The sequence below is a fragment of the Tenrec ecaudatus genome, chromosome Y, assembly GCF_050624435.1.
Source record: "Tenrec ecaudatus isolate mTenEca1 chromosome Y, mTenEca1.hap1, whole genome shotgun sequence".
NCBI lineage: Eukaryota > Metazoa > Chordata > Mammalia > Afrosoricida > Tenrecidae > Tenrec > Tenrec ecaudatus.
Window position 1 is genome coordinate 20274622 of NC_134549.1, and position 126694 is coordinate 20401315.

Sequence of the window (126694 nt, forward strand, 5' to 3'; positions counted from 1 at the left end):
TGGATCCAGACTGGTTTGGTGGATAAAATTCTGTGATTGAAGCTCATGGGGTCGGAGGGAAGGTACGCACTGCTGTGTGGTAGATGGACAGACAGACAGGTGACACCTAGGTAGATATCTGAGTAGACAGGTATATAGGTAGATGATAGATAGATACATAGAAAGATAAATTTAGACAGATAGATACTAGAGATATCTAGAAAGATTGATAGATAGGTGGTAGATAGGTAGACTGATGAGTGATAGATGATAAATTAGATAGATAGATAGATAGATAGATAGATAGATAGATAGATAGATATGTAGATAGATAGATAGATAGATAGATAGATAGATAGATAGATAGATAGATAGATAGATAGATGATAGAGAGATAGAGACAGAAAGATAAATATAGACAGGGAGATAATAGAGATCGAGAAATGGATAGATAGGTAGTAGATGGGTAAATAGGTAGGTAGGTAGATGATTGCTAGATTGATAGCTGATAGATTAGATAGCTGGCAGACAGATAGTGAGATAGATTTGATAGATGATCAATATATACAGACAGAGAGAAAGATAAATATAGACAGATAGACAATAGACAGATATAGAGATGAATAAAAGGATAGACGGGTGGTAGATAGGTAGATGATTGGTAGATATAGATGATAAATACATATGTATAGATAGAGATGATTGGATAGATCGATAGATAGATAGAGATAGATGATGGGTGGATGGATAGATAGATAGATATAGAGATATAGAGAGATAGATAGAGATAGATGATGGGTGGGTGGATAGATGAATGGATGGTGGATGGGTGGATGGATGGATGGATGGATGATGGATGGATGGATGGATGGATGATGGATAGATGGACGGATGGGTGGATGGATGGATGGATGGATGGACGGATGGGTGGGTGGATGGATGGGTGGATGGATGGATGGATGAATGGATAGAAAGGGCAAGCAGGATAGAGAGGAGCAGAGAAGGATGGACATCAGTGATAGATTAGAGACGACAGAGATAAGTAGAAAGAGCAGATATGAGTGTGTCCCTGTTCTGGCTCACATGGACAAGGCTGTGTCCAGTTCTGCCTGTCCAGCTGTCTCGCAGGGGGGCAGCTGGGGCTGGCCCTGGCCCTGACTTGCGGGTGTGGAGCCACAATGTGCAGAGGTGGAATTCACTCAGGAGGTTTGGTTTTCCAACCTCCCTCGGGCAAGCACAGTGGTGTCGTGTCTGTGTGTGTGTGTGTGTGTGTGTGTGTGTGTGTGTTGGGTGGCCTGCAGCAGCCTCCTGCGCTCCTGACACGGCCCTGCCCTTCTGGGGGCCAGCTCCTGGGGTCTCTGCATGCACGCAGACCGAGGCAGGGTTGTGACAGTGTGCACGGCTGTGCTCACATGAAACACCTGGAGGTGTTTGCACGGCTGAGTGTGCGCAGGAGTTCCACGGGAGCTCAGGTGCCCGTGCCAGAGCCCCAGCCCCTCGCACTGTCCACAGCGTGCTGCAGTCTTCCTGGTGTCCTCCCTCTCAGCAAACATCCATCAGCCCAGCGATGCCCTTTGGAGTGCAAATGAGCAGAGTGGATCTCTTTGGAGATGTAAAGAGGAAGCAGATTGAACAAGCAATCAGGGAGCCGGAGGGATGGGGGAGGGAGCCGCCTCACCCCCAGAGATCTACACGGAATAATAACATGGAAAACACACGCAGCCAGCAGTCCAGGGCTTTTCCTCGAGGCCACAAAGAGGGACCGCCTCCCTCCGGGTCGACAGCCTGAATGAGAATGTCCAGCCTGCTGCACCGAGGAAGCTGACCCGCTTCTGCTGGACTCAGGTCAGGCCCACGTGGTGTTCCTGCTGCAGACGCAGTGGAGACCGACACAGACTTGCTGGAGGGGACCAGACTGGACAGAGAGGGGCAGAGCTGACAGGAGTGGACAGAGATGGACAGAGAGGATGAGAGTGGACTGAGATGGACAGGGGTGGACAACGATGGACAGAGAGGATGGGAGTGGACAGAGGGTATGGGCGTGGACATAAATGGACAGAGAGAACAGGAGTGGATATAGATGGACAGAGAGGATGGGAGTGGACAGAAATGGACATTAAGACAAAAGTGGACAGAGATAGACAGAGGATGAAAGTGGACTGAGATGGACAGGAGTGAACAAAGGTGGACAGAGAGGACGGAAGTGGACAAAGATGGACAGTAGTGGACAGAGATAGACAGAGAGGGTGAGAGTGGACAGAGATGGACAAAGAAGACAAAAGTGGACAGAGAGGATGGGAGTGGACAGAGCATATGGGAGTGGACATAAATGGACAGAGAGGACAGGAGTGGACAGAGATGAATAGGAGTGGACAGAGATAGAGAGAATGGGAGTGGACAGAGATGGACAGAGAGGATGAAAGTGGACAGAGAGCATGGGAGTGGACAGAGATGGACAGAAGTGGACAGGAGTAGACAGAGATGGACAGAGAGGACAGGAGTGGGCAGAGAGGGACAGAGAGGATGGGAGTGGAGAGAGTGGACAGAAGTGGACGGGAGTGGAGAGAGAGGATGGGAGTGGACAAAGATGGACAGAGAGGACAGGCGTGGACAGAGATGGATAGAGAGGACAGGGGTGGACAGAGATGGACAGAGAGGACAGGAGTGGACAGAAAGGATGGGAGTGGACAGAGAGGGACAGAGAGGACAGGCGTGGACAGAGATGGACAGAAGTGGACGGGAGTAGACAGAGATGGACAGAAAGGATGGGAGTGGACAGAGAGGACAGGCATGGACAGAGATGGATAGAGAGGACGGGAGTGGACAGAGTGGACAGAAGTGGACGGGAGTGGACAGAGAGGATGGGAGTGGACAAAGATGGACAGAGAGGACAGGAGTGGACAGAGATGGTAGCGATGGATAGAAGCATATAAGCAATAAAATTCTTAAGCCCTCACTGTCCTCATGTTGATTCCAGCCCCAGCCACGTGCAGCAGAGTGGAGCTGCCCTGTGTGTGCGTGAGACCATGGTGCACCCTCACGGTGGGAGACAGCTCTGTCGTCCTACCGCGGAGCAGCCGCTGGCTTCAAACTGCTGACTTGGTGGTTAGTGTAGGAGGAGAGAGGAGACTCAGCTCAGTCACGGGGCCAGGCAGAGTCACAACAGCAATCGTAATTTCCCTCCTGGTGCAGACAGGCTGAGGCTGTCTAGGCACCGGCCCCGAGCTCAAGGACCAGGGCCCTTCTACACTGGACAGACGCGAGGAGGGGGCTGCCCCTCTGGGTGGAAAGTACGGGCTGGGGTCTTGGTCGCTAAGGTCAGCAGAGCCCCCGGCAGTCGGGTCGGGTCTCCGTGGCGCGTGGTTGGCTGGCTCCATCCTGGTCGTCACTGTGCCTGGCCTGCTGGTTTCTGAGAAACGCACACTGCCCTGTGTGGGCAGCACTTTCCACAGCTGTGGGTGGGCTCGGGCGGAGCTGTCTAGGATGGGCTCAGGGCAAACGTGGGGGAGCTTCGGTTCCCAGCAGACTCGTGAAGCCCCACAGTGAGCAGCTCCGTGCGTGGTGCTCCACACCTGCACGGCTCCTAGCCTTGGCCAGCTGAAGGCCACCCACCTTCCTTGGCTGGTCTGTCAGCTTCCCATCTTCACATCCTCTCCTTGTGCCCCGCTCCAGGAGGAGCCCCAGCTCCGGGTCCTCGGCTCCATCCCCTCTGCGCAGGCCCTCGTCCTGTAAAAGTGGCACAGCCAGTCTCACTCGGCTTCAGAGCCGTGGGCATGAGGACGTGGGCATGAGGCAGCCGGCGTTCAGTCTTCCAAACAGAGGTAAGCAAAGAAAACACAAAACCATTCCCACTGCGTGGATTTTGACATGCGGAGACCCTGTAGAATTGTCCTCGGGGTCTCCAAAGCCTTGGGAATCTTCCCAATGGGGATTAGAATGTGGGCATCTTGGGGTCACCGTTTAGTCTACAAAGGGCTATAAAATAAGATCAAAAAATAAGTTGAGTCTGACTCGTAGTAACCCCGTAAGAGAGAAGAGAATTGTCCTCGGGGTCTCCAAAGACCTATCAGTCTACTCGATAGGGATCGTGATGCAGACAACATGGGATCCCTGTTCAGTGTACAGAGTAAAAATTATACACAAAAACAAAAAAACTAGCTACTGTGTTAGTCTGGGTTGACTAGAGAAACAAATTCATAGACATCCCAGCCCAGTCCAGATCAAGTCCGTAAGTCCGATATTAGCCACATGTCCAATACCAATCTATAAAGTCCTCTTCAGACTCACGCAGCACCTGCCATGATGCCGAATGCAGGAGGATCGCAGGCCGGGGGGTGGAAGTCTGTGGATCCAGTGGTGGTGGAAGCATCTCAGTGGTGGAGTGGGTCTCCACGTGGCCCCTCTGGCTCCAGGGCTCTGGCTGCCACCAGCGTAGCTCCATGTGGCTCATCAGCAGGAATGCCTCGCAGGGTAAGTGTGTGTGTCTGGCCTCCAGCGAGCTGTCTATCGCCTTAGGGCCTCCCAATGAGGTCATCCAGCTGCAACCTGATTGACAGGCTAACCTCCCCCCTTCACTCTGAATCGTCTCAAACTGACAGCAGATGATGTCATGACCACAGACACCAAGTTCATTCTGGCTCATAGCTCATATGGGTCGGAACTAGCCACAGGGTGTGCCAGGACTTGTCAGTTTAGGGGACATCATCCTGGGGGCTGCAGGGTCATTTGCACAGAGACCCACGTGCATCTGAGCACAGCGATATCATCATAGAAAACAACATGTCAGGCTCAAAGATCCCCCTTCAGCTCCATCCTCCTGGGCTCCCAGGGTCAGCGTGTAGCCCAGCCTTGCGGGCAAGGAGCAAGCTGGCACACGGAATCCATGTGGAACATGCCAGTGCACACAGGCTCTCTCCAGACGTCTCCCTGGGCTTCGTCCTGTTTCTGCTGGATCTGAGTTCCCAGGGCGGGTGCAGACACAGCAGCGGGCACCCTCACAGGCTGCGTCGGGTGTGGAAACATTGTGCCCGGTCCATGTGTCGGCATCGTGTGGGGCAGATGCTGGGACAAGCTGTTGGGATGCTCTGAGTCAAGCTTGGTGGGGTCTTGAGGGGCAAGACTCAGCCCTCCAGCCTCAGTGAGTAGCAACAGGGCCCGCCAGAGCTCGGGAGCGCCAGTCAACACCTGGGAAGATGCCAAACACATTGCAGAAAAACCCTGGACATCTGCCTTGCCCCGTCCTGCCATCCTGCCGCCTCTGTTCCTCTGAGTGCGGCCAAAGAGGCCCCTCTGTCCGGGTGGGTGCCTGCCTCCCCCGACCCCTTACCCCAGAAGTGCCTGCGGACAGGGCTGCAGCCCAGCTCTGCCCCTAACAAGGGAGCCTTCACGCAGAATGGTGAAGAAGAGGCGGTCAACACAAAGACCCCAGCTCCTGCTGCCGCCAGCTCGCTCTCCCAGAGCACACAGCGGGGGAGGGGCTGAACCCCCATAAGACTACATGGGGCCAGGGGATCCTTAGTCCCCTCGGATTTAACAGATGTGGGGGGAAGGGTTGTCCCCAGTCTCTTATAGTAAACAGGTGTGTGGGGGGGGCTCCTGTCAGATTAAACAGATGTGAGAGGACAGAGTGTCTTAGCCCCTTGTGCTGTAACAGCACAGGGGGGTGAACCTAACACAGAGATTTATTTTCTCACAGTGCCGGACGGCAGAAGTCTGCCAGCTCCCAGGGTGGGCTCCCTCTATGGGTTGGCAGGGTAGGTGGGGGGTGGGAGGGGAGCAGGTGGGGAGGCTGGAAAGGGGGAGGCCCTTGTCTCTTTGAGCTTCTGAGCCTGGGTGGTCTTCTGGGACAGGCCTCTCTGAGGTCGAGCGCTGGGTTGTGAACCTCAAAGTCGGCAGTTCAAACCCATGAGCCGTTCCTTGGAGAGAAAGACGAGGCTGTCCGTGCCCATAAAGACAGACCACCTCTGAGCCCCCATGGACCAGCCCACTCTGTCCCATTGGACTCTGTGAGTCGGAATTGAGTCCACAGTAGAGGATGTGGTGTGGAGTTGGCTCCAGGAGCCCAGAGCCAGCCCATGTCCATCTGGTTGTGTGGCTGCAGGTATGGGAGTAGGGTTTATGTGTTAGTCTGGGGTGACTAGAGAAACAATCCACTGGCACTGATATAAAGAGAGGTCTCTATCAAAGAGCCATTGCACGCTGAGAAGCAGTCCAGCCCAGTCCAGATCAAGTCCACAAGTCCGCTATTAGCCCACATGTCCGGCACTAGCCCTAAATTCCTCTTCAGATTCACGCAGCTATGCAACGACACCGAATGCAGGAAGATCGCAGGCCGGTGGGTGCAGTGTTGTGGATCCAGGGGCGGTGGAAGCATCCCCAGGGCTCTGGCTGCCCTCGGCGCGGCTGCAGGTGGCTTGTCCACAGGAAGGTGAAGCAGAGTGAGTGTCCCACCTGCAGGGAGAAAGAGCGAGAGTTCCCAGGATCCTCGTGAGGAGGCCACGCCCACAAGGAGGCATCATCAGACTGCGTCCTGATTGACAGACTAGACTCCGCCCCTAGAGCTGTTGGTCTAGACAACATGAGATGACGTGACTACCAGTTTACAACACATAGTCTTGGGGGCCAGGTGGGGACACACATCCAACCCCTCACAAACAAACTCTCTGCTTTGATTCGGTCAGCGTCCAGTTGCTGGGCAGACGTCCAGGTGCAGACTTGGGTGCGCTCCAGGTACACGGTGCCCATGCCAATGGCCCCAAGCTGTTCAGGGTGAGGGCCTACTCTCCTCGTCTGCTGGGGGTGCAGGACAAAGGCCCTCCTGTCACTTCTAGACCACTGCTCATCCAGAGCCACGGCCCCTGGACACTCTTCATCTACTGGCCGTTTGGGGCTGAGGCTCCCCTGGCCACTCCTAGACCACTGGTGTCCAGGATCCAGGCCCTCTGCACACTACTAGACTACTGATGGCCACGGTCCAAGACACTGCCCCTCCCCGGGCCCTCCTAGTTTCCTGTCATCCAGGACTCCTAAGGGCCCCTGGTCTCTCCTAGTCCCCAAGCACCATCTCATCCACAGAAGCCACCTGTGGGCTCTGGGGTTCCTCTGCCCCAGGTGCTCCGCCCACATCTTTGTCTCCACCTCCCTTCAAGGAGAAAGCCCCGCCCCCAGCAAGAACCCGCCCAGCAGTGGAAAGCCACACCTGCCACTGTCCGTGTGACTCAAACACGCCCCCTGTGTTGGGGGGCGGGGAACTGTGCCCTACTGAGTACTCCTGTCTGTGAGCTGGCTGCCCAGAAGCCCCCGCACCCACAGCCAGGGCCCCCCGCCCTCTGAGGGGCCTCTGGAGGGGCCCAGCAGCCAGCCCTCACGTCCCTTGTCTGGAGCTAATGGTCTGTGTCACCTGGGGACTCCTAGTTACATATGTTGATAGATAGATAGATAGATAGATAGATAGATAGATAGATAGATAGATAGATAGATAGATAGATAGATAGATAGATAGATAGATGGAAACTCACTGCCATCGAGTGGACACTGACTCACGGGGACCCTGCAGGACAGGGCGGAGCTGCCCCTGTGAGTCTCCCAGGCTGTCAGTCTTCACGGGAGCACACAGTCAGCTCTTTCTCCTGAGGAGCAGCTGGTTTTGAACTATTGACTGTGGTGAGCTTCCCAAGCCCAGGCCTCCCACTCCAGCGTATGCAACTGTGGGGTCTGCTCAGCACCCCACGGCCCTCGAGAAGGACGGGTGCTCTTGGCTCCTTGTGAGCCGGCACCAGGATGGACGTCACTGAGCTTGGTGACCTCAACCACCGGCACAGGAGCCCAGCGGGGTCAGCGTTAGTCAGCAGCCAGCCCACCAGCCAGCTACCAGCCCGGCTGCTGCAGGGAAGAGTCGCAGCCTCGGAACCGGAACCGCTGGGTCTGTGACTGTTGGGTCATTTGTCATCTTCAAGGAAGTGACTGGGGCTTAAGGTCGCTGAAGCTGAAGTGCGCCCGCCCACCCTGCTGACTGAGGCGGGTGAGGCTGCCTGATGCCTGCTCCCACTGGAGTTTCACATCCAGCAGGTGACTGGGGGTGCTCTGCGGTGCCCTGCAGCATCTGCCTCTCCACTCCACTTACATTGCAGTGGGGGGGGTTCTTCACCTCAATGAGTGGGGTGTTATTTATACACTCCAACTGGGGGGGGTTACTTCCCTGTGCCTTCGGGGCTTGTAATCTTTGTGGAACAGACTGCCAGGCCTTGCTTCTGAGAGGCACGGCTCTGCATGAGTCTCCTGACCTCAAACTTGGATGACAGCAGTCCCAGGCTACACCCCAACTCTCCCACAGGCCCCAGGGAGGCACGATCCTCCTGCAGGTCCTCAGGGAACCCCATCCTTCCCAGGACCCCTCAGAAAACCCTACCCCTCCCACAGACACTCCCCATGGAACCCCTTCCCTCCCACAGACCCCTCAGGGAACCCCAACCCTCCCATAGACCCCAAGGGAATCCTGTCCCTTGCACGACCCCAAAGGGAACCCCGTCCCTCCCACGGACACCCCCCCAGGAACCCCAGGGAACCCCATCCCTCCCATGAACCACCCCCAGGAACCCCAGGGAACTGGTTCTGCAAACAGAACTGTGTGGCCCCCATTAAGGAGCTGGGGGGCGGGGGCGGGGCGGCGAGAAGGGCCAGGCCAGGCTGCGGAGCCCCTAGGCCGCAGTGGGCAACCGCGAAGGCCCTGCTGTCGCTGTCGTTGTCAGGAAGGCGCGTCTCAGTGTCAGGACCTCCTGGGGGGGGGGTCGCGCGCTCTGGAGCGTCCCTGCCTCCCACTCTCAGCGCCTCTGGGCTGGGGTCTTCAGGAGACCCAGGTGGGCGCGCTCCCCAGGGGCTCCTCCCCACACAGGGTGTGGACACTCTTTAGAAGGCGGCCAACCGGCCCCCAGCCTCGCGCGCATGCGGCCCCTCACTGAGCCCGTGGGCGCCTTTGGAAAACTAACGGTCATTGAATTCGCGTGGCGCGTCCAGCGGCCAGACGCGCTTGAGAATTTGACAACGGTCAGCCCCTTCCCGCTGGAGCGCCAGCAGGTGCATCCTGCCTCCTCCTCCTCCCCTCCTCCTTCCCTCTTCCTCCCCTCTTCCTCCTCCTCTTCCTCCTCCTCCTCCTTCTCCTTCCCTCCTCCTCCCCTCTTCCTCCTCCTCCCCTCTTCCTCCTCCTCTTCCTCCTCCCCTCCTCCTCCTTCCCTCCTCCTCCCCTCCTCCTCCTTACCTCTTCCTCCTCCCCTCCTCCTCCTTACCTCTTCCTCCCCTCTTCCTCTTTTCCCTCTTCCTCCTCCTCCTCCTTCTTCCTCCACCTCCTCCCCTCCTCCTCCTCCTCCTCCTCCAGCTACCGCCCCTCCTCCCCTCTTCCTCTTCCTCCTCCTTCTTCCTCCTCCCCTCCTCCTCCTCCTCCAGCTCCCGCCCCTCCTCCCCTCTTCCTCTTCCTCCTCCTCCTCCTTCCCCCTCCTGCTCAGGCTCCCGCCCTTCCTCCCCCGCCCCGGCGCCCCCCCTCCACGCGCCCATCTCCACTCCTGGAACAAATATGATTTCTGATTGAACATCCCTGTACCTGCCAGTTCTGTGGTCGCTTCTCATCTCGCTCCGCGTTCGCGGGCTTTTGTGGTTAAATTATGTATTAAGGTCAATGTCAAAACACAGACGGCGAGTCACCCTTGGGGGAGCTGCCGCCTTTTATGCCTGATTTCGACAAGCGAGCGCCTGTCAGGAGCCGGGGTGCGCCCGCCGCCAGTCTACAAAGGCGGCGCGCTGGGTCCCCCAGGACGCGGGGGTCCCCCCAGATCCCGCCTCTTGAAAGGCGCGCTCGCTTCTCCGGTGAAGGCTGTCAGCGGCGCGCACAGGGAGCCGTGTCTGGCTTCAAAAGCGCAGCGGTGCCATGGACGCGCTTGTAAGGGGGCTCCCGGCAGGGAAGGGCAGGCTGCAAGGAGCATAGGGGCTCCCGCTCCACCTCCCCTTCTTCTCCCGCTAAAAAATAATGAAAATAAAGGCAGCAGGCGCCGAGACGCGGCTGGGAAGTTTCTCGGGAAGTTTCCTCCCGGCGCGGAAGGCCGCCCTGCGCGCGCGGTTGGCGAGCGGACCCAGGGCCCGCTGCCTGCAAGCGGAGGTGACTCAATGCGGGGGAGCGGGGAGGGGGGGAGCCTCGGGTGGATTGGGGTCTCGGGTTTTCTTCCTGACAAGCATTTGTGAATGTGAGTTCAGCGTCAGGACCTTGGGTTTCACTCCTGACACCCCCACCCCGCTTGCTCTCTCTGGCGTGCGCGTTGTTCCCTGGTCCCACAATCTGCCCCGCAGGAGCAGCGGAAAAGCGCGGACCGAGCGCCCTTTGGGCGCAGAAAGCACCCCCACCCCCATGCGGACCCGGACCCTCCCTCCTGCCCCCGCGTCCAAGAGAGAAGGCGGCTCTGGGGGTCCCCCGCCCCCCGCGGCTCTACAATTGAGCTTACCCCCACCCCACCTATCCACCCAGGTGGCGCAATTTTTAACCAAACATCAGGGGAATGGTTACACCCGAGAGGTGGGAATCTTCAGCCGTTGGAGATGGAAAGGCCAGCAGGGACCCAGGAGGGTTGGGGGCAGAAGATGCAGGGTCCACTAAGGGGTGGACATGCGGCATGACAGGAAAAGCGGCATGAACCCTTGAATGGAAAAAGGAGATGCTCCCTAAGCCGCCGCCCAAGTCTCAGTAGAAGGTGGCTGAAAAATACAAGTGGAAACTCGCAAGGCACTGTTTGAGATTTCCTACTGTTACAAGTAAACGCACCACCACGGAGACAATTCTGATTCTCAGCCAACCTACCCGTCGGAGCAGAACTGGACCATTTGGGTGCCCAAGAGGGGAAGCCTTCACACACACAGGTGGCCTCTTCTTTCTCCCTTGGAGCGGCCGGTGGGCTTGAACTGCCGGCCTTGTGAGCAGCTCACTTTGTAGGGATACTACCCCATGAAGTCAAAAACAAACAACCCACTGCCCACTCGTTGCGACTCTATAGGACCAAGTAGAGCTGCCCCTGCGGGTCTCCCAGTTCCGGGAGTGGAAAGCCCCATTTTCTCTGGAGAGGATCCTGGTGGTTTCAAACTGCGGACCTTGCACTCCACCTCGTACCCAGGGCTCCAGTGCACCGCTGGGGAAGTGTGACCGCCGCAGGTCCTGGCTTGGGCACTGAGATTTTACAGCAGGGCCAACATCTGTACCTGCAGGGCTTGGCGGTCCTTTGCTTAGCTTAGTGTGTCCGCTGGGATGTGAACATTTGGAAACATTGTATCCTTTCTGAGGGTCCCTTTCCTTCCTCGTCCTAGACACCCGTGGATGGACGGGGTGACTCCACATTTAAAAGCAGCACCTAACTTCTGGCCTGTGTCCTGAGACGGCTTCCACCTTGCGTGGGATGAAAGGTGGGCCCTGGGGGCCCAGGGGGACAACCCCCGCCTTCCCTGCTGTCCTGCTGAGTGGGTTTCAGCGGAAGCTTCTGGACCAAGAGCAGGAAGAAAGGCCTGGCAACCTGCTTCTGAAGCCCCGCAGTGGACCCCGCTGATGATGGGGTGATTCAGGCCCAGCGCGGCCTCGTTCGCTGCCCTGTGTGGGGTCACCATGAGGCGGGTCTTCCTGGGCCAGTTTTCAGAAGTGCCTTCTGGGTCCTCCTGTCCTGTCTGCAGCCTCCACCGGAAGCTGTGTGGCGTCACAGAGCCACGAAGGCCTCCCTCCACTAGCCGTGGCTGCACGTGAGGTGCGCCGATTGGGAACCAAGTCCGGGTCTTCTCGCACGTGGAAATGGAATAAGTCGTCCACAAACCACCGGGCCCCATAGCAAGGAGACGCGTTTGTATCAGGGACCTTCTGGATGTGCGTCCGCGATGCGAGTTTGCACGGCTCAGGTTTTGTGTCAGTGTGGCGGGCCGACATGCTCAGGGGCCTGGCAGCTATGGCCTCGTCAGTCATTCCCTATGAAGCAATCTCCGGGCGGAGTGGGGGGCGCGTCCCATAGAAGCAGACACTGTGGGAACGCTTGCTTGATTGCCAGGCACCTGGCTCCTCTTCGATCTCTGGTTCTTCAGACTCCAGTGAGCAGCCTGACATAGTACCTGCCAAGCCTGGGAGGTCGCCGGACATCCGACCTACTGACGCTGCACTTGATCACCTCTGAAGCCAGCAGCCGGACTCTGACCTGCCCGTGTCGGGTTTGACGGCCCTGGCCCCTGCCCGCAGCAGAAGAACCCTCCTGCTGAGATCTGACCTGAGCACCTTGAGCTCGCTTGCCTGTACATCTGTGCGAGCCTTCTCCTTGATATAAACTTCTCTCTGTACACAGACGCAGATAAGCTTCCCTGGTAATGTTTCTCTGGAGATCCCGTCTCTGAACAATGCTACACATCCATCAACATGTTTCATCCCTTGGATCAATACCTGCATCCTCATTGGAACATGTGTGCTCTCTCGCGCTCTTTCTCTTCTCTCTGTGTGTGTGCGTGTGTTAGTCCGCCCTGACACTGATACGTGTGTAAGAAAGAGCTTTACATCAGAGAAGTTGCATATTAAGAAAACATCCCAGCCCAGTCCACATCAAGTCCATAGTCTGATATTAGCCCATGTGTCTGGTACTAGTCCATAAATACCTCTTCAGACTCACGCAGCAGAACATGCAATGACGCCCAACGCAGGAGGATCACAGGCCGGTGGGTGGGAAGTCTTGTGGATCCAGTGGAGGTGGAAGCATCTCAGCGCTAGCGTGGCCTCCACGTGGCTCCTCCAGCTCAAGGGCTCTGGCTCCATCAGCGTAGCTCCATGTGGCTCATCGGCAGGATGTCTGGCAGGAAGCGAGTGTGTGTCCTGCCTCTGGGGAGGAAGACAGGCGTTCCCAGCATCCTCAGGAGAAGGCCACGCCCACACAGAGGCACCATTGGCTGTGGCCGATTGACAGGCCAGACTCCACCCCTTCCCGCAAGTTGGCAGGAGGTTATGTAACTGCTACTCCACCCACCCCCTCTCGTGATTGATTTTATAGTAACACCTGCTCCCCTCGCCTGGTCTCAGTCCACTAAAGTGGTTCCGTGACCCGCCAGGGCTCTGGGACTGACAGTCTGTGAAGACCACTGCAGGGAAGCAGGAAACCCCATCAGTGACGAGACGGGGGACAGAGTTATGTGGGTGCCGTGGGCTGTGCTGGGCTGCTAACCACTAGGTCACTAGTTCAAACCCACCAGCTGCTCAGCAGGAGAAAGAGGAGTCTGTCGGCTCCCACAAAGGTGGGACATTCTGGGAAACTCACAGGCCAGTACTGCTCTGTCCGGCCAGGCGCTGTGAGCAGAGTGGACTCAGGGGCAGTGGGTGAGACTGAGCCCCCGTCCCCACCCCCCAACACGCAGACTGGGGAGCACCAGCATTTGTGCCCATGGCTGAGGCAGCCGACCACGTGTGCTCTTCAGTGACCCCGTGCACGGATCTCGTGGCTGCCCCGACACTGGGTGCCCGCACTTTCTGTGGACATGCTGACGTGTGCTGTGTCCGCTGTCTGCTGTCAGACACACACACACATACACACATAGGCACACATACATGCACATACACACACGTACGCACATGCGTGCACACATACGCACACATACACACGTGCGCACATACATACACACGTGCACACGCACACGTACACGTACATACACACATGCACATACGCGCACACACACGCACACACATCTTCACCCTCTGAGAGTTCCCTTTTTGCTTTTTTGGTGGGAACTTTTTTATGCATAACTCTCAACATACTGCCCTCGAGTGGACGCCGACTCACAGCGACCCTGCAGGACAGAGCAGAGCTCGGAGCAGACCGCCCTTGATTCCCACTCAATGTCGTGTGTGTGTTGCGGTGGGTGGGCTCTCACGCAGAGGGACTGCGTGGTTTGAGGCTGGGGCTCCCAGGGGAGCAGACAGCCTCACGTTTCTCCCTCAGAGCGGCTTCAGGCGCTGACTCATAACCCCCGGGCCACCTGGGTCCCCAGGTGTGTGTCTGAATGCGTGTTTGCTGTTGTGTGTCACTGTCTATCCTGACATGCATGTGCACCCTCACCGCTGCCACCACGCCTGTGGCAGTGCACGGGAACCCTGGCTTCCAAGCCCGTCAATGTCTATGGGAGGTGACAGCCTTTTTTGTCTGTCTATCCATCTATTCATCTATCTATCATCTATCTATTATCTGTCATCTATCACCTATCGTGCATCTATCACCTGTCCATCTTTCTGTCCTCTATCAGCTCTCTGGCCTAGAGCCCTGGTGGTGTAGTGGGTTACAGGAGGTTGGACGATGAACCACAGGGTCACAAGTTCAACACTCCCCACTTCTCCATGGGGGAAAGGCGAGGCTGTCTGCTGGCAAAGATTAACAGCCGTGGGAAAACCCACAGGGACAGTTCTACTCTTTCCTGTGCAGGGCTGCTGAGTCGCAATAGACCCGCAGGCCGTGTGTGTGTGTGTGTGTGCGTATGTGTGTGTGCATGTATGTGTGCATGTGTGTGTGTGTGTGTTTGCATATTGATAAGACCACATATGTATGTATATTGATAAGCGTGTGTTTGTATATTGATAAGAGCATGTGTGTGTGCATATATACACAAACAGTACACACACACACACACGGGGGCAGAGGGGGCGGTCTGTTTATAAAAGTTCCTGAGAGGCTGTGTGCAAATATACACAAACAGTACACACACACACACACACACACACGGGGAGGGCGGTCTGCTTATGAAAGTTCCTGAGAGGCTGTGTGCATGGAACCGGCGGTCACACTGATCCTCGCGGGTGTGGGGCGTTGACAGCCTCTGGGCTCCGGGTTAGGGGCGCCCGGCTGAGAGTCATGGTGGTGCTTCAGCGTCCACCGTGTCCTAGCTCTCAGCGCAGGCCCAGCCGGGACCCGCACACCCCATGGGGAGGGCGACCGGATGCCCCATCTCGTCCTGAGCAGACGCCCTGCGGGCCTGCCTGGCCCACAGAGGTTTTCTGTGTGTACATATAGCTTTGTAGGGGATGTCTGTCTGTGTGCGTGTGTGAGCGTGGCTTTGTGTGTACACACACACACATATATGGTTTTTGTCTCCGCTCCTGGTGCGCGCTTGTCGACGGCCAGCCCCCCAGAGCGCCTGATGCAGGGGTAATTAACACAAAGACCGTTGAATTAAAGATGTGAGCCTCACGCGCCCTGGCAGGGGGTACGGGACTCACTCTCCAAGGCCCAGATTACGCAGAGACGGACCAATTAACACTGGCCCGGCGCTTTCATGTCCGCCGCAATTACGCGCCCGAACATTTTTTCAGTTATTTTCTTCTCAGCCCAACATCAAAGCGCTCTTCCTGCCAGGTGCACGTGGGGGGCCCGAGGGGAGCATGCGCCCGTTCCCACAGGGTCCCCGCTGGGTGCTGGGTGCTGGGGCCTCGCTGCACCCAGCCAGCGAGTGGTCTGCCACGCAGAGACTTGGGAAACGCCAGGTGCTTGCAGGTGCGAGACCCCCGCCCTCTTGCCCCACCTCCAGGTGCACTGCAGGCCGCACCTGGCCACCAAGCTGTCCTGTGTGCATCTTTTCAGACTTGGGGGGCCCCTGGAGGTCCGGTTTATGGGAGGTGTAACAAACACCAGTGGGTTTGCACTAATTGTGCACTTTACTCTCTCTGAGGCCCAGAGGTGGGCAGGGACGGGCTCCCTCAGGAGGCTCCAGGGGAGGGTCCTTCCTCTTGGTCTCTCCCAGCTCCTGGGGGCCCCACACGTCCGTGGGCTTGTGTCTGCATCTCCCCAGCCTCTGCCTCCGTCTTCACATGACCCAGAATGTTCAAGGCCTCCCCTGCTTCTGCTCTGGAAACCCTGCCCGGCGGGCCAGCATCACGACAAGCAGAGCAGAGGCTGCAGCTGTCCAGGGTTCCGTCTGACTCGTGGGAGCAGCCGGCCATCAAGAGAAGACCCGGTGCGTTGCCTGGGCCTGTGCCTTCAACAAGAGCTCTGAAGACCCCAGCCACGGCCCCTTCCGCAGCCCCACAGGCATGTGACAGCTGGGCGGCAGAGGAGGAGGGACAAAGACAGACGGGCTCCCATCCCGTGTCAGAGTTTAGAAAGCACCGGGGAGGACTCCACACCCTGGAATGCGTTCAAGAACAAACATGTCTGTCCTGGGAGAAGGGCAGAGTCTCCGCTCCTTGGGGCGGAGGACGGCGAGACTTTGCCCCACATACTTTTCACGGGAAAGTCACCTTGGGCCTGCAGGCTGTGTGGCTGCCCACAGCGGGATCCTGCCCCCACTCAGGTTGTGAGCCTGTCCTGCCCTGGGGCGAGCTCCCGGCAGGTGGTCGCCAGGCCCTTCCCGGGACTTGAACCCAGGTCTCTTGCAGGGAAGAGGAAGGTTCTACCAGGAGACCACCATCCCCCCTGCTGGGATGGCTAACTGCTCCCTCAGAGACAGGGAGACAGCCTGGGAGACCCATGGGGCATTCTGCCCTCACCGGCAGGGACACTGTGGTCACAATGGACAGCAGTGTGTCCATCTAGCTATCTTCTATCTCTCTATCTGCATATCTACCTGTCCATTAGCTCCTGGGGAGAAAGACCAGACTATCTGCTCCCGTGCAGACTGACCGCCTGGGACACCCCCAGGGGCAGCTCCGCCCTGTCCTGCAGGGTCGCCGTGAGTCAGCGTCCACTCAATGGCAGTGCATCTGTCTGTCTATCTATCTATCTCTCTATCCATTAGCTCCTGGGGAGAAAGACCAGACTGTCTGCTCCTGTGCAGACTGACCGCCTGGGAGACCCACTGGGCAGCCCCGCCTTGTCCTGCGAGGCCACTGTGGTCAGAATGGGTGGCAGTGGGCTTGGTGTTGCAGTGAGTGATAGATTAACTTTATCCTTTGGTTCATGTGTCCGCGTGGCTGGGCCAGTGTCCCCGTGTGATGTGATCACCCTGTATTTGCACTCATGTAGTGGCTGCCTCTGTTCTGTGCTCGGGTGTGACTCCCCTCTGTTTCGTGATGTGGTGAAATCGCTTCCCACTGTGTGACCTGGTAAAAAAACACGATGCTGACTCCAGGCACCCCTTTGAGGTTCTGAGACTGCGACCGTTTATGGGGTTACAGAGAGGAGCCAGTTTATGATGTCAGAGGACAGGGAGGGGACTCTGTCTCTGCGGGGTCAGGTCTCAGAGGAAAGGGAGGAGACTGTCTCTGAGGGGTCAGGTCTCAGATGAGAGGGAGAGAACTGTCTCTGTGGGGTCAGGTCTCAGAGGACAGGGAGGGGGCTGTCTCTTCGGGGTCAGGTCTCAGAGGAAAGGGAGGAGACTGTCTCTGAGGGGTCAGGTCTCAGATGAGAGGGAGAGAACTGTCTCAGTGGGGTCAGGTCTCAGAGGACAGGGAGGGAACTCTGTCTCTGCGGGTCAGGTCTCAGATGAGAGGGAGAGAACTGTCTCAGTGGGGTCAGGTCTCAGAGGAAAGGGAGGAGACTGTCTCTGAGGGGTCAGGTCTCAGATGAGAGGGAGAGAACTGTCTCAGTGGGGTCAGGTCTCAGAGGACAGGGAGGGAACTCTGTCTCTGCGGGTCAGGTCTCAGATGAGAGGGAGAGAACTGTCTCAGTGGGGTCAGGTCTCAGAGGACAGGGAGGGGACTGTCTCAGTGGGGTCAGGTCTCAGATGAGAGGGAGAGAACTGTCTCAGTGGGGTCAGGTCTCAGAGGACAGGGAGGGAACTCTGTCTCTGCGGGTCAGGTCTCAGATGAGAGGGAGAGAACTGTCTCAGTGGGGTCAGGTCTCAGAGGACAGGGAGGGGACTGTCTCAGTGGGGTCAGGTCTCAGAGGACAGGGAGGGAACTCTGTCTCAGTGGGGTCAGGTCTCAGAGGACAGGGAGGGGACTGTCTCTGCGGGGTCAGGTCTCAGAGGAAAGGGAGGAGACTGTCTCAGTGGGGTCAGGTCTCAGAGGACAGGGAGGAGGCTCCCAAGGAGCGGCTGGTGGATTTGAAGTCCTAACTGTGGGAATCACAGCCCTGCCTCTAACCACTAATGGACCAGGGTTCCTCTATTTTGTAATCTGACGCAAATACCCTCCACCCTGTGATCTGTGACCACCCTCCACTCTGTGATCTGGTGCGATCAACCTCCACTCTGTGATCCGCTGTGACCACCCTCCACTCTGTGATCTGTGTGACCACCCTCCACTCTGTGATCTGCTGTGACCACCCTCCACTCAGTGATCTGGTGCGATCAACCTCCACTCTGTGATCCGCTGTGACCACCCTCTACTCTGTGATCTACTGTGACCACTCTCCACTCTGTGATCTGCTGTGACCACCTTCCACTCTGTGATCTGCTGTGATCACCCTCCACTCTGTGATCTGCTGTGATCACCCTTCCACTCTGTGATCTGCTGTGATCACCCTCCACTCTGTGATCTGTGTGACCACTATCCACTCTGTGATCTGTGTGACCACTATCCACTCTGATCTGTGTGACCACTCTCCACTCTGTGATCTGTGTGACCACCCTCCACTCTGTGATCTGTGTGACCACCATCCACTCTGTGATCTGTGTGACCACCCTCCACTCTGTGATCTGTGTGACCACCCTCCACTCTGTGATCTGTGTGACCACTCTCCACTCTGTGATCTGTGTGACCACCCTCCACTCTGTGATCTGTGTGACCACTCTCCACTCTGTGATCTGTGTGACCACTATCCACTCTGTGATCTGTGTGACCACCCTCCACTCTGTGATCCGCTGTGACCACCCTTCCAGTCTGTGATCTGGTGTGACCACCCTTCCAGTCTGTGATCTGTGTGACCACCCTCCACTCTGTGATCTGTGTGACCACTCTCCACTCTGTGATCTGTGTGACCACTATCCACTCTGATCTGTGTGACCACTCTCCACTCTGTGATCTGTGTGACCACTATCCACTCTGTGATCTGTGTGACCACCCTCCACTCTGTGATCCGCTGTGACCACCCTCCACTCTGTGATCTGGTGTGACCACCCTTCCAGTCTGTGATCTGTGTGACCACCCTCCACTCTGTGATCTGTGTGACCACTCTCCACTCTGTGATCTGTGTGACCACTATCCACTCTGATCTGTGTGACCACTCTCCACTCTGTGATCTGTGTGACCACTCTCCACTCTGTGATCTGTGTGACCACTATCCACTCTGTGATCTGTGTGACCACCCTCCACTCTGTGATCCGCTGTGACCACCCTCCACTCTGTGATCTGGTGTGACCACCCTTCCAGTCTGTGATCTGTGTGACCACCCTCCACTCTGTGATCTGGAACAATTACTCCCGCTTTGTGATCTGAGGCCACTGTGCTCCGTGTTGTACATTCTCACCTCTCTGATGAAAGCCCACGTGACACAGTTTCCTGCTGGAATGCCGACTGTACGGTCGGTGGCTCAAGTCCCGGGTAGAAAGTTGAGACTAGCTCCTGCCGTAAAGCTTCACGGTCTCAGAAATCTCGTGTACAGTTGCTATGAGTCAGAATCAACACATAGACAGGCGGGGGGTGGCGAGGGGTATGTGAATGAGGTAGGACTCATTTATACTTTCAGCTAATTTAATTAGAGAAAGAGAATTAAACAAAGGATTGGATGTCAGAGGAGCCGAGAATGAAGAGTTGAGAGCAGAGCCCTTCCTCTGCACCCAGGGGTCCCTTGCTGGGAAGCTGCGAGACCCAAGGGAAGATGGGTGCTAACACCCGTAGAGATCTCCCAGGAACGCGCTGGCCCCTCTCCCAGGGGTGGGAAGAGCTAAGCCACCATAAGGGGGTGGGTGGGATGCCACAGCCCTGATCCCATGTGAAGAGGTGTCTCCCTCCTCCCTCAAAGAGACAAAAGGAGAGACCCGTGAACACCGAGAGAGGGACCTGCTACCACCCAGCAAGGAGAGCGACAGCAGAGCCCTGCCTCTGACTCAGTCTCTGTGCGAGGGGCTCCCAGACCCGGGGGAATCTGGGTGTCAGGGTGCAGGCAGCTCTCCCAGGAACAAGGGACGCTGGGCCCACAGATGCTGAATGGGGACCAGGAACTTCCCCCAGATCCCAAAGAGAGAGAGAGCCTTCCCCTAAGCCAGGCCCTGACTCCCAGCCTCCTAATCTGTGAGAAAAAAAATCCCTGTTCACTAAACTCACCCCCTTGTGGTTTGTGTGCTATAGATGTTCTCAATGACCAGCACACCCCAACCACAAAGTATTCTCATTGCAGAATCGAGTCTCAGTGATCGGGCACTCACAGCAAGGACCTACAATGGTGTCAATGCCTCAGAAAGATCCCCAGCGCCCCACGGCCCCCACCTGTGTCACAGAAAGATCCTGAAAGCTGGCAGCTCCCCTATGAGACCTGACCCAGGAGAGACAGTGTCCTCCTCCCAGGATGCAGCAGAGAGTGAAGATCCAGAAAGCAGCTGTTCTCTGGGGAACATCAGGGACCACACAAAACAGAGAGACCCACCGTCCCTGCAGCTCGGAGCCCTGCATGGTCTGTCCTCCCGTCTGCTGCCCACTCGGATTTCACAGCTGATCTTGGGGTGCCCACTCTGAGTGAGCTCGCCGGACACCAGACAGGCCCGATTGCTTCCCTTTGGTCATGAGGATGAACACAGACCAGCACAGCTCAGGGGCCAGAAGGAGACCTGCGAGGGCTGCAAAGGTCAGCAATTCAATCCCACCGCCTGCTCCTCCGGAGAATACCCATTTGCTCCCAAGAAGACTGACCGCCTGGGAGACCCACAGGGCAGCTCCGCCCTGTCCTGCAGGGTCGCTGTGAGTTGGCATCCACTGGATGGCGGTGTGTTTATCCATCCATCCATCCATCCATCATCCATCCATCCATCCATCATCCATCCATCATCCATCCATCCATCCATCCATCCATCCATCCATCCATCCATCCATCCATCATCCATCCACATATCTCTCTATCCATTAGCTCATCGGGAGAAAGACCAGACTGTCTGCTCCTGTAAAGACTGACCGCCTGGGAGACCCACAGGGGCGCCTCTCCCCTGTCCGCTGTGAGTCGGCACCCCGTTTGGGCGGTAGTGGAAGTGGAGGGGGCGCTTGGCGCCCGGTGCGTCTGGAATTGGGGGACAAGCTGGAGCTCTCCCCGGTGGCCAGGCCAGGAGGATCGTGCGCGGGAGGGACCTTCGCGCGCAGGCACCTGGCCCGGCGTTCGCGCGGACGCACCGCCATCGTGTGGCCGCAGCTGGAGTTGCAGCCGCGCACGCTGCCCACCTGGACTCGGAGCCCTCCTGGGGGACAGGGTGGAACTGCGCCCACAACCCCGCCCAGGGCTTCCAGGATGGGATCTTCTGGCGCTCAGAACGACAGGCCTCGCTCCCCCGTGGACGTGTGTGTGTGCGTGTGTGCATATGTGTGTGTGGCATGTGTGTGTGTGTGTGTGTGGCGTGTGTGTGTGTCTGTGTGTGTTACACAGACTTCATTCAGGCACAGAGGGAGCCCTTGTGGGCCACAAGCCGCCCGTGTCGGGATCTCCAGGACGTAAGAACCTGTGGTTAGTTGCCCCCCATCTCCCCACCACCACCCCCATGCCCCTCACAGGCTCCACGGGGACCTGCTGACCAGCCCTGCACGGGTCAGCTTGGGTCTGGCTGTGGCTGCGGTGTGACGGAGCACCTGCCCCCCAGGGGGCTCGGCTCCCAGCTCTGAATCCGACAGGGCTTGGTGCTGGCCCACGGGGTTTCCGGGACTCATCTGCGGAATTCGATCTCCAGGCCTCTCTCCGTCTGGAGGTTCTGCTGAGACCCATCACCATGGGTGACCCTGCCAGTCCCTGAAACACCACAGGCAGAGCATCCAGCATCACAACCACACACCGGCCACCATGGTTGCTGCTCGGGCGCCCTCCACATCTGTCCTGTGCAGGCCCCATGGGGTCTCATGCTGGCCCCCCCCCCCGCATTCCTGGTTCCAGTCCCATGGGGTCTCATGCTGCCCCCCCCCCCGCATTCCTGGTTCCAGACCTCATGGGGTCTCATGCAGCCCCCCCCCCCGCATTCCTGGTTCCAGGTCCCATGGGGTCTCATGCTGGCCCCGCATTCCTGGTTCCAGGCTCCATGGGGTCTCATGCTGGCCCCCCCTCCCGTCCCGCATTCCTGGTTCCAGACCCCATGGGATCTCATGCTGCCCCCCCCATTCCTGGTTCCAGGCCCCATGGGGTCTCGTGCTGCCCCCCCCCACATTCCTGGTTCCAGGCCCCATGGGGTCTCATGCTGGCCCCCCCCCCCCGCATTCCTGGTTCCAGGTCCCATGGGGTCTCATGCTAGTCCCCACATTCCTGGTTCCAGGGACTCCTCCCTGGGAAGACGGGTGCCCCATCAGCAGGGCAGGCCTGAGGGGCAGGGTTCAGAAGGAGCCTGGTGCCTGTCGGCCATCCCTGGGGTCCCGTGATCACAAATCACCCCCCACACACAAGCTGGGCTCTGCCCCAAACACGCCTGAATCGGGGGAGAGAGCCTGGTGGCTTTGAGCAGCCTAGGGCTAATTCTCTGCCCCTACCCAGGACCCTGCACCACGCAGGTGTGGACAGAGCCCTGCCATGCAGGGGAGCTGATGCAGACCCCCAAGCCCTGCACAGGAGGAGGAGCAGGAGGCCCCTCCTACAGGGCTCTGGACCCTGTGGAAACTTCAGGGGTGGCCTCAGCCCACAGGCTGTTGTCAGGGCACCTGACTCAGGTAAGAGTCACAGACACCCCATGCACGACAGAAGGAAACCCCACCTGGGCCTGCGCCGACCTCACCTGTGCATCTGGTGTCAATTGGAGACTAGGAAGTGGGAACGGGTGGAGGCTAGCCTGTCCACCGGGTCGCAGCTGGGTGACCTCATTGGGAGGCGCCATGGAGGTAAATAGCTCACTGGAGGCGGGACACACGCTCACTCCTGGGAGACACTGCAGTTGACAAGACACCTGGAGCTACACTAGTGCCCTGAGCTGGAGGAGCCACGTGGAGGCCACGCCAGCGCTGAGATGCTTCCACCGCCACTGGATCCACAAGACTCTCCACCCCCCGGCCTGTGACCCTCCTGCATTCAGCGTCATTGCATGTGCTGCGTGAGTCTGAAGAGGACTTTATAGATTGGTATTGGACATATGGGCTAATATCGGACGTGTGGACTTGATCTGGACTGGGCTGGGGTGTTTTCTCAATATGAAATTACTCTTTCATAGATAGTTCTCTATTAGACACAAATGAATGTCTGTGGATTTGTTTTTCTAGTCAACCCAGACTAACACAGTCCCTAAGCCTGAGCCACGGCTGCAGCCCCGTGTCCGTCCATCTCATTTGAAGTCCTTCCTCCCTGCCGCTGCCCCTCCGCTTCCCCAAGCACGACGTCCTTCCCCAGGGACTGGTCTCTCCTGACGACTCGTCCACAGTCCCTGTGTCCAAGTCTCTCCATCCCCGCCTCTAAGGAGCCCTCTGGCCGTACTTCCTCCAACACAGATTGTGGGAGAAAGAACTTGGGAGAAATGTGTCTGTAACCCACAGCAGGTCTGTCTGTCCTTGGGAACATCCATGCTACTTTCCGTGTTCTCCTCCAGCGGCATCGCCCAACCCCGTCTTTGAATCTTCTTCTGTCTTCCTTATTCGAAGTCTAAGTTACACAGCTTAGTCGGCGATGGAGACCACCGGGGCCGGGGCAGGCGCAGCTCGGTCCTCAAAGTAACACCTTGCTTTTCAAGACTCTACAGAGGCCTCCTGCAGCGACTGACCCAATGCGATGCGTCCCCGTTTGATCTCTGGACGGCTGCGTCCACGAGCACTGGCTGTGGATCCCGGCAAGACGAGATCCTTAACCACTGCGACCTTTTCTCCATTTTCCATGATAACCCAATTATTCTGTCTCAGCTGGCTGGTAGGCTGGGGCTGCATTAAATCCAAGGCCACACCTTCCAACACACGGGTCACCTGGGCCCACACACGGTCACCTGGACCCACACACGGGTCACCTGGGCCCACACACGGGTCACCTGGCCCCACACATGGTCACCTGGCCCACACACGGTCACCTGGGCCCACACACGGGTCACCTTCCCACACACGGTCACCTTCCCACACACGGGTCACTTGGGCCCACATACGGGTCACCTGGCCTACACATGGTCACCTGGCCCACACATGGTCACCTGGACCCACACACGGTCACCTGGCCCCACACACGGTCACCTGGCCCACACATGGTCACCTGGGCCCACACACGGGTCACCTTCCCACACATGGTCACCTTCCCACACACGGGTCACCTGGGCCCACACACATGGTCACCTGGACCCACACAGATGAGTCCCAACTGAGACACACGGGCATTCATAGGTAGCTCATAGGTGAGAGAGTGTTACAGGTAAGCATCGGAGGAAAGAGGGAGCAGGACTAGGACCCAGAGCCACCTGACCCCTCACAGGTGAGTCTCAGGTGATACACACAGGTGGGTGATAAGCGTGATGCAGCAACAAGTGACCAGCTGGGGAAGGTGGAGCAGGATTAGAACCCAGGGCTGCCTGGCCACAAACAGGAGACCACAGGTGAGTCTTAAGTGGGTCACAGGTGGTGTCTTGGCAGGGGTGGGGGTGGGGTAGAGCAGGGTGAGGGTGCTGCACTGGCACCCACCTCCAGGGCCGCCTGGCCCCTCACAGGTGAGTCCCACTGAAAAGCAGGTCAGTCATAGGTGAATGTCAGGTGGGGCCCGAGTGACACACAGGTAAATGCCACCGGTGGTCAGCTAGGGAAAGAGGAGCAGGATTAGAACCCAACCCAGCCCACCTGCAGATGATGCTCAGGTGAGCCCTTCAGAAAGGTAAGGCACAGGTGAGTGACCTCACCTGTGTCAGGCCAGCATCCCTTGTTACAGGACACATGTGATGGCCAGAGGCCTGGGAGGGAGGAGGCAGGTCAGAGCTGGCATCTTCCGATGTGGGGGAGTCTGGGGCTCCCTGTGACGTGGGTGCAGGAGGCCCCGTCTGAGGGTGCAGGAATGGTTTCCGTCTGAAGGGCCCATCTGTGGCCTTGGAGATGGCCAGAGACAGGCGACTGTCCCCTTGGGGAAAGGCGGGGTCCCAAAGTGCACGTGGTGACAGCATATGTTGGGGAGCCAGGGAAGGGGAGCGGGGCAGCAGAACAACCTCCAATCACAGTTCTTGTTCCTGCAGAAGTGCTCCCTGGTTATAAGAGCATCCCTCTGTGTGAGTTATAACGACAAACCATTCTCCCGACGCCTGCTGACACCTCTCAGACATGGCCCAGGTCAGGACTGTCCTTGTTACCCGGTTCTAAAGAGCCTTTCGGGAGAAAGACCAGACTGTGTGCTCCCGTAAAGACTGACAGCCTGGGAGACCCACAGGGGCAGCTCCGCCCTGTCCTGCAGGGTCACTGTGAGTCGGCGTCCACTCCATGGTGGTGAGTTTGGGTTTTGGCTTTTTCCATTACTAATAATTTCTTCACCGAACATAGAAAGGTTTTACAGAACAGTTTTGTAAATAGTGATGCCAAATAAACCCCACTGCTGCTGAGTCAAAGCCAACTCACAGCGACCCTGCAGGACAGGGCAGAGCTGCCCCTGTGGGTCTCCCAGGCTGTCTGCACGGGAGCCGACGGTCTTATCGATTTCTTGAAGAGAGGCAGGTGGCTTTGAACTGCTGGCCCTGTGGTCAGCAGCCCAGCCCCTAACCATGCCCAGTGCCATGGAGCCAGTTCTCACTCACCTCCCCGTGGCCCTCTCAGGGGCCATCCAGTTGACTCCGACCCAGGTGTGGCCCCGACGGCAACATCATGGGAGAAAAGCCTGCATGTCAGCAAGTTAGAGTGTCTGGGGGACTTCCTAATGACTCAGGGGGAAAAAAGTGGAATTCAACAATCATGAGCTTCTCCCACCAACTGTTTCTAGCCCCCTGGGATTGGTCATCAGCCAGTCCAGGGGTTAAAATGGGCAGCCAACGCCACGAAGTGTTACCGACTGGATTAGTCCACCGAAAGTCAGGCCGGCTGAGCCAAGACCCCAGGGCTGTGCCATGATTACCAAATGATCCCCCAGTTGGGTCTTGATGAAGGTGATCATCCTATGCAAATCCCCGCCTCTGTCATGCTAATGAGGTAGGATTAGAGGCACTTATGTTAATGAGGCAGGATGCAATGTACAGGATTAGGCTGTATCCTGAGTCAATGTCTCTTGAGATCATTAAAGGGATTAAAGTCGTGAACAGAGAAAGGGGGGGGGGGGACTAGCAGTTGTTGTTGGAGCCAACCAGTCAGCTCGGACCCACGGCGCCCCGTGCACCACAGAACGAAACACGGCCGCCGGGCTCTTCAACATCCTCACAACTGTTCCTGTGCCGGAGCCCACGGCTGCAGCCCCGTGTCCGTCCATCTCGTCCAGGGCCTTCCTCTCCGTTGCTGCCCCTCCGCTTCCCCAAGCACGATGTCCTTCCCCAGGGACTGGCCTCTCCCGACGACACGTCCACAGTCCGTGTGACACAGTCTCCCCATCTGACCTCTAAAAAGCGGGCAACTGTACTTCTTCCACCACAGATCTGTTTGTCCTGTTGCCTCTGGGAATTTGAATATGCATGTCCAGCCCCACAGTGCCCAGGCACCCATTCTTCTCCAGGCTTCCTTATTCTGCGTCCAACTTCCACATGCACGTGAGGCAGGGCAGAACACCAGGGCCTGGGTCAGGGCACCGTCGTCCTCAAAGGAACACCCTTGCTCTGCAGCCCTCTGAGGCGGGCGGCCTGCAGCAGACGGACCTAATGCAAGGCACTCTCCATCTCTTGACCGGTTTCGCTTCCACGAGCACTGTGTGGATCCGGGCAAGACGAAACCCTGGACAGTCGGTCTGCCCCGCCCTCCCTGAGGGCACACTGGTACAAGGACCTGATGGGTGGGTTTTACCTCCCTGTAAGAAGTCAACCCCCTCACGGCTGGGACAACAGGCTCTGCCACAGGGACCCGAGAAGAGACCCGGGAGGCTGGGTGTCAACTGGTCTGCCAGGCTTCATTCTACAGCCTCGAGGGGCAGGTCACGTGGGTGCGCAGCAGGCAAGCACCCTGTTCACAACAGGAAGCCCAGCGGTTCGAACCCACCAGCCGCTCTGAGGGAGGCCGTCTGCTCCTGTGCAGACTGACAGACTGGGAGACCCACAGGGGCAGCTCCGCCCTGTCCTGCAGGGTCGCTGTGAGTTGGCATCAACTCCATGGCAGTGTTTATCTATCTATCTATCTATCTATCTATCTATCTATCTATCATCTATCTATCTATCTATCTATCTATCTATCTATCTATCTATCTATCTATCTATCTATCTATCTATCTACATATCTCTCTATCCTTTAGCTCCTGGGGAGAGAGACCAGACTGTCTGCCCCTGTAAAGACTGACAGCCTGGGAGACCCACAGGGTCGCTGAGTCAGAATGCACCAACAGCAGGGAGTTGAGGGTCTGTGGAGGGAGGGGGCGACCCCGTGTGGAACAGACCTGAACTGCACCTGTGGGTGTCGGAGACAGTCACTCTCTCCGGGAGCAGACAGCCTCTTCTCTCTCCCAAGGAGCGGCTGGTGGTTTTGAAGCGCTCACCTTGCGGGGATCAGCCCAAGGAGGTCCGTTTGAGGACAGCTGCGCCTGACCCAGGCCATGGTGGTGTCCGTGGCCTCCTGTGTCCGTGGAAGCTAGACAGCGAATCAGGAAGTCCGCAGAGGAATGGGTGACTAGGAAGGAGCTTTCCCTCTGTTTCTTTTTGGGGTCGCTGAGCGTTGGAGCCCCAGGTGGCTTCTGCGGGACCGCCACCCCCGTGCTGGCCTGCGGAGCCCCGAGCGACCTGCAGCTCCATGTGGCGCTGGCGGCCTCGCTCTGCATGCAGCGGGCGCCCCTGTCTGTCCAAGGGCGCACGGGCAGGTGCCCCACCAGAGACTATTCTTAGCCGGCCACCCCAGGGTGCGCAGGGCCCGGGCCGCCTGGAGGTTCCGGAGTCCGGCAGCTGCTGCCACCTGTATTTTTACCCGGCCCGGCCCCGCTCTCCGCCAACCTTCTCGCAGGCGGCTTCCGATCCCCGCCCGGCTGAGCCCTGGGTTCCTGCCACCTGTGCCCAGACCCCCTCCGTCCACTGTGCTTGTGTCCTCTGTGCCCGGAGCGCGTCCTCTGTGCCCGGAGCGCGTCCTCTGTACACGGAGCGCGTCCTCTGTACAAGGAGCGCGTCCTCTGTGCCCGGAGCGCGTCCTCTGTGCCCGGAGCGCGTCCTCTGTACACGGAGCGTGTCCTCTGTACACGGAGCGCGTCCTCTGTACAAGGAGCGCGTCCTCTGTGCCCGGAGCGCGTCCTCTGTGCCCGGAGCGCGTCCTCTGTACACGGAGCGCGTCCTCTGTACAAGGAGCGCGTCCTCTGTGCCCGGAGCGCGTCCTCTGTGCCCGGAGCGCGTCCTCTGTGCCCGGAGCGCGTCCTCTGTACACGGAGCGCGTCCTCTGTACACGGAGCGCGTCCTCTGTGCCCGGAGCGCGTCCTCTGTGCCCGGAACGCGTCCTCTGTACAAGGAGCGCGTCCTCTGTGCCCGGAGCGCGTCCTCTGCACAAGGAGCGCGTCCTCTGTACACGGAGCGCGTCCTCTGTGCCCGGAGCACGTCCTCTGTACAAGGAGCGCGTCCTCTGTGCCCGGAGCGCGTCCTCTGTGCCTGGAGCACGTCCTCTGTGCCCGGAGCGCGTCCTCTGTGCCTGCAGCGCGTCCTCTGTACACGGAGCGCGTCCTCTGTACACGGTGCGCGTCCTCTGTGCCCGGAGCGCGTCCTCTATGCCTGGAGCGCGTCCTCTGTACAAGGAGCGCGTCCTCTGTGCCTGCAGCGCGTCCTCTGTGCCCGGAGCGCGTCCTCTGTGCCCGGAGCGCGTCCTCTGTACACGGAGCGCGTCCTCTGTGCCCAGAGCGCGTCCTCTGTGCCCGGAGCGCGTCCTCTGCACAAGGAGCGCGTCCTCTGTGCCCGGAGCGCGTCCTCTGTGCCCGCAGCGCGTCCTCTGTACAAGGAGCGCGTCCTCTGTGCCCGGAACGCGTCCTCTGTACACGGAGCGCGTCCTCTGTGCCCGGAGCGCGTCCTCTGTACAAGGAGCGCGTCCTCTGCACAAGGAGCGCGTCCTCTGTGCCCGGAGCGCGTCCTCTGTGCCCGCAGCGCGTCCTCTGTACACGGAGCGCGTCCTCTGTGCCCGGAGCGCGTCCTCTGTACAAGGAGCGCGTCCTCTGTGCCCGGAGCGCGTCCTCTGTACAAGGAGCGCGTCCTCTGTACACGGAGCGCATCCTCTGTGCCTGCAGCGCGTCCTCTGTACAAGGAGCGCGTCCTCTGTGCCCGGAGCGCGTCCTCTGTACACGGAGCGCGTCCTCTGTGCCTGCAGCGCGTCCTCTGTGCCTGGAGCGCGTCCTCTGTACACGGAGCGCGTCCTCTGTGCCTGGAGCGCGTCCTCTGTGCCTGGAGCGCGTCCTCTGTGCCTGCAGCGCGTCCTCTGTGCCTGGAGCGTGTCCTCTGTACAAGGAGCGCGTCCTCTGTACAAGGAGCGCGTCCTCTGTGCCTGGAGCGCGTCCTCTGTACAAGGAGCGCGTCCTCTGTACAAGGAGCGCGTCCTCTGTGCCCGCAGCGCGTCCTCTGTGCCTGGAGCGCGTCCTCTGTACAAGGAGCGCGTCCTCTGTACAAGGAGCGCGTCCTCTGTGCCCGGAGCGCGTCCTCTATGCCTCGAGCGCGGCCTCTGTACAAGGAGCGCGTCCTCTGTGCCTGCAGCGCGTCCTCTGTACACGGAGCGCGTCCTCTGTACAAGGAGCGCGTCCTCTGTACAAGGAGCGCGTCCTCTGTGCCCGGAGCGCGTCCTCTGTGCCCGGAGCGCGTCCTCTGTACAAGGAGCGCGTCCTCTGTGCCCGGAGCGCGTCCTCTGTGCCTGCAGCGCGTCCTCTGTACACGGAGCGCGTCCTCTGTACACGGAGCGCGTCCTCTGTGCCCGGAGCGCGTCCTCTGTGCCCGGAGCGCGTCCTCTGTACAAGGAGCGCGTCCTCTGTGCCCGCAGCGCGTCCTCTGTGCCTGGAGCGCGTCCTCTGTACAAGGAGCGCGTCCTCTGTGCCCGGAGCGCGTCCTCTGTGCCTGGAGCGCGTCCTCTGTACAAGGAGCGCGTCCTCTGTACACGGAGCGCGTCCTCTGTACACGGAGCGCGTCCTCTGTGCCTGCAGCGCGTCCTCTGTACACGGAGCGCATCCTCTGTGCCCGGAGCGCGTCCTCTGTGCCTGCAGCGCGTCCTCTGTGCCTGGAGCGCGTCCTCTGTACACGGAGCGCGTCCTCTGTGCCTGGAGCGCGTCCTCTGTGCCTGGAGCGCGTCCTCTGTGCCTGCAGCGCGTCCTCTGTACAAGGAGCGCGTCCTCTGTGCCTGGAGCGCGTCCTCTGTACAAGGAGCGCGTCCTCTGTACAAGGAGCGCGTCCTCTGTGCCCGCAGCGCGTCCTCTGTGCCTGGAGCGCGTCCTCTGTACAAGGAGCGCGTCCTCTGTACAAGGAGCGCGTCCTCTGTGCCCGGAGCGCGTCCTCTATGCCTCGAGCGCGGCCTCTGTGCCTGGAGCGCGTCCTCTGTACAAGGAGCGCGTCCTCTGTGCCTGCAGCGCGTCCTCTGTACACGGAGCGCGTCCTCTGTACAAGGAGCGCGTCCTCTGTACAAGGAGCGCGTCCTCTGTGCCCGGAGCGCGTCCTCTGTGCCTGGAGCGCGTCCTCTGTACAAGGAGCGCGTCCTCTGTGCCCGGAGCGCGTCCTCTGTGCCTGCAGCGCGTCCTCTGTACACGGAGCGCGTCCTCTGTACACGGAGCGCGTCCTCTGTACAAGGAGCGCGTCCTCTGTGCCCGGAGCGCGTCCTCTGTGCCCGGAGCGCGTCCTCTGTACAAGGAGCACGTCCTCTGTGCCCGCAGCGCGTCCTCTGTGCCTGGAGCGCGTCCTCTGTACAAGGAGCGCGTCCTCTGTGCCCGGAGCGCGTCCTCTGTGCCTGCAGCGCGTCCTCTGTACACGGAGCGCGTCCTCTGTACACGGAGCGCGTCCTCTGTACAAGGAGCGCGTCCTCTGTGCCCGGAGCGCGTCCTCTGTGCCCGGAGCGCGTCCTCTGTACAAGGAGCGCGTCCTCTGTGCCCGCAGCGCGTCCTCTGTGCCTGGAGCGCGTCCTCTGTACACGGAGCGCGTCCTCTGTGCCCGGATCGCGTCCTCTGTGCCCGGAGCGCGTCCTCTGTGCCTGCAGCGTGTCCTCTGTACACGGAGCGCGTCCTCTGTGCCTGCAGCGTGTCCTCTGTACAAGGAGCGCGTCCTCTGTACACGGAGCGCGTCCTCTGTGCCCGGAGCGCGTCCTCTGTGCCCGGAGCGCGTCCTCTGTACAAGGAGCGCGTCCTCTGTGCCTGGAGCGCGTCCTCTGTACAAGGAGCGCGTCCTCTGTACACAGAGCGCGTCCTCTGTACACGGAGCGCATCCTCTGTGCCCGGAGCGTGTCCTCTGTGCCCAGAGCACGTCCTGTTGAAGACAGCACTTCTTTCCGGGTGTAAAACTGAACTCCCGGCTGTGCAGCCAAGGGAGGGACCCTGCAGGACAAGGAAGAACTGCCCACATGGCGAACAACATTGTAGCTCTTTGTGGGATTCGTGCATTTGGACTGCAGTGCTGGAGAAGAGGGGAAAGCATCCATCAGAGGACCAACTCACCTGTCTGGGACCAGAGGACCAACTCACCTGTCTGGGACCATAGGGCCAACTCACCTGTCTGGGATCAGAGGGCCAACTCACCTGTCTGGGATCAGAGGACCAGCTCACCTGTCTGGGACCAGAAGACCAACTCACCTGTCTGGGACCAGAGGGCCAACTCACCTGTCTGGGACCAGAAGACCAACTCACCTGTCTGGGATCAGAGGACCAACTCACCTGTCTGGGACCAGAGGGCCAACTCACCTGTCTGGGATCAGAGGACCAACTCACCTGTCTGGGATCAGAGGGCCAACTCACCTGTCTGGGATCAGAGGGCCAACTCACCTGTCTGGGATCAGAGGGCCAACTCACCTGTCTGGGATCAGAGGGCCAACTCACCTGTCTGGGATCAGAGGGCCAACTCACCTGTCTGGGAAAAGTACGGCCAGAGCGCCCCCTAGAGGGGGGATAGGGAGGTTTAGTCATACGGACTGTGGACTTGTCCTCAGGAGAGACCCGTCCCTGGAGAAGAACGTCATGCTTGGTGAATCGGAGGGGCAGCGACAGAGAGGAAGGCCCTGGACAAGATGGACGGACACAGGGCTGCAGCCGTGGCTCAGACGTAGGGATGATGGTGAGGACGGGGCAGGACCTGGCAGTGTGTCCCCGTGTAAGTGGGGGCCAATGCATTAGAAAGGGGATGTGGGGGGACACTGGTTAAACTGCTAAACTTAAGGTTAGAGGTTCAAGCCCACCAGCCGCTCTGAGGGAGGAAGATGAGGCCGTCTGCTCCCGTGCAGACTGACAGCCTGGGAGACCCACAGGGGCAGCTCCGCCCTGTCCTGCAGGTTCACTGTGAGTCGGCGTCCACTCGATGGCAGTGTGTTTATCTATCTATCTATCTACATATCTCTCTGTCCATTAGCTCCTCGGGAGAGAGACCAGACCGTCTGCTCCCGTGCAGACTGACAGCCTGGGAGACCCACAGGGGCAGCTCTGCCCTGTCCTGCAGGGTCGCTGTGAGTCCCCGTCCACTCGATGGCAGTGAGTGAGAGAGTGACCCAATCAGGAAGCATACTCGGGGAGTGGACACCCTCAGCATTCCACTGTTGGGCCCTGATGGACGGATGCTCTGTGTGGTCAGCGGATTCCCAAATACAAAACTCCAGGACGGCGCTGTCCTGCATCCAGAATGGAATCCACCCCACATGCCTGCATCCAACCTGTCCATTCTGTCTCTGCGGCCCCAGAATCAAGACAGCTGTGGGCGAGCCACACCCAAAGGTGACCCAGCCCAACCACGGCACTCCCTCATGTGTCCACACAGAATCACCCAGCAGGGGCTCAGTGGACGCAGTTCACACAGGCCTGTCCCTTGAGGGTCTCTGCGAGGGTCTGACTCTCCATCATCCCGCCAGAGGAGTGACTGGAAGCCATCGGTGCTGCCCAGGGGCTGGTTAGGGGAAATGAACCCAAACCCACCACTGCCCAGGGGATGCTGACTCACAGCGACCCTGCAGGACAGGGCAGAGCCGGCCCTCTGGGTTGTGGAGACTGTGACCCTGTGACTGACCCTGTGTGAGCGCATCCTGCAGGGCAGTGTGTGGGTTTGAACCACTGACCCACTCAGCCAGCAGGGCTCCTCTCTCTCTCTCTCTCTCTCTCTCTCTCTCTCTCTCTTTCTCAGATCTGTTATCTCCTGCTCAAGTCCTGTGAGGGTAAGCAGCTACTCAGCCTGTTGCTCCCGGCTTGTTTTGTTCGCTGGGAAACGCTGACCGCCCCGCCCCGCCACCCAGCAGACACCTCCCTGTGGTGCGGGTCCCTGGAGGAAGGGGCCCCTGTCTGTGTGCAGTCCGGGCCTCAGAGAGCAAACAGAGAGACAAGGACACACGGGGAGACCGTGAAGCTGCTGCCGCCCTGGTGCCTGGAAGAGGTGCTGACATCTAGTCATGGTGGGGAGGAGACCAGAGGGACGCAGGGCAAGCAGAGGCAGCCGCGTGGGTTTGGCTTCGATGCAGAATGGACCACAGCCACGGGGCGGGGCACCCACGGCCCAGCTGTGGGCACCTTCATCAGAAAAGAGCCTCTTCCACCCACCAAGGGGTTCCCCATGTTTGAGGCAGATGCGGGGCCCCCCAGTGTCATCTTGCACACTACTGCCCGCCCGCCCAGGGCTGCAGCCTGGATGCGCCCCCACCTCCGGGGAGAGCCTTCGCTAGGTGCCCCTCCCTGTGATCACACCACGGCGCTGGGCATTGCTCACCCGAGGGTGCTCTCTGCCCGAGCACCCTGGCTTCCCTTGAAGGGTGGGTGGACAGACAGACAGATGGCGCTGGAAACCTCGAGGGCACTGTGCGTGTGTGCGCGCGTGTCTGTGTGCATGAGTGTGTCTGTGTGTGCATGCACGTGCATGCGTGTCTGTGTGCATGCGTGTGCATCTGTGTCTGTGCGCGTGTGCATGCGTGTGACCCAAAGGCGATGGTTGGGACGGAGCAGACTCCTGACTGGGGCTGACGGCCTGCAGGCCCTTTTCGGATCTGCTGGGAACAGACTCTAAGAAGTTTCATAACTAAAGAATCACGTCCCAAACAAGGAGCTTCAGGCTGCAAGCTGTCCGTCCACCCGTCACATCAGTGATGACCCCAAGTTCTCAGAAAGCAACACGCAACTTGTTCTGCTTGTGTGTGTCTCTCTGTCTCTCTGCCTGCCTCTCTGTCTCTTTTTCTGTCCGTCTCATTCTGTCTCTGCATTTCCTTGTCTCTCTTTCCTTTCATCTCACTCCCTCTCTCTTTATTTCTCTGAAATGTGTGGACAAAATCGCCAATTCCCCAAGGCCAGGCGATGGCACCAATGGTCACACTCTCAGCCATCGACAGAAAGGTGAGAGGTTTGATTCCACCCAGAGGCAGCAAGGAAGAAAGGCCTGGTGGTCATCGACTTCCCAAGGAACAAGAAGGCAACCCCACACCACCCATGCAATTCCAGCTCACAGAGACCTGGCAGGACGGGGCAGAGATGCCCTATGTGTCTCCTAGGCTGTCAGTCTTGGCAGGAACAGATGGCCTCGTCTCCCTCCCTCGAGGTACCTGGTGGATCGGAACCTCCAACCCTGTGCATCACCTTGGAAACCCTGTGGGCCAGGTTCTACTCCCACACACATGGGGTGCCTTGGGTTGGAATAGCCCCCTAGGCGGTGGTGTACCTAGTTGGCTCTGTGTCTATGTCTCTATAGGTATGCTGGGTTCTCAAGGTCAGCAGTTCAAACCCACAAACCAGTGTAAAGGAGAAATCGACGAACGAACTAAAAACCTTATCAGTGGGTGCCCACCTCCCTGATACGATCAATGAAGACAAACGGGTGCCTAAGCAAATGTGGTGAAGAAAGCTGATGGTGCCCGGCTATCAAAAGATACAGTGTCTGGGTCTTAAAGGCTCAAAGATAAACAAGTGGCCATCTAGCTCAGAAGCAACAAAGCCCACATGGAAGAAACACACCAGCCTGTGTGACCACGAGCTGTCGAAGGGATCAGGTATCAAGGAACATAAAATCATATCATTGAAAATGTGGGTGAGTGCAGAGTGGAGACTCAAAGCCCATTGGTAGCCAACCGGACCCCCTTGCTGAAGGGTTGTGGGGAGGAGATGAACCAGTCAGGGTGCAGGGTAGCAACGATGAAACATATAACTTTCCTCTAGTTCTTAAATGCTTCTTCCCCCACCCCCACTATCATGATCCCAATTCTACCTTGCAAGTCTGGCTAGACCAGAGGATGTACGTAGGTACAGAGAGCAACTGGAAACACAGGGAATCCAGGACAGATGACTCCTCCAGGACCAGTGGTGAGAGTTGCGATGCCTGGAGGGTGGAGGGAATGTGGGGTAGAAAGGGGGAACAGATTATAAGAATCTATGTATAGCTTCCTCCCTGGGGGAGGGACAGCAGAGAAGAGGGTGGAGGGAGATGTCGGACAGTGTAACATGTGACAAAATAATAACAATTTATGAATGATGAAGGGTTCACGAGGTGGGGGCAGTGGGGAGGGAGGGGGGAAATGAACAGCAGATATTAAGGGCTCAAGTAGAAGGCGAATGTTTTGAGAATGATGATGGCAACAAATATACATATGTTCTTGACACAATGGATGTCTGTGTGGATTGTGATGGGAATTGTACGAGCCCCCAATAAAGTGGTTTTAAAAATGTTTTAACACCACTTAAAAAAAGGAGAAAAATGACACTGTCTGCTCCATAAGGAGCTACAGCCTCAGACACAGACACACGCCAGCGGGTGGGGGCAGCTCTCCCTGCCCTGCTGGGTGGCTGGGAGCCAGAGTGCCCGGACAGCAGTGACCGGTTCTGGTTTTGTGGGGGGGGGGGGCAGAGGCCTGTAGCTGGTGACACCTTAGGCGGCAAGCGGCGCGGTCAGTGGGGGGAATCCACCAGCTGCTCCGGGGGGAATGCTGAGGCTTGTGCCCCCCTTGAGATTGACAGCCTCCTCGGGACCCACAGGGGCAGCTCTGGGCCACCACGAGTCAGAACAGACAGTGGCCGTTGCTTTGCGGCCGAGTGGGCCCCCGCTGAACAGAACTTGGACGAACTTGATCCCCTCTGAGCGAGGCTGCCCCGCAGGTTAAGTAGCAAACCGGCAGCTGCAGACACCATCTTCCCAGCTGCCATCCAGAAATAGCGTGGCCACGGCTATCAGGTGGCAGAAGAGGCCTGCCAGCCGGCCGCAGGCTCTGGGGGCCAGAGGGGAGCTTCTAGCACTTGTTGTTCAGCCATAAATAAACCGGCCTGTAGGGAGGAGGGGCCGTGGCCTGGCCCCGTGGAGTCTCCGTCCCTCTGCCTGACAGCCGCAGCTGGACGGCCGGACGGCCACCCACAAGGAAGCTGACCAATGAACTCCGCCCCACAGAGTGGGACCGGCATGCTCAGATGCAGCCCCTTCCTGCAAACAGGGGCCTGAGCGCCCCTGCCAGAGATCTCACAGGGTCCACCTCCAGCTGAGGATCCTGGGACACTGCTATTAGGGGCTGGCAGACGGCTACAAAGTGTGTGGTTCAAACCAACCAGCCGCTCCTGGGGAGAAAGACGAGGCCGTCTGCTCCCATAGAGACTGACAGCCTGGGAGACCCCCAGGGGCAGCTCCGCCCTGTCCTGCAGGGTCACTGATGCAGTGTGTTTATCTATCTATCTATCTATCTATCTATCTATCTATCTATCTATCTATCTATCTGCATATCTCTCTATCCATTAGCTCCTGGGGAGAAAGACCAGACCATCTGCTCCTGTAAAGACTGACAGCCTGGGAGACCCACGGGGGGCAGCTCTGCCCTGTCCTGCAGGGTCACTGTGAGTCGGCAACAAGTCAAGGGCAAGAGGTTTGACCTCCAACTCTCCACTGAAGGGCCAAGGCTGTCCCAGCCACCCTGGCTCACGCCCGCCCTGTTCCCGGCAGTGAAGCTTTTCCTGAAAGTCGGTTGCCAGGCCTGTCTCCGGAGGTTCCCTGGGTGTACTCCACCTCCAACCCCCTCAGTGAGCAGTCAGCTGCTCCCCCTGCCTGCCCCCCCCCCACCGGCCGGGACAAGAAAGAACTGCCCCATCACAGAGGGAAGTTCCAAAATGTCACGGACCCGGGCTGTCCTGGAGAAACAGGGGGAGCCCGGGACACGTGCGAGGAGGTCATCTGCCGTGCTTCGGCCAAAGATGGTCGCCTCGTCTTCTTGAAGACGTCTTGTTACTCTTCGTGTGGGGGTCATGGAGTCCAGAAGGAGACACCGCCGGTCCTCGCCGTCCTCACCATCGATCTCAGGCCGCAGCCCCGTGTCCGTCCATCTCGTCCAGGGCCGTCCTCTCTGTCGCTGCCCCTCCACTTCCCCAAGCACGACGTCCTTCCCCAGGGACTGGCCTCTCCCGAGGACGCGTCCACGACAGTCCGTGAGACCGACTCTCTCCATCTTTGCGTCCAAGGAGCGCTCTGGCCGCCGCACTTCTTCGAGGACGGACGGGTTGTCCGTCTGGCCGGCTGTGGTGCTGCCCGTCTGCTGCCCCAGCCCTGAGACGCTCGCCGGTCTGTTCTCCCCGAAGCTGTGGTTGGACCCGAGGAAAGTTCCTGGACCAGCTCCTGGACCAGCTCCGCCTCGGACTCTGCTGGGGGATCAGGCCGGGATCAAGCACCCCGAGGGCGAGTGAGGGGCAGACAGGGACGAAGCCACACAGCTCAGAGGATGTCACCGTGCACGTGGACGGACCAAGTATGCGCTCAACCACGCCCCGCCCACACGCGCTGATAAGCCCCGCCCACACAGCGCGGCCACGCACAAGCCCCGCCCACACGCGCTGATAAGCCCCGCCCACACAGCGCAGCCACGCACGAGCCCCGCCCACGCACGCTCAATCATACATAACCCCACCCACACGCACTCAACAACACATAAGCCCCACCCCACACGCACTCAACAACACATAGGCCCCGCCCCACACGCACTCAACAACACATAGGCCCCGCCCCACACGCACTCAACAACACATAGGCCCCGCCTCACACGCGGCCAACAAAGCATAGGCCCCGCCCCACACGGGCTCAACAACACATAGGCCCCGCCCCACACGCGGCCAACAAAGCATAGGCCCCGCCCCACACGCGGCCAACAAAGCATAGGCCCCGCCCCACACGGGCTCAACAACACATAGGCCCCGCCCCACACGGGCTCAACAACACATAGGCCCCGCCCCACACGCACTCAACAACACATAGGCCCCGCCCCACACGCGGCCAACAAAGCATAGGCCCCGCCCCACACGCGGCCAACAAAGCATAGGCCCCGCCCCACACACACTGAACCACAGCGGAATAAACAGCCCAAAGTCCATGTTCCCAAAAGCTCTGCGTCCCGCAGTTTCTCCCTCGGCCACGCGAGGTCACCGTGGGTCCAGGTGTTGGACCTGCCCCTCTCCGGGCTGCCCACTGGGGCTATTTTCACCCCTCGCCGCCCCCGCTCCCCTGGGCAGAGGCTGCCAAGGCCTCCGGGCATCCTGCCGCGGCCAAGCGCCTGGTCCTCGGAGCCAAGGACGTCGGTCTCTGGCTCGGGTCCCTGAGAGCTGCTCACCGGAAGGTTGGCAGTTCAAGTCCAGCCAGACGCCCTTGGGAGGAAAGGCCTGGCGATCCAATTCCGAAATGCCAGCCCCTGGGGACAGGGGCTCACCTGTGGATGGGAGCTGCTGGCTCCGAACCCAGCGCATGGGCCCGGGAGGCCTAAGAAAAGCCTGGAGCCAAAGGACCCCTGAGCACAGTGGGTGGCTGAGGGGACAGAGACTGACAGCCTTGGAAACCCACAGGGGTGGTTCTCCTCGGTCCTGCAGGGTCGCTTGTGACAGGGTCCCCTCTCAGTGGTCCCCTTGTCCCCACTGCCGGCCGGCTTGCATGTCTGTGTGTTCTATGTAGTCACCTACCTGCCAGCCTGCCTGTGTCTGACCTATGTCACTTACCTTCCTGCCTGCCTACCTGCCTGTGCCTGACTGTCTGCTCTATGTAGTCACCTACCTACCTGCCTGCCTGTCTGCCTGTGCCTCTCTGTTTGTCTGTCTGTTCTATGTAGTCACCTACTTATCTGCCTGCCTGCCTGTGTCTGTCTATTCTGTGTAGTCACCTACCTACCTTCCTACCTGCCTGCCTGCCCACCTACCTACCTGCCTGCCTGCCTGCCTGCCTGTGGCTGTGTCTGTCTGTTCGATGTAGTCACCTACCTGCTGGCCTGCCTGTGTCTGTCTGTTCTGTGTAGTCACCTACCTACCTGCCACCTACCTGTCTGTCTGTGTGTTCAATGTAGTCACCTGCCTGCCTGCCTACCTACCTGTCTGTTCTACGTAGTCTCCTACCTACCTGTCTGTCTGTCTGTCTGTCTGTCCTATGTAGTCACCTGCCTGCCTGCCTACCTACCTGTCTGTTCTACATAATCTCCTGCCTACCATATATCTGTCTGTCTGTTCTATGTCGTCACCTACCTACCACCTACCTGTCTGTCCTGACTCCCTGACTTGCTATCACCTCTTTCTTCCACCATCTACCTCGAACTCCAACAACTCAAACTCACGGTCAGGACTGGATAGGCGGACTCACAGCGACCCTATCGGGCAGGTTAGAACCGCCTCTGTGGGCGTCTGAGCCTGGGATCCTTCGGGGGAGCACACAGCCTCGTCCTTCTGCCTGGGAGTGGCTGGTGGGCTGGACCTGCTGACCTGGTGGCTTGTTGACCCACATGAATGTCCCCTATGCCCCCAGCTCCTGGGGACTCAGATTTTATAGGAAACTCGGGGGGGGTGTCTATCTATCTCTCTATCCTATATCTCAATTCTATCTATCTCTACCACCTATTTATTTATCTGCCTACCTATTTATCCTACCTACCTGCCATATAGCTTTCTGTCTATCTGCCTATCCATCATCTATTACCTATCTATCTATTGCTCGATTGATGTCTCGTATCCTCTTCCCGCCGTGTCTGCCAGGAAGATCCGGTCCGTGGGAGCTGTGTGGACTGGCACGCTCACGCTACAGCTGCCTCCAGGCGTGTTGGCAGAAGAAGATCAGTTGGTTCAGAAGACCCGTCAGCCTGGGTTCTAACCGGGTCAGAGAGCCCATGACTAACCCACTTGACCCACCTGCTGTCAGGCACTGGCAAGCGACAGGAAGCTAAACAGCAGGACAGAGTGAGCACATCTCCGACCATTGGCCTTGGGGGGCGGGGAGGGCCTGCCTTGGGGAGCCTGATCCAACAGAATGTCCTTGCCTGGAGTGAAAGGTTGGGGGTGGGACGATGGTTTCAGAGCCTGATCACAAAACGGAGGGGATGATCCCAGGAAATCAGCCGGAAGCAGCAAACCAAACGCACCCCTGAGTCTTCCCAAAGCCAAGCCACACTTCAGCTGAACCCGTTAAATCAAAATGAAAGACCCCGCCTTGAGCGTGACCTCTCAGCCTACCTCTCCAGGACCAACAGACAGCCGTGATTTCAGAGACTGGACAGGAGCTCCGTTACCCACGAGGTCAAAAATTTTATTCCACCAGCCTCTCCTGGGAGAAAGACCAGACTGTCTGCTCCCATAAGGACTGACAGCCTGGGAGACCCACAGGGGCACCTCTGCCTTGTCCTGCAGGGTCACTGTGAGTCGGCGTCCACTCAATGGCAGTGTGTCTGTCTGTCTGCCTATCTATCTATCTATCTACATATCTCTCTATCCATTAGCTCCTGGGAGAAAGACCAGACTGTCTGCTCCTGTGCAGACTGACCGCCTGGGAGACCCCCAGGGGCAGCTCCGCCCTGTCCTGCAGGGTCGCTGTGAGTCAGCGTCCACTCAATGGCAGTGTGTCTGTCTGCCTATCTATCTATCTACATATCCAATGAGCTCCTCAGGAGAAAGACCAGACTGTCTGCTCCTGTAAGGACTGACAGCCTGGGAGACCCACAGGGGCAGCTCCGCCCTGTCCTGCAAGGTCGCTGGGCGTCAGCATGGACTCACTGGTGGTGATTTTGTTTTGAGCATCTGGGAAGCCTCTGGAAGAATGTATGAAAGAAGTGGCACCTCTGGTCTGTAAGGGAGGGAAGGGTGGGGAGCAACAGCCTGAAGTTCCCAGGACGAGTTAAACAAACCAGAACCCACTGCCGCCAACTCAATTCTGAGGAAGACGGAGGCAGAGGCCAGAGAGATGTGGCCACAAGCCCAGGGACGCCTGGGGCCCCAGGAGCTGAGAGAGACCATGAGGAAGGACCCTCCCCTGGAGCCGCCTGAGGGAGCTGGGCCCTGCCTCCCCCTCCCCTTCCCACTCACCCCGTCCCCTCCCCAACTCATACTTGGGTTCCTGAGCATGGAGAGGGTCACAAAGCCTGCTTTGCTGAGGCCTCTGGTATGTGGCACTGGTTAGACAGACGGAGGAGACTCCCAGAACAGACAGACTGAAGACCCTCAGCCATGAGCATGTCTGTCTGGCATGGGCAGAGTGCCTGGGGTCTGGGGTGCTCTGCCACAACCAGTCAGTGGCTTTGAGTACCCCCGACCCCCTGCACTCTGTGGACCCCACCAAAAGGGGCAAGCGCCCAGACTGAACCTTCTGGGCGGGCTGCAGTGCCTGTTCTCCCAGAAGCCCCCTGGAGACACCCCCTGGGGAGAACAGCTGGCCAACCCTTGTCAGCAGCTCTTGACCAGGACTATTTTCAGGCCTGGAGTTCACATGGGGGCCTGGCTCCCTCCAACCTCAGCTGCTCCCGGCTGCTTTGGGGAGAGGCCCTCCCACCCCCGGTGTGCAGTTAACACTTGGCATGCCACCAGCAGCAGACTCAGGCACTTCTGACCCGGAGCGTGGCCTCCTCTGGCCGTGTGTTCTCCACGGCAGAAGCAGGCGGTGTTCTGCGGTGAGAGGCCCCCAGCCAGTGGTCAGCAATCAGTCCCACAAGGTACCAAGTGGGTTCAGATGCTGAGTAAACCAGAAGCCGGGAGCATGAATTGTTACAATATCTGTAAGCGCTCATCATAAAATTATTTAAAAACACTAAAACAAAAGCCAAACTCATGGCCATCAAGTGGATGCCTCTCAGCGACCCTGCAGGACAGGACAGAGCTGCCCTTGTGGGTTTCCCAGGCTGATGATAGATAGATACATAGATAGATACATAGATAGATAGATAGATAGATACATAGATAGATAGATAGATAGACGGATAGATAGACGGATAGATAGATAGATGGATAGATAGATAGATACATAGATAGATAGATGCATAATCTGATATCAATTTCAGAGGATTTTCAGTAAAGGGGTGGAGTCTGGCCTGTCAATCAATATATGACACCAATGAGGCCTCTGTGTGGGCGTGGCCTTCTCCTGAGGATTCTGGGAACTCCTGTATTTCCCTCCTTGGAGCTGGGAGACACACACTCTCTCTCTGCTCACTCCCTGAGAGGCGCTCTCCTGACCAGACACATGACGCTGAGCCCCGGGAGCTGGAGAAGCACATGGACCTGCCCTGAGGCACCCAGACCTCTGGAGCCGGAGAAGCCACGGGGAGACCCCTGCCAGCGCTGAGATGCTTCCACCACCACTGGACCCACAGGACTTCCCACCCACTAGCCTGTGCTCCTCCTGCATCCGGCATCGTTGCATGTGTTTCGTGAGTCTGAAGAGGACTTTATAGATTGGTATCAGACATATGGGCTAATATTGGACTTATGGACTTGATTTGAACTAGGTTAGGACACTTTCTCAATATTCAATTGCTCTTGTACATAAACCTCTTATATACATATGAGTGTCTATGAATTTATTACTCTAGTCCACCCAGACTAACATAGATAGGTAGATAGATAGATAGATAGATAGATAGATAGATAGATAGATAAACACACTGTCATCGAGTGGACGCCGACTCACGGCGACCCTGCAGGACAGGGCGGAGCTACCCCTGGGGGTCTCCCAGGCGGTCAGTCTGCATGGGAGCTGACGGCCTCCTCTTTCCCCCTTGGAGCGGCTGGTGGCCTCCAACTGCCGGCCTCGTGGTGAACAGCCCTCGCGTAACCACTCTGCCACCGGGGTTCCTGCAGAGTCAGAAGAAGGGAGCTCCTCTCGCCCACGGGGCCCTGTGCCCGGCCAGGCCTTGGCCCCGCACGGCAGCTGCATGCCCGTGATGCCCTCGTCACTGACCTCATGGGATGGGAGTGTGGCTCTGCTCGGAGGTGCTCCTCCAAGGGATGTGGCCTGGCCTTCAGTGTGTGTCCATCTGAGCTGCCACCAGGCCAGCACCCCTTCCACCACTCTCCCACCCCCGCCCCCGCACCCCCTTCCACCACCACCCTCCGCCACCCCCTGCTGCCACAGCCACTGCCCAGCGAGTGCTGAATATGCGTGTCACACAGGGACAGGGACGGTTTCACCCAGGAGGACAGGGTATGGGACTTTCCCAAGAGAGAGGACGTTGAGTTGGGGGGATTGCGTTAGGAAAATCAGCACCTTTTGCTGGAACTATCAGCCTCTGCCCCGGCAGCCTGCTCGCACGGGGTCAGAAGAAAACTCCATCACATGTGGGAGTGGCCGAGGTGTATTTCCCAATGCCCTCGTATTTCCCCAGACAACTGGCAAAGGAGAAGGGCAGGAGGAGGGATATGGGGGCTTGTGTGCGGGGGGGGGGGGGTGTCTGTGTGCAGGGAGTGGAGAGGGCTCCGGGCCCAGGACAGACCCTGCTCTCCCTTCACCCAGCTCAGGAGCCCACTCCCCAAATGCACCACCCCTGCTCCGTGGTCTCGGGGGAGAAATGTGGAAGCACACACCCTAAGTCCTTCCCCTGGTGGCTCAGAGGCTGAGGGATGGCCTGTTTAAATGTAGAGTCGGCAGTTCAAATCTACCACCTGCTCCTCAGGAGAAAGATGAGGCCGTCTGCCCCTGTAGAGACTGACCGCCTGGGAGCCCCACAGGGGCAGCTCCGCCCCGTTCTGCAGGGTCGCTGTCAGTCTTCTCTTTGTTGGTTTTGGGGAACACCCATGTGTGAGAGGGGGTCCCATGTGGTGCATATGGCTGACGCCCTTGGCCATTGACCCAGAGGTGGGAGAGCCCAGACCACCCAGTGGCCTTGGCAGAATGCCTGGCACCTGGTGTCCAAAAACTCAGCCGTTCCCATGCGCCCCCTGAGCTCTTTCTGCTTTGCACTGAAGAACCACCCACCCACCCACCCACCCACCCACCCACCCAAACCCCACCCAAATCCCACCGTGACCTAGTCCTGCAGAGTCTGAGGCAGTGGGGTCAGAGAGGGGACCCTCAGGTCCATGTGGGGTCAGAGAGGACTCTCAGATCCATGTGGGGTCAGAGAGAGGACCCTCAGGTCCATGTGAGATCAGAGAGGACTCTCAGGTCCATGTGAGGTCAGAGAGGACTCTGAGGTTCATGTGGGGTCAGAGAGGACCCTCAGGTCCATGTGGGGTCAGACAGCCCTACACTACTGTCCCATCTGGGTCAGCACTGGCCTCTTCCTTCTCCTCCTGCAGGGACTGGTGCCCAGAGGGGGACTCATATCTGCTCTGGGGCTTTGTCTTGTCCTCTGCTCTCTCGGACAGCCCTGCACCACTTTGGTCCCATCTGGGTCAGACTGACCTCCTCCTCCTCCTGCTGCAGGGACTGGTGCCCTGAAGGGGCCTAACATCTGCCCAGGGGCACCCGTCTCTGGACAGCCACACCTGCGGCCCACAGATGGGCTTTGTCCACCGAGGGCCAATCCCCACAGAACAGCCATCCCCCTGAAGGGGCATCTGCTTCCCAGGCCCTGTTTATTTGGGGGGGGGGGGCAGGGAGACCACAGCCACGGCCTTGGGCTCCCCAGCCTGCCTGCCTCAGATAAAGCAGGACTTGTGCGGAGGCCCCCTCCCCAGCCCAGCCCACCCCGAGCCCGGAGATGAATCGGACGGCCTATTCAGCAGACTGTCATCAACAGCAGGCCTGTTCTCTGGGAGACGGGGCTGCCTGAGGCCTGCGATCAACTGACACTGGGGGGGGAGGCTGCGGTCACGTTGGCTCCCCAGAAATCACAACCCAGAGCACAAACAGCTGCCTTACAATTCATAAAATGTCCCTGCAGAATCCCTGCCCCCGGGGCAGTCCCCCCAAGCCCCACTCAAACGTCTCCCCTTAAAACACAGACTGGGTCTTACAGCATGATACACACAAGACAAAACCATCGCTTTCACGGGCGAGGGGGGAGAGGAGCTGATACCGCAGGCGCAGCGGAGAGAAGATGTGCTGGAAATGACGGCGGCGGCCCAGGTAGACGTTGGCACGCAGGCTGCGCGATTGCCCGGAAAGGGGCTTCGGAGAGCGGCACCAAGAGTCCGGCTGGGTTCCCGCTGACCCGATCCGCACAGAGACGGACTTTCCACACCTCAACCCCCTCTGCAGACACCTTCAACACCATTAGCTTATGTTCTGCCTCCGTGGGCTCACTGGTCCACCTCTTGCCTTACAGGGAAGGATGCTGGTCGGGCGCCCCCCACATGTCTCTGTCTGGCTGGCTGGCTGGCTCGGCCCTCACGGTCAGGGGACTCCTGTGGCTCCCAGGTAAAGTGTTCAGGATGCGGTTAAGGTCCTGGGGGTCCCTTTACCTGCACAAATGCACTCGCGGTTCCCGAGGGACGGCCACACTGCCGGGAGGGCAAGTTGACCACCCTCAGGCTAGAGAGTCACGAGTGGCTTCAAACCGCAAGGTCAGTGGTTGGAAGCCACTAGCTGCTCCTCTCGACAAAGCTGAGGCTCCAGACAGCTAAGAAGCGTCAGTTTCTGAAGCCCAGCAGGTGAGTGGTTTGCTCTGACTGTAGGGTTCACGGTGAATCGGCTTGTTGGGCGTCAGACAAAAGATGACCACTACAATGCCATTAGAAAGACTCAAGTCTGGGCTGCAGCGGAAATGCTCAAAGGAACCTCTCCAGACTGCAGCCCCCTGTGTCCTGCCCGGCTTTCCTGGTGTCATTCAGGGAGGGCGGAATACAGAAAGAAAAGGCAAGTGAAAACACATGTTTCCAAGGGGGAGGAAATAAAACAAAAGCATATTTAGCTAAAGTTTCAGGCGCTTTGGTTGGTGACCCCGTATTCCTGGGTCTCCTCTCTAGCTTGCCCTCCTAGCTGGGGAGGCAAATGGACACTGCTGTGCCCAAGGGAAAGACGCACAGCATCTCCTGATGAGGGGAGAGGGGCGTTTAAACAAGACTTGCTCTGAGGGCTTATAAACCTGCATCCCATTGTGACGTGAAGACCCGTCACCTCAGGCCAGGCCCAGGCTGACTGGCTGGCCGGTCAAAATTCCCCCAAGGAAAAGTGTTTTCAGGACAGCTGTGCTTAAAAGTGGGGACAGGAACTTGCCTATTTCATGCTTCCTGACCAGGTGCACAGTCGCGCGCGGAGCCTCGTGGTTGCTGCGGGTAAGCGTTGGGCAGTTCACACTCACCAGGTGCTGCAGGGAAAGCTGGGGCGCGCGGGGGGGGGGGGTGTCTCCAGTCAGGGCACCAATAACATCGACAGCCAGGTCGATGTACAAGGTCATGTACAAGAGCAGTTGAATATTGAGAAAACAGCGCAGCTCAAGTCCGTAAGTCCAATATTGCCCCATAGAAATACCAATCTATAAAGTCCTTTTCAGACTCACGAAACACATGCAATGATGCTGAAGATCACAGGCCAGTGGGTGGGAAGTCTTGTGGATCCAGTGGCCGTGGAAGCACCTCGGAGCTGGCAGGGATCTCCATGTGGCTTCTCCAGCTCCAGAGGTCTGGCTCCATCAGCCTCTCTCCATGTGTCTCCTCCACAAGCATGTCTCCCAGGGAGTGAGTCTGTGTCCCGCCTCCAGCAAGCTATTTATCTCTTCAGCGCCTCCAAATGAGGTCATCAACCTGACTGACAGGTTAGACTCCGCCTCCTCACTCTGAATCCTCAGCTCGACACCAGATCGCGTAACTACGACCCTCCCCTGGCATTAACATGCTGCGGAATAACCCCGACAGGCAAAGATCTGCCCTTGTTCCGCAAGTTACGGGAAACAGAGCAGAAACAGCTGAGCAGAAACAGAGCTCGAACAATAGGGGTTCAATCTGTATAAAGCAGTGACTCGTGGGCTGCAGTTAGCAGCTGGGCTATACCGGCATAAATTCCTCATGCCAACAGCCCCTTGCCTTCTGTGCCACCGGATCAGTCACTGATGTGATCAATGCAATGGCCTCATCCCCCATGGGGCTGATTGACAATGTCCTTTGCTTTCTTTCTTTGTCACGAAAGGGTAAGACCGCTGGAGCACACCACAGTCCGTCATCACTGGGGACAAGCAGATGGATTCTGGTCTCCCTTAACTCTAGCCCGGATCGAAGAAAGGTTCGTCCTTACAACATGGCCCTGCTCAACACTCGCCGCCACAAAGAGATCACTGGAAATCAGCGTGCTACCGCTAAGGGTGGTGAAGGAGGCAGATGGTGCCCAGCTATCAACTAGAATAGTGTCTGGGATCCTAAAGGCTGGTATTCAAACAAGCAGCCACCTCTGTGAGGAGTCAATTAAGTCCGCATGCAAGAAGCACACCAGCCTGTATGATCCAAAGGTGACAGAAACAAACTCCAAACGTCAGGTGGCCAGGCAGGAACAGGGGAGTCCCCCACAGGAGGGTGGGAAGGAAAATCAGGCAACCACCAGCCACCCATAAAGACCTTACCTGGGCTTGCTCCAATTCAGGGCCCCAGCCAGGTGTGCGTTACACCTGGGCAGCCCAGACTAGGCCCAGGTGGGTCAACCAAGACCTACGACCACACCTCCCCAGCCAGAGGTTTGAAATGCCCTGGCATCGGAGGGCCCGTCTCTTGGACCCCTGCTCCAGGTCAGTGGCAGGTCGGAGAGGATTCCCTTCTCTTACCCTGCTCCTGCGCCCACTCCATCGTGCTGTGCCCTGGCCTCAGGTCACCACGTGTGGGCACACAGTTGCCCAAGGTTGCCCGTGTCCAGTGGCGAGTCCCAGCCACGGCCTACGCGTGGTTTGGCACACCTCCCTGAAATAGCGAGCATCCTGAGACACAACACCTGACGCTCCTCCGTCCCGCATGAAAACCCACTTGGATCACAAACCAGCGTGAACTCTCTCTCTCGTGCGAAGCCAGGAGCCAAAGCATGACCCGCGGAGGAACCTGACACAAGAAAGATGAAGGGAAGTCTCAGAGCTTCAACGGCAAATACCCCATTTGTAGACGGCAGCAGCGGAGGGTGGTGGGAGCCCCACCCCGCTGCAGAGTGTCTGGTCAGATCAGGCCTCAGGCCACAGGCCGGGAGTCGAAGAGCCAAACCATCAGAGATTATGATAAACTCGAGTCTAGTGGGTCGAACTATGGTCTATGTTGCCCGCCCCCTTGAGCCAACCTGAAGTTGCTCATGGTTTAAATATTTCTGGCTTGTTCCACAGCAGACACTTCCTCTGTGGTTCGGGTTAATGTTGCCGGTGGTCTCTTCTTAGTCTTGATTTCCACCTGTACCTTCTTTTGTCAGTCAGGGTAGACCAGAGAAACAAATCCGGGGAGACTCACATGTGTCTAAGAAAGAGCTCTGTAGACAAGAGCATTGAATGTTGAGAAAACATCCCAGCCCAGTCCAGATCAAGTCCTTAAGTCCGATATTAGCCCACGTGTCCAATACCAATCTATAAAGTCCTCTTCAGGCTCACAGCAGCACATGCAATGATGCCGAATGCAGGAAGATCGCAGGCCGGCGGGTGGAGAGTCTTGTGGATGCAGTGGCGGTGGAAGCATCTCAGCGCTGGCAGGGGTCTCCACGTGGCTCCTCCAGCTCAGGGCACTAGCCTAGTTCCATGTCTTAGCAGCTGCAATGCCTCCCAGGGAGTGAGCAGAGTATCTCCCACCTCCAGGTCGGAATACTGGAGTTCCCAGAATCCTCAGGAGGCCACGCCCACAAAGAACCTGAGCTGATTGACAGGCTAGACACCACCCCTTCACTGTGAATCCTCATATTGACACCAGGTTACGTAACTGGCACCCATATCAGTCTTGTTTCTGTTCCGTTTTGTTTGGGTCCCCTATTGTTTCTGTTGGTGTCCCCGCGGGTGGCTGCGTGGACAATCACTGATAAGAAGGTTTATCTGGGATTGTGGGGGGGTGGAATGGGGTGAGCACAGAATTCACTGAGATGATGCACACTCTTTTAAACAGAGGCTTCACTTACATCCACAAAACTCTTATTTGCAAAGGGAGCGGCACCCGGGCCCACCCTGCGTTGGAACCACCTTATGGAGTAGGAAGAAAGGACTGGCGACCTTCGGAAGGTCAGCCGTGAAACTCGCTGCTTGGCATTCCCAGCACCACCTCGGGGATACCGCGCGGGGCGGTGACGCCTTGTTCAGTCCCGCACCTTGTCCAAATACCCCAAGCCCGGTACTAGGTAGTTGTACATGTGCTAAGCCTACCTGGGCGCGCCTAGGCACAGGTAGGAAAAAAAAACGACTTGAAGAAAGATTCTGACAACTACATTGCTTGCACTGGACAACCTGAAAAGAGGCGCTTCTATTTACAAGTGGGGACCCTAGTGGCGCAGCAGGTTACGCCTTGGACTGCGAGCCCCAAAGTGGGCAGTTCGAACCCAGCAGTCCCTCGAAGGGAGACAGGCGAGGCTGCCTGCTCCCGTGAGGAGTTACAGCCTCGGAAGGCGCACAAGGGCAGCTCTACTCTAGTCACAAGGCAGCCTTCTCCATTAAGAACGTTCCACTCAGAGAATAAAATTAAGCACGCCAACGATTCCCTGCACGGCTCTGCACAGCGCCACCTCGGGCGGCCTCGTCTGCGCATGCTCCTTCCGGAGTCAGGCCGCCCCGCCCCCCTGCGGCCTCGTCTGCGCATGCTCCTTCCGGAGACAGCCCGCCCCGCCCCCTGCGGCCTCGTCTGCGCATGCTCCTTCCGGAGACAGGCCGCCCCGCCCCGCTGCGGCCTCGTCTGCGCATGCTCCTTCCGGAGACAGGCCGCCCCGCCCCGCTGCGGCCCCGCTGTGCATGCTCGATGCTGCGACAGGCCGCCCTGCCCCGCCCCCATGCGGCCTCGTCTGCGCACGCTCGCTCTGGCGTCGCGAAGGCACGCAGCGCGCATGCCCACCACTGCCCACTCGCCACGCCCCCCCGGCCCGCGCGCTAATGGCGCCTCGCCAGTCTCCCCGGGTAGAAAGCGCTGGGCGGGGGCCCCGGTAGCGCTGGCATTCTCACCCTGCCCCGTCCCCCAAGCCCCATCGAAGCCTGGCCGAGGCCCGGCCTTGCCGCAGCCACGGGGCGAGGGCCGCGCGCATCGGCTCGCGGCTGCCGTCGCCGCCTGATGACGTGCGTGCGTGCGTGCGTGCCGACGCGCCACGCAGGCGCCGTTGTTTGGCAGCGCGGCGGGCGCGCCCGTTTTGAAGCGGCCCACGGTGGCCGCGGTCCTGGCTGGCGAGCCGTGCCGTCGGTCCGGGTCCCGCCGGGGCCGGGGCCGGGCCGGCGCGATGCCGCCAGGCAAGGTGCTGCAGCCGGTGCTGAAGATGAAGGTGGACGAGCTGTTCCTGTGCTGGCTGAGCGAGGGCGGCACGCAGGCCATGCTGCGCGACTGCCTGCGGCGCATCCAGGAGCGCGGCGGCGCGGGCGACGGCCCGGACGCGGCCCCCGCCGCCCCCGCTCCCGCCGCCCCCGCCGCGCCCGCCGCCCCCGCCGCAGGCTCTGCGCTGTTGCCCCTCGGCGCCCACGCCCGGAGCGGGCCGCCGCTCGCCCGAGGCACCCGCAGGTCCGCGGGGCCCAGAGTCGTAAGTGACGCGCCCCGCCGCCGGCACACGCGCAGACGCACCCCCGACACACACCCCCGGGCACACGCACCCCCCGACACGCCCACCCGGGCACACGCACCCCCACCCCCGACACGCCCATCCCTCCCCATAGCGGCCCCGTGGGGCAGGGGGTTTCCCCCGCAGCAGTGGCCGGTGGTTTCAAACTGCTGACCTCGGGATGAGCAAGTGTGGATACCACGATGTCACCAGTCATGGTGGCTCTTAGCGGCCCCGTGTTTCTCCCGCAAATCCGTAGTAGCAGCTCTGTGGGGTGTCCCTGCAAACCCAAAGCTCACCGCCCTCGGGTCCCCATGAGGTATCCCTCAGACCGGCCTCCCTGTTCTCCAAAGGAGCCTCTGCTGAGGTCACCAGCCTCGCTGATGGCAGTCCAGCTCTTAACCCCCCTTGCCCCCAGGCCACCCCCTAGAACCCAAAGCAACCCATCCTGTCCATACCCACTCAGCGACAGGACACCCGCGAACCGCCCCATGCCGGTTCTAAACTGCAAAGTGTTACAGCAGCAGTCTACCTCAGTTTACCCCCCTCCCCAGGAACAACTGGGGGGCTCAAATCGCCCAGTCAGAGTGGGTGATGACTCACTGACCCTGCAGGACGGGGTAGAGCTGCCCCAGGGGGTTCTGAGCTTCATAGTAGAAAAGAAACCTTGTCTTTCTCCTGTGGAGCAGCTGGTGGATTTGAACTGCTGGCCTTGCAGTGAGTAACTCAATGGGGAACCCACCAGGGATCCGTAAGGCCCCCTAAATCAAACACACTGTTACCCACAGCGTGGAGGACTGCCCAGCGGCATTTTTCCAAGCCTCATCTTTCTCCCTACGAGCCGAGGGTGGATTTGAACAAGCCACCTTTCAGTTCACAAAGCAGTACTTCACTCACCCCCTTGCTCCCACTCCAAGCACTAAGTACCGGAGACTTTTACCATCGAGGGAAAAGACCCCGTGACAGTGGAAATGTTATCTTGACTCATGCCAGCCCCAAGCGGAGTGCATTGTTAGGGTGTGGTGACACATCTTGAGTTTGAACCCACCGACTACTCCTTGGGAGGAGAATGAGGCTGTCTGCCCCCATAAACGGCTGCAGCCTGGGAAGCCCACTGGGGGGCAGGTCTGCTCTGTCCTGCGGGTTTGCGGTGAGTTCTCTCCCTTTGCTCTGCTCAGCTGTACAGGGTAGCCCAGGGCACACCAGGCTGTTGTCCTGACAGGAGCAGGTGCCTGGTGTGCCCCCACCCTGGTTAGCCGCCGAGCGCTTAACAGTTGTGCCACTAGGGGCCCTGAGTGTTGACAGTCTGAGGATTCCCAACCCAAGTGGGCCAGTCCCCACTGGGAATGAGATGTGTTGGATCATCTAGAGCTCATTGGATCCTGTGGCTGGTCAGGTGACTGACTGGTCAGGTGAGAAGCTGGCGGAGTTGGTTGAGTGACTGGTCAGGTGAGAAGCTGGCGGAGTTGGTTGAGTGACTGGTCAGGTGAGAAGCTGGCGGAGTTGGTTGAGTGACTGGTTTAGTGAGAGTTGCTATGTAATTGCATACTGGTTCTGGGATTAACCACCATGTTTTAATTATGTTCAACTTGTAACAGTGGAAATACATCCTGCCGATCAGGTATTTACATTACGATTCATAACTAGCATCAAGACATTTTATGGTGGGGGGGCGGGCGGGTCACCACAACACGAGGAACTGTATTAAAAGGTCACGGCGTTGGGAAGGTGAAGAACCACTGATCTGATCTCTGGACAGGTGCCCAGGGGGCTTCCTGGGCCCAGGGGAGGTAGTTAGCCCCGACTTCCGGGCTGTGTGCCCCTGAGAAGCTGCAGAGTGATCGTTGTGTCTCCTGGGGACCCGCCTCGCCTCCCTGTGGACGGTGGGTGGTTCTCACCTGGCCTTCTGGTGGTGAACCCTGAGCCTGGTAGCAGTGGCATGAGTAGGGCCCCTGTGCCTGGTGCCCACAGCACCTGTCGGCTGGAACCCCGAGCATGTTTGGTTGGGTGCCGGCTTTGGAGCGGGCATCTAATGAGTGGCTCCCAGTGGGTGATCGAGCCTGTCCACAGCGGACTTGGCCCACGGCCCACTGCAGCCGTAGAGCGCCACTCCTCCGTGTCCCCTCTGAGGGGCGGCCCATGGGCGGAGGGGTGGCTCCTGACTTGAGGGCGCTCATCCCGGGTATCTGAGGGCGTCCAGTGCGCCTGCAGGAGGCCCCTGGCCGTTGCTGTGTGGGCTGCTTGCTGCTCCCACCTTGGCCCCCATCAAGGGCTGTCTCCCTGCTGTTGTTCCTCTAAGCCTGTTACTGAGAGCTGTGGGGGTGTCCTGAGGGTCACACACATGCCGGCCCGTGTCACGCCTGCATCCCAGCCTGTCTTCTTTGACCTTGCGTGGTGACGTGGGACCCACAGTCCCTTTTGCTTCGAAGAGGTGATGTCTGCGCTTTCCTGCCCGCCTGGCTCAGCCTGCTTGTTGTGTCGCCACTCGTCCACGCCCACGCCTGCCCGTGTGTGACGACCCGTCCTTGTCCCTCAGGAACTGCACTGGGTGCTGTGTGTGCGTGTGTGAGAGAGTGTGTGTGTGTGTTAGTGTGTGTGTGTGTGTGTGTGAGTGCGTGTGTGTGTTAGTGTGTGAGTGTGTGTGTGTGGCGGGGTTGGGAAGGCGTCCTGTGAAGGGCCTCGGGGACACTCGCTGTGGAGGCTGTCCTGGGGGGGTGGGGGGGCGCCTGCACCCCGAGTCTCCGCGGGGCCGTGTGAGTGTGCGATGCACGTGTGTGGTGCGCGCGCCCGAGTGACCGCCCCGCCCGCCCGCGCGGGCCTCCTTGGGGCGTCCACGTCAGGGCATCGCTATGCGGAGGGCGGGCAGCTCCCCCTGGGGCGCAGCGGCGGGCGGGCGGGCGGGCGGCCCTGGGAAGGAGCAGTGCGGGCGCGGAGCGAGGGAGCGAGGGAGGGAAGGAGGGAGCCAGCGAGCGAGTCCCGCCGCGTCTGTCCGCCTGTCCGCCCGCCCGCGTCTGTCCGCCCGCGTCTGTCCGTCGGCCCGGCCATGGGCGCGCAGCTGCCCGCCGGAGGCGCGCGGCCCGGCGCCCGGCCCCGCGGAGGCCCCCCGGCCCAGGCCGCCCCCCGCGCCCGCTGAGCCCCGCGGAGCCCCGCGCCCCGCGCCAGCATGCGGCTGCGGCAGCCCCCCGACGGGCGGCGCCCGGGCCCCGACGTGCGCCAGGAGCTGGCCCTGCTGGCCCGCGGCTGCGACTTCGTGCTGCCCTCGCGCTTCAAGAAGCGGCTGAAGGCCTTCCAGCAGGTCCAGGTGCGCCCGGGCGGAAACGGGGGGCGCGTCCACGCAGCGAGGTGCGCGGCGGGGGGGGCACGAGCCCCGGGGAAGGGGGACATTTCCGCGGGTCTGCGCGGAGGCGGGGCGTCCAGAGAGGGCCCTGTTCCCTGCGGGGTCCGTGCAGGGTCTCTGCCGGGTCCCCGCAGTCAGGCTTGCTCGGGACTCAGCCAGGTGGGCGCGGGGGGTGTGGGCGCGAGTGTGTAACTCATCACGGCGTGTGTGAGCGTGCGAGTGCACGTGTGTGAGCGTGTGGAAGTCATGGTGTGAGTGTAACTCATCACGGCGTGTGTGAGCGTGCGAGTGCACGTGTGTGAGCGTGTGTAAGTCACGGCGTGAGTGCGTAACTCATCACGGCGTGTGTGTGCGTGTGAGCGTGCGAGTGCACGTGTGTGAGCGTGTGTAGGTCACGGCGTGAGTGTGCGTGTGTCGCACAGGCCCCGTGCGTCGGGATCGCCGCGCTGGGATCTGGCAGCTGCTTCGGCCCTTTCCCGAAGCGAAGCCGATGCAAACAGTTTTCCTAGGTTGCTCTCAGCCCTCCTGCGCGCCGTCCTCCCCCCGGCGTGCCGGGTGCTCCGTGGGGAGGAGGACCATGTGTCCACCGCGGGAACTGCCCGCCCAGCTGGCTGACCTGCTGGAGGGTGGCGCGCGTGTGTGGTGCCCGCTCCTCGGGCTCGTGACCATGTGAACCCTGTGGTCGGCCCACGTCCTGGGTGCCCTCCGGGCCCAGCCCGAGGCAGGAGCCCAGTGGATTCCGAACATCCGCTCCTGTTGGTGACCAGGAGGGGAGCAAGGAGGGGCTTCCGGTCCGAGCAGCCCCAGCCCCCGGGCACGGGCGGGCAGTGAGGCCTGAGTGAGCGGGGCTTCCAGGGCCCTTTCCTGGATGGGACCCCAGCAGAGCCCCACTGTGTGCACGGAGGGGGCGTCCCAGCCAGCCTCTGGCAGCGAGACCCCCGCCTGTGGGAGGGTGCGGGGTGCGCGGGGCAGGTGACTTCTCCAGCTGCTGCTCCTAGGAGCCGTCTGAGGTGGTGTGTGGAGAGCGAGCACCCTCCCCCCCATAGCGTTACGCGTGGGCAGCGGCCTGTTGGGTGCCCACCCCCCTTCCCCGCTGCCGCGGAAGTGTGAGGTCCCACGTCTGGGATGACAGCACCACAGTAAGGGGGTCCCACATGTTATCACCCCGGCGCACTGGGCGGCTTCCGTCCTGGGAACCTGGGGGACCCTGGTCTGGGGGGGTCCATTTCTCGCCCTCCCCGTGCTGCCTGTCCCCACGGGGCGACCACCTGAGGTGCCCTCTGAGGGTCGTATCAGCCTGGGTCTGGGCAGCAGAGTGACCACTGTCCGCAAGACTGGACCGCCCAAGCTGGGTCCTGCAATCCCTGGTGCCTGTCCCCGCATCCCCTGGCCTGTGGGTCCCCTGTGGCCTCCCTCACAGATCAGTCTCCCTGCTGGGTGGAGCAGGGCTCACGTGCCGAGTTTTACCTCGGTCCGTCCGCTTGTCTGTGTGTCCCACCTCTGCCCTTGGGTCTGTCCATCCCATCCTGCCCCGTAGTCTGGCTATCTGGTGGGGGCTGAGGGCTGAGCCCTGCCCTCTCACCCCCCTCAGCTCTGCACCTTGCTGGACGCCCCTCCCCCGGTGTGGGACGAGTGGTATGGCCAGCCTCCAGGACACGCTCACCGCCCTGTGCCCAGTGCCCAGTGTGCGGAGCCCCCACAGCCCGGCCTCAGCCCCGCATCCCTGCAGGCTTCTTTCTGTCTAGGCCCCCTGAAGCCCCCTCTAGGCCAGGACCCCTCTCACCACCAGCTGCCCCTCACCCCACCTCAGTGCCTGTCCTGTCAGCCTCCACTGAGACTCCCTAACAAAAGGGGTGGGGTCCACAGACCTACGCCCTACCTCCCAACAGCCCTCTCTGGTCAGTGGGCAGGTGGAGGGGGGCACAGAGCTCACTGTGAGCCCACCCTCACCCTCCCTAACCTACAGCCCCTCTGCCAGATAGGCTGGGAGGAAGCCCAGCATTCCCACTCGGAGCCCCCCGGGCAGCAGCGGTCAGCTCTGGGCAGGGGGACCCTTCCTGCCCCACAGGGCCCCGTGACACTCATGGTTACCTTCCAGTAGGGTTGCAACCCCGACACCCCAGACTCTGCAGGGTGCAGGTGGACAGAGGCCCCTACGCCAGGCAGGAGCACCCACATGGCCTGCTGTGGACATCTGGCGCGAGAGTGTGCGTGTGCGTGCGAGCCTGCACCTGTCTGTCCATTCCTCTGTCTGGACTCGGCTGGGTTCCTGCTGGTGTGTGCTGCGTGCCCCAGTGCATGGGACACCCCCCTCCCTGCGTGCCGTGGCGTGGCGTGGCGTGGCGTGGCTAGGCGTGATGCGTGCCCCTTAGGTGTTGTATCCTCAGGCCATTCTGCCCCCACAGATGCCCAAGGCGGGCTTGAACCTCCTATGTCTGGGTGAACTGCCTTAACCCTTGCAATACCAAGGCGCCTGGTAGATTTACCTCTGCCCTCAGTCACCGAGACCTGTGGTCCACGGAAGAGGGCACCCCTGTGTCCTTCCGAGCCTGCGGCCGGGACTCAGAGACGAGCTCCTGGCGTGCAGGGGTCAGGATGCCCCGTGAGCCCGTGGTGCAGGCACTGAGCTCCGTTTTCCTGCACACAGTGGCCGGGCTGACCTGCACGGCCTCCTCCCCAGCCTGCGCTGGGCCTGGCTGACCCACATAGGCTCCCTGTGGCTTGTGCTGGGCCTGGCTGACCCGCAAGGGCCCAGCTGACCGGCACGGGCTCCCACTGGGCTGCCGCCCCCAGCTGGGCCTGCAGGTGTCGTAGAGCATGTTCTGTCCCCCTCCCCCTGGCAGCTGTGGTGCAGGCACCGCAGCTATTTCTATTTCTGTCCTGGTCACACGGGTCACCAGGCGCCGCTGCCCTTGTTTGCGGCTGTTTGGGCCGCCCAGAGACTGGTTACCAGGGCGGCGGGTGAGCCGGAGAGGCTGTGCGGGCGTCACATGCCCGCTCCTCTGCCCGTCCACCGGCGGAGGTGCCGTTAGCAGGCTGAGAGGCGGGGGCCCGGCCCACGCAGACGAGCGGAAGGAGGGCTGTGTGCCTGGGGCAGCAGCTGTCTGGTCCCTGTGGAGCACCTCTGCGCTGACTCCCCTGGGGACACCCACGTCGTCGGAAGTGATTCCCCGGCCACCGTGACTGGCTCCGTGGGCCCCCACTTCCCTCGCGGGGGCGGGGTGACCCTTTAATCTCTGCCCCGTCGCTCACCTCCTGAAAGGGCCCTTTCTCCTTCCTGCGCCCCACCCCGTCCCCCACTCAGATGAAGGTGTCGGCCTTGCTGTGGTCTGATTTCTGCCTGTTTTAATGTCACGGTTTATCCATTAATCCTTTTGGGGCGACGAATCCCCTTTGGTTTATTTTTGCCGTCTGATTTTGTTTGCCCTGGCCTGTGCTGCTGACAGCCTGCGTGTGGCGTGTATGTAGACACACGCACACACATGCACACGTACGTGACGCCCTTCCTTCCTTCGTTGGTCACTCCGGACCGCTGGCTCTCGGCACCTCTGCAGCCCCCTGTGCTGCGGCTGGAAGACCGCCTGGCTCTCCACCACCTGGCTCTGACTTCATGGTCCCTGTCAGCCATCCTGCGAGGGGAGGGGCCTCTTTCTCTCTGGCCCCCACCTCACCACCAGGGGGTCCTTTGCTAGAGACGGGGCTTCTCTGACCTGCCATGGTGGCCCCCCCCGCCAAAGACCCTGCATGCGGTTGTCTGTGCCGTCTCACACGCAGGGCCGTGGCTGCACCACAAGGACACACGCAGGTGTGAACGGTGTGTCCTGTGCACGCAGGTGTGAACGGTGGTGTGCAGGGTCTGACACGCAGGCCTGCGTAGGTGCTCTGGAGATGGGAGGGCACAGGTGTGCAGGAGAGCCTGAATGCAGAAGACTGCAGGTGGCAAGGAATGTGCAGACCTGACCTGTGTGCAGAGTCCCCGTGTGGGGTCAGCCTCCGCGAGTCCCTTCCGACTGTGCCCCAGGGAGGGAGGGCAGCGGTCCTGGGTGGACATCTTCACTGGGGTCGGGCCCTGAGTGCTGCCATGGGAAAGCCTCGGCCGGTCTCGCCCTGTGCCTGTCCCCACCCTCCCCTCCCTGTGTCAGTCTTCGAGGGCCTGCCACACTCAGGTGCCCCCTGGCCCTGGCTGACAGCCCCCTGCCGGCACGATGGGCCTTTGTCATGTCTGAAGCGCAGTACGTGTCCCCCTCAAATCAGACCCAAGATCTGGGGGTCCCCAGATTGGCGCCAGGCCGCCCTGTGGAAGCCCCCTTAGTGCTGGCTGTGCGTCCTGGGGAGCCGACACGAACCGTCCCTCAGAGCAAACGAGCCCCACCCGTCTTACTCGCTCCAGGTCCAGGCTGCGCGTAAGGAAGAGCCGCTGCCCCCAGCGTCCAGGCAGAGCATCCCAGCCTTCTACTTCCCTCGAGGACGTCCCCAGGGAGGGGGCCATGTGGACGCTGTCATCGCCCGAGTGGAGGCCGCCTTCACCCAGTTCCCCAACGAGCGGGCCACCCTGGAGGACATGGGTCAGGTGGCCAAGGTAGGCAGCTGTGCACGTGCTCCCGGCCTCTGCCGTCCCTGACCCGGGCTCGCCACCTGAGGCTCCGGAGCTGAACGTGGGGAGGCCTGTACCAGGCGGCTGAAGGCCAAGAAGGGACAATGGACAGAGAGAGCCCTGGGGTCCTGGTCCTGCCACCACAAGAATCCCCAGGGTCTGTGTCCGCTCTCTTCCCTGTAATGCCCCGACCGCCATTCGGCACCCTCCCTGCCCCACCGGGGACACCAAGTGCAGGCTCTCGGCTGTCGTCACACACCAGCATCACATCCTCTTCTGGAAGCACGGTTCCGCTCACGGAGTAACTCCTTACGTGTCCATGTAGACTTCACAGCCCGTGTCACTCGGTAGCCGTGCTCACGACACCGTGTCATGTAGTGACACGGCACCATGTCACGTACTAACAGCACCGTGTCACGTAGTAACACGTCACATAGTAATGGCATCGTGTCATGTCGTAACAGCACCGTGTCACGTAGTAACACGGCACCTACTAACACGGCACTGCGTCACGTAGTAACACGGCACCGTGTCACGTACTAACACGTGTCACGTAGTAACACGGCACCTAGTAACACAGCACTGTGTCACGTAGTAACAGCACCATGTCATGTGTTAATGGCACCATGTCACGTAGTAACAGCACCGTATCATGTAGTAACACACCACATAGTAATGGCACCGTGTCACGTCGTAACACGGCACTTAGTAACACGGCGCCATGTCACGCAGTACCAGCACTGTGTCACGTAGTAACACGGCACCTAGTAATGACACCATGTCACATCGTAACACGGCACCGTGTCACGTAGTAACAGCACTGTATCATGTAGTAACACGCCACATAGTAATAGCACCATGTCACGTCGTAACACGGCACCATGTCACACAGTACCAGCACCGTGTCATGTGGCGACACTGCATCGCCTCCTGGAGCGACAGCACCGTGTGTCCCCCAGTGGGAGTCGACTGCACCCTTGGGCACACCATTTCAGCCTGGTGAGGGGTGCAGCCCTGCCACCGTCCGCCCTCCACCTGTGATGGAGATGGGCCGCGAGTCTCCCAGCCCTGGGTCTCCCAGAGGAGCCCTGGCCGTGCCCAGGTTCAGACACTCAGCTGCTCCCCCCAGGGTTTGCCTTCCGGGGAAGGAAGACGAGGCTGTGTGGGGGCTCTGCTCTGTCCAGCAGGGCTGCCGAGAGCTTGGATGGCCGTGAGCCAGATTTCTGGTTTGGGTCCTGGTGAGGGTGGGCGTCTTCAGAATGCAGGTGCCGGACACCCCGCGAGCCTGCGTCCCTGGGGCTTAGCTGCCAGCCCTGCGGGAGGGCTTCTCCCTCCGTGGGCTCTGGGAGACCCTCCACTTTGGTTCGCCCTTGTCTAGGCCAAGGCCACCCCTCAGCGGCCCCTGTCTCCCCATTGCTCCATTCAGGGGTCCCCGAGGTGCTTGCTCCAGTGCCGCTAGCTCTGACGAACACCTCGCCACCACACGGCTTGTGCTTGGGAGGGGGGCGGGGGGGGGTCTCTGCCTTCTTCAAAACCCCCGAGCCTGGGAGGTGGGGTGAGTTCTTCAAGGAATGGAATGCAAAAGCCCTGCTCTGACCTGCGAACCCCAGTTCTAACCACACGGGAGCACCCTTCCCCAACACGTGTGGCGCTCCCGGCCTGTCTGTCCACAGCGGTGCTCGTTCTCGCTGGATTGTCCCTGTTTGGTGGCTGACGGGCAGGAGACGGCCTAGCTCAGCCCCACGGGGTGACCGCATGCCTTCCGTTGGTTGACGGTGAGAGGCAGGATCTCGGAGCCCCAGGACGGGGCCTGGGGGTAGGAGCAGTGCTTCTGAGCAGGGACACGAGGTTCCGTCCCACGGCTCAGCCTGCAGGCGTGACATGAACTTTGGATGTTGAGGCGGCAGCCTGACTGCAGCAGGAGCAGCAGTGGACGCGCCCCTTTGTGCGTGGGGCCAGAGCTCAGAGGTTGAAGGGGAGAACGGACACAGACCCCCCCTTTCTGCCCCATTGCAGGCCTGTGGCTGTCCGCTCTACTGGAAGGGCCCCCTGTTCTACGGCGCCGGGGGAGAGCGCACGGGGTCTGTCTCCGTGCACAAGTTCATCGCCATGTGGAGGAAGTGAGTCCTGCCCTGGGTGGGGGCGGAGCGGGGTCAGAGGTCCTGCGGGGGCGCTCGCTCAGGCGGTGGACACTGCGCATACGACGTGTGCACCAAGGACTGAGGATGGGGGACTTGTGGGCACCTGCTGGTCTGCACAGGTGATGGTGTGGACACTCAGACATGACGTGGACAGCACTGGACCAGAGGGTGTACTGTGCTTGCATGCCTGTGGGGGCTCAGACGGGTGGATGAGTGACCACTGTGCAGGTGTGTGAGCGGGTGGACGTGAGACTGTGCAGGTGTGTGAGCGGGTGCACGTGAGACTGCAGGTGTGTGAACAGGTGGACGTGAGACTGTGCAGGTGTGTGAGCGGGTGGACGTGAGACTGCAGGTGTTTGAGCAGGTGGACTTGAGACTGCAGGTGTATGAGCAGGTGGACGTGAGACTGTGCAGGTGTGTGAGCGGGTGGACGTGAGACTGTGCAGGTGTGTGAGCGGGTGGACGTGAGACTGTGCAGGTGTGTGAGCGGGTGGACGTGAGACTGCAGGTGTTTGAGCGGGTGGACGTGAGACTGCAGGTGTGTGAACAGGTGGACGTGAGACCGCAGGTGTGTGAGCGGGTGGACGTGAGACCGCAGGTGTGTGAGCGGGTGGACGTGAGACTGCAGGTGTGTGAACAGGTGGACGTGAGACTGCAGGTGTGTGAGCGGGTGGATGTGAGACTGCAGGTGTGTGAGCGGGTGGACGTGAGACTGTGCAGGTGTGTGAGCGGGTGGATGTGTGACTGCAGGTGTGTGAGCGGGTGGACGTGAGACTGTGCAGGTGTGTGAGCTGGTGGACGTGAGACTGCAGGTGTTTGAGCAGGTGGACTTGAGACTGCAGGTGTATGAGCAGGTGGACGTGAGACTGCAGGTGTGTGAACAGGTGGACGTGAGACCGCAGGTGTGTGAGCGGGTGGACGTGAGACTGCAGGTGTGTGAACAGGTGGACGTGAGACTGCAGGTGTGTGAGCGGGTGGACGTGAGACTGTGCAGGTGTGTGAGCGGGTAGACGTGAGACTGCAGGTGTGTGAGCGGGTGGACGTGAGACTGTGCAGGTGTGTGAGCAAGTGGACGTGAGACTGCAGGTGTGTGAACAGGTGGACGTGAGACTGTGCAGGTGTGTGAACAGGTGGACGTGAGACTGTGCAGGTGTGTGAGCGGGTGGATGTGAGACTGCAGGTGTGTGAGTGGGTGGACGTGAGACTGCAGGTGTGTGAGCAGGTGTGTGAACAGTTGGACGTGAACTGTGCAGGTGTGTGAGGGGGTGGACTTGAGACTGCAGGTGTGTGAACAGGTGGATGTGAGACTGCAGGTGTGTGAGCAGGTGGACGTGAGACTGTGCAGGTGTGTGAACAGGTGGACGTGAGACTGCAGGTGTGTGAACAGGTAGACGAGTGACCACTGTGCAGGTGTGTGAGCAGGTGGACGTGAGACTGTGCAGGTGTGTGAGCGGGTGGACGTGAGACTGTGCAGGTGTGTGAACAGGTGGACGTGAGACTGCAGGTGTGTGAGCGGGTGGATGTGAGACTGCAGGTGTGTGAGCGGGTGGACGTGAGACTGTGCAGGTGTGTGAGCAGTTGGATGTGAGCCTGTGCAGGTGTGTGAGCAGGTGGACGTGAGACTGTGCAGGTGTGTGAACAGGTGGACGTGAGACTGTGCAGGTGTGTGAGCAGGTGGACGTGAGACTGTGCAGTTGTGTGAGCGGGTGGACGTGAGACTGTGCAGGTGTGTGAACAGGTGGACGTGAGACTGTGCAGGTGTGTGAGCGGGTGGACGTGAGACTTTGCAGGTGTGTGAGCGGGTGGACGTGAGACTGCAGGTGTGTGAGCAGGTGGACGTGAGACTGTGCAGGTGTGTGAACAGGTGGACGAGTGACCACTGTGCAGGTGTGTGAGCAGGTGGACGTGAGACTGTGCAGGTGTGTGAGCAGGTGGACGTGAGACTGCAGGTGTGTGAGCGGTTGGACGTGAGCCTGTGCAGGTGTGTGAGCGGGTGGATGTGAGACTGTGCAGGTGTGTGAGCAGGTGTACGTGAGACTGCACGTGTGTGAACAGGTGGATGCTTGACCACTGTGCCGGTGTGTGAGCAGGTGGACGTGAGACTGTAGGTGTGTGAACAGGTGGAGCTGCGGGCGGGCTCAGGTAGGTCCTCTCACATGGAGTCCTCTCTACCGTGAACACTTCTGACAGCCAAGGTAGCAGGCGGCACGTGCAGGTGCCCGTGTCCTGTCCAGATGGCCAGGGCCACTCTCCCCCTGCGCCCACGGGGAGTGGGCCGCGGCCCTCCCTCCAGCACTGCGCAGTGCACTCGAGTCAGGCCACGCCCCTGCCCGCAGAGTCCTGCAGGGCTGTCATGATGATGCCGCCAAGTTCGTGCACCTGCTCAGGAGCCCCGGGAGCAACCACCTGGTGCAGGAGGACTTCCTGCCCCTCCTCCAGGTGAGCCGGACACTGGCCTGGGGGGCTGTGTGCACCCTGCGGATGCTGATGCCACGGTGCTCCATACCCTCCCCGGGAACGCTAGACACTAGGGCCTGGGGTGTTTCGGACCCTCCCTTCCATTACCTGGGTCACCCGTCTATGGCCATTCCCGCAAGTGTCCAGTCTCCCCCACGGCCCCCAGTGTCCGGTCATCTCAGCCTGTGGGAGTGACCCTTCGGCACAGAACCCCAGTGTTTGGTGTTGGGGTCACGCAGGCCCCATATGCTGGACACTTGTCCCCCTCCCCCCTCGAGCAGGACATCGTGAACACACACCCTGGCCTGTCCTTCCTGAAGGAGGCGAGTGAGTTCCACTCTCGGTACATCACCACTGTGAGTATCGTGCCGAGGGGCTCCGCCCTGGGAGTCTGTGGGGCCCCTTAGGTCCGTGAGCACCCAGGACGACAGTCCTCTCCCAGTGGGCCCCATGTGGGGGCTCCCCCAGCCCTGGCCGTGTCTGGTCTCTCCAGGGTGCATGGCCTCACGAAGCACCCCCCCCCCCTCAGGTCATCCAGCGGATCTTCTACACAGTGAACCGGTCTTGGTCCGGGCGCATCACCTGCACGGAGCTGAGGAAGAGCTCCTTCCTGCAGGTTCGCGGACGGGTGGGGGTTGGGGGGTGTCATTTGTGTGGAAGCCACCACACCTGGGGGGGAGTGTCGGGATTTCTCGGTCACGTGAAAGACCCCGCCCTGCTGCGCCCTCGTGCCGCTCACCCCGTGCGTCCCCCGCACCCCCAGAACGTCTCCCTGCTGGAGGAGGAGGCGGACATCAACCAGCTGACGGAGTTCTTCTCCTACGAGCACTTCTACGTCATCTACTGCAAGTTCTGGGAGATCGACACGGACCACGACCTGCTCATCGACGCCGACGACCTGGCCCGCCACAACGACCACGGTGCGGGGCCGCGGGGGGCGGGCTGGGCCCCTCTGGACACACCTCCAACCTGATTGGCTGGCGCGGCCCCCTAGCCCCCACTCCCAGCACTCGTGCCTGCGCGTACCCGCGCCCGTGCGCGTGCCCAGGTACTCACCCGTACGCGGGCGCTCAGCCCCCCTGGTCCCTGTGCCCCAGGACACCCCGGACCCCGCCCATTAACCCCAGGCCTCCTCCGGCTGGAGTTCAGGCTCCGCCCATTCCCCCACCCGCACCCCGGCTGGAAATGCCCCTCCAGGCCGTTCTCGGGGCTCACAGCCGCTGTTACCTCGCAGCCATATCCACGAGGATGGTGGAACGCATCTTCTCGGGGGCGGTGACCAGGTGTGTACCCCACGCTGACCGCCAGCTCTGAGGCCCGCAGTTGCGCTGCCGCCCGCTATGAGCCAGTCGCGGCCCGAGACTCAGGGGTGTGTCCCTGTGGTCAGACGGCGTGTCTCCTGGGGTCAGCGTGCCCTGTGGTCAAGCCGGGTGGCTTGTGGTGGACGAGGGCAGGTGGGGACCAGGCGACTGGGGCTCGTGGGTGCGGAGCTGCCCCGCCTGATGCGCCCTCGCCCTCCCGCGGGCGCAGGGGCAGGAAGGTGCAGAAGGAGGGTAGGATCAGCTATGCCGACTTCGTCTGGTTCCTGCTGTCCGAGGAGGACAAGAAGACCCCCACCAGGTGCGGGCCGGGCCGGCGTGCGTGATGCTGCGGGGGCGGGGCCAGCATGCATGACCCTGCAGGGCGGGGCGCCCGCTGGTGCCAGGGCACCGGGAGTGGTGTCTACCTGACGTGTGCGCGTGCCCCTGAGCGGTGGCGTCCAGGTGACAGCCGACCCGCCCCGGCCGCCAGCATCGAGTACTGGTTCCGCTGCATGGACCTGGACGGGGACGGCGTGCTGTCCATGTACGAGCTGGAGTATTTCTACGAGGAGCAGTGCCGCCGCCTGGACAACATGGCCATTGAGGCCCTGCCCTTCCAGGACTGCCTCTGCCAGATGCTCGACCTGGTCCAGCCCCAGAGCGAAGGTGGGCGGGGCCCGGCCCTGAGAGCGTGCCTGGGCGGGGCCTGGATCAGAGCGTGCCTGGGGCGGGGCCTGGCCCTGAGAGCGTGCCTGGGGCGGGGCCTGGCCCTGAGAGCGTGCCTGGGCGGGGCCTGGATCAGAGCGTGCCTGGGGCGGGGCCTGGCCCTGAGAGCGTGCCTGGGGCGGGGCCTGGCCCTGAGAGCGTGCCTGGGCGGGGCCTGGATCAGAGCGTGCCTGGGGCGGGGCCTGGCCCTGAGAGCGTGCCTGGGCGGGGCCTGGATCAGAGCGTGCCTGGGGCGGGGCCTGGCCCTGAGAGCATGCATGGGGCGGGGCCTGAATCAGAGCGTGTGCCTGGGGCGGGGCCTGGGTCAGAGCCTGTGCCTGGGGCGGGGCCTGAATCAGAGCGTGTGCCTGGGGCGGGGCCTGGCCCTGAGAGCGTGCCTGGGGGGTCCTGAATCAGAGTGTGTGCCTGGGGTGGGGCCGGCCCTGAGAGCGTGCCTGGGGCGGGGCCTGGGTCAGAGCGTATGCCTGGGGCGGGGCCTGGCCCTGAGAGCGTGTATGGGGCGGGGCCTGTATCAGAGTGTGCATGGGGCGGTGCCTGGCCCTGAGAGCGTGCCTGGGGCGGGGCCTGTATCAGAGTGTGTGCTTGGGGTGGGGCCTGGCCCTGAGAGCGTGCCTGGGGCGGGGCCTGTATCAGAGCGTGCCTGGGGGGGGCCTGAATCAGAGTGTGTGCTTGGGGTGGGGCCTGGCCCTGAGAGTGTGCCTGGGGCGGGGCCTGGCCCTGAGAGCCTGTATGGGGCGGGGCCTGTATCAGAGCGTGCATGGGGCGGGGCCTGGCCCTGAGAGCGTGCCTGGGGCGGGGCCTGGCCCTGAGAGTGTGCATTGGGCGGGGCCTGTCTGCGAGAGTGCATGGGGCGGGGCCTGGCTCACAGAGTAGGTGGGGGTGGCGGGTGGGCAGCTACATGGGACCTCGAATCCTCCACCTGCCGGTGCGTTGGTCAGCCAGCAACCTTCAGCTCCGGCGCCCCTCCCTCTCCCCAGGGAAGATCACCCTGCAGGACCTAAAGAGGTGCAAGATGGCGGGCGTGTTCTTCGACACCTTCTTCAACGTGGAGAAGTACCTGGACCGCGAGCAGAAGGAGCAGGTGTCGCTCTTCAGGGTGCGTGCCCGCAGAGCGAGCGTGGACGGCGGGGTGCCTGGGGCGGGTCCGGCGGGGCGCTGAGTGGCCCTCTGTCTGTCTGTCTGTCTCTCTCTCTCTTGCAGGACGGGGAGGGGGGCGGCCCCGAGGGCTCTGACTGGGAGCGCTACGCCGCCGAGGAGTACGACCTCCTGGTGGCCGAGGAGGCCGCGGGGGACCCCTGGAACGACGGGTAAGAAGGGCTCCGCCCACGGCGGCCGTTGTGCGGGCCTCATGCAGACGGGGTCTGCCCACTGGGAGGACCTACCACCCTGAGGCTGCGCTGAGGCCGGAGGCGCAAGACCCCGAAGCGGTTCCCCCTCCCCGCGCTGGGCTGGAAGTAGCCGGAAGCCCGCAGCAGCTTTATGGGGTGTGGAGGCCCCTGGAGCGGGCCCCAGTCCCCACGCTCGGGTGGCATCTCTGCGGAACCTCGTTTCGCTGGCCCCTGGCCCCCGCCGGGACTCGTGAAGTCAGAGGTTTGAGGCGTGCACGTGTAGACGACGGCTGTGCGTCAAGGGCCTGGGGACAGTGGCGCCCAGAGCTGCGGGTTGTCCTGGCAGTGGGGCCTGGGGTGGGTGCTGGACGGGGCCCCGCCCCTCGGCTACTAGGTCAAGGCCCCGCCCCTCGGCTACTTGGTCAAGGCCCCGCCCCTCGGCTACTCGGTCAAGGCTCCGCCCCTCGCAGCCTCTCAAAGCCCCGCCCCTCGGCTACTAGGTCAAGGCCCCGCCCCTCAGCTACTAGGGCAAGGCCCCGCCCCTCGCAGCCTCTCAAGGCCCGCCCCTCGGCTACTAGGGCAAGGCCCCGCCCCTCAGCTACTCGGTCAAGGCCCCGCCCCTCGCAGCCTCTCAAGGCCCCGCCCCTCAGCTACTCGGTCAAGGCCCCGCCCCTCATGGCCTCTCTGCCGCAGGTACGAGCCTGAGCTCAGCCCCGTGGATCCCAAGCTGCGGCCGCAGCTGGACGTCAGGCCCTTCCTGGAGGCGCCGGCTGCGCTGGGCGCCGTGGACCTGTACGAATACGAGGCGGAGGACAGCCCACAGCTGCTGTGACCGTGGGGGGAGGCCCGGGCGGCTGGGGGCTCCGTGGAACCCCCCCATCCCCGGCCGGCCGCTGGACACAGACCGCGCTTTCTTGCGGTCTTTAAAGGAACGACGTGCGTTTGTATGGATGATAAATTTTTATTTATTCAGCGCTGAGCGCCCAGCTGGTCTTTATTATGTGGATCCGTGCGCACGGTGACTGCGTGAGCTGCTTCTCCGTGCCGTCCCCGTCCCCCTGTCCCCCCGTCCCCACCGCTGCCCTCAGTACGGTCAGTGACCCAGGACGGCCGTGGTCAGCTCAGTGACACGAGTCTGCGCCCAGGCCTGTGCGCCCTGTGGTGGGAGCCAGGGTCAGTCCTGCGTGTCCCCTGAGTAACCGGGTCCTAGCACACGGATCCTGGTTCCTTCTCTGCGGGGCCGTCCCCAGGAGTCAGACCCTCCTCCGAGGGCCAGGGCCCACCCCACGGGAAGGACACGGGCGGGCATCTTGGCCAAACCACGGTCCCAGGCGTTCAGCCGCCATCAGCACCAGGACCCACAGTCGCCGCCCCCCCTGCAGGCGGACCCTGCCCCAGACCCCGAGTGGGTACCCCCAGTGCAGCTTCACCCCGAGGCTGAGGGGGTGTCCACCACCTGGCCAGGAGGAGCAACCCAACCCTGTCACCCCTAACGCCCACACCACCCTGACCTCTGTCCCCGCACCTGGCTGCGTCACCCTACCCTGACCACCGCCCGCACACCTGACCACACCATACCTCAACCACATTGCACACAGGTGACCAGGAAGGTGGGTTAGGCGGGCGGGCCTTGGGACTGCACACACAGCCACGGGAACCACCTGGATGTGTGGGCACCTGCCCTGGGCTCCGCCTGCCGGGGCATGGTGTCAGATGGGTGTGGAAGCGGGGACTTCGTGTTCCCGGCATTCCCGAGGGGCCCTGATGGGTATGGGCCGAAGCCACGGGCGGGGACACGGGAGGCAGGCAGGAATGGGGGTGCGCTCACCTACCTCTGATGCGGTTGTTGGGGGTGAGGGTGGGGCGGCTCCGGCCCTCACCTGTCCTGGGCACCCGAAGCTGGACACAGGCGCATAGTTGGCTCTTCAGGAGCTGTGTTCAACCGGCCAGGATGTCAGCCCCCAAGGGGCTGTGTGAGCCCCACACTCAGGGACAGCCTTCCCTGGGCCAAGGCCTGGTAGGAAATAGGGTCGCCTTTATGCTAATGAGGCTGCACCCCATCTGAGGGTTTCTGGAACTCACGCCCTGCGGAGAGCTGCCCGAGAGCGGCAGAAAGACAGGCAGGTGCCAGTCTACAGGGGCACCTGGACACGCCCCCACTGGGACACCAGCCTCCTGGTTCCCGCTCTCAGGCTAAGCCACGCCCCTGCGTTGGGCCCCACCTTCACAGCCCTGACCACGCCCCTCGGTGGCACCAGCTCCTGTTTGACCATCTTTAAAATCCGTATTTGAGAGCCAGGAAAGCACGGTCCTTTCAGAACCAAGCTCCGAGCCCCACCGACTGTGAGCGCCTCCTTACCCTGGTCCAGGGCTCACTGTGAACGGCTCCGTCGTCTCCCTCCAGCGCTCCCGTGTCCGCAGCGCCATCGCTGACACCTGCGCTGTTTGTGACAATGGGCAGGTGCTTGATGGCTCCTCGCTGGATCAGGATCTCTGAAAACCGAGTCCAAACTCACTGCCACGGAGGAGAACTGAGTACAATGGCCCTTTGGGGTTTCGGGGACATTTAGCAAACCTTCATGGGCGCTGACAGCCTCGCCTTTCGTTCACAGAGCAGCTGCGGGGTTCGAACTGCTGACCTTGTGCTGAGTGGCTCATTGTGTGGCCACTACAGACGCCAGAGCAACGGAAAATATTTACAGCACGCTGGGGGATGGGGTGTCGGTGAGCACCCCTGAACTGGACATGTATCTGAGGGGGCTTCAAACACGGTGTGGAGGAAGAGAATTAATACAGTGGGGTTTTCCCACCAACCCCTTGAAGCCCCGCTCATCTTCGGAAGGAAGCTCTGGCGGCGTGTTGGGCTGCTAAGTGCAAGGTCCGCAGTTCAAATCCACCTCCCTCTCCGAGGGAGAAAGACCAGGCTCCAGAGAAAACTGACAGCCTGGGAAACCCACAGGGGCAGTTTTTCCCTGTCCTGCAGGGTCTCTGTGAATCCGAATCGACCTGATGGTGGTGAGACTTCATATTCTAAACAACAAAATCAATTATTTTTAAAAACAGCAGTAAAACTTGGGAAAACCAGGGATAAGAATCCTCGCTAACTCCAGGAACTAACTCAAAAAAGATAGGTTAGAGAAGGGGTGGGCCGGCTGCAGCCTGCCTCCGCTGTGATTTGGCCCCTGGGGTCATGCTGATCAGGAGTCCGCTGTTCCCAGAGCTGAAGATGATGCCGCCAAAACAAGGCTGCGCTGCAGTGACGGGCGCCCGCCAGCGGGTGGCAGCGTTCGCCAGGCTCACACATAGGTGCAGTGCTCCCGGTGGGTCCATGGAGTGTCCACTGACCCAGCTCTGCTGTGCTGACAGCAAGAGAAAGGCACCCGGGAGAGGCCGCTGCCCCCGGCAGCTGCGCTGTCTCTACACTCATGTTAAGGAGTCTGGGGCCTGAGGGAGACTGGTGGAGGGAGATGCAGCCAACTCACCTTCTCCTAACTCAGGTTGCGCCCCCCAATGTCCCGCCTGTAACAACGCCAATTGTCAGGTGCTGCTTGCTGCTTACACTTAAAGGCTGGCTGCCATCAAGACCAATCAGACCACCCCACCCTAAGTACGGCCCCCTCCCTTCTGATAAGGATCATAGATTGCTCAACCCTGGAGAAGAAAGAGCTTGGGGACACCTGAGGTCAAGCCAGCTCAGAGACCACCAAGGTCAAGCTGCCATCTTAACTCCAGAGCCTGCCCATCTAGTTAATCCTAACCCTACCACAGACACCACTAGGTCACACGGCCCTTCCTGAACCAACCAATCACAGGCCAGATTGCAGGCGTGCGCCCAGGCTAAGAGACTAGGAAGAAAGGCCTGGGTAGCTGTGTCTGAGAAATCAGGCTCTGAAACTCCCTCAGGCACAAAGGTCTGATTCGCAGCCCCGTGGGAAAGGGGCAGGAGGGCAGCTTGCTTGTGTGCATGGGGTCCAGCACCGCCTCCTTAGGGCTCCCGGGCAAGGCAGCCCACAGAGAAGATAGGAAGACACGGGGTCTGCCCATTTCGCTGGTCACCCATACGGCAGCCACATCAGCCAGTCCCTACACATCTTACTGTTGCTTATTAAAAAAGGCTCCTCTTGGTATCATTGACCATGATGGCATTTCATTAACATAAACTGCTATTAGTATATCAGCATAAACAAAGGAGACTTCATTCTCCCAAGTGGTGTGTTACAGAATTCCGTGAACTTGAAGGATGGGTGGAGTCTACCTGTCCATCAGGTCGCAGCCAGAAGGTGCTTCCTTGTGGGCGTGGCCTCCTCATAAGGAGGGTCCTGGGAACTTCCCCTCTATCTCTGCCTTCACCTTCCTGTTGATGAGCCAAGTGGAGACCTCCCGGATCCCTGGAGATGCATCCACCGCCATTGGATCCACAAGACTGCACCTGCTTGCCTGTGATCCTGCATTCCGTATCATTACATGTGGCTGTGTGAGTCTCAACACTTGTGGACTTGACCTGGACTGGGCTCGGATGTTTTATTGATGCATAATTGGTTCTTGATATAAAACTCTCACACATGAGTGTCACTGGACTTGTTTCTCTAGTAACCTGGCCTGACGCAAATGGAGAGGCGAGTTTGAAGGGAAAGTAGTTATTCGGTGGGGGCCGAGTTCAAAGCAGGTCTGGGGCATTCATGAAAGGGAAAGCTGACTCCACACGGATGGAGTTTTCCAGACTATGCACCAGTGGCGGGAAGCTCTTCCTGAGCTGCCCTCAGATCTCCCACCTCGGGGCTCCCAGGCGTCCTGAAGGGAGGATGGGTGTCTGGGGGTTTCTGAGGCTTGCTGATCTTCCAAGTTCATTTCGACTCAGTGGCCCCTGTTACAGAGAACTGCCTCACGGTGTGGCCTAGGCTTCCAATCGGATGGCGAGACGTGGTCTCGCGTACTTTGGACATGCTGTTGGGAGAGACCAGCCCCCAGAGAAGGACATCCTGCTTGGTAAAGTGGAGGGGCGGGGAAAAGGAGGAAGGCCCTCAAGGAGCTGGGCAGACAGGCGGCTGCAGCCATGGACTCAAACTTAACGCTGGTGAGGATGGTGCAGCCCCGCCGTGTTTTGTGCTTTTGTCATCAGGTTGCTCTGCGGAGAACCGGCTGGAGGATGTTGATGAGAACAGACTGCCTGTTTTTTTCTCCCACCTTGGGTTCAAGCCGCTGTTGTTTTCCGTTTACAGCGCTTAACCACGGTGCCACTAGGGCTCCAGAAGGGACCAGGGTGGGTGCACAGCTCGTTTTGCGGTCAGGTGCCCTGAGTCCCTTCCCACTCAAGAGACCCCACGTGACACCAGCGTGTCACCTTTAAGGCGGGTGATCACCTGGTCTTGCTTCAGCGGGACTGTTGGACAAAGGACCGTCAGTCAGCGGCCCAGCACTCTGAATGCTGCCCCGCCGGGGCTCCTGGGGTGCTTCCCAGTCGGGAACCCCGGGCAGGGCTCCCAGGTGAGACGCCGCGCCCCGCGCCAGCTTTGCAGGACACGTGACCCGGCGCCGCCAATGGGATGCGGCGGAAGTCCCGCCCCTCAGGCCCGCCCCCTGAGGCCCGCCCCCTGGCGGCCGCGGACGCGGCATGTGGGCCCTCCGCGCCGCCCTCCGCGCGGGGCTCCGGCTCTCTCGCGAGACTCGCGCCCGCCCCGCCGTGAGGCCCGCGACGCCGCCGCCGCCGCCGCCGCCGCCGGGCCCCGTGCGCGCGCTCGCCGCCTTCGGGCCCCGGGCCCCGGGCCCGGCGGGCAGCGGTGACGGAGGATGGGTGCCCCGTGCGGGCGCGCGGAGGGCGGGAGCCCGGGGAGAGGAGCCAGGAGATGCGGACTCGGAAGGAGAGGAGGACGAGGACGAGGAGGAGGAGGAGGCGCTGCTGAGCAGAGAGCCCCTGCTGCCGGCCGGCGCCCAGCGCGTGTGCCTGGTCCACCCGGACATCAAGTGGGGCCCGCGGAAGCCGACGCTGACCCGAGGTGATTGGCGGGGCTCCGGAGGCGGGGCTTCCGGGGCGGGGCTTCCGGGGAGGGGCTCGGGGGCGGGGCTTCTGGGGAGGGGCTCCGGGGCGGGGCTCCGGGGCGGGGCCTCACAGGTAGAGGCGGGGAGGCCTCTGGATGGACCGGGCCCTGGACACTTCGGGTTTCTGGGCGTGGCGACCGGGGGGCGGGCCCTCGGGTTTGTTCCCTGACCCGCCTTGCCTCCCGCCGCAGCCGAGTGGCAGGTGGCTGAGGCCCGGTCTCTGGTGCACACGCTGGACGGCTGGTCGGTGGTGGAGAGCCTGGTGGTGCCCACGAAGACGCCCGACAGCCGGCTGGTGTTTGGCCGAGGCAACTTGGAGCAGCTGACAGGTGCGCTGCAGGGGCTGGAGAAGCGCAGACCGCTCTTCCCTTACCCGCCCCACCCCCACCCCCTCACCCCGCCCACCCGCCCGCAGGCACGCACTTCCAGGATCTTAGGGGCTGTAGCCCACTTGCTGCAGACGGCGAGGTGGGACCTGCTCCATGCACCCGCCGCCCCGAGCAGAGGAATGACTCCCGGTGCAGGTGTGGGGGGCACCAGGCTCACCTGTGACACCCTCTCCGTTAGAGAAGCTCCGGGGCTCCCCAGAAGTCACGTCTGTCTTCCTGAACGTGGAAAGGATGGCTCCCGACACAAAGGTACTCACATGCCTTGGTCTCGAACTGCAGCCACCAGGTGTGATGCAGGTGGGGGCAGAACCCACAGCAGGACGGTGGAGTTGGGGGACGAACAGAGGGATAGCTCCACTTTATCCAGGGCCACCTGTCCAGGTGTGCACTGCCTGTATATGTATTTGTCAGATGTGCACACCTGGCCAGGTGTGACCCGCCTGTGTGTGTCACCTGCTCAGGTGTGTACACCTATTCAGGTGTGCAGATGCATTCTCTGCCTAGATGTGTTTCCAACCAGGTTTGCCATCTGCTCAGGTGTGTACCTGGCCAGGTGTGCATGTCCTCAAGCATGCCCCTTGGATAGGTCTGTTAAATACCCAGGTGCACATCTGCCCAGGAGGTTGGCACGTTCTCAGGTTTGCTCGGTGCCCAGCTGTGCCCTCAGACACTTCCCTCTCTGCCCTCACAGAAGGAGCTGGAAGCTGCCTGGGGCGTTCAGGTGTTTGACCGCTTCACCATTGTGCTGCACATCTTCCGCTGCCACGCCCGCACCAAGGAGGCCCGGCTGCAACTAGCCCTGGCTGAGATCCCCCTGCTCAGGTAGACTCTGGGATTCCCCCTGCACAGATATACTCTTGACATCTCCCTGCACAGGTGGACTCTCAGATCCCCCTGCTCAGGTAGACTCTGGGATTCCCATGCACAGGTAGCCTCTGGGATTCCCATGCTCAGGTAGACTCTGGGATCCCCATGCTCAGGTGGACTCAAAGATCCCCCTGCTCAGGTAGACTCTTGGATTCCCATGCACAGGTAGACTCTGGGATTCCCATGCACAGGTGGACTCTCAGATCCCCCTGCTCAGGTAGACTCTGGGATTCCCATGCACAGGTGGACTCTGGGATTCCCCATGCACAGGTGGACTCTGACACCCCCATGCTCAGGTGGACTCGAAGATCCCCCTGCACAGGTAGACTCTGGGCTTCCCATGCACAGGTAGACTCTGGGATTCCCATGCACAGATAGACTCTGGGATTCCCATGCTCAGGTAAACTCTGGGATCCCCATGCTCAGGTGGACTCAAAGATCCCCCTGCACAGGTAGACTCTGGGATTCCCCATGCACAGGTGGACTCTGCGATTCTGATGCACAGGTGGACCCTGACAGCCCCATGCTCAGGTGGACTCGAAGATCCCCCTGCACAGGTAGACTCTGGGATTCCCCATGCACAGGTGGACTCTGCGATTCTGATGCACAGGTGGACTCTGACACCCCCATGCTCAGGTGGACTCGAAGATCCCCCTGCACAGGTAGACTCGAAGATCCCCCTGCACAGGTAGACTCTGGGATTCCCATGCTCAGGTAGACTCTGGGATCCCCATGCACAGGTGGACTCTGAGACCTCCCTGCACAGGTGGATGCTGGCAGCCTTGTCTCCTCCCACCCTGACACAGCGCAGACAACAGGACAGCAGAAGACAGTGTGGGGCAGCAGTGAGCCGTAGGGTGGACCTCTGACCCTCACTACTGAGCACCCTGAGGGTGCTGGTGGCAGAATCCGGGCCGGGTGCCCTCATCTGTGGTGCACCTCGAGGAGGCTGCCCAGCGGATCCCATTGCAGACAGTGTCAGCATGGGGGACACGGGGCAGCATGTGACGGGCGGGGAGGGGATGACCAGCCAACATGCCCTCTCGTTTCTGCACCAGGGCTGACCTGAAGAAGGACACATCCCAGCTGGACCGACAGGGTGGGGGCTCTCGCTACATCATGAGCTCAGGTGTGTGTGCTGCTTCTTGGCCCCAGGGTGGGTGGTGGGGGTGCAGATGAGCTGCTCTTTGGAAGTCGGGGAGGGGGCCTTGCCGGATGCCTAGGAGGGTGGGTGTGCAGGTGGCTTGGGGCACCTGCCGGCACGTTCACACCTCAGGGCCTGTGTGTTTAGGGGGCCACAGCCAGGGGGCAGGATCAGAGACTTAAGGTGACAAACGTGTCACCCAGATCTGGTGACCTGGAGTCTGAGGTCCAGGGGTGGGCAGGGCCGGGCTCCTTCAGGAGGTTTCAGGGGAGGGTCCTTCCTGACGAGTTCCTCGGGGGCCCTGGACATTCCTGGGCTTGTGGCCACATCTCTCTAGCCTCTGCCTCCGTCTCTATGTGGCCGTCTCCCCTGTGTCCCTTCTCTAAGGACACCACTCCTGTACGATGCGGGCACCCCTGCTCCAGGGTGGCCTCAGGACACTGGTGTGATCTCAGCTCTGTAGCACAGAAGGTGCCCTGATGGGTGCCCCGCTCCCCGGGATGATGACGTCATGTACAGGTTCCACGCACAGCCTCGCGCACGCGCAGGTCTTCCCCTCCCCCCCTCCCCGGGATGACGTGCGCGTGGGCGCAGGTGCCCTGCTCACGGTGTCCCCGCCCCCGGGCGCTGCAGGGGAGACGTTCCTGCAGGTGCAGCAGCGGCTGCTGAAGGACAGGGAGGCGCGGATCAGGAAGGCGCTGCGGAAGCTCACCACCAAACGGCGCCTGCTACGCCGACAGCGGCAGCGCCGCGAGCTCCCCACGGTCGCCGTCGTGGGGTACACCAACTCTGGTGAGGACCCGGGGCGTGGGGAGGGCTGCCCAGACGGCGGGGAGTGACGTGGGCACACTGCTGAGGGGTCCACAGAGACCGCTGGCGAGGGCGGTTAGGGGTCAGCACGGGTCATCCCCACTGTGGCGCTTGCTCGGGCCTCGGTGGGTCAGTGCTAGGACCCTCCGCTTCCTGAAGCGCCCCTGGGAATGGGAACCGTTCCCTGACAGGGCACCTCACAAGCAGCCTCTGCAGCCCGTCAGGGGCCCCTGCTCGCTGCAGCAGCACTGAGCCGCAGTGGGGCGTCGGGACAGACGGACAGGGAAGCAAGGCTGGCCACATCGGCACTATGTGCACACATCCGCCCTGACCACCCCGTGGGCCTCAGCGGCTGATCGGATAGCCTGGGACAGTGCAGACTGGGGGCGTATGGGGGGGGGGTCACTGTGGGCTGGGACAGCCTCCCCTGTGCCAGCGATTGCCACGGAAGGCTGCCCATGGCACCTGGAGGCCTCCATGCTCATCGGCTGCCATGAGACCCCCAGGAGCCGGCTGGCACAGCAGGTCGCAGTGGGCCGCTCACCTCCATGACAGCGGTTCGAGACCAGCAGCTGCTCTGAGGTAGCTGTGCTGTCTGATTCCGTGAAACTGAGTCTTGGGGACCCACCTTGACCCTCGGGGTCACTCAGCCGGAATGGGCTCTCTGGCCGTGCGGGTTTTGTGCCCTGTGTCCGCTTCAGGAGGGTCCCTAGTGGTGCTGTGAGGTCAGCGCAGGGCTGCCCACTATAGGGGCAGCAGTTCAAACCCACCAGCCGCTCCTCCGGAGGAAGATGAGGCTCTCTGCTTCTGTGAACAGCGACAGGTTTAGAACCCCAGGCTGGGTGGGACTGGTCCTCGTGGACAGGTAGAGCCCTGCATGGGGTCAGTCTGGGTCTGGTAGACCCCATGGGTAGGGTTAGAGGCCTGCATGGGCCCATCCAGCCAGGACGGACCCCACGGGCAGGTGGGTTACTGGTTCACAGGTACCACAGTGACTTCACCCTCACTTCGGCCAAACGTCAGCCACCAAGCTAGTTCCACCCACAAACACCAAACCATGTGCAGCCGTGGATCAGTGCCGGCTCAGCAGCCTGCACCCTCAAGGACAGGGCGGGCTGCCTGTGGGGTGCCCCAGCGCAGCCTCAACAGCCCCCTCAGCGCACCAGCGCAGACGGGCTAGCTTCTCAGGCTAAGCCCCGCCCAGGTGACCTCTGCCCTGCCGCACCTTCTCCAGGGAAAACCACCCTGATCCGGGCCCTGACGGGAGACACAGCCGCACAGCCTCGGGACCAGCTGTTTGCCACCCTGGACGTGACGGCCCACGCGGGCGCCCTGCCCTCGCGCCTGACCGTGCTGTACATGGACACCATCGGCTTCCTCTCCCAGCTGCCTCACGAGCTTGTCGCCTCCTTCACCGCCACCCTGGAGGATGTGGCCTGTGCGGTGAGAGCCGCCCCTCGGGCCGGCCCAGCAGTGAGTGAGGGGGCTCAGCCGGGAGTCCCCGAGGAGCACCCTGCACCACCTGGGGCAGAGAGGCCAGGCATCAGAGGCCCACCTGGGGCAAAGAGGCCGGGCATCAGAGGCCCGCCTGGGGCAGAGAGGCCAGGCACCAGGGGCCCACCTGGGGCAGAGAGACCAGGCACCAGGGGCCCACCTGGGGTTAGAGAGGCCGGGCATTAGAGGCCCACCTGGGGCAGAGAAGCCAGGCACCCATATTGTCCACCTGGGACAGAGAACCTGGGCACCAGGGGGCCCACCTGGGGCAGAGAGGCCGGGCTGTGTGCTCGCCCGTTAGTTGACAGGTGAGGCACTCAGAGTCTGCAGTGATGGCGGCAGGTGGCATGGTTCTGTTGGGGACTGTGGCTGCATCTACATCTCCTGGGAAGCCTCCTAGTTTGGCCTTCGGGCTGCCAGCTGATTGGCTCAGGCATACGCTCGGCGTGTGTGACAGGCTTGAGTTCAGCCTCACTGAGGATGGGTCCCGACTACAGGACACCGGCGGCCCCGACTCCCAGCCCTGTGGGTGACGTTCACAAACAGGCCTCTCCTGGTTCACGTGGGGAGCGAGCTCAGGGGAGGGCCCTCGGTTCTTGGCGTCTGGTCGAGCCCTGGTGTGGGGCTGTCCTCAGCTGGCCAGAGAACACCTGTCCTCCTGACCCAACACAGGGACCCCATTCAGGTCCCTGCCAGCAGCGAGTGCAGAGTTACAGGACGTGTGTTTGGGGAACACAGTCCGTCTGCAGGTTCCTCCAGCATCTCCCTCCTCTCCAGCTCTGTCCTCCGTGCCCGCTGACCATCTCTGTCTTAATCTGTTTCTCAGTCCTTTCTCCACCTCTGCCCTCTCCATCTGTACCATCTCTATATCATCTCTCTTCCCTCTGCCCATCTATGCCTGTCTCTGCCCTTTCTGTCCCGTGTCTACCCCGCTCCTGTCTGTCCACCCGTCCCATGTCCATCCCGCTCCTGTCCACCCCTGTCCCATGTCTACCCCTTGTCTGCTGTCCCTGTACCATCAAGAGCCCCCCTCCCCCGTGGGTGACGTCGCCCAAATTTGCCCCTCACAGTGTACCCTTGGCTGGGAGCGGGCAGCTGGGCAGGCGGGGACGGGCTGCGTTTCACTGACCATGCGTGCATCCCCCACCCCTGCAGGACCTGATTGTGCACGTGCGAGACGTCAGCCACCCCGAGACAGAGCTGCAGAAGGCCAGCGTCCTGTCGGCACTGCACAGCCTGCACCTGCCCGCCCCGCTGCTGGGCGCCCTCCTGGAGGTGCACAACAAGGTGGACCTGGTGCCCGGGTGAGCGAGGCAGCGACCCACCCCGAGTACCGCAGCAGACATGCTGCAGGGGAAGCCCCAGGGCTGGATCAGGACAGGCCCTCCCACTGTCCCTCTTCCTAGACAGCACACTGCCCCGTGGGGAGAGCTCCCCTGCTCTCACGAGGCCCCCACACTGTCCTATGCTCCCGGTGGGGTCCGTCGTCCGTGTGTTCCCTCCAGCCCCCAGCGGCCTTTCTCAAGCTTTCCCGTGGGGGCTCCCCAGCAGGACCCTGCTGCCCAGTCCAGCTGGTTGGCGAGAACCAGGGCCTGGGCGGTGCCCGCCCGGGCTTACCCACTGCCCCTCCCTCGCAGGTACCGGCCTGCGGAGCCCGGGGTGCTGGCCGTGTCCGCGCTGCACGGGCAGGGGCTGCAGGGCCTGCAGAGCGCACTGGAGGCCGCCGTCCTGAAGGCCACCGGGAGGCGGCTGGTCACCCTTCGGATTCCGCTCCATGGGGCACAGCTGAGGTCAGGCTGGGGGGAGCACAGGGGCATCAGGACGGGGTGGTTGGGGCGGAGCTGAGTTGAAGGGGCTGCACGTGGGGGTGTAGTCGAGTGGTGTTGGGGTCCCCTGGCTCAGCCAGCAGCCTCTGCGGGTGCTGCAGCGATGGAGGGTGGGTGCATGTGTGCTGCCACCTTCCTGATGCGTGTCCCTGCAGGACAGAGGAGGGCAGAGGCACCTGGTCTCCCGGGAGGGGCTGCCTGCCCTACCCCTCCTCCGCCCGTTCGGACGCCCGAGTCTTTGGAGGTCCCTGGGAAGCGGCCTTGGCTGCAGCCACCTTCCGGGGTGGGGCGCAGGGCGTGGGTGGCTACTCTGCTCATCCGCCTTGGGGGCCGCCCTGCACCCCTTCCACAAGCAGGCCTCACCGGGTCTCGGGTCCTCGAGGCTGCGCCAGCTTCCCTGTGATCAGATCAGCTGGGGTTCCCTGGGAAGCTCGGCCTGGGCTCACCCCGTGTTAGCGCTGATCAGAGCTGGGGAAAGCCCCTTAGAACTTCCACTGCCCCCCCACTGACCCCCTTCCGCCAGCGCGCCCAGGGCCAGTCAGCTCCAAGCCATGGACCCCACCTACAGTCCCCCCCTCAGCACAGCCTGCCTCCTCCCCCAGCTGGCTGCACCGCGAGTCCGCCGTGCAGCACGTGGACGTGGTCCCCGAGGAAGGGGCGGCCGACGTGACCGCCATCATGAGCAACGCCGCCTACGGAAAGTTCCGGAAACTCTTTCCACAGTGACGCCCGGTGGATGTTCAGCGAGCGCCCGCTCTGATCTCCTGCTGCCGTGTCCGCCCTGGGCGCCTCACTGGCCCGGGACGGCCCTCTGTCCGGGCAGGAAGCAAGGCCGGCTCTGTGCGTACTTTGGAGGGTGGGCCCTGCTCCAGGCTGTGTGGACACCGCCCAGATGTCCACACCCACCAAGGCTGGGGAGGGACAACGCCCCCACCCTGCTCCAGAATAAAGGACGGGTTACACCACGCACAGTAAGGCCCAGGGGGACTTGGTTCCCACGCACCCTGAGAAGTTGTCCGTGGGCTGACCCCGTGGGGGACCGTGGCCACCCACTCACCGCGAAGCCAGCAGTTCAAGCCCACCGTCTGCTCCCGGGAGAAAGACCAGACGTACGAACGTCTGTCCCTCTTGAGGGGCCGAGGGGAGAGGGCTTCACCTTGGGGGGGCGGGGTGCCGCCCACTCCTTTCCGGGCACACACGCCCCGCGTCCCTTAGCGGAGAGGTGGGGGGACCGTTTAGGAGCCGTGCTTCACTGGGTTGCCCGTCTGGGCGCTCCTGAGCCAGCGACCCCGGGGCACAGGCGGGCGGCCCCCTGATGAGCCAAGGTGGGGGTGGGAGGAGGGTGGCTGCTGTCCGTACCAGGGGGCAACCCAGGTTGATGAGGCAGACCCTCCCCAGCCCATCTGCCACCTTCACCACGCAGGACGCCAGGCCTTCCTCCAGGGACCCTGTCGGCCCTCGGGTGTGGCTGTGGGGCGTCCTGCTCCCAGGGTTTACCTTGGAGCTGCGTGAATACATGAGGGCGGCAGCACTGGAGACCCGCTTTCACCGAACCCCGAGAGGCGAGGATCCCCAGGCTTGCTGCCGGCCTTGGACCCACCTGGCCTGAAGGAGGGGCAGGCCAGGTGTGTGGGTGGGAAGCAAGACGCACGCGTGCGGACAGCAGGGCCCCCAGACGGGAGGGGGGAGATCAGGTAGCCCCCACGTGGGGCTGGCCACCCGCTCCAGTGGGTCCTCCCAGGATGCCTTGCCCAGTGTCCCCCAGCAGGGACCCCCAGCTTTCCTGAACCTACTGAAAATGCTGTGTGTGTCATGTTGGGGGGGGGGGGGTTGAACAGAGAGCTACCCTTAACCTGCACCTCAACTTGCCTGGGTTGTCACTTCCCACAGACGGGCTGTTCCGGGCACTGTCCTCTACACACGCAGCCGTCTTACACGCACACTCAGCACAGGGCACACAGGTACCCACGTTGCACACGCATGCATGTGCTCCTAGGCTGGCGCCTTCTGCTGGCCCCGGTGCAGACCATGCTGCGCCTGAGCAGCCTGGGCCCGGGAGGCTTCTCATGAGAAAGCCTCTCCGGAGAACGCGGTGGTCTTGAGGGGACGCCGAGACACAGGACATTGGCGCTGGGCAAGTGCTCGCTGGCAGTGATGACCAGGCCATGGAGGGGGTGGGGCTGCAGGGACAGGAGCACTCTCAGGGCTGGGTTCCCTGAGACCAGGCCGGCCCGGGGACCTAACCCACCAGACAAGGTGCCCCCTCCAAATAGGACATCTTAGACACTCCCTGTACTGGGAGATCCAGCTCTGCCGGAGATCCCGGTAAATGGAAACCAAACCTCACCGCTACCCAGTCCTTCCCAGTCCACAGAGCAGAGCTTCCCCCGGGGCTCCCAGGGCTCAGCATTTATGGGAGCAGTCAGTCTGGTCTCTGAGAACTGAATGCGTAGGTAGCTATTCCAGTAGGTAGATAAACTCATCACCGCCATCGAGTGGGCGCTGACTCACAGTGACCCTGCAGGACAGGGCGGAGCTGCCCCTGTGGGTCTCCCAGGCCGTCAGTCTGCACGGGAGCAGACCGTCTGGTCCTTCTCCCAAGGGGCAGCTGGTGGGTTTGAACTGCTGCCAGCAAGCTCAGTGGTTCACACCCAGCAGCCGCTCTGAAGGACAAAGACGAGGCTGTCTGGTCCGGTGATCACAATCCACAGACTTGATGGCATTGAGTTTTGTTTTGAGGCTTTTAGGGGCTTCTTTGGTCAGAAAGGAGAAGTAAAGATGGCAGTGCCCCTGCACCCAGGCCTCCCTCCGCTCTTTCAGGGGCATGCACAGTGCTAGTGGCCAATGAGAATGCAGGCCATAGGAAGAGCTCTCTGAGAGGAGGAGGGAGGGCCAGGGGTGCTCGGGATTTGGCCAAGAACTCAGGCCCCCGACTCTCAAAGCTGGTGTGGCTAGTTGCCCACTCGTTACGCTACAAACAGGAAGGGCAGCAGCTGAAGCCCACCGGCCACTCTGCAGGAGAAAGATGAGGCTGTCCGCCTACGCAGAGAGGGACAGCCCCAGACACCCTGCGCAGGGGCCCTGTGTGAGGACCGGCCACCAGGCCGTGGACAGAAAGGGCTCCTGTGAACTTTGGGTTTCTGGAGCCTGGGCCTGGGAGGTCAGGAAGCAGCACCTGCTTGGAAAGTGGCCCCAAGGCCTGGAGGGAAAGTGGGAAACGTGGCAGCCTCCAAGGGCACCTTGGGGGGGGGAGGACAGAATCGTGGGTGGGTGAGTGGGGCAAAAGCAAGAGATGGAGAACAAGCAGCTTTGACCTTCAGCGCATGGGCACCCCTGACCCTGGAAGGGACAGTCAGGGACCCTGTTTGAAGTGACCTGGTGAGAGGCGAGGCGTGGAGAAAGCCCGAGGGGCAGTTATGAGCACCGGCAACGGTTTGCCACAGCGTGGGCCTGGAGCGGGCCCTTTATATGTGTGTCATACATGCACCATCCGTGTTCTCACGCCATGGGAGACGAGTACAGGGCGGCTGTGAGGGCGAGAAGCCACAGCAGGAGCATAGGGTGGGGCCTGGCATGCGTGTTGCACCTGCTGCACACGTGTTCTGACACGTGAAACACCCTCAGAGAGCACGTGAGGGGACTGGACGCCAACGCTTCCTGCTCAGCGGGTCCTTTCCACCTTTGTCACCACCCCGCCGGGCAGCCACGTTACGTCCCGTCGACACTTGGTGAGATGGGAGTAGAAGCATCCAGTCCTGGGGGAGCCTGCTGGGCTTCCAGAGTCCACGGCAGAGAGCATCCTTGCCCTCCAATTCTAGTGTTTGTATTTTGACGCTTTCTCAGCAGGGTCCCAAGGCCCTCAGGTCTTTCCAGGCAGCCTGGGGCGCATGCACATCCCGTGTGTCCGCAGGCCCTCAGAGCTGTCCACATGCTCTGTGGTGTCCTGAAAGCCCCCCGATAGAGGTAGCCGGGGTTGACCGAGCGTCACACCTGTGGGCCCCGGGGGACCCCACCCCACCCCACGGTTCTCCAACCCAGCATCACTGGAGATACCGCTGCGACCATTCACACACGAGACTGTCTGGGAGGGAAAGGGGTCCTTGGGGCAAGTGGCCTTTGGAGGGGGGCTGCCATGCCAGGGAGGCCAGAGGGAGCTGAGCTGGGCCCACGCAGACCCCACAGCAGGCGCCCCTGCCCGCCTGTCCTCCTCACAGGCATGTGGTCCCAAGGACAGGGGTCCCATTTGTGGGACTGGGAGCCGGGCATGTGCCCGGGAGTGTCACAGAAGGGCCTGGTGGCCGGGTGTCAGCCCACCCTGGACATCATCAGGCCAGCAGCTTGTCGTTGAGCTGAATGACATCGCTGACAAAGCTGTTGGCCCCAATGAAGTCGCCTGCGATGATGTTGGTGCAGTGGGCGCCGGGCCCCGGGCACTGCTCACGGACCCAGGCGCTCAGGCAGGGCAGGCTGGGCAGCGTCATGGTCTCCAGGGACTGGGAGGGGTGCACCAACACGTAGCCCAGGTTCTCAGTCAGGTTGATGCCGGCCACAAACAGCCCATCTGGAATGGGGGGGTGCACGGGAGGGGACAGACGGCTCACATCCACACCTCCCTCCCAGCTTTTGCGCCCCGCCCCATCCACATCTGCGGGGGAGGGATAGAGTCTAACCAGAGACTGCAGGGTCCTCACAATTCAGCCGGGACTGGCGTGGGTTTGGGGAACAAACCCACCCTCAGCATCCCCTGTGAGAGTGGGCTGGTCCTCTGCTCTTGAAATCAACCCAACTCCCATCCACCGAGGGGACGCCGACTCACGACGACCCTGCAGGACAGGGCGGAGCTGCCCTGTGGGTCTCCCAGGCGGTCAGTCTTTATGGGAGTGGACAGTCTGGTCCTTCTCCCGAGGAGCAGCTGGTGGGTTTGAACTGCCGACCCTTCGTGAGCAGCCCCAGGTGTAATCACTGTTCCACCAGGCTCACTAGCGTCACGTGGAGTGTGGTCCACCTTACAGCAAACGCGTCCGTTGGATGTCATCTTTTCACCACAGTGCGACACGCACCTCTATCTTGCCCCCAAGCTTTGAGCTCCCCACAGGGGCCCCTTGAGAACACACGCTCAGTCTGGAAAGCACACCTGTGCACATCCCAGAACCTACCTGGGCGGCCGACACTCTTCATGGTCTCTAGGTATTGGATGAGTTCGTCGGTCTTCACCTTGTTGCCCCACCAGTAGGGCACCGCCGGCCACAATTCCGGGTGTCTGCTAACTGAGTCTGGGGCCTCATAGGACAGCACCACCTGGCGGCCACACGCCCACAGCTGCCGCAGTGTGGGCACCTCCTGGGGACAGAGGTGTGAGGGGCAAGTTGGGGGCTGCCCGCTGACACTGCCCACCGTATCAGCCCAGACAGTGACCACCTGTCTATAGAGGTGGGCTCCCTCTGCGAGGGCCCCATCGTGCTGGGGGCTGGGCAGCATAACCAGTAGGAAGCACACATTAAAAGTCACGCATGGTCCTCCGGCCCCATGACCAGTAACCTCAATCCAGCATCCAAGACCTGATTGGTGACCCTGGACAGTGCAAGCTGCCTTAGGTTCGTTGAAAGGAAAACGCCTGGTTGTCACCTTCAGAAACCTGTGCCATGCAGTTCCAGCTGAGGCACATGGGGGCGCCCCTGGAGCTGAAGCCAGCACCCCCTTGCCATGGTCCCCTGGAGGTTGCCACTGACTGCTGGACTCGAGGTCAGTAGTTCAAAGCCACCAGGTGCGCTGCATGCTCCTGTGCCGACTGAGCCTCAGAACCCGCAGGGGCAGTCCCTGCAGGGCTGCTGTGAGAATCCAGTTCACGGCAGGGAGATCTCAATGCTTCCCAGAACCGAGACGCTGTCACACGCACTGGACGCGTCGTTAGGAGAGACCAGACCTTGGAGAAGGACGGCATGCTCGGTCAAGCGGAGGGGCAGCGACACAGAGGAAGGCCATCGACGAGATGGTCGGACACAGTGGCTGCAGCCGTGGCTCAGACACACAGGGATGGGGAGGAGGGGTTTTGTCCTGATGGACATCAGGCTGCTGTGACCGGAGCTCACTGGGAGCTGAGTCCACCCTGAGCGGCCTCATAAGAAAGGCCTGGCTGCTGCTTCAACCCTCTCCGAGCCCTTTCACGGGCACCGCGGGTGGGGCCGCTCTGGCCCTGGATGGGATGGGGTCAGAACAGCGCCAAGGACAAGAGGAGGGGGTCTGCACACTCACAATCTTTGCAGGGATGTGGGGCGCAGCAAACACTCCACGCACCCCAATAGTTTCCCACATGCAGCTTCGCAGTAGAAAACAGGGCTTCCCGACATGGAGCCCAGCCCGTCGCAGAGCCGCCACTGGCTACAGTGGGAACTGCAGGCTTCCCTGGCGCACCCTCGCCCCCGGCTCAGGGATGCATCCCGCAAGGAGCAGGGCGCTCACGCTCTTGCTGCACCAGGGCCCAGAGGCTCACAGTGAAGGCGCATCCCGACGCTGCCGGTTCCCTCTGGCTGTCACACCTAGACCCTGTCCCCGCCAGGCCTCCCATGCCCGCCCCATTGGACCCGCCCTCGAGGGGTGCGCCGGCTCACCCCCCGCGGGCAGAGCATGTCTCCAAAGATGTTCTTGATACAGGAGACCAGGTATTCATGCAGGTCCTCGCCCAGGCCCTCGAAGTTCCTGCACGCCAGGATGACCACCTCTCGGGGGTGGCTCTCCAGCCACTCAGAGATCTCTGTCAGGGTGTCCTGGGGGCGGGGGGATGCAGTCACCCTGAGTGCACACAGTGCCCCCCCACCTACCCCCCTGACCTCTTGTAGACCAGGTGCATGCCCTCCCCACACACACCTGCCCCCCCTGACCTCGACCAGCGCCGTGGTGTAGACCATGTGCACGAAGTGCAGGTTCTTGGGGGACCCCTTAGCCATGTGTGCCACCCGCAGGTCCAGGTACCGGACGCCCGCGTCCAGCTGCTCCGTGACGGTCAGCACCTGCATGGGAAGCCCAGTCTCTCTTAGGCCAGCCCGATGGCCACCAGTCACTAGGGAAGATAGCCAGGACTGTGGACGCCTAACCCTGGGAGGTTTAGCCGCTGACTCACCTATCCTGCGAGCCCCTGCTCTGTGGGGTCCCCTGTCAGAGCCTGTAGGGTCTTGGGGACCCTCTCTTGAGTGATGTAGATCGCAGCTGCTACAGGCATGACACCCTAGCCTGCTGCCTGTGTCCCTGTGCACCCCGACCCGGGTCTCGGGCCTCCCTTCAGGGTCCCAACTACTGAGAGGGGCCAGTTATCAGGACTCAAGGGGGATGCAGGGCCCCACAGACCCTGAGCAGGACATCACAGGGGGGGCTGCCCCTCACCACATGGCAGGGTGCACGCACACAGCCACGGACACTGTGTGTCCAAGGCTGTCAGTCTTCACCAGAGCAGCCTCGTCTTTCTCCCTCAGGACAGCGTGGGGTTTCACACCGCTGACCTTGCATTGAGCACCTCACCCACTGTGCCAGAAAGGCTCCTCTCCAGGATCCCCCACCTGCCCCCAGTTCCCGTAACCCCAATGCACCCTGAAGGCAGCTGGAGACCACCCTGGGGGGGGGGGGAGGGTGTGAGGTCCTTGGATCCTCCCCGCTGAATCGCGCAGAGCTTCCATCCACAAGCCCAGGTGAGCAGACGCAGGAGCCACCCCCGAGCAGGTGAGTGACAGAGCTGCCCTCCCTGAGCCCAGGTAAGCAGTGGGCCGTACCTGAGTGACGGACCACCTGAACACTACGGGCTGGATGACGCAGGGAATCAGCTTGCTGAGGAGCTGCAGGACCTTGGGCTGGTCGGAGGCGATGGGGGACTTCCTGCTCAGGCAGTAAGTCATGGTGTCGTGGCTGCCTGCACGGGGTACCGGGGGGCACCGTGTCCAAGACCACCCCGCACACGATCCTTCGAGGGACTGGGACGTGTCCCCTGCAGGGGGCGAGGGCGAGGCTGTGCCCTGTTCTGGGTGCCTGTGAGCGGGACCTTACTGGAAACAGGGCCTTTACAGACAAGGCCACAATGTGATGTCACACCGGAACAGGAGTGTGTCCTCGTGACGGAGGGAAAAGACAGAAGGTGGAGAGATTCTGACACAAGCCCAGGGACGCCTGGGCCCCAGGAGCTGGGAGAGACCATGAGGACGGATCCTACCCTGTAGCTTCCTGAGGGAGCCCGGCCCTGCCCACCTCTGGACCTCAGACTGGTGTCTTTGCAGATGTCACTTACTCAGCATGAGGTCATTCTGGGGCAGGGGCCCTCACCCTACAGGAGTAGTGTCCTGACCACAGAGGAGAAGGGACACAGAGGGGAGACGGCCCCGTGGAGACAGAGGCAGAGGCTGGAGAGATGCAGACACCGCCTGCCTCCAGCCTAGAGACAGCAAAGGGGAGGAACTGGCAGGAGAAGAAGGAGGGATGGGGGAAGGAGGAGGTGCGTGTGTGTGTGTCCACGCTCACCTGGCATGGGGAGGTGTATGTGGGGGTAGGTGTACATGTGTGTGCATGTGTTAGTGTGTTTGCGTGTGTGTATTCATGCTCACCTGGGATGGAGAGGTGGTGCAGGGGCACATCCCAGAGCCGGGGGCAGAGCTGTGACATCCAGTTGGGGTTGGTGGCCTGCAGGCTCCGGAAGCCGCAGGAGGTGCTCAAGCGGCTGCCCATGAAGGGGGGCCAGAGGGGGTACCTGGGACCTGCGGAGCAATGGGGTGCACAGAGCTGAAAGTGCACCTCTTGACAGGGGTGCTCACGACCAAACTCTTTCCTTGGGCACAGAGGGATTGTCAGGAGGGTGTGCGCGTGTGTGCATGTGTGTGCTTGCACCTGTGACCTGAGGGGGGAGCGAGACAGGGACTCTCAGAGACAGCCCTGCTCTTCCTGACCCTCCTCAGACAAAATTCAAAGTCCACCCTCAGCCAAACCCACTGCCCTTGAGGAGACGCCAACTCATGGCGACCCTGCAGGACAGGGCTCCTACGTCGTCAGTCTCTACGGGAGCAGACAGTCTGGTCTTTCTCCTGAAGAGTAGATAGATAGATGATAGATAGATAGATAGATAGATAGATAGATAGATAGATAGATAGATAGATAGAAAGAAAGATATAGATGGATGATAAGCACTGCCATCGAGGGATGCCGACTCACAGTGACCCTGCAGGACAGGACAAAACCACCCCTGGGGGTCTCCCAGGCTGTCAGTCTTTACAGGAGCAGACGGCCTCATCGTTCTCCCTTGGAGTGGCTGGTAGTTTTGAACCACCGACCTTGTGGTGAGCAGCCCAGCTGAAACCCACATCCCCTCAGGGCCCCTCATGGATAACATCCAAGATGGTTCATTTTGCAGCTCCTGCCGACTGCCATTGGGCTCTGCCTGAACTCACGGCGCCCTGTGCTGCCCGGCCTGAAACCAGCCGGCGGCTGGCTGCTCTGACCACAGGTTTCAGAAGTCCAGCCTTCCTCCCACATCCCTGTGGGGCTGGAGCAGCCACCACGTTCCACTGGTCTGTACGCCATGTAGGATGATGTCCCACAGAGCACAGTGGTGGCTTTGGAAAATGCCTTCAGGGAGCGTCTGGAAGCAACGTGAGAGCCTCGTGGGGACGGTCACTCTGAGCAGCACGCAGCTGCTTCTGTGAGATGACTGCTGGCTGACACGGCCGGCCGTGCCCACGTAGATTCGGCTCTGCTCTGGGATTTCCCCTACAGAGTGTGGAGAGGTGGCCAGGTAGCTCCTGTCCAGGGCCCGCTGGACCCAGGATATGGTCTGATGACTGTCTGCGGTCTGACAGGGAGAGGTGGCCATCTGGAGAGCTTTGGAGAGCGGCGGGCATGCAGATGAAGAGGGATTAGAGCCTCTTCTGTGGGTGCCAGGTTCTGAGTGTCTCTGATGAGCATGACCATTGGTGCCCACCCACCTGCCCCATAAACCGCTTGTTTTTGCTTCCTCACTTGGAGTGGACATTCCCTGGGCTCAGTCGTCCAGAGCAAACACTCACAGCAGATTCTCACAGCCAGTCATTATCGGAGCCCTGCTGGGACTGGGGGTTACACCAGGCACCTGGGGTGCCCACTCTTCCAGCTCCACACTCATGTTTGAGCTTCCAGCTGGCCATGTCAGATGCTGAGTGGCCCCGACGCCCACCAAGGCTTCTTACTGTAAGATACAGATCGTCTGAGATGACGAGGAAGGGCCATGAGTTTATAGGACCAGGACCCCCCACAGCAGGACAAGGACCTGAAGCAGAAGAGAGACCGAGACAGAGAGAAGAGAGACAGACAGAGAGATGCAGTACCCTACAGTCAGATGTCCAGCTTCCTAAGAATGAAAAAAATAAATGTCTGTCTGTGACATCTGCCCCGGGGCACATCAGTGACAGGATCACTGGAGATCCCAGGGGCCATGGTGCTGAGCAGGTGACTTGCTGAAACCTGCATAAGACAAGCCACGCCAGGGAGCAGACGCCCGCGATTTCCACCAGGAGGCAGAGACTCGCCCACTGCGTCTGGGAGCAGATGCCATGTGTCTGTGTCTGTGAGCAGGTACCATGAATGTGTGTGTCTGTGAGCAGGTAATGTGTGTTGTCTGTGAGAAGGGACCATGTGTATGCCTGGGAGCTAGTACCATGTGTCTGTGACTGTGAGCAGGGACCAGGTCCGTGAGCAGGTCCCCCGTGTCTGCCTGGGAGCAGGTACAAACTACGTTGCTGTGTCCATGACCAGTTGTCACCTTTTCCCCCTCCGTCTGTATAAACCGATACAGAAGCTGGTTTCCTCGACTTAACCAAGTGTGTGCCACTTCCTCATCAAGAGACCTGGCTCCTGCTCCTGGCATCCCCTGCACAGCCCCAGCCCCAGCCCGCTCAGACCCCACGTCTCACCTCGACGTCAGCCCAGAATCTTAGTTCGCCAGACCTGGACTCCTCAGCTCTCTGGACACCCTGCTGCAAACAGCTGCCAAGACGCCTGAGCCTGCCCGCCTGCCTGCTGTGTTCACCGCTCCTGGGGGATGGAGGACAGGATGACTATGGCTCCAGGGGCCCTGACCAACATCAGAGTCAGGAAGGGGGTCCTACAGGGAGCTGCAGGGATCGCCGACACCCCCGTGGGAGACTATGATCCCTTCATCCCCTTTACCATCATCTGTTACTGTCTGTGCTCTTACGGAGCAGGGTGGCCTCCTGCTTACAGGTCAGCAGTTTGAAACCACCCGCTGGCTCCAGGGGAGAGAGATCAGCTGCCCCCGCCCGTACAGAGTCACCACCCTGGAGCCTGCAGGGGCAGGTCTTCTGTCCCATAGGGTCCTTGAGTTCAAATCCAGAAGACCGCAGTGAGTTTGGGTCTGTCATGCAACTCTCTATCTACATCCCTCTCTGATGACCCTGTATGTGTGCTGCGGTTTCATTTTTACACATACACTATGTTAATATGTGTCTGCTCACCTGTATGTCTCTGTGTTATTACATGTCTCTTTCTATGCAGACTCTGTTAGGATGTATCTGTGTGCCTATAGCTGCTGCTCTCTCTGTCTCTACCCATGTGTGTGATTACCTAGGTATCTTTTCTGGGCATTATTTATGCCCCCTCCTTTTACTTTCCCTCCCACGCTGATTTTCCACAAGCACTAGCATCTGCTTCTCTCTGTGGGAAAACCATTTTTCCTTGCGTTTATTTTCCTTTGGTAACAGTGGCCTCCGACAGTGACTGCCTTCAGGGACTGCCCGATTTTGCTCAGCACAATAGCTTCCAAACATGTGCGTGTTGTGAGGAGCGTGACAGTGTCATGACCATTCCTTAGAGACACACAGCACTGTCACCATTCCTCAGACACACACACTCTACAATTCCACACAGCTATGGTCATCCTTTAGAGATGTCCTGTTCCATCCCACACAGCACTGTCACCATGCCTCCACCCACACACTCTTCAATTCCACACAAAAGTATCACCGTTCTTGAGATACAGTATTCCCTTCCACACAAATCCTTCCTTAGACAAACATATTCCATTCCAAACAGATGGCCATCTGTCTTTAGATACACACTATATTCCCTTCCGCACAAACTGCCCCAAGCCCCCGCCCCCCCACCGGAATAGGCTCGCAGAGCCTAGGGGGCGATGGTCTCCGGGGCGCCAAACATCTCTCACCCCAAATGAATGAACGAGTGAAGGCGAAGGCGCCCCATCCAGCCATCTCGCATGGACCCCACTCCCCATACTGGGGGGGGGCGGTAACACTGCACCCCTAAACCGCACTCCTGTTTGGGAGGGTGCAGCTCCCTCCGCAGCGCTGCAGTGCCTGGTATCTCAGGGAGCATCGCCATAATCCCACACCCCCCCCTGTCCCCCGTGCTCCTGCTGCCGGCCTCTGTCCAGTCAGCACACTCCGGCTGCCCGCCTGCCAGGGCAGCGCTGCCAGCAGGGTGGGCGCCCTTCCTGCTGCGACCTCTGCTGGTTCCTGGCTTCCAGCCGTGAGCAGTCCCGGGGCGCCGTGCTTTGCAAACTGGATGCAAGACTGTGCATCTGGAGCGAGGATCCCCCAGAGTTTGCAGGGCACCCCACTGGCCCCCGACCACAGGTGCCCCCGAGGGGGCTGAAGAGCATGCTCCAGGGGCTCCTTAGGGCATTGTGACCCATTGACACAAGAGGGGAGGGGAGACAGGTGCAGGGGGCTCAGGGTGGGGAGCTATCGCATGATCTTATGCTGCCCCCCCAGCTCTCCCCATCAGGAGGCCAGTAATGGCCACTGAAGATCCTGTTCCCACAGGTACCTGACCACGGAGGGTCCTGTCCCCACATCCTCTGTTCACACAGGTACCTGACCACGGAGGGTCCTGTCCTGTCCACACGTCCTCTGTTCACACAGGTACCTGACCACGGATGGTCTTGTCCTGACCCCACATCCTCTGTTCCCACAGGTACCTGACCACGGAGGGTCCTGTCCTGACCCCACATCCTCTGTTCCCACAGGTACCTGACCACGGAGGATCCTGTCCCCACATCCTCTGTCCCCACAGGTACCTGACCACGGACGATCTTGTCCTGACCCCACATCCTCTGTTCCCACAGGTACCTGACCACGGAGGGTCCTGTCCTGTCCACACGTCCTCTCTGTTCCCACAGGTACCTGACCACGGAGGATCCTGTCCCCACATCCTCTGTTCACACAGGTACCTGACCACGGAGGATCCTGTCCCCACATCCTCTGTTCACACAGGTATCTGACCACGGATGGTCTTGTCCTGACCCTACATCCTCTGTCCCCACAGGTACCTGACCACGGAGGGTCCTGTCCTGTCCCCACGTCCTCTGTTCACACAAGTACCTGACCACGGATGGTCTTGTCCTGACCCCACATCCTCTGTCCCCACAGGTACCTGACCACGGAGGGTCCTGTCCTGTCCCCACGTCCTCTGTTCCCACAGGTACCTGACCACGGATGGTCTTGTCCTGACCCCACATCCTCTGTTCACACAGGTACCTGACCACGGAGGGTCCTGTCCTGTCCCCACGTCCTCTGTTCCCACAGGTACCTGACCACGGAGGATCCTGTCCCCACGTCCTCACGTGTAGGAGTCTGGGATCCTTCGTGGTCCCAGGGCACTTGCGTTCCTGCCCCACCCCCTCACCTGGCTCACTGTCACGCCCTCCGGCTCTGTCCACCGGTCCTTCTGAAGCAGAGCCGCCGCTCCGCCCTCCTTCCTCTGAGTCCAGCCTTCCCGACTGCACTGAGCGCCAGGAGCCCCCACAATGCCCGCCCGCCTGGCTCCAGCGCGCCCCTCCCTCCATCCGTCGGTCTGTCCGGCACGCCCCGAGGGAAGGCCGCATTCCCGCCCGCGCGCCCAGATGCCTGGACCGCGACGCAGCCATTCCTGCGTGCTGACTGCCTGCACTCGGGGTCCCTCCCCCTCCGCGTGCCACGGTGGGACCCCGGGCCTTACCCCGCCCGGCTCGTGCGCCCCTCGCGGACCAGCAGGCAGGCGCGCTGTCCTGGGGCCGCGGGGTCCCCACCCAGTCAGCAGGGGACGGCGGGCAGCTCCTGCTCCAACCTGCGGGCCCAGAGGGGCTCTAGCCTCAGCTGCAGAGTCCCGGTACCCTCCCTGCCCGCAGGCCCGAGGGGGTACCCTCGGCGAGGCCTCTGCCCCTGGGTGGAGGGCATCCCCAAAGAGCGGGTGTCCACCCCTCTGTCCACCGCCCCTGCCCCACCCCAGGCCACCTGGCCATCGTGGTGAGATGACCAGGGGAGAGTGCCTGTCCTCAGTGGGGTCGTCACTGGACCCCTGGCTCCTGTCCCCCGCCCCACCTTTCTGTTCCTGACGTCTGTGTTCCTGGTTCCCTGGGATCAGAGGGGCAGGCTTGGGGCTGCCTGCCAACCGCCCAGCTCACATGCCGGACCCGGCACCCTAACCCGCCACCATCAGAAATCAGGGACCCTGTGAGCTCTAAGCCTTTCCAGCCTCCAGCCCGCCCTCCCTCCTTCCACCCATCCTCCCCTCTCCCTTCCCCCTCCTGTTCGCTCACCCTTCGCTTCCGGCTGACCGGTGGCTTCCTTGTTTCTCTCCCTCCCCGCTCTCGCGGGTCATGACAAGGACCCCAGGTGGGGGCCCCCCGGTTAGTGCACCAGTGTCCCGGGGTGGTGCTGGCAGGGAGACTCCGAGGTGGGGGCCCTGGCTGGTCTGTGGACCCGTGTGCCCCCTGGGTGAGGCTGCCCTCTGGGAGACCCACAGCTGGGAGTTGGAGGCAGCCGGGAGCAGCTCACAGAGCAGTGCTGCGGTGCCCTGGCAGTGCCAGCCTCCCTGGGGCAGGAACTGGACCTGGTGCTGGCCTTGGCGCAGGGTGTGCATCGATCCCTGGCCCGTGCCTGCACCCCTTCGCTTCCTGCCGCTGGAATGTTCCGAAGGTCCTGAATGGGACCTCCTCCCCTGCAGGGCCCTTCTGGCAGTCCTTGTGCAAACAGTGAGACCATCCCCACCTGGGGGGGTGGGGCAGCGGAGCCTCCCTCCCCCGCACTTCCAGCTGGAAGCTACACCCATACTCCTGGCAGCATTGGGCCCCGCCCACTTGATCTGACCTGACCTGATCCTCTGGGCTTGGGCAATCGAGGCGGCGGCAGACCGAGGGTGTGGGCGGTTGGCTGCCATGTCTGTCCACAGAGCAGACAGGCTTCAGCAGCAGCTAGGAGTAGGTGTGGGTCTCTGAACGCAGGGGCTACCTGACAGTCGGGAGCGAGCGGGGTGGTGGTCCCTGCCCTCACAGCAGACCCAGGCCTGGCTGACAGTGTGGACAGACAGCACTTCCAGGTAAGGGGAGTCAGGCTCACGTGAGGAGTAGCCTGCCCTAGCCTGTCTGCACCCCGGAACTTGTCAGCGCACAGCTTCCCCTGTGGGGCTGTTTGTGAGGCTGTGGCTCCTGAGGGGACAGACAGTCCGTCTTTCTCCTGGGAGCAGACGGTGGGTTTGAACCGCTGACCTGGAGGTGAGCAGGTCCATGTGTCCATTGCCCAGGGTATGTGGAGAGTCTGACAAGCCGGGTCCCATCCTTGTGGGTTTTAAGACTGCAGTGAAATGGGTAAGTGTATATGAGGGGATTTGGAAAGGCGTGGGCACGTGATAAGAGATGATCACGGGGTCCCTGGGGCCCGTTTGCTGAGCCCCCACCCCCTGCTCCCACAGGGAACCTTTGCTGGCTCAACAATCTCTACTTCTCCCTTGGGTGCTGATAACAAGAGTGGTCATGTGCACCCTCTCCACCAGCGAGCCAGGCACTGCCTCCTCCGGGAGCCAGGAAATGGCTCCTGGAGCCCCTCCCTGCCCCCCCCCCACAGTGCTGCACACTCACAGCGACCCCACAGATCCACCCACCCCTCCCCCCGGGGCATTCTGTTCCTGGTCTCGCAGGGCCCAGGATCACAGGGGGCCCTTCAGGCCCTGATGTTGCAACAGAATCTGCTGACCCTGGAGCACCCAGGAAACCACATCCTCTCCGGGCTGCTGTTCAGGCTGGGGTGGGGGGTGGGCGGGATAAGGGCTCTCAGCTATGCTTCCGTGAATAAACAGAGGGGATGAGGGGGCGGGACATGGGGGGCTGGAGTCTTGAGAGGGAACAGAGTTGATAGCCCGTCATTCTCTCCCGTCCTCCTTCCACTGACTGGGTGGGGCAGCCATGGTCCAGACCCCTAAGGCCACTGTGGGAGCAGGGCAGGGGAGTCAAGGGAGGCTGGACGTGACAGAAACACCACCAACTGGAGGTTTCAGTCAACAGACTGTGGTGGTCTCTCCCCGCTCCGGAGATGGACAGGGTCATGCCCCCACCCCCACCCCAGGGGCTGGTCCTTCCTCAGTCTCTCCCAGCCCCTGGGCCCCAGGCATGCCTGGGCTTGTGGCTGCATCTCTCCTGCCTCTGCCTCTGTCTCCCTGTGGCCGTCTCCTCTCTGCGTCTCTTTTTCCCTACTCAGGATACCAGTGAATTCTGGAAGCAAAAAGGGTCAGCTGCAAGGTCATCAGTTTGAAACCACTAGGGAGAAAGGTGGAGTGTCTGCTGCTGTAGAGCAACCGTCTTGGAAACCACTGGGTCAAGTCTGCTGTGTCCTGTAAGGGGGCCAAGTTGGACTTGGGCCGGTGACATGGGGCGTGGTGTCAGGAGACCACCTTCTGGCTGGAAGTCCCGCCCTCATCCAAGTGGATGACCTCTCGACCCCAATCTGCAAAGACTCAGTGGGAAAATAAATTCCAAATTCAGAACAAAACACCACTGCCATCGAGTGGACTCCAACTCACAGTGACCCTGCAAGACAGGGCAGAGCTGCCCCTGTGGGTCTCCCAGGCTGTCAGTCTGTACAGGAGCAGACAGTCTGGTCTTTCTCCTGAGAGGCTAATGGATAGGTAGATATGCAGATAGATAGATATGCAGATAGATAGATAGATAGAGCGATAGCACAGGGCATAACCGTCCCTGTGGGCTGCAGGCTGTCCGTCTGCATGAGGCAGACAGCCTGCTTTTTCTCCTGTGCATGGGGTGGTGGGTCTGAACCAAGACACTGGAGAACAGCCCAGCGCCTGACCCACCAGACACCGGTGTTCCTGGCTGTGTTTCAATGCCCCAGGCTAACCCTTCAGTGCAGCCTGTTGCCCACTGACCCTGCATGTCCTTGGAGTGACACCACCCCCCAAAGCACTAGCTGCTGTTCGTGAAGATGTCACCCCTTCTTCCTGCCCCAGTCACGCTCAGGGACCCGTCTCCCACCCCAGCTGAGCCTCAAGAGTTCCCGCGAAGGGAGTAGCCGGGACCCCCTTCCCCATGGGCTGCAGTCCACTGTCGTCCTACGGGAAGAACCAGAGCTGAGGGGCTGAAGGGTCAGCTGGGGTCAGAGGGGGTGACGGCACCACCTCATGGCCGTCATCATCCATATTTCGGAACATTCCACACAGCAGTCGGAGCTGTCCCCCGCAGGCAGGATTGCCCTGCTGGCCAAGAGCTGCAGCCCACAGGGCTCTGAGGGTGGGCACCTTCACAGGGAACCCAGGGCCTCCGGACTGAGAGGGGAGTGGAGGTGAGTGGGGTGCGGAGCTTCTGTGTGGGCACCAGGAGTTGGTGCCACGTCCCCTGGGGTCTGTGTGGAGCTGTGTGCTGCCCGTGAGGGGCCTTCTTGTTACAGTTGTGCAGGGTCTGTGGAGCTGCCATGGTGTTCAGGGCAGTATGGTCCTATGTGGCATGTCCTGTGGTCCAGTGTGGCATGTCCTGGGTGACATGTCCTGTGGTCCCGTGTGGCGTGTCCTGTGTGGCGTGTCCTGTGTGGTGTGTCCTGTGTGGCATGGCTGCAGTCCAGGACGACTCTGCGTGAGCCTTCTGTGGTGTCTGCGGAGCTGGCATGCTCAAGGGAACCACATTTTCAGGATGGCTGCAGATTACGTGGGCATTTCAAACCCGGTAGAACTCAAGCACCAGTGTGGAGAGCAGCCACCACAGTTGCCCGTGGGCCATCCCCTCTCCTCCCCATCACCCCACCCTCTGTCCGTCTCCTCCTCCACCCGTGCCCTCCCCACTTTGGGGCCTTTCTGTGAGCTGACCCAGCCATCGCAGAGCCTCAGGGAAGGCTTGATATTGGTGACAGTCTCACCACTGACATCTTCGTCTCCACAGACTCCATCTCCCCATGCGCACTTCAGCCACGCCGGCCAGAGGCTCCAGTTACGCCACACACTGTGCGCTCCTCTCCCGAGTCCTCCTGCCACCTTTGTCTGGCACCCAGAGCCCCTGAGATCAGAGGTGATCATGGGGTCCATGCTGTAGGCACCTCTAAAAGGCACTGGCTCACCCACAGCCACGGTCCATTCCCAACTCCCAGGGACCCTGAAGGACGGGGCAGAGCTGCCCCTGTGGGTCTCCCAGGCTGTCAGTCTTTACAGGAGCAGACGGTCTGGTCTTTCTCCCTGAAGAGCTAACAGACAGTTAAGATAGCTAAACACATGGCCCTGGAATGGACGCAGACTCACAGCGACCCTGCAGGACAAGGCAGAGCTGCTCCAGGGGACTTACCAGGCTGCTGTCAGTCTGTACCGGGCAGAGGCCTCACTTTACGCTCAGAGCGGTTGGAACATTTGAACTGCTGACCCTGTGTAAGGCCCTGTACCACCAGGGCTATAAGATGTTGCTTTTGTTGGCTGGCGCTGGGTCAGCGCAGACCCACACCACCAGTGGGCACGACAGAAGGAAACACTGCGTGGCCCTGGGCTGCCCTCACAATCTCCCTGCGGTTGCACCCCTTTAAAGCCATCCAATAAAAAAAAAGCCATCCAATAGCTGAATCAGTAAAGAAGATCTGCTTTAGACATTGTGTTCTTTTAAAGAATAATCTATCTGTGATCAGATTGACACAGGAACTTGGAAGGTTAGGTGAAAAGTTTAAGGGGCAGTGAGCTTATGTGCATGATGGAAATTTGGAATTGGAAAAGGGCAGTGAGAATGGTTACATAATTTCAGAAATATAATGAATGTTAGCAAATTGTACACGTAGAAATGATTGAATTGGTATATATTTTTGTGTTCATTGTTTTAGGGCAGGGAGAAGACTTGAAGTTTAAATATAATTTACAGAGACCCCCTTGTTAAATCTTGATTGGGACAAAGTCCAGACAAAACAAATCATCTGGTTGAGGGAGACCGTAAGCATGAGGCCATAATGGGGACTGAGGGATCCACAACAGCTCAGTCACATGGAAAACAAAGGAAGCCCCTTTAAAAGTCACGTTCCCAGCAGATCAGACCATCACAGTTGGAAATGTGACTACAGAAATGGGAGAGGGACCATGATTGGAGTAAATACATTATTGCAGATTAGAAAAGTTTATAGGACTGGTTCAGGGCCCTCCAACCATCTTGGCCAGGGCATGAATGTGCAACCTCAGTACCCCAGTTCCCATCAAGGGCATACTCAGGCAAGTTCTTGAGGGCTAGACTACTCCTCACAGGGCTGGCCAGGGAAGTGGGTGGAAGCAAACAAACTCTGCCTGAGGGCAAAGCATTTTACCTGGCTAGTTCAGAGTCATGGAGCTCTAGTGCCATAGGAGGTTATGGGTTTAGCGGTTAAACACAAAGTTTCACTCTTCAAAACCACCAGCCAGCTCCAGGGAAGAAAGATGAGGCTTTCTACTCCAATAAAAAATATATAGTCTGGAGATTAAAAAAAACCCAGTTTAAGTTGCTAACTAGGTTGATTCCTACTAGAGGGATAATGTGTGTGGGTCAGATGCTTGCAAAGTCCCTCAAGGCAATGCTGCCAGACTGCAGTCTCTGCTCCCTGCTGCTGGAGACAATGGATTGCTTCTCTCTAAAACTTGGAACCATTAGCTTGGTTCCAGTAGGTGGAGTTCACACCCTACTGATAATGATTCATATGGAGATCCAGAACACAGGTCAAAGTTAAGCTGCCATCCTAAATTTTTAAATGTAGGATCTGCCCATTTTGTCATGTGTATACCCCCATCCCTCCTCTTCCTATTGTAGGTATGCCCCTAGACCACCCCTTCTCACTGCTGTATCACATAGTGCAAGTCCTTCCTGTGATGTATGTCTTTACCCTCCCTTTCCAATTCCCCTTGTCCTCCTTCCCTTCCCCCTCTCTCCACGTGGACCACCAAGCCACCAAGCGGGGCTGAGGTGAGCAATGCTACCATGATATGTGTGTGACTGCATTATTGTAATATCTCTTCTATTGCTCATGCTCTCTATGACTTTAATATTTATATCTCAACCATTTATGTTTCCAGGGCTTTCAATGACATTGGGCATCTTTTCAATGTTTATGAATCATGCTTATGAACCTCTCTTCTGTTAGTTGTCTATGTGTATGCATTGCCTGTATTAAAAACATATACAACCGAGCAATTTGTCTGGAAAAATAATTTATAGAAACTTTATGTTAGATTGCCATGCGTTTTGCATAGCCAATTGTTCTTTTAAAACACTTTTCTTGTCATTGTGATACCATGCTAAAAGGTAAAAATATTTGTATATAGTCAAATAGCTTTATCTTTCCTTTAAAGACATGAACCTTCCTGTCTAGCTTAAACTTTCCACCTCACTAAAGCTAAATTGCTACTCTTGAAAATAAATCCCTCTAAGTTTTTAATGCTTTGAATATTTTATCGCTCTAATCCTCCTGGAGTTTATTTTTGAATGTAGTATGCTCCTTCCTTTGATTTCTTGTAAATTCAGCCAATTCAACCACTCATTAACCAAAGTATTCCTTTACCACTGGATTGTTTTGCCACCTTTGCTTTGCATAGCATATAGTTCTAAATTATATCCCAGACTACTGAATTATTTGCCAGAATGGCTTTACTAATTGTACACTAGCATCACAATACGCGGGAGCTTCGGAAAGTTCGTGGGAGAATGGAATGAAAAAAGAATATAATTTCCCATGAATTTTTGAAGCCTCCTCGTACAGGAGCTTTAAAGTAAGTCTACATAAGGGTTTATAATCAATAAAAAATTCAACTGTGATCCAAGAATGAGGGGCGTGACATTTCCTGGTTGAGAGAAAAGCGAACAGGAGAGCAGAATACGAAAAGGATTGGTTAAACGATGAAACTGCAGCAAAGTGTTAGCTGTTATCACAAAAATGAACACACAGAATAATATTCTTGAACTCGGAAGTGGGAATTTCAGCCTTTCAAGGGCATCCACTCTGCGGGGCAGCATCCCCGCGCTCCCACGCTCAGGAAGGAGGGTCTGGGGTCTGCGGCGCCGCGGGGCACAAGTGGGGCGAAGGGCTGCGAGGGAACGCCGAGGCAGACGGGTCCCCGCGAGGCGGCTGCGGGCCGCTCGGAAGGCAGGGGTCCGGGGGCTCTGCGGTCCCTCAGGACCCGCCAGGAAAGGCTCCAGAAAGGCGGCTGGAGGCCCCGGCCGGCCGTGCAGCTCGCTGGGAGGCGCGGGCGCGCGTGCTCCGTCGGTCCGGGCGGCGGCGGCAGAGCGGGCCCTGAACGTGGGCGGCGGGTGGCGGAGTGGCGCGCAGGGCGGGCGGGAGGTGACGAGCGGGGCGGCCGCGGACGGCTACTGACGGCGCATCGGATCCGGAGCGCGCTGCGCGGGGCAGGTGAGAGCGGCGCCCCACCCGCCTGCCACTCAGGTGTCTTTTTGCGCAGAAGTGTGTTTTAGGAGCGTGAAACCTGTGTGGTGGGCGTGACTGACGTGTTTTTAAATCATTTTCTATACATTTAAAGCTGTAAAGGCAAAACTTCATTATCCAATTAATATAGCCAAAAATTCAGGCTTGATAGAAACATTTAGAATCCAGGCACTGGGGGTAAAGTCCCCTTATTCCCATCTGCTATTGGAGGAAGGTATGAGAGAGATTGGATACTGCGGTGGGAAGAAATAGAGCCAAATAGGAATGTCTGCTTCTATAGGGAGAATGAATCAACCATGCGCTCACTTTAAGGCAGCACAGCTTTAAGGGAGAATCTGTGGAAATGATAGATTACTGCAGGAACATGAACTTGGAGTATATCTCCAACTAACAGAGTGGCGTCTTCCAGCCATGGAACATTAGTCTCCCAGATTCCCTCTGTACCAGTCAGGGAATAAGTCCCAGTATTATTTCCCTTGGTGCTAGTATCCCACATTTCCCCTCTCTGCATTATATTTAAGATTCAATAGTGTCACGGAGGCAACATGGTCTCTTTTCATATCTATTAGCTTCCTATAGAAGTGACATGAGACTGTAAGCATCACAATTATGATAAAAAACACAGTCAGACTGGAACTTAAGCTATGTGAAGTACTTTGCCCCCAAGCTCGCGGGTCCAACCCTTCCATGCTACTCATCAATTGCTTAATCACATCAGAGCCAGGAGAAGCCTCAAGCTTGTCTTTGAATGTATAGAAAATATCCTTTTTAAGCTGATCAATATCTAATGAAATGTTTCCTAATCAAATCCCAATCATGCAATGTCTTATTATAAGGATAAGGGGTTGTACAGAAATCAGTTACATTCCAATCACATGATAGCATCGACAAATTCAAAATCTTGATCTTTCAGCAAAGCAGTCTGCAGTAATATTCCAGTCACATTGTATAAAATGTTCAGTTATGATAGCATCCCAGAGTGTCTCTTAGACAGAGTCAGCAATGGAAGAAATATCTCAGCAGTCAGCAATCACCACTCTCAGGAATCTTCGAGGTCTTCTTGATGTTTTGAATAACTTCAATAACAGGACAGGGGTCAGGTCACACATCAGCTTCCCCGCTTTCTTCTGGGCCTTGCTGGCTGAAGAGAAATCCACCTATCTCCTTTGCCTTTGAAAATATAAACAAATAGCCCCTCTCTTTGGGGTATCATTAACCTGAAAAAAGGATTTATGATTAATATTGGTTGGCTTCTCCATCTCTTCCTTGTCCATCATTCTCCAAAGGTGGTTGCGTCCTTTTAAAGGGAGTCCATCAGTTTTATTCTGTAAAAAACAGAAATGCATAGCCTTTTCTCCAGGTGAATGGACCTGGATCCCAAACACGGTTTCCATCATCCTCAGATTTCTTAGGATCAATTTTCTCTGTAGAATTAAAAATGTGTTTATGTTCCCTAATTTTATTACAAGACTTTAGTAAGGAGAAAATTTTTTTAGTTAAAATGACTAAATGAACTTTGTCACGCATGAGATTCCTCTTGCCCCCCTTCTGTTTTAACAATTTAAATATTAAAGCATTGCTAGCAGTCTCAGTTACCTTGCTAGGTCTTGAACCATTAAAACTTCTAGTTAGATAGCCTTCATTGTTATGTAAATACTGGCTCCCAATCACTCAGAGAATTAAGAGAGCTAACTAATTGGGAGAACTTCTTATCATACCTTGAAAGACTGAAAAAAATGCTTAATAAATTTGTTCAGCTGATCTTGAAGTAACTTACAAGCAGACATTTTTTTCTCCAAGCTTACCAATAAGGTTATAGGCTCAATTAAGACATTTTGCTTTTCAGGCTTCTCACACTGTATGATTTTACCTTGCAATATTCTGTCTTGGTTAACTTCACTCATTCCCTCTAGGCTGGCTTTAGGGGAAGTTAATGGGAGGGTCTTAGGCCCTCCTGAATGCCCTAAGGAAATGACCCGGCATCCACAGTTAACAAACCTTTTTCTTTCAATTTCTAATTCCATGTGGGGGCGCTGTTTCTCCACAACAGCATTCCAGAAAACCGCTTGATTTAAAGGGTGGTCAAACTTCTCAAGTACTCTTTCCTGATAGGTATACATTTTTACTCTAGAAATTCAAGGAAGGAAAAATTGGCTTGAGCGATCCTCCTTTTTTATAAACCATGGTATATCAGAACTCATTACTGCCTTAATTTCTTCTTCACAATCCTGACCAATAACTCCAGCAACACCTTGAGAATTTATGTTGGACTTTCTTAATAAACATCCTATAGTTCCTTTAGGTAGCGGACCCCAATTACTGCTCTTCATTTCTGATTCAATCACAGCTTTTGGCTTTTCCTCACAACTCTTATCAACTCCAGTATCAATTTTAATTTCTTGAGTACTAAGGTTAAATCTTCCTGATAGAAACTGTGTTAATCTTTCAATAAGAGGTCCCTGCTTTTGAGGATCAAGCTCCTGTGAGGGCTTCTGAGCCATCTCTTGGTTATTCAAACCAACTGCAATGAGAACAGAGACTAGGTTTTTGCCTGTTTGGCCAAGTCTGGTCTCCTGCTGTGAGACTACGAGATAACTGCCATTTCTCTCAAAGATCTTCTTTGCTCCAGTAGGCAGACACCTTGCCTCCCACGCTCTGCTATGAGGGTTCTGCATCAAGCTCCTTCCACTGCTTTCCCGCCGGGAAGTCTTTCCTATGGCAACTCTTCACTGTTGATTTTTGAACGACATTGGCTCGCCCAATGAGTTCCCTTCCTACAGTGGAGGCAAAGTTCAGGTTCTTTTAAACCCAATCTCCATGGTCCTGGTCTGACATTGGCCGCAGCCTGGTGTGCGTACACTCTCTTTGAAGATGACTTGCCTTCCCACAACTAAAGCACTTTCTACTGGTCTGATATAGTTTGCCAATGCAGCTGCCATGAGGTCTGCCTGTATGCCTCTGCCTCTACATTCCTGCATATCCTAAAATAACCCAGCAAAGTGCCCTGTTCCCTGTAGGGACGCAAGGCATTTTTACAGTGCTTATTAGAGAAATCATAAGATAGATTATGCACTAGGTCTTTTACTGCCTGAACATTATTCACACATTTGGAAATAGCATCTTCCAGTCGGGACACAAAGTCAGCATAAGGCTCATCATTCCGTTGTCTTATAGCCGTGTAACTCGGCTTTCTCTCTTCTTTTCCCAGGCCCTTAAGCAAACCTCACATATCTGTCCTATTGCCGGCTCAGTAAACTGTAGTTGAGACTCAACTGTAATATAATTCACATCCCCTAGCAATTGATGAATTCCTATATCTGTCCCATCCTCAGCATTCTTCCGAGTTTGTGCAAGGGCTGCTTCCTTCCATAGCATTTGATATCGCAAGGATTCTGAAGAGGAAAGACAAATTCTCGCTAAAGCTCTCCAGAGTCTGTAGGTGTCCAGCTCTCACTCTGCTAGAGCCCTTATCAAGCTAATTACAAAATGTGAGTCTGGGCCGTAATCATTGATTGCCTGCTTGAGATCTTTTAGCAACTTAAAGGGAAAGGCATTATGAATTTCTTTTGGTTGTTTCCCCTTAAGTCTGTCTGCTAACAACTCTAACAGGATAAGACATTTTACATTCTAAATCTCCTTCTGCAATCCCTCTTCCTACTTTGGATAGTAAAGGTGCTTTCCTATACTTTGCTTCTTTATGTCTATTCTCTGAACTACTCTTTTCAATCTGTCTATCTTAGAGTTCCACTTCCTGAACTTCACCTTCAGTGCTAGCTCTCCTAGTTTGCATTTCTTTGGAGCTAATTTCTCTACCTCCAGGGCTTCATTGTTTTAAAATCTCTTGCCTTTCTTACACTAAATTCCAGCAGGAGAGCTGCTGCTTTTACTATGTCCCCTTCTGACTCAGGCTCTGTTCTTTTAGCTCTGCCTAAAATCTTCTCATCTGCCTGAAACCCGTTCTGACTGCTTCTCATCTGATTTAAGTTTGGGCATCTTAGATGGTGCCTATTCTGCTTCTTGGCTTTCTCTACCTTTGAAAGCAAGGGAGCTTCCTGGGATTGCTTTATAGCCATGCTTTGGATCTTGCAATCCACTGCCTCTAGTACTGTATCACCTTTAAACCTTCGGAGTCTGCAGTCTCGCAAGAGCATATAGGCTTTGGCCATGAGGTTCTGTTTAGAATTGGAGGCTTTAGATAACAAATCAGTCCCTGTCTTTTCAGTTTTTCCTAAAGTTTCACCACCTAAATCATGCTTATTCACAGACACTTTAGCTTGCTTTTCTAGATTTGAATAGACACAAGACTTCTCACTAGACTGATCATCCTCATTCTCTTCCTCCTGCAAAAGTTTTAAAACCATCTTAACTTGAACCCACAGAGACCACTTCTCCATAGGGATACTCTCCTCATCTCTGTGCTTCCTTTAAGTAGACAATGACCTCCTCCCAGGTCTCTAAATCAAAAGTTGCTTCCTCTGGAAACCATGGATTATACCTTTTTGCTACTTTTAGAAAACATTGTATCTTTTTCTTCGTTACTTTTACACCTTGTCCTTTCAGTAAGTAGATGAGCATGGTACCATAAATTTCAGGTTTACTTTTACCTTGCTCCCATTATCCTCTTTAAAATACTCATTCACTATTTCCACTACTTCTCTCTCAGACCCCACACTGGATCCTCACATCACACAATTTTCAAATTCACTCTACATTCCGGTGGGGCTGTATAATTGTTACATGGGGTATAATTCATATTGTCCCCCGTTGTGCGCCATTTGTCAGGGGAAGCCATCCTCGTGCTGGGGCTCCAGCCTCCAGCCCAGTCCTCGAGCCTCCTGCCTGGTCTCCATCCCACCTCCCTTCGTCCACACTGTGTGTGGACCTGGCTGGTAAGATCATGGCCATCCAGGAGGTGAGCATGCTACCATGAATTGTGTCTGACTGCCTTATTGTAATGTCTCTTCTATCATTCATGCTCCCGATGACTTTAAGATAATATTTACATATCTCAACCATACAATTGTGTTTATTGAACCCAAGATTAGTGGTGGGGGGCTGGCACCCCAACTCATACCACAGTACACACCATTTGTCTAGTTTTTCAGTGCTTCTTCTCCCACTCACCCACTCCAACCATCATGACCTCAGCTCTACCTTACAAAGCCTGCTAGACCAGAGAAGGTACACTGGTACAGGTAAGAACTCTCAACACACAGAATCCAGGACAGATAAACCCTTCAGGAAAAGTAATGGGAGTAGTGATACCATGAGGGTAGGGGGGAGATAGGGGAAACAGATAGCAATGATTGATGTATTAACACCCACACCCCAGGGGGACAAGCAACAGAAACATTGGTGGAGTCAGACAGTGGACACTGTAAGATATGAAATTATAATTTATCAAGGTTTCATAAGGGTGGTAGAGTGGGAGAGAAGGGGGAAAAAGGAGCTGATACCAAGGGGTCAAGTATAAAGAAAATGTTTTGAAAATGATGATGGCACCATAGGTACAAATGTGCTTGATACAATTGATTGTTATAAGAGCTGTAAGAGCCCCCATAAAATGATTTATTTTTTTTAAGTGTTTAGGCAGATCTGGATGGAGGCTAGATCGAGAAACAATAGTTTCAGAATTTGATAATTTTGCTTAATAACCAAACTGAAAACTCACTGCCATTGCATCTTTTGTGACTCACAGCAACCCTGACTTTGAGCAACCCTATTGGACAGGGTAGAGCAGCCCCTGTGAGTTTCTGAGATTGCAACTCTTTACAGGGGTAGAAAGCCCTAAAGTTTCTCTCTCAGAGTGGCTGGTGGTTTTGAACTATGTTGGTAGCAGCCCAAGTGAAAACCACTATGCCACCAGGGCTCCCTGTGCAACATAGCGGGAGCTGTTGTTTTCCCAAACATTCACTTGGCTATTTCTTTTATAAGAAGCCAATTCATTTGGCAGCTTAATTCTGTTCCAGTTTTCTTATCTAGAAATTGTGGTGACAGTGTGAACCTGTTTGTTGTAATTTATGTGAACATAATTGAGTGATCTAGACCAAGTGAGCTGACTGGTCAAAAATCAGACCTGTGGATTGCCAAATTGGTTCTGCTGAGATGGGGGCTTTCCTGGATCCACAGGCTTCCTGAAAGCTGTGTCCGAGAAGCTCTGCATTTTAGAGCTACATTTTATAGTTGAAAGAGAGGCCTAAGGAGGGTGGGAGTCCTTAAGCTCTAAGACCTTAATGCTGTCATTGTTGTCCTCTTTTAGTGTACCTGCAGTTTCCCCGCTGCAGTGGGAACCATTGAAACATCTGTTCTCATTCTCTGAGATGGTGTGCCACCCCACTCCACACCACCACCACCTCATCCCTTTCTCTTATTGTAGAGATAATCCCCCTTCCATATGTATCTCAGATATCCAATTAATGAAGAAAGACAAAACTAGGAGATATGATTTAGATGAAGGAGACCATCAGCATGAGGCCATAATGGGGTCCAAAGGCTGTGTGGCCATGTTGCTAATTATAGAAATGGATGAAATCTGCCACAAAAATGTGATTGGAGGCAGAGCAATTCATCACTGTCTCAGGCAGGACTACATAAGTGAGAATGGGGCCATTATTGAGACACGGAGACGAGCACAGATTAGACAGGCTTACTGGATTTGTTCTGGGGCCTTCCGACCACCTATGACTCATGACCATAGGGTCTTAGAGTTTCTCAATTTCTATGGAGGACCTTCCCAGGGAAGTCCCAGAGGGCAGATTGCTCCTCTCTGCTCTGGCTAGTTGTTGTTGCGTGCCATTGAGGACACTTGGATTTGTCTGACCTCATATACAACCAAATGAAACTCTGTAGGGTCGTGCACCATCCTCACAATTGTTCCTGTGCCTGAACCACCGATGAAGCCACTGAGTCCATCCACTTCTTCAAGGACCTCCTCTTTTTCACTTATTCTCCACCTTACAAAATAGGATGTTCTTCTCCAGGGACTGGTCTCTCCTGACAACATGTCCAAAGTATGTAAGATGGCGTCTTGCCATCCTTGCCTCTAAGGAGCACTCTGGCCTTATTTCTTCTGATACAGATTGGTCAGTCCTTCAGCATTCCATGGTACTGTCAGTAGTCTTCTGGTGGACCACAATTCCATGCATCTGTTCTTCTACAGCCTTCCTTATTCAGTGTCTAACTTTCACGTGCATATGATGCAATGGAAAGTAGCATGGCTTAGGTCATGTGCACCTTAGTCCTCAGAGTAACATCATTGTTCTTCAACACTATGAAGAGGTGTTCTGCAACAGATTTACCCATTACAATACATCTTTTGATCTCTTGACTGCTGTTTCCATGAACATTGATAGTGGATCTAAGCAAGACAAAATCCTTGACAACTGAAGCCCTTTTCTCTGTTTATCTCTGTTTATTACCTATTGGTCCAGTTGTGGGGATTTTGGTCTTCCTTATATTGAATTGTAACCCATATTGAAGGTTACAATCCTTGATCTTCAGCAAGTGATTCAATTCCTCCTCACTTTCAGCAAACAAATGTTGTCATATGTGCACACAAGCGGGCTCCCAAAAGTTAGTGGAACAAGGAATCAAAAGAGATTAGAATTTTTCAGGAATTTTTTGAAATACCAGTGTGTGCTTGTGTGTATGTGTGTGTGTGTGTGTGTGTGTGAGAGAGAGAGAGAGAGAGAGAGAGAGAAAGAGAGAGAGAAGATGTGGGCATAAAGCAAATGTCAAGCAAGATAAGGGAGAATGCTGTTGAACTGATTCCTATGCGCATGCACAGTGACCTGCTGTGTGCACCATAGTGACCCCCTCAGAAGCAGATCATCAAGCCTGCCTTTCAACTGAAATTCTGAGAATTCACAATATTCAGAAGTCTGTGGATTACAGTGAAAGCCCAAATTCTATTTGCACAGTCCCCACATGGATTAAACTTCCAGTGAATTCCTTCAGACCATTGACCAGGGATGTGAACACTCTTGCCACCAGGCAGAGGGCATTGGAAAGTGGATTACCCCTTAGGCAGCCCATGGTGGGGCTTAGAGACTTACCTGAGTGTATCCTTGAATCGAGGCTGCCGTTCTGGGCTGCACATTCATGAGTCATGCCCCCAATGCCTTGGCCCTGGACCAGTCTTGTAAACTATACTGTTTAACATATCTGAGTTTGCTTTCAGGGACACCTTAAGTCTAGTCCCCTTGAATCCTAGGGCCTGGAGTCTTCCTCCTCATCAGAAACAATCTCTGTGCAGGTGTGCTGGTATATGAACTCTGAGCCCTCTCCCTAAAACCAAAAAATAAAACCCAAACTCACTGTCATCAAGTCACTGTTGACTCACAGTGACCCTCTGAGTTTCTGAGACTCTGTCTATGGTAGTAGAAAAACCAGTCTTTCTCAGAGCTGCTGGTAGTTTTGAACTGCCAACCATGTGGATCAAAGCATAACTGTTAGGTTTCTCAGGTGGGAAATACTTCAGTTCTTGGCATCACAGGAGAAAGAATTCATGTCGAAGACTGATTGGTGATCCAAAAGGGTTTTTATTAAGGAGAGAAGGTGATAGAGAAGAGAAGAGAGGAGAGGAGAAGAGAAAGAGGGGAGAGAGGGGGGAGGGGGAAAGAAAGGATTGAGAGAGAGAGAGAGAGAGAGAGAGAGAGAGAGAGAGACCCCACAGAAAAACAGGGAGGTGGTCTCCAGGTTCGGCCTTTAGTGGCTTCGGCTGGGAGGTGTGGTTGACATTATTGGTTGACCCCATTGGCTGAATTAAGCCCACCTGGCCTGGTTTGCACCCACCTAAGTGCACTGCCTCCCTGCCTCAAGTGCCTGAATTTGGAGCCTGCCCAGTAGACACCCTGGTCCCAGCTCTAGCTACCTAACATAAAACTACACCATAACACTACTCCCTCCTAAACAGCATAGCTAAAAATATGAGTTGAGCAGAAAAATTGGTTCTTAAAAGAATGCCTTCGCTTACAACCAATTGTCATTTTAAATTTCACTTGATGGTGTAGAGAGAACCAAGAGATCATTCCATCCCTCAGATTACTTGTAAACTACTGCAGAAACCGCAGGAAAGCCAGCAATTGCCTGCAACACTGAGGTAAGAATCTCAAGGTTGACTCCCAAAACCATACGCATTGCTATAGAGTTGATTCTGACCCACAGCAACCTTACATTGGACAGGGTAGAACTACCTCTGAGTTTCCAAGTCTGAAACTCTCTATTTTTGTAAATCATTTTATTGGGGGCCCTTACAGCTCTTATAACAATCCATACATCAATTTTGTCAAGCACATTTGTACATATGCTGTAATCATTTTCTTTCAATGTGAGCGTATCAGCTCCTTTTATTTCCCTCCTTCCCAACCCTCCCTACCTCATGAACACTTGATAAATTATAAATTATTATTTTTCATATTGTACAGAATCCGCTGTCTCCATTCACCCAAGTTCTTGTTGTTCATGCCCCCCAGTCACCCCCCGGGGGGCAGCGTGGTTATACAGTGATCATTGCAGTCAGTTCCCCCTTTCACCCCCCACCTTCCCCCCACCCTCATGGTATCGCTACTCCCATTACTGTTCCTAGGGGGTTTATCTGTCCTGAATTCTGTGTGTCCAGAGCTCTTATCTGCACCAGTGTACATGCTTTGGTCTAGCCGGATTTGTAAGGTAGAACTGGAGTCATGATAGTGGGGTGGGGGCTGGGAGAGTCTGTAACTCTTTACAGGAGTAGAAAGCTTCACTGGAAAGTGAATTTGAGGCTGAGACGTTGGGAAAAGTTTGGTCAAGATAAACAGATGTGGAGTGGTGTAGGGAAGGAAAGATTAAAAATAACCTGGTCCAGGATCCTCACAAATTTTAAGTTCATTTGACGCTCCCTAGGGAGGAAGGAGGAAGAGCTATCAGCAGGCAGGCTGTGTCATGCCTACAGCCTCTACCAAAATGCTTCCTGACTCTTCTCAGAAAGTCCCCCAGGTGCTACCAGCCTCCTGAGTCTGAGAATGGTTCCTCTATGTTCTTATTAAGCTGAGGAAGGTTGGCACAAAAATATGTGGGAATCCACGGAGCATGGTGAGGTCATTTCAGGGGGTCATGAGGAATGACTAGTAGGGAATTTAGCAAAATTAAAGGGCTTAGCAATTTGAATACCAGCTGACTGACCTTGATCAAGCCTCTTTACCTTTCTGGGTCAATTAAAAAATAATTTTTTTTACCAGGTTTCTACTGTATGTCCTCATCTGTAATTAGGGGGCTTGCATGCCCCCGGAGAATATAAAAACCTGGGTTAGCATCAAATATCTCTCTCTCCACGTAGACGACCAAGCGGGGCTGAGCTGAGTGTGCTACTATGAATTGTGTCTGACTCCATTTATTTCAATATTTCTCTTTCTCTCATGCTCTGTAACTTTACTATAATATTTATTTATTATTGCTATACAATTGCGCCCACCGGACTCATAATGATGTGTTAGGGGCTGGCTTCCCCCGACACCTGATGCTTATTCTTCTTCTGTCACCTCTGCCCCCCCCTCCCACCTTTCTTCCCTTCCTCCTCTTCGCACTGTTGGCCACACCATTGCTGTGTGTGTTGCTCGACCTTTTTTGTGCAGGTCTCTGCAGGCAGTTGGGAGAAGAAGCGAAGTGAAAGGGACTGAACACGCCACTATCTGTGGGCAGGACAGGATGTCTGATGCTTTGCTGGCTCTTTGATATGTGAGACCAGCAGCCAAACGTACCCCTTTAAGAGCCTGGAGATGACTGAAGGCCTTATGCAAATATTTTTACCTTACTTTTATTGTTCTTTATGTAAAGTGACGGGCTGGGCAATTTGTTTTTAAGACTCTAAGCTCAAACATTCCAAGAAAGTAAGCATTCAAATGTTAAATGCAGGAATTACAAATACTCCTTGACTGGGATGGGCGTGCTCTGCTCCCTGCTGCTGGAGACAATGGATTAATTCTCCCTCAAGCTTGCAACCAATAGCTTGGTTCCTGTGGGTGGAGTTCACACCCTACTGATATGGTTCATATGGAGATCCGGACCGGTCAAAGTTAAGCTGCCATCCTAAATGTAGGATCCGCCCATCTTGTCACAAGTATACGCCCAATTCCTCCTCTTCCTATTGCGTGCATGGAAGGCTGGAGTCTGGGGGCCCCAGGCCCCTTCAGGGACCCGCCAGTCATACAGCTCCACGGGAGGCGCGGGCGCGCATGCTCCGTCGGTTGAGGCGGCGGCAGCGGCGACGGCAGCGGCGGGCGGGCTGAGTGCCGCGCCGGGCGGGCGGGAGGTGACCGAGCGGGGCGGCCGCGGCGGCTACTGACGGCGCAGCGGATCCGGAGCGCGCTGCGCGAGGCGCCGGGCAGGTGAGAGCGGAGGCGCGGGACCCGGATGCGGCGCGGCTGAGGGCGGCCGAGGGCGGGGGTCGCGGCGGGGCCTGGGCCCCGCGCTGGCGGGCGGCGAGTTCCTCGAGGTCCGGGCCGGCGGCTCCGGCGCCCGTGCCGCGCTTCCTGCCGGCTCGAAGGACGCGCGCCGGGCGGCCCGCGGGACGCCTTGCTGAGGCGCGGCCGGACGTCCCCGGCGGGCGGGCGACGCGTTCGGTCGCCTCCTCAGGGCGCCTCAGCGGAGAGCGGCGTTCGCGCCATCGCGTCTACGCCGGCGCCCCGGACCCGCCTGCCACTCAGGTGTCTCTTCACGCAGAAGTGTGTTTTAGGAGCGGGAAACCTGTGGTGGGCTTCACGGACGAGTTTTTAAATCCCAGCGCCGCCGAGGAGCCCTGCGGCCTCGCCCCCAACGCCTTGTTTTGCCCAAGCGGGTAAGAATGCGTGTCCAAAAGTTTGTCTGGCCAGAGCGCAAGTGCTTGTGAATGGTAGCGACTGGGAAGGCTGCACCTCGCTCCGCTGGCCGAAGCCTGGCTGCCGTGCGGGGTCACGTTTATTTCCCAGCTGCTGTGGTGTGGCTGCAAGCTCCGCTGGAGTAGCTCCTAATGTTGGAGCCTGTCGTCGGCGGGTAAAATAGCATCCCGGGGTCCCTTCCTAGAGTGCTTCCTAGCACAAGCACATGGCGACTCGGAATACCTGTCCTAGGTACCTGGGGGCTGAGGCAACCCAGTGAACGTAGGATAATTTACGGGAGGTCCCAAATTTGAAGTGCTTTGCTCTTTAATCTTAAGTGTCACTTTATCACTAGTTGCAGACTATAAACACCCAGAAAATATGAAACACTCTCCCCGCACCCCACTCCCCCAACCGCATTGGTACTTCTAAAGGGAGTGACAAGTGCTTTTGTAAACATCATCTTGGGCTGTTACTGTCTGGCGAAGTCATCATAATTAAATTAGATGAGTACTTATTTTGAAGCACTGAATGGCTGTTTGGAAATAGGATTCCTAATAAAATCATCTCCAGAGAGTCAGAATTCTCAGCAGTTCATTAATCGTGGGTTGTTTTTTTTTTTTCCAAAAGCTACATTGTAAGGTTTTAGTGGAAAAGCAGAAGTATTTCAGAATACTGTAGCATAGGATAGAATCTTAACCGAGTTTCCCAAGGCAGGTGTGAGCAAATCTAAACCTTAACAGAATTTACTTCTCCAAAGCAAAAGTGATACACAAAATCAACAACCCTGTTTTACATCCCTGTTCATGGGGATGTTCTAGTGGCAGGGGTGCCATTTAGAAGTGGGGAAAATGGGAGTTTTGATTTATCGCTGCTTTACACCTCTGGCCTGTATTTCTTGGAGAGTTATCCATAAAGATTTTAGATCCAGCTTGCTCTGAATATCAACCAAACCGATTAGGAGGGGCGTGGTGGGCATATGAACCTTGTAGTCTATCCTGTGTTCCTCTTTGTGTTATTCAGACTGTCCTGTAAAAGGTGAAACACCACAGCAGAAGCATTAGTAGGCATTATAAAAGACACTGGTTTCTGAAGTCTGATCTTGGCTCAAGCTCTGGACTGGAGTTTAAACAATGTCACTCCATTTCTCTGGCTTTCTGGATATCTTTTTTAAACATTAATTAATTCAAACTGAAAATGATACTTAATTAGCCTCCTTTCCTCGGGTCTTGCTCTCTTGGAGTTATTTAAGATTGCTTTCTTTTTTCTTGTTTAATCATTTTATTAGGGCTCTTACCGCTCTTATCACAATTTATGATTTCTTTTTTCCACCTTCATAGAAGGTATGTGAATATAGGCACTTTGCCTTCTCTAGAGTATCCCCAGCATCCAGAATAGTGCCTGAAACATTTAACCAATGTCGAATGTGAACTGAATGTATATATGAAATCTGTAATAACATCTTCTGATCCCACATATAGCATGTACTGAAAGGTCTCAGATTTGTACAACTGAGGAAATAACCAGGAGACCTAGAGTTAACTTCTTAGATGTTCTTACTCAATCTTCATTAACAGCTGCTGGAAGGTCCTCTATCCATGAAGAAGTTAAGTATTTAGACGCTGTCATTGATTACAAAAGCAAATGTGAATTTCTCAGTCATGCTCATGTATACTAGATTATTAGCATTTTGTCAACAAGGGACTCAACAAGCTTTCTCAGTTTTGATCTTTTGGTGCATCAAATGACAGTTGATTGGTTCTAGGATGTGGTAATTTGATCAACATCACAATCCTATTGGGAACTTTTCAGATTTGTGCAGGGTGTAGATTTAGTTCACTTTCATTGTTTCTCTTTTTCATCTAAAAATTACTCACTGTGTGTGTGTATGTGTGTAACTGTGCATGTGCATGTATGTATCCTTGGAACCACAGTCATCAAGGTGTCTCTGGTTCACAGTGACCCTATATACTAACTACTTCTTTGAGATCTCTTGTTTGGTTATAGTACAGGCCCTGGGCAGCACAAACATGTCCCCACTTAGCTACTAACTAGGCTATGAATGGAAAGATTGGTGGATCAAAGCAGCCAGAAGTGCCTTGCAGGAAAAGGCTTGGCCGGGTCCTTAACAGAGCACAATGATTGAGAATCATGGAGCAGAGTTACAAAGCTCACTGTGAATCAGAATAGACTTGATTGCAGCTGCTTGTGGTGGTGTGACCCACAGGGGCAGTTCTACCCATTATGCGTCAGAATTGAGTCCCTGGCACTGAGTTTGGTTTGTTTTTGATTCAGTGGAAGATGTAAAGAGGCTATCTACTTCCGTTAACAGTTACAATCTCAGAAACTCACAGGGACAGGAGTTATGCCCTTACAGGGTCCAAGTAAGTCAGCATGGACTCAATGGCTGTAAGTTTACATTAATTTAAATCAGGGTTTTGATCTGATTCAATCATGTCTGAAGAAGCAAAATCAGAAGAGTCTCAACATTTTAAAATTTGGATGAAGCAGAAAGAAAACCGGAACGGGAAACCTTGTAGATTTTATCCCTGGATTAGAGGATTTGGAAGAGGGTTAGGGAGTCCTTTTAGGAACCTAATTTGGGAGATTGTGTTGTTACCAGGTGGGTGGATAATACACTTTCTAAATGGTGCATTTGCTGCCATCTTTGAGCAGGGCAGCGCTGTTTCTGATTGCAGGCTAAGAGATGTGGTGGCTAGGCGTTGCTTGGGCTGCCCTTATTTTCTAAGAGGCAGATTAACTTTCCAACAGAGCATAGACTGTAATTCTTTCCAGTCTGTTTCAGTTTTGCTTCCTTGGTTATAACTGAACTGTGAAGACGGTTTCAAATCACTGATTAAAAGTGTTATTTTTTAAAATATTATTATTTTTGAAGTGTTATCTTAAAAAGTGTAATTAATAATCACCGTTTTCTTTTTATGATACATATGTATTTGTAAACAGGAAGGACTTTTCCAGTGTCAGTCAGCAACTTTCTCTCTGTCACCACTGTTATGTTAATTGATCCATTTTTATGGATAAGAGTTAAGTAATAAATTAGGCATTTGATGTTAGTGTACCTTTGTTTGGAAGTATGATCAACTTTCTCTTTGTTTTGGCCTGACTTTAAAAATAGAACGACTGTGGTTTAATGAATTTGTATATATGTGTAATTAAGGAAAATGATTAATGTATGACATGTAGTTACATGTTCTTGTAAGTTGTGTTGCTCATATGTATAGAATTTTCAAATAAGAACGGTCTAACCCAGTGGTTCTCAACCTGTGAGTCACCACCCCTTTCAGTGTTTAACAACACTTTGACAGGGGTTGTCTAAGACCATTGGAAAATACATGCTTCTGATCTGGTGAGAAAAGAGCTATCTCAAGCATCACATTGATGTTGGCCTTTTGTGCATACTTTTGCAAAATGTAGCAATTTATTTTACTTTTGGCACCCATGATATACCATACTTCAAGACAAAAATTCATTTATTTGTCATTAGAAAAAATATTTAGCAATATATAATTACATATTTTTGTGATTAATCACTATGCTTTAATTATGTTCAATTTGTCACAATGAAAATATATCCTGAATATCAGCTATGTACCTTATGATTCATCAAAGTATCAAAATTACAGTTATGAAGTAGCCACAAAAATTTTGTGTTTGGGGGGCACCACAACACGAGGAACTGTATTAAAGGGGGGTTGCGGCATTAGGAAGGTTGAGAACCACAGGTGTAACCAAAAAAGCCAATTCCACCACCACTGAGTCGATTCTGACCCATAGTAATCCTATGTAGGGTTTCCAAACTGTAAATCTTTGCTGGAGCAGAAAGCCTCATCTTTTTTTGTGGAGTGGCTGGTGGGTTTGAATTGCTGACCTTGTGCTTTCACCAGCCCAATATTTAACCACAGTGTCATGTGGAATTCTTAAGAAAATTCTCAAAGTACTTACACCCACTCAACACTTGTGATTTGTTTGGATGGTGTATTGACAGGTTACTAAACTTGATCTTTAAGTTCAATTGACTATTTGTATCTCAGGGTTTTGCATCATTGTTACATCCAACTCCTGATGGAAAATATTTGGTGGGGGAGAGCAACTGAGTGATGAGTGCTCAAGCAATCCTTCAGAGACTGAGGGAGCATAAAGTATTCCTTATATAGCATGTATAGTCTTTAGGTGTTACCGTTACTCTAGAGGTGATTTAAAGTACACAGGAGATGTGCATGGGTCGCATGCAAACAATATATCATTTTATGTAAGAGACTTACACCTTCAGATTTTGGTACCTGCTGGGAGTCCTGGTCCTCCTCTCCGTGTATATGGAGGGAAGACTATTTTAGGAGTAGAAGAAGGTAAACATAAATTTACTTTTTTGTAAATGAGCCAATAGATAGAGTATAGATAACACCCCTCTCACTTGAAAAAGGAGATTCAAAAACCTGAGTAGAGCAAGTTTTTATATTATTTAGCTTTGTTTTCCACATTCCCGTGTGAGAAAGAAATGTGAGCATTAATACTACATCTTTTATTAAGTTGAACTCAAACTTGTGCCATGTGCCAAGTATGCTCAGAATTCCATGATTTTATGGTCAATAGTTTCATATATCTGAAGGTTGGATTCAGTAGTAAACATAATACGCATGCACACGGCTTTTTACCTGTTTGGAAACCTGGGTAGGTATGTAACTTGTTTCAGGCAAGTTTCTGGTGTGTTGATATTAAAGTCACCATGACAGGCTATCCAATCCCACAAATAGGGGATTTGTGATTAATTGTTTCACTGCCAAAGGGTTAAGCGACTCTATAGCTGTATAGTCTGGCCTTTGGAAGGAGAAAGATTTAAAGAGAAAGCTCACAAGGTCAACACAATGGTGCTTTCTAATCAAAACCCAAAGGGAGCCCTGGTGATGCAGTAGTTACTTGTAGGGCTGTGACTCCACAAGGTCTGAAGTTGGAAAGCTGACTCTACTCCTGTAAACAGTTACAGCCTCAGAAAGGAACAGGGGCGGTTCAACCCTGTCCTATAATGTCATTATGAGTCAGCATTGAATCGATGTTAGTGAGTTGTTGAAGTGAAACCAGAAAATTTAACGGTTGACCACCTAGGCATTAGTGTCAGTCTTCAGACCAAGACATTGCCATTTTCATTACTTAGCAGCAACATGGTAATTTTACCCATCCCTTTCAATGATGATTGAGGAAGACAGAATGATCATAAAATGGAATGCTGTGAACTGGAAGCCATCGAGCCAGTTGAGCCGGCTTCCACAATCTAGTGACCAAGCTGTCTCTCATATTTAGCTTGTCTTAAATATATTTAAAACAGTCGCTGATTCCAACTAATGTTATGAAAAAAATAGTTGGCTGTTAATTAAAAGGTTGGAGGTTCGAATCCACCCATTGATAACCTTGGAAGAAAGACTTGTTTTCAATCTGATTATGAAAACCTAGATGTAGAAAACCCTGATGATTGTCAACTGGTTTAAACTCAATATGTAAAAATAAATGCATTATATAAAACTAGAATGAATTTTGCCCAAAATGGTAAAGAAATTGGGTAAAAGATGGTTGTTGTTAGATACCATTCAGTTTGTTCCTACTATAAGTGACCCTGTGTACAAAAGAAGAAAGCAATAACCAACCCAGCACCATCTCTGTTGTTGTTTTCTCCTCTTGTTGGAATTATTGTGTCAGTCCACCTTGTTGAGCCTTCTTTTTCTCAGCCCTCTACTTTACCAAGCATCATGATGTCTTTCTCGAGGGACTGCTGTGTCTTGGTGACATATCCAAAGTAAATGAGACAAGAGTCGTGCTACCCTCCCAAATGTATGTTTGAAGAAGTACAAGCTGAATGCTTTGTTTGTTTCTTGTAGTTCGTGGCACAGTCAGTATTCTTCACCAATACCATAATTCATAGAATCAACTTTCCAGTCTTTGTCCAGCTTTCATAAGCATGTGAGGTGAATGAAAATAGTGTGACTTGGGTCAGGCACACTCAAGGTGACATCTTTACTTTTTTACACTTTAAAGAGGTGCTTTGCAGCAGATTTCCCCAGTGAAATAGGTCATCTGCTTTGTTATACTTTTCAATTCTTATAAAAGTTTTCTAAAGGGTATCATGCAATGGATTTCTTAAATGATAAAAGTTTTTTTATCTTCCAAAGCTTAGAGTTACAAAAAAATATATTAGAACTAATAAAGGAATTTATTATCAAGATCACAGGATACAAAGTCAATGTATTAAAATGTTATTTCTGTAAGCTAGCAATTCAATTAGATAATAAAATCAGAAATGCAGTTCAGTTATTGAAATCTGTACCATCTATGCACTGATAACTATGAAACTCCTGAAAGAATACATAGTAAACAATTAATTGTGAAGTTGGTAACTGTATTTATCTATATTTAGATTCATTGTAACTCAAATACTCTGGCTTTTGTGTAGAAATTGACAAGTGGACTTAAACTCTTTATGAGGATACCAAGAATCTAGCTTAGCCTAAAACAAATCTTTAAAAGAACAAAGTTGGAGGATTTATACAACCTTATTTTATACTTACCATAAAACTACAATAATCATGGCCTAGTATGTTCCTAAAGATAGACACTGACCATTGAAAAAAACATGGCACTTATGATTTTATGCATATATATGAGTAAGCTTATATATTGAAAATGAACATGACAGCAAATTAGTGCATACAACAGTACAGAGAGCTCAGTCCGACTCAATTTAGTGGCTCAGTTAATATACTTACTGAAGGTCTTTCCAACTCACCCAACCGCTAGCCCCATGCTAAGGCTGCAGACAGTAGGAAGATGGGGTGGTGAGGCGTTTTGGATGCCAGTAGTGCAATGTGGTGAAACCAAGTCACAATGGAGCCTCACTGTGTAGTGATTTGAAGTGGCTGGTTGGAGGTGTGGCATCTGAAATGATGATAAAAAAGGCGGGATTAGCCTGTAGGCAGCAGACACGGCAAGGTGGAGTGGGGCCATAGTGTGGAACTGCATGGCACAGCAGTGTGGCGCACTCTGGCTTGACAAGGTGGTACGGAGTGCTACTTGGCCCACAGGCAGCCCAGAGTACATGATGTGGCAGGGCAGCTGGATTAAGCAGAGAACTGGGCTGACCAACACGGAGGGAGAGAGTGGCAGGCCTCCAGAGTGCCATGTATCTCCGTCTCACCTCCAAAGGAGGTCATTAGACAGTGACCTGGTTGAAAGGCTAAACTCCACCCATATCTTCTTACAGGTACCAGGTCGTCACAAAAAAACAAATTCTTGTTTTGCCACTATAATTTAAACAGCTGCCCAATAGGACAGTGAAGGAAAGGATAGTCTTGGCAGAGAATATGGTGTTCTAACAACTGTACTTTTTGTGCGGGCAGAATTTCAGGCTTTCCCCCCACACACATAAAAACCATCTAAGTTCATCATATACCTCAATTGTAAAATCTGAAAGTTTTTAATATTTAGAGGAAAATCCTTGTGACCCTGTAACCGGACAAAAATTTCCTACATCCCCAAAGCATAAATTATAAAAGAATCATAAATAGGATGTCATCCACATTAAACGCTTCAGCTATAGGTAACACAGTGATGAGAGGGGCTAGTCTAGGATAATACACGCATAAGGAAAAGGAGGGATTGTGGGTATACATGTGACAAGATGGCCGTATCCTAGATTTAGGATGGCAGCCTAACCTTGGTCATCCTTGGATGGGTTTGACCTCTCTGGGGTCTCCAAGGAAACAGACAACTATCCTTATCAGAAGGGAGTGGATCCTACTTGTTGTGGGATAAACAGTGGTGTCTGCTTGCTCTAGATGGCTGATAATTCTTAGGGAGAATGACCCCTGATCTACTCCTGATGACTTCCAAATATATAGTCAAAGCAGCTAAGTTTGGCATATATGTGGGCGAGACAGCTTGTGAGAAATCCTTCTGTTTCCCACAATCTCCAACTTGGTTTCTACCATCCACGTCTTATTTTTCAACAACTCTTTTAGTTTCTAAGTTTTGCATTTTTTAAGTTAAATAATTTTATTGCGCGCTTTTCCAACTCTTATCACAATCCAGACATATATCCAGTGTGTCATGTGCTTTTGTACATTTGTTTCTCTCATCATTCTCAAAACATTTGTCCTCTACTAGAATCCCTGGTGTTCACACCTCATTTGTCCTCTCTCCCCCCTCCCCCATGGACCCTTGTTAATTAAAAAAGTATTATTATTTTGTCATATCTTACGCCGTCTTACATGTCTCTTCACCCACTTCTCCGCTGTCCATCACCCAGGGAGAATGTTATTTGTAGATCCTTGTAGTCTGTTCCCCATTTCTCCCTCAACTTTTCTACCCTCGTGGTATCGCCACTCTCACCACTGGTCCTGAGGGCTTCATGTGCCCTCGATTTCCTGTGTTTCCACTTCCTATCTGTACCATTGTTCATCCTCCGGTCCAGCTGGATTTGTAAGCTAGAACTGGGATCATGATAGTGGTGTGGAGTAAGCATTCAAGAACTAAAGGAAAGTTGTATGATTCATCATTGCTACACTGTACCCTGACTGGCTCATCTCCTCCCCATGACCCTTCTGCAAGGGGATGTCCAATTGACCACAGATGTGTCTTGGGTCCCCACTCTGCACTCCCCCTCATTCACAGTTCTCTGATTTTTTTGGTCTTTGATGACTGATACCTGATCCCTTCAATGCCTCGTGCTCTCACAGGCTGGTGCACTTCTTCCATGTTGACTTGGTTGTTTCTTAATTAGATGTCCGCTTGTTTATTCTTACATAAACTTTTTGATATAAACCGTTTAAACTTGCACTTTAGTCGCATGTCATGCTATCAATACCGTCATCCTACAGTACTCAGAATAGGAAGACAATTGTCATTTTAGAGCTTTTCCACAGGGACCCTCACCACCCTCAATCCCACCCCCACTTCCTGGCCAGCAATGCCAGGAGGTTCCCATGGAGCGCACTAGGGCAGGATGCCCCTCATGTGAGATGGGTGCTGCGTGCACGGCGTGGTCGGTCCGGTTGCACTACCAATCACGAGGTCAGCCCGTTGGAATCCACCCATCAACACCCTTGTCGTTGCGCCCACTCAGAAACCTACAGGGGCGGTTGGTTGGTTGGTTGGTTGGTTGGTCCTCCCCCTCCTCTGCTTCCTACCCATACACAGGTCCGGTCAGGAGGTGGTGATAACTGGGCACCAACCTGGTCTGTCTTTTTCCTGTTCCTGCAGGGATCTGCCAGAAGTGCGGTGGATGGCACTTGGCTGTCGGATAGAGCGTCCAGAAGCGGGACACCGGAGGCGCGTGCACGGAGTGTGGCAGCAGCCATTGTGGTGGCGATTCCTGTCCGGGACAAGCAGGGGTGATGGCAGCGGCGGCGGCAGCATCTGTGGTGAGTGTTCTGGGTCAGGAGGCGGCGGTAGATGATGGCTGTGTTTGACCTGGTCGAAGTTAGGCGACTGTCCTGCCAAGGACGCGCCATTGCCGGCTAGTGATGCACACTCGTCCCGCCACTGCCACCCAGCGTTCATTTTCACGTTCTCTCGTGAGATCTGTTGTCAACGCGATGGGACAAGAGGGCCCTGTGTCGCTGGCCAGAGTTCCAGGACGCCGGCAGCGTTGCCTCAGTACTCCAGTTGGTTACTGAGCTCCGCGGTGGCCCGAGGTTGTACCTGCAGCCTTACGGGTTGGTGGGCTTCACTGCCGGTGTCCATCAGGCTTGGTGGACCAGCACAGGGCGCTCTCCCGCTGCTACCTCGCGGACCAGAGCGGTCCCCAAGGAGGCGTCATGAAAAACTAGAAGTTGGCGTGTTGGCAGCGTTGGTCTGCGCGAACTCTTCTGGTCTTGGTGTCACCTCTACCTCTCAGGGCCTGGGCGGAGTCCCGACTGCCTGAAGCGGTGCTTGAATTTTTCCAAGAACCTACTTGGGGCCTGGGAACAGCCCTGGTGACTCTCATATGGCCAAAAATTTGGTGTTTACTACCTGGGTCTGAACACGGCCGCATCTCGTTGACGCCCGCCCAGCTCTATTGCAGGTGGTACTTGAGAGTGTTTCTCAAGTCCCAACTTTGGGTCCTGGGACCTGCCTTGGTGGCTTGTGGTTACCCGGCGAGTGGCAGTTTGCTCCTAGGCGATTCCTTGAGTGCGTCGCTCCTCAGGTGGGGCCTGAGATAAATGATTACACATAGGTCGCCAGCCCCACCGATATGTGGGACCTCCAGTGTGCAGCGCCTGCGTGGTGGATGAGGGCACACCACTCTCCCCTCCTTTATTTCTGGGATGTTGGCCAGAGTGTCCCCGGACCTCTGGGAGTGAGAGCTATGGGGTCGCCTGGCTTGCCTTTGGCTGAAACGTGGTTCCCTGGCGTGGTATTTCTTTTGCTGAAATTGGTCATTTTGGGCCACCGTATGGATGCTGACACGCTCATCATCAGTGACCGTCGTTGAAGATGTTGGTTTGATGTTCTGGATGTGCGTTGGTTCCCTGGGTCGCTCTTTGGTTACCGATGGCCCCTTGGTGCGATCCCTTCGATTCCCGTGCGAGTCACCTGCTTTGAGACCTGTGCGCTGGTTTTTACGAGTCCAGTTGTGTTCGGTCCTTTGGTGCCTCCTCCAGCCTCCAGTGCCAGGAGGGGGCGGGACCCACAGAGGTTGGGGGGTTGGGTCTTCTGTTCTCCCCGCGTTCTCTCCCCACTGCAGGCATCCCTGGCAGCTGTGCCACGCTTAGCGGAGTGCCTTCCACGCTCCTTGGACTGCGTCTCTGGTGTCAGGCACTCTACATGTCCTTTTGGCAGCCATTCTTCCTTAGCCCTGGGTGGGTCAGGTGAGGCAGAAACCTGTTCGCTTTCCTTCCTGACCTCACCCAGCACCTGATGGATTTTTTTTCTCTTTTGCTCTCCTTGAGTGACTTTACTTGAACACACACCATCGAGGTGCCGTCAGCGTATGGGATTTCTCCTCTGGCTCTGTCCGTGGGTCCCTAGACTCTTCCCGCCTTCCGATTTTTGGTTTCGTGGGGAGGGCAGTGTTGCGGAATCCGGTTCTGGCTCTCAGGAGCACCCCTCGGCTCACGGCGTGGCTCGCGGGAGTGTGCGTCTGTGATCCCAAGCTACCATCTGCGCTCGTTTTCTTGGCACTGGGTGTTCCACGTGGTGGGGATGGTCTGTCGCTCCTGCCACATGTGTACCTGCCCAGGTATGCACGGGGTTGTGTCTGTATTGTCCCTTTGCCCCTGGAGCGCACCAGGTTGTCCCCTCAGGTGCCAGATGCCTAGCCATGTTGTCGCTCGTTTTTGCTTGTGCTTGTGTTTGTATTTGGGTTTAGGGTTGTGTTCTGGGTTACTGTTGTGAGTTAAGGGTTGTGGTTGTTAGTTTTGGGGTTGGGGTTTGTGGTTTCGGTTGTGCTTGTCTTTGTCTTTAGTTTTAGGGTTGTGTTGTGTGAAACTGTTAGGGTTGTGGTTTTTTTGTTTCGGTTGTTTTTGGTTGTGCTTTTGTTTGTCCTTATGTTTAGAGTTGTGCTTAAGGTTCCTGTTGTGTGTTGGGGTTTGGTTTTGTTAGGTTTGTGGTTTTCATTGTTTTGGTTGTAATTTGATTGTGCTTGTGTTTGGCTTTATATTTAGTGTGTTGTGGGTTACTGTTGAAGATTAGGGGTTGGTGCTGTTAGATTTGTGCTTTCGGTTTGTGGTTTTAATTGTGCTTCTGTTAGTCTGTAGGTTTAAGGTTGTCTTTTGGGTTACTGTTGTGGGATATGGGTTGAGGTTGTTAGGTTTGGGGTTGGGGTTTAGGGTTTATGTTTAGTGTTATGGTGAGGTGGGTTATGGAATGGGGTTGTTAGTGTTTTAGGTTTGGGTTTAGCATTTAGATTTAGTGTGGTTATGGTTAGGTGGATTATGAGATGGCGTTGTAAGGTTTTGGGTAAAGGGGGTTTGAGTTAAGGGGGTTTTGGGTTTTGGTGTCAGGTGCTAGAGTTTAGGATTCGGGTGTTAGGATTCGGGTTCTAATGTTAGGGTTCGGGTGTTAGGGTTCGGGATCGGGTTCGAGTTCGGGTTAGGGCTGGGACTGGGGGCTAGGGGCTGGGGCTAGGATTTGGGGCTAGGGGTTAGGGGTTAGGTTTATGGTTTAGGGTTTAGAGTCAAGGTTAATGGGTCAAGGGTTAGGATTAGGGGTCAGGCATTGGGGTTAGGGCTAGGGGCTAGGTTTTAGGGTTAAGGGTTTAGGGTTAGGGTTAGAGGTTAAGAGTTGGGGGTTATGGTTAGGGGTTAAGGGTCGGGGTCAGGGTCGGGGTCTAGGGTCTAGGGTCAGGGTCAGGGGTTAGGGGTTTGGGTTAGGGGTTTGGGTTAGGGGTTTGGGTTAGGGGTTAGGGTTGTTAGGGTTGTTAGGGTTAGGGTTTAGGACTTAGGGGTTAGGGGTTGGGGTTGGGGTTAGGGGTTAGGGTCAGGGTCCAGGGGTCTGGGTCCAGGGATCAGGGGTCAAGGGTCAGGGGGTCAAGGGTTAGGGTCAATGGTTAGGGCCAATGGTTTAGGGTTAGGGTTAGGGTTAGGGCCAATGGTTTAGGGTTAGGGTTTAGGGTTTAGGGTTTAGGGGTTGGGGTAGGGCTAGGGCTAGGGCTAAGGGCTAAGGGCTTAGGGCTTAGGGCTTAGGGGTTAGGGGTGAGGGGTTAGGGGTTAGGGGTTGGGGTTGGGGTTGGGGTTGTTGGGGTTGGGGTTGTTGGGGTTGTTGTTGTTGTTGGGGTTTGGGGTTAGGGTTAGGGTTAGGGTTAGGGTTAGGCTTAGGGTTAGGCTTAGGCTTAGGGTTAGGGTTAGGCTTAGGGTTAGGGTTAGGGTTAGGGTTAGGGTTAGGGTTAGGGTTAGGGTTAGGGTTAGGGTTAGGGTTAGGGGGTTAGGGTTAGGGTTTGGGGTTAGGGTTAGGGTTAGGGGGTTAGGGGGTTAGGGTTAGGGGGTTAGGGTTAGGGGGTTAGGGTTAGGGTTAGGGTTAGGGTTAGGGTTAGGGTTAGGGTTAAGGGTTAAGGGTTAAGGGTTAGGCTTAGGTTTAGGCTTAGGCTTAGGCTTAGGGTTAGGGTTAGGCTTAGGCTTAGGGTTAGGCTTAGGCTAAGGCTTAGGCTTAGGGTTAGGGTTAGGGTTAGGGTTAGGGTTAGGGTTAGGGTTAGGGTTAGGGTTAGGGGGTTAGGGTTAGGGTTAGGGTTAGGGGGTTAGGGTTAGGGTTAGGGGGTTAGGGTTAGGGTTAGGGTTAGGGTTAGGGTTAGGGTTAGGGTTAGGGTTAGGGTTAGGGGTTAGGGTTAGGGTTAGGGTTAGGGTTAGGGTTAGGGTTAGGGTTAGGGTTAGGGTTAGGGTTAGGGTTAGGGTTAGGGTTAGGGTTAGGGTTAGGGTTAGGGTTAGGGTTAGGGTTAGGGTTAGGGTTAGGGTTAGGGTTAGGGTTAGGGTTAGGGTTAGGGTTAGGGTTAGGGTTAGGGTTAGGGTTAGGGTTAGGGTTAGGGGTTAGGGTTAGGGTAGGGTTAGGTTAGGGTTAGGGTTAGGGTTAGGGTTAGGGTTAGGGTAGGGTTAGGGTTAGGGTTAGGGTTAGGGTTAGGGTTAGGGTTAGGGTAGGGTTAGGGTAGGGTTAGGGTTAGGGTTAGGGTTAGGGTTAGGGTTAGGGGTAGGGTTAGGGTTGGGTTAGGGTAGGGTTAGGGTTAGAGTGTAGGG

The 126694-nt window shown here is 57.2% G+C and overlaps 3 protein-coding genes across 5 annotated transcripts; 2 read left to right on the forward strand and 1 right to left on the reverse strand.

The window, feature by feature from the left end:
* Positions 1–50619: 50619 nt before the first annotated feature.
* On the forward strand, positions 50620–67897 carry LOC142435556 (serine/threonine-protein phosphatase 2A regulatory subunit B'' subunit beta-like). 2 transcript variants are annotated; one of them, XM_075539782.1, is made up of 13 exons: positions 50620–51021; positions 58767–58955; positions 60987–61090; positions 63448–63550; positions 63850–63924; positions 64098–64184; positions 64332–64488; positions 64803–64851; positions 65099–65188; positions 65360–65535; positions 66573–66691; positions 66796–66902; positions 67617–67897. In XM_075539782.1, the coding sequence occupies exons 1-13, from the start codon at positions 50728–50730 to the stop codon at positions 67753–67755; spliced, it is 1689 nt and encodes a 562-aa protein (XP_075395897.1). In that variant the 5' UTR covers positions 50620–50727; the 3' UTR covers positions 67756–67897. The 2 variants fall into 2 exon arrangements, with proteins under 2 accessions (XP_075395897.1, XP_075395898.1); XM_075539783.1 differs by lacking the exon at positions 50620–51021 and adding an exon at positions 54072–54340.
* A 4622-nt stretch (positions 67898–72519) lies between these two features.
* LOC142435573 (putative GTP-binding protein 6) lies at positions 72520–80455 on the forward strand. The gene is made up of 10 exons (XM_075539806.1): positions 72520–72916; positions 73151–73288; positions 73527–73597; positions 74040–74170; positions 75274–75344; positions 75993–76151; positions 77404–77612; positions 78819–78967; positions 79301–79453; positions 80092–80455. Exons 1-10 carry the CDS (start codon positions 72535–72537, stop codon positions 80213–80215), a joined length of 1587 nt encoding a protein of 528 aa, XP_075395921.1. The 5' UTR covers positions 72520–72534; the 3' UTR covers positions 80216–80455.
* Positions 80456–82005: 1550 nt separating this feature from the next.
* On the reverse strand, positions 82006–94481 carry LOC142435592 (PI-PLC X domain-containing protein 1-like). Of its 2 annotated transcripts, none has more exons than XM_075539820.1 (8): positions 94047–94481; positions 90406–90526; positions 88072–88221; positions 87250–87386; positions 86368–86496; positions 86098–86253; positions 84646–84829; positions 82006–84050 (listed from the first exon to the last, which is right to left on the reverse strand). In XM_075539820.1, the coding sequence occupies exons 3-8, from the start codon at positions 88190–88192 to the stop codon at positions 83815–83817; spliced, it is 963 nt and encodes a 320-aa protein (XP_075395935.1). In that variant the 5' UTR covers positions 88193–88221; positions 90406–90526; positions 94047–94481; the 3' UTR covers positions 82006–83814. The 2 variants fall into 2 exon arrangements, with proteins under 2 accessions (XP_075395935.1, XP_075395936.1); XM_075539821.1 differs by lacking the exon at positions 94047–94481 and adding an exon at positions 93155–93241.
* Between the last annotated feature and the right edge of the window lie 32213 nt (positions 94482–126694).

Coding starts and splice junctions, on each gene's coding strand:
- LOC142435592 (XM_075539820.1), bottom strand. CDS start 88,192: ATGGGCAGCCGCTTGAGCACCTCCTGCGGCTTCCGGAGCCTGCAGGCC. Junction 87,387..88,071: donor GCACCACCTCTCCATCCCAG/GTGAGCATGAAT, acceptor TACCCCGTGCAG/GCAGCCACGACACCATGACT. Junction 86,254..86,367: donor ACACCACGGCGCTGGTCGAG/GTCAGGGGGGGC, acceptor CCCCGCCCCCAG/GACACCCTGACAGAGATCTC.
- LOC142435556 (XM_075539782.1), top strand. CDS start 50,728: ATGCCGCCAGGCAAGGTGCTGCAGCCGGTGCTGAAGATGAAGGTGGAC. Junction 58,956..60,986: donor ACATGGGTCAGGTGGCCAAG/GTAGGCAGCTGT, acceptor GCCCCATTGCAG/GCCTGTGGCTGTCCGCTCTA. Junction 63,551..63,849: donor ACTTCCTGCCCCTCCTCCAG/GTGAGCCGGACA, acceptor CCCCTCGAGCAG/GACATCGTGAACACACACCC.
- LOC142435573 (XM_075539806.1), top strand. CDS start 72,535: ATGTGGGCCCTCCGCGCCGCCCTCCGCGCGGGGCTCCGGCTCTCTCGC. Junction 73,598..74,039: donor GGATGGCTCCCGACACAAAG/GTACTCACATGC, acceptor CTGCCCTCACAG/AAGGAGCTGGAAGCTGCCTG. Junction 74,171..75,273: donor GCTGAGATCCCCCTGCTCAG/GTAGACTCTGGG, acceptor TTTCTGCACCAG/GGCTGACCTGAAGAAGGACA.